The sequence below is a fragment of the Platalea leucorodia genome, assembly GCF_965183815.1.
Source record: "Platalea leucorodia genome assembly, chromosome: 12".
Lineage (NCBI taxonomy): Eukaryota > Metazoa > Chordata > Aves > Pelecaniformes > Threskiornithidae > Platalea > Platalea leucorodia.
The window spans coordinates 11,255,638-11,365,875 of NC_138834.1; the positions used below are offsets into that span (position 1 = coordinate 11,255,638).

At 57.1% G+C, this 110,238-nt stretch overlaps 4 protein-coding genes across 8 annotated transcripts; 2 read left to right on the forward strand and 2 right to left on the reverse strand.

Moving 5' to 3' along the window:
- Positions 1–53,167: 53,167 nt before the first annotated feature.
- On the forward strand, positions 53,168–55,540 carry PLA2G3 (phospholipase A2 group III; the record flags this gene model as incomplete). Its single annotated transcript, XM_082324811.1, has 6 exons — positions 53,168–53,799; positions 53,881–54,015; positions 54,193–54,698; positions 54,801–54,930; positions 55,012–55,146; positions 55,333–55,540. The coding sequence occupies 6 exons, from the start codon at positions 53,168–53,170 to the stop codon at positions 55,538–55,540; spliced, it is 1,746 nt and encodes a 581-aa protein (XP_082180937.1).
- An 839-nt stretch (positions 55,541–56,379) lies between these two features.
- INPP5J (inositol polyphosphate-5-phosphatase J) lies at positions 56,380–64,821 on the reverse strand (the record flags this gene model as incomplete). Its single annotated transcript, XM_082324858.1, has 12 exons — positions 56,380–57,210; positions 57,350–57,454; positions 57,693–57,785; positions 58,166–58,303; positions 58,546–58,735; positions 59,070–59,179; positions 59,579–59,690; positions 60,297–60,472; positions 60,543–60,659; positions 61,283–61,391; positions 62,939–63,049; positions 64,016–64,821. 12 exons carry the CDS (start codon positions 64,819–64,821, stop codon positions 56,590–56,592), a joined length of 2,688 nt encoding a protein of 895 aa, XP_082180984.1. The 3' UTR covers positions 56,380–56,589.
- A 3,523-nt stretch (positions 64,822–68,344) lies between these two features.
- Positions 68,345–70,896, forward strand: SELENOM (selenoprotein M). The gene is made up of 5 exons (XM_082325434.1): positions 68,345–68,470; positions 68,546–68,581; positions 68,676–68,710; positions 69,354–69,432; positions 69,525–70,896. Exons 1-5 carry the CDS (start codon positions 68,354–68,356, stop codon positions 69,735–69,737), a joined length of 480 nt encoding a protein of 159 aa, XP_082181560.1. The 5' UTR covers positions 68,345–68,353; the 3' UTR covers positions 69,738–70,896.
- Positions 70,897–70,907: 11 nt separating this feature from the next.
- SMTN (smoothelin) lies at positions 70,908–94,340 on the reverse strand. Of its 5 annotated transcripts, XM_082325430.1 has the most exons (22): positions 94,231–94,340; positions 88,993–89,153; positions 88,655–88,748; positions 88,501–88,579; positions 88,070–88,407; positions 86,157–86,259; positions 85,690–85,952; positions 85,476–85,539; positions 84,037–84,135; positions 83,164–83,526; positions 81,866–81,960; positions 79,583–79,699; positions 78,329–78,487; positions 78,161–78,236; positions 77,752–77,916; positions 77,087–77,149; positions 76,858–76,921; positions 76,352–76,522; positions 76,153–76,276; positions 75,929–76,080; positions 74,416–74,587; positions 71,733–71,873 (listed from the first exon to the last, which is right to left on the reverse strand). In XM_082325430.1, the coding sequence occupies exons 1-21, from the start codon at positions 94,279–94,281 to the stop codon at positions 74,443–74,445; spliced, it is 2,946 nt and encodes a 981-aa protein (XP_082181556.1). In that variant the 5' UTR covers positions 94,282–94,340; the 3' UTR covers positions 71,733–71,873; positions 74,416–74,442. The 5 variants fall into 5 exon arrangements, with proteins under 5 accessions (XP_082181555.1, XP_082181558.1, XP_082181557.1 ...); XM_082325429.1 differs by lacking the exon at positions 74,416–74,587 and having other exon boundaries at positions 70,908–71,873; XM_082325432.1 differs by lacking the exons at positions 74,416–74,587; positions 83,164–83,526 and having other exon boundaries at positions 70,908–71,873.
- Between the last annotated feature and the right edge of the window lie 15,898 nt (positions 94,341–110,238).

Here is a 110,238-nt window from a genome sequence, read left to right on the forward strand (position 1 = left end):
ACTGCTCCCTGCAACCGCATTCCCAGACACACAAACACAATGGCTCTGGGCTTCCCCAGAGTAGTGAAGCCCAACCACTCGCTTGGCTACACTGGTGACGTCAGCCAGAGCCCAGCTCCCAAACTGCAAACATGCAGGAGTGTCTCCCACACCAAAGAATGCCAGGACGGAAACCTCTTGCTGGTCTTCACTGCTCCCTGTAACCGCATTCCCAGACACACAAACACAATGGCTCTGGGCTTCCCCACCGTAGTGAAGGCCAAAAACGCAGTCGGCCACACTGGTGACTTCAGCCAGAGCTCAGCTCCAAAACTGCAAACATGCAGAAGTGTCTCTCAAACCAAAGGTGCCAGGACGGAAACCTCTTGCTGGTCTTCACTGCTCCCTGCAACCGCATTCCCAGACACACAAACACAATGGCTCTGTGCTTCCCCACCATACTGAAGGCCAAAAACACAGTCGGCCACACTGGTGCCTTCACCCAGAGCCCAGCTCCCACACTGCAAACGTCCGGCGATTTCTCCCACACCAAAGGAGCCAGGACGGAAACCTGTTGCTAGTCTTCACTGCTCCCTGCAACCGCAGTCCCAGACACACAAACACAATGGCTCTGGGCTTCCCCAGCGTAGTGAAGACCAATCATGCGCTCGGCCACACTGGTGACTTCAGCCAGAGCCCAGCTCCCAAACTGCAAACATGCAGGAGTGTCTCCCACACCAAAGAACGCCAGGATGGAAACCTCTTGCTGGTCTTCACTGCTCCCTGCAACCGCAGTCCCAGACACACAAACACAATGGCTCTGGGCTTCCCCAGCATACTGAAGGCCAAAAACGCAGTCGGCCACACTGGTGCCTTCACCCAGAGCCCAGCTCCCACACTGCAAATGTCCGGCGATTTCTCCCACACCAAAGAATGCCAGGACGGAAAGCTCTTGCTGGTCTTCACTGCTCCCTGCAACTGCATTCCCAGACACACAAACACAATGGCTCTGGGCTTCCCCACCATATTGAAGGCCAAAAACGCAGTCGGCCACACTGGTGACTTCACCCAGAGCCCAGCTCCGACATTGCAAAGGTCTGACGATTTCTCCCACACCAAAGAATGCCAGGATGGAAACCTCTTGCTGGTCTTCACTGCTCCCTGCAACCGCAGTCCCAGACACACAAACACAATGGCTCTGGGCTTCCCCAGCATACTGAAGGCCAAAAACACAGTCGGCCACACTGGTGCCTTCACCCAGAGCCCAGCTCCCACACTGCAAACGTCCGGCGATTTCTCCCACACCAAAGGAGCCAGGACGGAAACCTGTTGCTAGTCTTCACTGCTCCCTGCAACCGCAGTCCCAGACACACAAACACAATGGCTCTGGGCTTCCCCAGCGTAGTGAAGTCCAACCATGCGCTCGGCCACACTGGTGACGTCAGCCAGAGCCCAGCTCCCAAACTGCAAACATGCAGGAGTGTCTCCCACACCAAAGAATGCCAGGATGGAAACCTCTTGCTGGTCTTCACTGCTCCCTGTAACCACATTCCCAGACACACAAACACAATGGCTCTGGGCTTCCCCAGCATACTGAAGGCCAAAAACGCAGTCGGCCACACTGGTGCCTTCACCCAGAGCCCACCTCCCACATTAAAAACGTCCGACGATTTCTCCCACACCAAAGATTGCCAGGACGGAAAGCTCTTGCTGGTCTTCACTGCTCCCTGCAACCACATTCCCAGACACACAAACACAATGGCTCTGGGCTTCCCCAGCGTAGTGAAGTCCAACCACTCGCTTGGCTACACTGGTGACGTCAGCCAGAGCCCTGCTCCCAAACTGCAAACATGCAGGAGTGTCTCCCACACCAAAGAATGCCAGGATGGAAACCTCTTGCTGGTCTTCACTGCTCCCTGCAACCGCATTCCCAGACACACAAACACAATGGCTCTGGGCTTCCCCAGCGTAGTGAAGCCCAACCACTCGCTTGGCTACACTGGTGACGTCAGCCAGAGCCCAGCTCCCAAACTGCAAACATGCAGGAGTGTCTCCCACACCAAAGAACACCAGGATGGAAACCTCTTGCTGGTCTTCACTGCTCCCTGTAACCGCATTCCCAGACACACAAACACAATGGCTCTGGGCTTCCCCAGCGTAGTGAAGCCCAACCACTCGCTTGGCTACACTGGTGACTTCAGCCAGAGCTCAGCTCCAAAACTGCAAACATGCAGGACTGTGTCCCACACCAAAGAATGCCAGGATGGAAACCTCTTGCTGGTCTTCACTGCTCCCTGCAACCGCAGTCCCAGACACACAAACACAATGGCTCTGGGCTTCCCCAGCATACTGAAGGCCAAAAACGCAGTCGGCCACACTGGTGCCTTCACCCAGAGCCCAGCTCCCACATTGCAAACGTCCGGCGAATTCTCCCACACCAAATGAGCCAGGACGGAAACCTGTTGCTAGTCTTCACTGCTCCCTGCAACCGCATTCCCAGCCCCACAAACACAATGGCTCTGGGCTTCCCCAGCGTAGTGAAGCCCAACCATGCGCTCGGCTACACTGGTAACGTCAGCCAGAGCCCAGCTCCCACACTGCAAACATGCAGGAGTGTCTCCCACACCAAAGAATGCCAGGACGGAAACCTCTTGCTGGTCTTCACTGCTCCCTGCAACCGCAGTCCCAGACACACAAACACAATGGCTCTGGGCTTCCCCAGCATACTGAAGGCCAAAAACGCAGTCGGCCACACTGGTGCCTTCACCCAGAGCCCAGCTCCCACACTGCAAATGTCCGGCGATTTCTCCCACACCAAAGAATGCCAGGACGGAAAGCTCTTGCTGGTCTTCACTGCTCCCTGCAACCGCAGTCCCAGACACACAAACACAATGGCTCTGGGCTTCCCCACCATACTGAAGGCCAAAAACGCAGTCGGCCACACTGGTGCCTTCACCCAGAGCCCAGCTCCCACACTGCAAATGTCCGGCGATTTCTCCCACACCAAAGAATGCCAGGATGGAAACCTCTTGCTGGTCTTCACTGCTCCCTGCAAACACATTCCCAGACACACAAACACAATGGCTCTGGGCTTCCCCAGCGTAGTGAAGTCCAACCATGTACTCGGCCACACTGGTGACGTAAGCCAGAGCCCTGCTCCCACATTGCAAACGTCCGGCGAATTCTCCCACACCAAATGAGCCAGGACGGAAACCTGTTGCTAGTCTTCACTGCTCCCTGCAACCGCATTCCCAGACACACAAACACAATGGCTCTGGGCTTCCCCAGCGTAGTGAAGCCCAACCATGCGCTCGGCTACACTGGTGACGTCAGCCAGAGCCCAGCTCCCACACTGCAAACATGCAGGAGTGTCTCCCACACCAAAGAATGCCAGGACGGAAACCTCTTGCTGGTCTTCACTGCTCCCTGCAACCGCAGTCCCAGACACACAAACACAATGGCTCTGGGCTTCCCCAGCATACTGAAGGCCAAAAACGCAGTCGGCCACACTGGTGCCTTCACCCAGAGCCCAGCTCCCACACTGCAAATGTCCGGCGATTTCTCCCACACCAAAGAATGCCAGGACGGAAAGCTCTTGCTGGTCTTCACTGCTCCCTGCAACTGCATTCCCAGACACACAAACACAATGGCTCTGGGCTTCCCCACCATATTGAAGGCCAAAAACGCAGTCGGCCACACTGGTGACTTCACCCAGAGCCCAGCTCCGACATTGCAAAGGTCCGACGATTTCTCCCAGACCAAAGAATGCCAGGATGGAAACCTCTTGCTGGTCTTCACTGCTCCCTGCAAACACATTCCCAGACACACAAACACAATGGCTCTGGGCTTCCCCAGCGTAGTGAAGTCCAACCATGTACTCGGCCACACTGGTGACGTAAGCCAGAGCCCTGCTCCCACATTGCAAACGTCCGGCGATTTTTCCCACACCACAGGTGCCAGGATGGAAACCTCTTGCTGGTCTTCACTGCTCCCTGCAACCGCAGTCCCAGACACACAAACACAATGGCTCTGGGCTTCCCCACCGTAGTGAAGCCCAACCATGCGCTCGGCTACACTGGTGACGTCAGCCATAGCCCTGCTCCCAAACTGCAAACATGCAGGAGTGTCTCCCACACCAAAGAATGCCAGGATGGAAACCTCTTGCTGGTCTTCACTGCTCCCTGCAACCGCAGTCCCAGACACACAAACACAATGGCTCTGGCCTTCCCCAGCATACTGAAGGCCAAAAACGCAGTCGGCCACACTGGTGCCTTCACCCAGAGCCCAGCTCCCACACCGCAAATGTCCGGCGATTTCTCCCACACCAAAGGAGCCAGGACGGAAACCTCTTGCTGGTCTTCACTGCTCCCTGCAACTGCAGTCCCAGACACACAAACACAATGGCTCTGGACTTCCCCAGCGTAGTGAAGCACAACCATGCACTCGGCCACACTGGTGACTTCAGCCAGAGTCCTGCTCCCACACTGCAAACATGCAGGAGTGTCTCTCAAACCAAAGGTGCCAGGACGGAAACCTCTTGCTGGTCTTCACTGCTCCCTGCAACCGCATTCCCAGACACACAAACACAATGGCTCTGTGCTTCCCCACCATACTGAAGGCCAAAAACACAGTCGGCCACACTGGTGCCTTCACCCAGAGCCCAGCTCCCACACTGCAAACGTCCGGCGATTTCTCCCACACCAAAGGAGCCAGGACGGAAACCTGTTGCTAGTCTTCACTGCTCCCTGCAACCGCAGTCCCAGACACACAAACACAATGGCTCTGGGCTTCCCCACCATACTGAAGGCCAAAAACGCAGTCGGCCACACTGGTGACTTCAGCCAGAGCCCAGCTCCCAAACTGCAAACATGCAGGAGTGTCTCCCACACCAAAGAATGCCAGGATGGAAACCTCTTGCTGGTCTTCACTGCTCCCTGCAACCGCATTCAAAGCCCTTAAAATGGATGGCTCTGATCTTTCCCAGTGCAGTAAAGTCCGACCATGCACTTGGCCAAACTGGGGACTTCAGCCAGAGCCCAGCTCCCACACTGCAAACGTCCGGCGATTTCTCCCACACAACAGTTGCCAGGATGGAAGCCTCTTGCTGGTCTTCACTGCTCCCTGCAACCGCATTCACAGCCCCACAAACACAATGGCTCTGGGCTTCCCCAGAATGCTAAAGGCCAACCATGTAGTCGGCCACACTGGTGCCTTCAGCCAGAGCCCAGCTCCCACAATTCAAGTGAGCCCAGCTCACAAACTGCAACCATCCAGCAATTCATTCTACACAAAAGGTGCAAGGACAGAAACCTCTTGCTGGTCTTCACTGCTCCCTACTACCGCAGTCCTAGACACACAAACACAATGGCTCTGGGCTTCCCCAGCATAGTGAAGGCCAACCATGTACTCGGCCACACTGGGGACTTCACCCAGAGCCCAGCTCCCACATTGCAAACGTCCGGCGATTTCTCCCACACCAACGTTGCCAGGATGGAAACCTCTTGCTGGTCTTCACTGCTCCCTGCAACCGCAGTCCCAGACACACAAACACAATGGCTCCCTGCTTCCCCACCGTAGTGAATTCCAACCATGCACTCGGCCACACTGGGGACTTCACCCAGAGCCCAGCTCCCACATTGCAAACATCCGGCGATTTCTCCCACACCAAAGGTGCCAGGACGGAAACCTCTTGCTGGTCTTCACTGCTCCCTACTACCGCAGTCCCAGACACACAAACACAATGGCTCTGGGCTTCCCCAGCGTAGTGAAGCCCAACCATGCGCTCGGCTACACTGGTGAAGTATAGCCAGAGCTCTGCTCCCAAACTGCAAACGTCCGGCGATTTCTCCCACACCAAAGAATGCCAGGACGGAAACCTCTTGCTTGTTTTCATTGCTCCCTGCAACCGCAGTCCCAGCCCCACAAACACAATGGCTCTGGGTTTCGCCAGCGTAGTGAAGTCCAACCATGTACTCGGCCACACTGGTGACTTCAGCCAGAGCCCAGCTCCCAAACTGCAAACATGCAGGAGTGTCTCCCACACCAAAGAATGCCAGGATGGAAACCTCTTGCTGGTCTTCACTGCTCCCTGCAACCGCAGTCCCAGACACACAAACACAATGGCTCTGGGCTTCCCCAGCATACTGAAGGCCAAAAACGCAGTCGGCCACACTGGTGACTTCAGCCAGAGCCCACCTCCAACATTAAAAACGTCCGACGATTTCTCCCACACCAAAGATTGCCAGGACGGAAACCTCTTGCTGGTCTTCACTGCTCCCTGCAACCGCATTCCCAGACACACAAACACAATGGCTCTGGGCATCCCCAGCGTAGTGAAGTCCAACCATGCTCTCGGCCACACTGGTGCCCTCACCCAGAGCCCAGCTCCCTCATCGCAAACGTCCGGCGATTTTTCCCACACCAAAGAATGTGAGGATGGAAACCTCTTGCTGGTCTTCACTGCTCCCTGCAACCGCATTCCCAGACACACAAACACAATGGCTCTGGGCTTCCCCACCATACTGAAGGCCAAAAACACAGTCGGCCACACTGGTGCCTTCACCCAGAGCCCACCTCCCACCTTAAAAACGTCTGACGATTTCTCCCACACCATAGGTGCCAGGACGGAAACCTCTTGCTGGTCTTCACTGCTCCCTGCAACCGCATTCCCAGCCCCACAAACACAATGGCTCTGGGCTTCCCCAGCTTAGTGAAGCCCAACCATGCGCTCGGCCACACTGGTGACTTCAGTCAGAGCCCAGCTCCCACACTGCAAACATGCAGGAGTGTCTCCCACACCAAAGGTGCCAGGATGGAAACCTCTTGCTGGTCTTCACTGCTCCCTGCAACCGCAGTCCCAGCCCCACAAACACAATGGCTCTGGGCTTCCCCAGCGTAGGGAAGCCCAACCATGTGCTCGGCCACACTGGTGACTTCAGCCAGAGCCCAGCTCCCAAACTGCAAACATGCAGGAATGTGTCCCACACCAAAGAATGCCAGGATGGAAACCTCTTGCTGGTCTTCACTGCTCCCTGCAACCGCAGTCCCAGACACACAAACACAATGGCTCTGGGCTTCCCCAGCATACTGAAGGCCAAAAACGCAGTCGGCCACACTGGTGCCTTCACCCAGAGCCCAGCTCCCACACCGCAAATGTCCGGCGATTTCTCACACACAAAAGGAGCCAGGACGGAAACCTCTTGCTGGTCTTCACTGCTCCCGGCAACCGCAGTCCCAGACACACAAACACAATGGCTCTGGGCTTCCCCACCATACTGAAGGCCAAAAACGCAGTCGGCCACACTGGTGACTTCAGCCAGAGCCCAGCTCCCAAACTGCAAACATGCAGGAGTGTCTCCCACACCAAAGAATGCCAGGATGGAAACCTCTTGCTGGTCTTCACTGCTCCCTGCAACCGCATTCAAAGCCCTTAAAATGGATGGCTCTGATCTTTCCCAGTGCAGTAAAGTCCGACCATGCACTTGGCCAAACTGGGGACTTCAGCCAGAGCCCAGCTCCCACACTGCAAACGTCCGGCGATTTCTCCCACACAACAGTTGCCAGGATGGAAGCCTCTTGCTGGTCTTCACTGCTCCCTGCAACCGCATTCACAGCCCCACAAACACAATGGCTCTGGGCTTCCCCAGAATGCTAAAGGCCAACCATGTAGTCGGCCACACTGGTGCCTTCAGCCAGAGCCCAGCTCCCACAATTCAAGTGAGCCCAGCTCACAAACTGCAACCATCCAGCAATTCATTCTACACAAAAGGTGCAAGGACAGAAACCTCTTGCTGGTCTTCACTGCTCCCTACTACCGCAGTCCTAGACACACAAACACAATGGCTCTGGGCTTCCCCAGCATAGTGAAGGCCAACCATGTACTCGGCCACACTGGGGACTTCACCCAGAGCCCAGCTCCCACATTGCAAACGTCCGGCGATTTCTCCCACACCAACGTTGCCAGGATGGAAACCTCTTGCTGGTCTTCACTGCTCCCTGCAACCGCAGTCCCAGACACACAAACACAATGGCTCCCTGCTTCCCCACCGTAGTGAATTCCAACCATGCACTCGGCCACACTGGGGACTTCACCCAGAGCCCAGCTCCCACATTGCAAACATCCGGCGATTTCTCCCACACCAAAGGTGCCAGGACGGAAACCTCTTGCTGGTCTTCACTGCTCCCTACTACCGCAGTCCCAGACACACAAACACAATGGCTCTGGGCTTCCCCAGCGTAGTGAAGCCCAACCATGCGCTCGGCTACACTGGTGAAGTATAGCCAGAGCTCTGCTCCCAAACTGCAAACGTCCGGCGATTTCTCCCACACCAAAGAATGCCAGGACGGAAACCTCTTGCTTGTTTTCATTGCTCCCTGCAACCGCAGTCCCAGCCCCACAAACACAATGGCTCTGGGTTTCGCCAGCGTAGTGAAGTCCAACCATGTACTCGGCCACACTGGTGACTTCAGCCAGAGCCCAGCTCCCAAACTGCAAACATGCAGGAGTGTCTCCCACACCAAAGAATGCCAGGATGGAAACCTCTTGCTGGTCTTCACTGCTCCCTGCAACCGCAGTCCCAGACACACAAACACAATGGCTCTGGGCTTCCCCAGCATACTGAAGGCCAAAAACGCAGTCGGCCACACTGGTGACTTCAGCCAGAGCCCACCTCCAACATTAAAAACGTCCGACGATTTCTCCCACACCAAAGATTGCCAGGACGGAAACCTCTTGCTGGTCTTCACTGCTCCCTGCAACCGCATTCCCAGACACACAAACACAATGGCTCTGGGCATCCCCAGCGTAGTGAAGTCCAACCATGCTCTCGGCCACACTGGTGCCCTCACCCAGAGCCCAGCTCCCTCATCGCAAACGTCCGGCGATTTTTCCCACACCAAAGAATGTGAGGATGGAAACCTCTTGCTGGTCTTCACTGCTCCCTGCAACCGCATTCCCAGACACACAAACACAATGGCTCTGGGCTTCCCCACCATACTGAAGGCCAAAAACACAGTCGGCCACACTGGTGCCTTCACCCAGAGCCCACCTCCCACCTTAAAAACGTCTGACGATTTCTCCCACACCATAGGTGCCAGGACGGAAACCTCTTGCTGGTCTTCACTGCTCCCTGCAACCGCATTCCCAGCCCCACAAACACAATGGCTCTGGGCTTCCCCAGCTTAGTGAAGCCCAACCATGCGCTCGGCCACACTGGTGACTTCAGTCAGAGCCCAGCTCCCACACTGCAAACATGCAGGAGTGTCTCCCACACCAAAGGTGCCAGGATGGAAACCTCTTGCTGGTCTTCACTGCTCCCTGCAACCGCAGTCCCAGCCCCACAAACACAATGGCTCTGGGCTTCCCCAGCGTAGGGAAGCCCAACCATGTGCTCGGCCACACTGGTGACTTCAGCCAGAGCCCAGCTCCCAAACTGCAAACATGCAGGAATGTGTCCCACACCAAAGAATGCCAGGATGGAAACCTCTTGCTGGTCTTCACTGCTCCCTGCAACCGCAGTCCCAGACACACAAACACAATGGCTCTGGGCTTCCCCAGCATACTGAAGGCCAAAAACGCAGTCGGCCACACTGGTGCCTTCACCCAGAGCCCAGCTCCCACACCGCAAATGTCCGGCGATTTCTCACACACAAAAGGAGCCAGGACGGAAACCTCTTGCTGGTCTTCACTGCTCCCGGCAACCGCAGTCCCAGACACACAAACACAATGGCTCTGGGCTTCCCCAGCGTACTAAAGGGCAACCATGCACTCGGCCACACTGGTGCCTTCAGCCAGAGCCCAGCTCCCAAACTGCAAACATGCAGGAGTGTCTCCCACACCAAAGAATGCCAGGATGGAAACCTCTTGCTGGTCTTCACTGCTCCCTGCAACCGCATTCCCAGCCCCACAAACACAATGGCTCCGGTCTTCCCCAGCGCAGTAAAGTGCGACCACGCACTCGGCTAGACTGGGGACTTCAGCCAGAGCCCAGCTCCCACATTGCAAACGTCCGGCGATTTCTCCCACACCAAAGGTGCAAGAACGGAAACCTCTTGCTGGTCTTCACTGCTACCTGCAACTGCATTCAAAGCCCTTAAAATGGATGGCTCTGATCGTTCCCAGTGCAGTAAAGTCCGATCATGCACTTGGCCAAACTGGGGACTTCAGCCAGAGCCCAGCTCCCACACTGCAAACGTCCGGCGATTTCTCCCACACAACAGTTGCCAGGATGGAAGCCTCTTGCTGGTCTTCACTGCTCCCTACTACCGCAGTCCTAGACACACAAACACAATGGCTCTGGGCTTCCCCAGCATAGTGAAGGCCAACCATGTACTCGGCCACACTGGGGACTTCAGCCAGAGCCCGGCTCCCACATTGCAAACGTCCGGCGATTTCTCCCACACCATAGGTGCCAGGAAGGAAACCCCTTGCTGGTCTTCACTGCTCCCTGCAACCACATTTCCAGCCTGTCAAACGGATTGGTTCTGGGCTTTCCCAATGTAGAAAATTGCGACCACGCACTCGGCCAGACTGGGGACTTCACCCAGAGCCCAGCTCCCACATTGCAAACGTCCGGCGATTTCTCCCACACCAAAGGTGCAAGGACGGAAGCCTCTTGCTGGTCTTCACTGCTCCCTGCAACCGCATTCACAGCCCTCCAAACGGATTGGCTCTGGGCTTCCACAGCGTAGTAAAGTCCAACCATGCACTCGGCCACACTGGTGACTTCAGCCAGAGCCCAGCTCACAAAGTGCAACTGTCCAGCAATGTCTTCTACACCAAAGGTGCAAGGACGGAAACCTCTTTCTGGCCTTCACTGCTCCCTGCAACCGCAGTACCAGACACACAAACACAATGGCTCTGGGCTTCCCCAGCATAGTGAAGTCCAACCACGCACTCAGCCACACTGGTGACGTAAGCCAGAGCCCAGCTCCCACATTGCAAATGTCCGGCGATTTCTCCCACACCAAAGGTGCAAGGACGGAAACCTCTTCCTGGTCTTCACTGATCCCTGCAACCACATTCCCAGCCCTTCAAACTGATTGGCTCTGGGCTTTCCCAATGTAGTAAAGTCCAACCATTCACTCGGACACACTGCTGACTTCAGCCAGAACCCAGCTCCCTCATTGCAAACGTCCGGCAATTTCTCCCACACAAAAGCTGCCGGGATGGAAACCTCTTGCTGGTCTTCACTGCTCCGTGCAACCGCATTCACAGCCCTCCAAACGGATTGGCTCTGGGCTTCCCCACCGCAGTAAAGTCCGACCATGCACTTGGCCACACTGGTGAATTCAGCCAGAGCCCAGCTCCCACAATTCAAATGTCCGGCGATTTCTCCCACACCAAAGGTGCCAGGACGGAAACCTCTTGCTGGTCTTCACTGCTCCCTGCAACCGCATTCAAAGACCTTAAAAAGGATTGGCTCTGATCTTCCCCACCGCAGTAAAGTCCAACCATGCACTTGGCCACACTGGGGACTTCAGCCAGAGCCCAGCTCCCACATTGCAAACGTCCAGCGATTTCTCCCACACCAAAGGTGCCAGGACGGAAACCTCTTGCTGGTCTTCACTGCTCCCTGCTACCGCAGTCCCAGACACACAAACACAATGGCTCTGGGCTTCCCCAGCGTAGTGAAGTCCAAACATGCCCTGGGCCAGACTGGGGACTTCAGCCAGAACCCAGCTCCCACATTGCAAACGTCCGGCGATTTCTCCCACACCAAAGGTGCCAGGACGGAAACCTCTTGCTGGTCTTCACTGCTCCCTGCAACCGCATTCACAGCCCTCCAAATGGATTGGCTCTGGGCTTCCCCAGCACAGTCAAGTCCGACCATGCACTTGGCCACACTGGGGACTTCAGCCAGAGCCCAGCTCCCAAACTGCAACCGTCCAGCAATTCATTCTACACAAAAGGTGCAAGGACGGAAACCGCTTGCTGGTCTTCACTGATCCCTGCAACTGCATTCAAAGCCCTTAAAATGGATTGGCTCTGATCTTCCCCAGCGCAGTAAAGTCCGACCATGCACTTGGCCAGACTGGTGACTTCAGCCAGAGCCTAGCTCCCACATTGCAAACGTCCGGCGATTTCTCCCACACCAAAGGTACAAGGACGGAAACCTCTTCCTGGTCTTTGCTACCTGCAACCGCATTCCCAGCCCCACAAACACAATGGCTCTGGGCTTCCTCAGTGTAGTGAAGTCCAACCATACACTCGGCCACACTGGTGACTTCAGCCAGAGCCCAGCTCCCAAACTGCAACCGTCCAGCAATTCATTCTACACAAAAGGTGCAAGGACGGAAACCGCTTGCTGGTCTTCACTGATCCCTGCAACCACATTCCCAGCCCCACAAACACAATGGCTCTGGGCTTCCCCAGCGTAGTGAAGTCCAACCACGCACTCAGTCACACTGGTGACTTCAGCCAGAGCCCACCTCCCACATTGCAAACGTCCGGCGATTTCTCCCACACCAAATGTGCCAGGACGGAAACCTCTTGCTGGTCTTCACTGCTCCCTGCAACCGCATTCCCAGACACACAAACAGAATGGCTCTGGGATTCCCCAGCTTGGTGAAGACCAACCATGCACTCGGCCAAACTACTGACTTCAGCTGCACGTTTGGTATTTGGGGGTGGTTTCTGGATGAAGTCACCCGTGTGGCCGAGCGCATGGTTGGACTTTACTACGCTGGGAAAGCCCATAGCTATTTTGTTTGTGGGGCTGGGAATGCGGTTCCAGAGGCAATCCGTTTGAAGGTCTGGGAATGCTGTTGTTGGGAGTAGTGAAGACCAGCAAGAGGATTCCGTCCTGGCACTTTTGGTGTGGGAGAAATCCCTGGACATTTGCAATTTCGGAGATGGGCCCTGGATGAAGTCACTAGTGTGGCCGAGTGCCTGGTTGGACATTACTACGCTGGAGAAGCCCAGAGCCATTGTGTTTGTGTGTCTGGGAATGTGGTTGCAGGCAGCAGTGAAGACCAGCAAGAGGTTTCCTTCCCGGCACCTTTGGTGTGGGAGAAATCACTGGACGTTTGCAATTTGGGTGCTGGGCTCTGGCTGAAGTCACCAGTGTGGCCGAGTGCATGGTTGGACTTCAATACGCTGGGGAAGCCCAGAGGTATTCTGTTTGTGGGAGTGGGATTGTGGTTGCAGGGAGCAGTGAAGACCAGCAAGAGGCTTCTGTCCTGCCACCTTTGGTATGGGAGAAATCACCGTATGTTTGCAGTTTGGGAGCTGGACTCTGACTGAAGTCACCAGTCTGGACGAATGAGTGTTTGCAGTTTACCAGGCAACACAAGCAGAGAGCCATTGTGTTTGTGTGTCTGGGAATGCGGTTGCAGGGAGCAGTGAAGACCAGCAAGAGGTTTCCATCTTACACCTTTGGTGTGGGAGAAGTCGCCGGACGTTTGCAGTTTGGCAGCTGGACTCTGGATGAAGTCACCAGTGTGGCCGAGTGCATGGTTGGACTTTACTGCGCTAGGGAAGCCCAGAGCCATTGTGTTTGTGTGTCTGGGAATGCGGTTGCAGGGAGCATTGAAGACAAGCAAGAGGTTTCCTTCCAGGCACCTTGGGTGTGGGAGAAATCGCCGGACATTCGCAGTTTTGGAGCTGGGCGCTGGCTGAAGTCACCAGTGTGGCGGAGTGCATGGTTGGACTTTACTATGATAGAGAAGAAGAGAGCCATTGTGTTTTTGGGGCTGGGAATGAGGTTGCAAGGAGCAGTGAAAACCAGCAAGAGGTTTCCATCCTGGCACCTTTGGTGTTGGAGAAATCGCTGCACGTTTGCATTTTTGGAGTTGGGCTCTGGCTGAATTCAGCAGTGTGGCCGAGTGCATGGTTGGACTTTACTACGCTGGGGAAGCCCAGAGCCATTGTGTTTGTGTGTATGGGAATGCGATATCAGGGAGCAGTGAAGACCAGCAAGAGATTTCCATCCTGTCACCGTTGGTGTGGGAGAAATCGCTGGACGTTTGCAGTTTGGGAGCTAGGGTCTGTTTGAAGTCACCAGTGTGGTCGCATGAATGCTTGTAATTTACCATGCTGGGGAAGCCCAGAGCCATTCTGTGTGTGGGTCTGTGAAGGCGGTTGCAGGGAGCAGTGAAGACCAGCAAGAGTTTTCTGTCCTGGCACCTTTGGTGTGGGAGACGTCGCCAGACGTTTACAATGTGGGAGCTGGGCTCTGGATGAACTCACCAGTGTGGCCTAGTGCGTGGTTGGACTTCACTACGCTGGGGAAGGCCAGAGCCATTGTGTTTGTGGGGCTGGGAATGCGGTTGCAGGGAGCAGTGAAGACGAGCAAGAGGTTTCCGTCCTTGCACCTTTGGTCTGGGAGAAATCGCCGGATGTTTGCAATGTGGGAGTTGGGCTCTGGCTGAAGTCACCAGTTTGGCCGAGTGAATGCTCTCAATTTATCACGCTAGGGAAGCCCAGTGCCATTGTGTTTGTCGGGCTGTGAACGCGTTGCAGGGAGTAGTGAAGACCAGCAAGAGGTTTCTATCCTGGCACCTTTGGTGTGGGAGAAATCGCCGGACGTATGCAATGTGGGAGCTGGGCTCTGGCTGAAGTCACCAGTGTGGCTGAGCGCATGGTTGGACTTTAGTACGCTGGGGAAGCCCAGAGCCATTGCGTTTGTGGCGCTGTGAATGTGGTTCCAGGGAGCCATGAAGACCAGCAAGAGGTTTCTGTCCTGGCACCTTGGGTATGGGAGAAATCCGTGGACATTCGCAATTTGGCAGCTGGGCCCTGGATGAAGTCACCAGTGTGGGCGAGTGTATCTGATCTTATCTGAATTCTCTCAGTGCCAGGAGGCACACAAGCCGCGAACATTGTTCTTCCACTTCGATCGGCCTGCGGCTGGTTGCTCTGGATTCCTAAGGGCCACAGCGCAGTCTTCTGTTGGTTTTTTCCTCAAGGCATGACCGATCCAGTTCCATCTCCTCACTTCATTATTGATTTTCTCCATCTCCGCCATTCGCGTTTTTTTTTTTTGAAAGTTAATGCTCGTTGTTTCTGCAACATTTTTTTTTTTTTTTCCGGGAGGAGGTAGTTGGCCTCCTGCCCAAACCCCATGACTTGGAGGGCCAGCGGTTTTTCTGTCAGGGTGGCCTTCCCTTAGGCTGCGTTGGTTCCCGGCACCTTCTTCAATTTTATCCGGTGCACCCTCCAGAGAGGGATCCCCTATCCACCACACAGGAGACGCGCCTTCTAGCTGTGCAGCCCCAGCCGAAGGGTGGGCGAGTGCATGGTTCTACTTTACTACGCTAGAGAAGAAGAGAGGCATTGTGGTTGTGGGGCTGCGACTGCAGTTCAAGGGAGCAGTGAAGACCAGCAAGAGGTTTCCATCCTGGCACCTTTGGTGTGGGAGAAATCGCCGGACGTTTGCAGTTTGGGAGCTGGGCTCTGGCTGAAGTGAGCAGTGTGGCCCAGTGCATGGTTGAACTTTAGTACGCGGGGGAAGCCCAGAGCCATTCTGTTTGTGGGGCTCGGAATGCGGTTGCAGGGAGTAGTGAAGACCAGCAAGAAGCTTCCATCCTGGCACCTTTGGTGTGGGGGAAATTGCCGGACGTTTGCAATGTGGGAGTTGGGCTCTGGCTGAATTCACCAGTCTGGACGAGTGAATGCTTGTAATTTACCACGCTAGGGAAGGCCAGAGCCATTCTGTTTGTGGGGCTGGGAACGCGGTTGCAGGGAGCATTGAAGACCAGTAAGAGGTTTCCATCCCAGCACCTTAGGTGTGGGAGAAATCACCGGACTTTTGCAATTTGGGAGCTGGGCTCTGGCTGAAGTCACCAGTCTGGACGAATGTGTGTTTGCAGTTTACCAGGCCAGACAAGCAGAGAACCATTGCGTTTGTGGGGCTGTGAAGGTCGTTGCAGGGAGCAGTGAAGACCAGCAAGAGGTTTCTATCCTGGCACCTTTGGTGTGGGAGAAATCGCTGGACGGTAGCAGTTTGGGAGCTGGGCTCTGGCTGAAGTTACCTGTCTGGACAAATTGGTGTTTACAGTTTAACGGGCCAGACAAGCAGAGAACCATTGTGTTTGTGGGGCTGTGAAGGCAGTTACAGGGAGCTGTTAAGACCAGCAAGAGGCTCCATCCTGGCACCTTTGGTGTGGGAGAAATCGCCGGACGTTTGCAATGTGGGAGCTGGGCCCTGGATCAAGTCACCAGTTTGGACAAGTGAATGCTTCTAATATGCCACTCTACGGAAGGCCAGAGCCATTCTGCTTGTGGGGCTGGGAAGGCGGTTGCAGGGAGCAGTGAAGACCAGCAAGAGGTTTCCGTCCTGGCACCTTTGGTGTGGGAGAAATCGCCGGATGTTTGCAGTTTGGGAGCTGGGCTCTGGATGAAGTCACCAGTGTGGCTGAGTGCGTGGTTCGAGTTTAGTACACTGGGGAAGCTCAGAGCCATTCTGTTTGTGGGGCTGGGAATGCGGTTGCAGGGAGCAGTGAAGACCAGCAAGACGTTTCCGTCCTGGCACCTTTGGTGTGGGAGAAATCGACGGACGTTTGCAATGTGGGAGCTGGGCTCTGGCTGAAGTCACCAGCCTGGACGAGTGCATGGGTGGACTTTACTACGCCAGGGAAGCCCAGAGCCATTCTGTTTGTGGGACAGGGAATGCGGTTGCAGGGAGCAGTGAAGATCAGCAAGAGGTTTCCATCCCGTAACCTTTGGTGTGGGAGAAATCGCTGGAAGTTTGCAATGTGGGAGCTGGGCTCTGGCTGAAGTCTGGACGAATGAATGCTTGGAATTTGCCACAGTGGGGAAGCCCAGAGCCATTGTGTTTGTGGGGCTGGGAATGCAGTTGCGGGAAGCAGTGAAGACCAGCAAGAGGTTTCCGTCCTGGCACCTTTGCTGTGGGAGAAATCACCGGACGTTTGCAATGTGGGAGCTGGGCTCTGGCTGAAGTCACCAGTGTGGCTGAGTGCATGGCTGGACTTTACAAGGCTGGGGAAGCCCAGAACCATTCTGTTTGAAGGGCTGGGAATGCGGTTGCAGAGAGCTGTGAAGACCAGCAAGAGGCTTCCGTCCTGGCACCTTTGCTGTGGGAGAAATCACCGGACGTTTGCAGTGTGGGAGCTTGGCTCTGGCTGTAGTCACCAGTCTGGACGAATGAGTGTTTGCAGTTTACCAGGCCAGACAAGCAGAGAACCATTGTGTTTGTTTGTCTGGGAATGCGGTTGCAGGGAGCAGTGAAGACCAGCAAGAGGTTTCCGTCCTGGCTCCTTTGGTGTGGGAGAAATCGCCGGACATTTGCAGTGTGGGAGCTGGGCTCTGGATGAAGTCACCAGTGTGGCTGAGTGCATGGTTGGACTTTACTAGGCTGGGGAAGCCCAGAGTCTTGGAATATCTGAAAAGCCAAGGACATGTAGCGAGCAACCCAGACTCAGACTATGTGGACTTTATCTGCATTTAACGCAAGAGGAATTCAAGGGTGCTGCGAAGGTCTACTGCAGTTTGGAAGACATGAAACAAGCAGATTAAGAGGAAGAAACTATTGGCTTGCAATCTTGAAAACAAGATATGGGAGAAGCGGGCGGTGCGTGTGAACTATTGTTATGAACGAATCAGAATATCGCTAGTAGCGCATGAACAGCATATTGCCAAACATAGTTAACCAATTAACGATAAGTTTATGCATGATTAGGAAGGCAAGAAACTATATTAACTAAGCTGTGTATGTAATAAACTGCCATTTTGCTTGATCATATTGATCGTGTGCTGTGTCCGTGACTTCCGCGTCAGCACAGAGCCATTGTGTTTGGAGGGGCTGGGAATGCGGTTGCAGGCAGCATTGAAGACCAGCAGGAGGTTTCCATCCTGGCAGCTTTGGTGTGGGAGAAATCGCCGGACGTTTGCAATGTGGGAGCTAGGCTCTGGCTGAAGTCACCAGTGTGGCCGAGTGAATGCGTGGAATTTACCACACTGGGGAAGCCCAGAGCCATTCTGTTTGTGGGGCTGTGAAGGCGGTTGCAGGGAGCAGTGAAGACCAGCAAGAGGTTTCCGTCCTTGTACCTTTGGTGTGGGAGAAATCGACGGACGTTTGCAGTTTGGGAGCTGGGCTCTGGCTGAAGTCACCAGTGTGGCTGACTGCATGGTTGGCCTTTAGCATGCTGGGGAAGCCCAGAGCCATTGTGTTTGTGTGTCTGGAAATGCGGTTCCAGGGATCAGTGAAGACCAGCAAGAGGTTTCCATCCCGGCACCTTTGGTGTGGGAGAAATCGCTGGATGTTTACAGTGTGAGAGGTGGCTCTGGCTGAAGTCACCAGTCTGGACGAGTGAATGCTTGCAATTTACTACGCTAGGGAAGCCCAGAGCCATTGTGTTTGTGGGGCTGTGAAGGCGGTTGCAGGGAGCAGTGAAGACCAGCAAGAGGTTTCCGTCCTGCCACCTTTGGTCTGGGAGAAATCGCTGGACGTTTGCAGTTTGGGAGCTGGGCTCTGGCTGAAGTCACCAGTCTGGACGAGTGCATGGTTGGACTTTACTACGCTGGGGAAGCCCAGAGCCATTGTGTTTGTGGTGTTGTGAATGCAGTTCCAGGGACGAGTGAAGACCAGCAGCTGGTTACCGTCCTGACACCTTTCATTTTTCAGAATTTGCATAATTTGTTTGCAATTTGCGAGCTGGGTTCTGGCTGAAATCACGGCAGGGGATAAGAGAGTGTTGAGACTTTACCATGGTAGGCAAGCATATGATGGTGATGGTACCAGGAAATGTACAGTAGGGGAAAAAGCAAAACAAGCATTGTGATGATAACGAGGATTTACTGAAGAGCAGGAAACTTCCACCACCATTTTCCCTCCCCATTCCATCAACTGTCCCGAGATACCTGGGCAGACACCATGCGGTCAGAGTTGTGGCTGTGTGAGGTCGTGTCCAGACATGGGACAACGCTCTTAACTGGTTGTGCATAAAAGCCTTCAGATATCAGATGATCTAGTCTGTTCTGTGTACCATATAAACTGTGAGGAAGAAAATCAGCAAGCTGATAAACTTTTGGAACAAGACACCTCCAGAGCTCTCCGATTAGGCTATGATGAGAACTTAAGCACCAACAGTCATTCTGAGATTCCACCTTAATTGGCTCTTACCTCCAAAAGACAGCAGAAAAGTTTGTTTATGCAGGAAACCACCAGAGTGAAAGCTTCCTGCAAGTCTTCAATAAGCAACCAAATGAATAATTGTGGTGTTACGTACTACTGCCAGCAAGATTTAACATGTATGTACATTTCTTTTGACTTATTCAGAGGGACTCCATTTTAGGTCATATTTTAAACTCAACAAACTTCTGAAATTTTTATTTAGAAGCCAGGCTGGAGTTTTTGTGCTGGAGCCACTGCAGAACCTGTAGTGCCTCATCCGGAGGACCCCAGCACAGAAGGCAGCAGCGAGGGTCAGAAATACTCACAGCATTGAACATGTGCAGGTAACAGGACACGATCTCCCTCTTGATTGCAATGTCCTTCTCCCTCAGAGGCTGCTGCTTCTCCTTGCTTAGGTTCGTATCTGTTGCAGAAAAGCACACCAGCTTTTTAACACCCTTACTCTTGGAGTATTGCTCAGCAAGCAAAACACATTTACCACTTAAAGCACAGTCTTATTACAAAAATATGGTGGTTGAAAATATGACTGCTATGAAGCTTATCCAATATTCATTGGATTTTAGTCTCACTAGAAGGCTAAAGTACACTAGAAGAGAACCAGAGACACAGCCACCAAGACATTAAAACAGAGTGGCTGAAACCTACGGCACAGCATGTCTCACCCACAGCAAGGACAGAAATCCTGCACCCAGATGCCCAAACCCTCCAAATGTGAACTGAGGCTCCTGCCCCAGACCAGACCACGACCAGACAGATCGGGCAGGAGGTAGAGCTGGATTTACAGCACTGCCGCTTGGCTGCAAAGACCTGCTCCACCTGGGATCGTAACAGAGGCAGGCTGGCTGCTCCTGACAACTTGAGTAGAAAAGCTATTTATTTCCAATGACAACTCCAGATCTGTCAAAGGCCAGGACCGTGCTGTCAGCTGGGGAAAGACAGCCCAGACAGCCAGACTCCTCGGATGGGTCCCTTACTGACCTCACTGCACCTCCAGAACAAGAACCTTGTCCTGCATTTATTGCGCAACTGCCATTGCCATCCCTAAGGCAGGAACTCAACTGCAGGGCTTAGACATGAAGAAGTAAAGAAAGCCTGCCACCATTTCCACTGTGTACCAGGTGTCCACACCTGTTCTGAAGCAGGGTGTCTACCATTTCAAATTACATCTCTCTGCAAATAGGCCCGTCTCCAAGCAATAGGGCCAGGACAGGGTTACTTGCTGTCACAAATGTGGTACTGTCACTTATGCTTATCTTATAAACACATGCTCAATTACTCTTGAAAAGAGATTATAATCCTCAACTAGTGGATGCAGAAGGATAGAATAAACTAATTTGTGCTATGAGGGTGTATATGCACAGCATTGGAGAGATTACCAACCGGTAAGATCTTCCTGACAGAGATTTTAGTTTCTACAAAGCTTAATCTTTTTGTGGGAAAGTTTTCAATTTGAGAGAAAATCATTAGACTCTCATCAATCAGAAACACTTGACACAGTAGCTCCAACTCAGATTTCCTTTCCTGAAACAGCTTGAAAAATTTCATATCAAGTTTCATGAAAAAGTGGAGGTTCTTTCCCCAATCACCTCCATTGCCTTATGAAAATTATAGTTTTGGCTCATACACGCTGCTGCGGGGCAGGCTGGCCAGAGAGCTTGCAACACACAAACCCACACACCATTTCCCTCAGACACTGCTGCAGGGACCCTCACGCAGGTGATAACAGGAAGGAAAGCACAGCCTGGGGTCAGGAGGGGAAAGCATGAGAGGGCAGCCAGTGTGCCACAATGTCTTTAACGTTGTAGTGACTCACCAACATTGAAAGACATCAAAACTGAGGAATAAAGTGCTTTGATTTCAGGAAAACCAGATTATTTGTAAATTAATTTCCACGGTGAAAATTTTCAGCCTTCACTTGTGGGGTTTTGAAAACTTTCCTGGGGAAAACTCCAGGACAGGAGTAATCATTTTTCCCCCTTCTACTCCAGCATTTAACAAGGAAGCTTGACATTGCTTCAACGATTTCTGCAAGCACTTGCAAGAACACTGGGTAACCACAGTTATGGCAACATGGACTTGGGATGGGTCTTAAACTTTAGGAAACAAGGTGGGAAGTCTGAACCAAAAGGCCAAACAAGGAAAAGCCTTATGAAGAAGTCACTAGGCTACCACAACATTGCCTGAAACAGCTCCACAGGGGGACCAGCCCACTTTGATTTTCCATGGGCAAATGAAGACAGGACAAATTCATTTCATTACACACTAACTGATTAGTATGAAAGCAGATTTTCCTGTACACTGGGAACCCAACTGTACCTCCTTAATGCCGCTTCTTAGGAAGACAGACGAGCAGTTCCCTGTTTCTTGTCCTCTCAAGAACAAGAGAGCATCTTCTGAAAGACGCTAAAGCCCATGACATCTCACCATCAGAAGACGGAAGTAAAAAGTTCCTTGTCCATGGACTGAGACATTGCCTGTTCTCACTGCCCACTGTTCACACTGCTGCCCCTGTGCACTTGTACCTCTAACATACATTCTTAAGAGAAAGGCTGTAGCCCTGGCTTTCAAGGTAAGGGGCTCAAGGCAATTATAAAGTCAGGGACTAGGAGTGACAGCTGTGTCACTGGCAAGTCACCCCTTCTGTCACTAGAAGAGTGGCACATTAATACCCTGTGAGCAGTGGGGAAAATCTCTTGCTGAATGGATTAATACAGCATGAGGTGTTGCAAATCCTCTGAGCCCTTCCTTGTTCCCTCCACTTCTTTGTCTCGCCCCCCATCTCTTCATTCACTGCCACCTTCACATTAATAGCAAGTGAGTTTGAAGGCTGGTATGAAAATTTTGGAGCAGATCAAAATCCAATCCCACTTTTGCCCATACTATTTTACCACTCCTCCAGCTTACCTAGTCCTGTCCCAGCTTCTGCTCTTTTACTTGCTTTTCTCCAAAACAGAGGCATGTCACATCCTGGAGAGGGAAGAAACACCCAAAACAAAAAAACAATAGTTTTTTTAAAGAAAGATCCAAAATGAAGCAGAAGATATAGTGCATAACAGCCCTTTCAGGAGGAGGAGTTTCAGGGAGAGTTTTCTGCCCACAAAGCACCAGGGCCCCGGGAAGAAAACTGATCGAGACTACAGCCTCTGAAGACCCTTTTTCCCCACCTTTGTTCTTACTCAGGGTTTATACCTAAGGCTTGAACATTCAGGTTCTGCAGCAGTTGAACACCCTTGCACAGATCCACATCCTGAACTGCATTACTCCCCTGCAGGGTGCTAATTGCCTGCAAGCAATTTAGTAAGCATGGACCGAAACTCCCAGACTCAGGCAGCCACCTTGATACGGACCATTATTTAACCAGACCTGAAAAATTGGAGTATCCCTGTGGTTTCACACTAGATACCAAACCTGGGAACTTCCTCTAACACAATGATAACAAACAAACAAAAAAAATCTCCTTACTTGTGAGAGCTACAGTATGACCCTAGCATCAAGCTGCCATTCTGCATTGGCATTACAGCTTCTAGCCTGTCCAGCATCTGTACAAATGTGTGCAGCATTTACCTACAGAGATGACCATGTCAATGGAAGAGACAACTCCTGTACACAAAGATCATGCAGGAAAAAAGAGACTCCTAGGCACTGTACAAAGGCTGATGCAAAATCTGACTGCAAATATTAAGCCTCTGGCTAGAAGCTACATAAGAACAAACTGCTTTGGGGAACACCAAAAACATCCATGACTTTCTCAAACTCTTCATTGCCCCATCTGAGAGTCAAGGGACAGATCACAAGCTCTTAAAGGCTCTTTCACAGCCACAGACCTGAAAAAAAAAAAAAATTGCTTCTCTACTAGTGCACAGATTATTAAAAGTTTCATTTTTAAGTCTATGTGGATGGTTTCTGAAATGAGACAAGTAATTTTAATGAGGATAAACCTTTTGCCTTGCGTCTGGCAACTGATGGGGATGTGGACCCAGCATCACAGACCAGACAGCAGAAACAGATGCAGGAATGCCCCACCTCCTCACTGAGCCATCTCCTGTCTTTTTGGAAAGCATTAGCTGACACGTGAAGAGCAAGAAGTTGCACATCAAGTGAAACATTACTAAAGAAGTTGTGAAAGAATAACTTGTTCAGTTCAGAAAGAAGACTGGACAATGCCATGTACAAAAACCCATCATACACAGAGCAAATGCACTTCAAGTCAGATGTGGTACCCAATAATGAGAATTAATGCCTCTTCACATCAGTTTTCTGTATGTTCAGGTTAGTTCTTTCAGTCAGACACAGAAATCAGAAGTGATTTCTTCTTCTTTTGCTAAGTAATCAGTCTTTTAGGTAGTTACTGCTAAACAATGCAGAAGCTACCAAAAAAAGTTGAAGCAGGTACTTTCACCCTCACAAGAAGCATATCATTGAAGTGCTTCTCATATTAAATTCTCTACTATAAAGGGTCTCCGTTTTCTCAGCTCCCAAGGAAAACTCCAGAGCTATTTATGGGTTTTTCAAAGAAAGGAACATGTCCGTTACCTGTCATTTAAAAAAAAAAAAACAACAACAACAAAAAAACCCAAACGTACTCAGAGCTATAATGGAGAACATTTACAAAACACTGTAAAGACAAATTAATCAAAGAACAAGCATTAATGGGAAAACCTGGTAGCAGAATGAGAAGCACCACACAAGTAAAACTATCCCAAGCACTTAGGTCTCCATCAGGGACCACAAGCCCTGAGGCTGATGATGGCTGTTGGATGAGTTTCCCTCACCCAGATGGAAACACCCCTCAATGCACTGTGCTGAGACCAAGGAAGGAAAAAGCAATACAAACCCATACATATAAAGGCATGCAACTTCATTCAAAGGTAAATTTTGATTTCTTTAGATAAGCTGCCTGGCCAGTTATAACACCTGCCTATACAGTATATCGACTTCATCCACCCCTACCCACAAAAACTCCTGAGGTGCTGAGTAAGTGTGGAGAATCAGGTGGACTTAGACACATGCACTACTACCAGGGGACTGGTTTTCTAACCTCTTTACAAGTATCTGTTGCTTTGAAGCTGCCCAAGGGTCAGCATGCCCTTGCTACTGGAGGTTCTTGCTCTGTGCAGGCACTAAGTGTCCTGGTTTCAGCTGGGATAGTTAGTTTTCTTCTTAGTAGCTGGTAGACCGCTGTGTTTTGGATTTAGGATGAGAATAATGTTGATAACACACTGATGTTTTGGTTCTTGCTGAGCAGAGTTTACACTAGTCAAGGACTTTTCAGCTTCTTGTGCTTTGCCAGGTGCATAAGAAGCTGGGAGGGAGCATAGCTAGGACAGCTGACCCAGACTGGCCAAAGGGCTATTCCATACCATATGACATCATGCTCAGTATATAAGCTGGGGGAAGAAGAAGGAAGGGGGGGACATTGGGCGTGATGGCGTTTGTCTTCCCAAGTAACCGTTACGCATGATGGAGCCCTGCTTTCCTGAGGATGGCTGAACACCTGCCTGCCCATGGGAAGTAGTGAATGAGTTCCTTGCTTTGCTTTGCTTGTCCGTGTGGCTTTTGCTGTACCTATTAAACTGTCTTGATCTCAACCCATGAGTTTTCTCACTTTTACTCTTCCGATTCTCTCCCCCATCCCACCGGGGGGGGAGTGAGCGAGCGGCTGTGTGGTGCTTAGTTGCTGGCTGGGGTTAAACCACCACACTAAGAAAAACATTTCTGGCAACAGATTATTTTAAACTGGTAAAGCACAGCAGAACATACCGTTTATGACCTCCTGAGATTTATCTCCCAGACAGATCAGGAACAAGGGCAAAACTTGTATATTTAACATGCATTTGAGTTACATGATTGTTAAACATACAGCACTACCAGACATTTCACTAGATGGAAGGCTGACAGCAGTGTACCCAGGACAGTCCTTTCTGGACACCTCACTCCTGGGTAGAAATCCTAGAGACTTCCTTTATTTTAGTCCATAAAATACTACCTAAGTTAATGCCAGAAATCCAAAGAGCTACAGTAAGGGTTTGTTTTTTGGTTTGGTTTTTGTTTTGTTTTGTTTGGGTTTTTTTGTTTGGTTTTTTTTTTTAACAGAGCATAGCAGATAAAAAGCAAGCAAGCAAACAAACAAACAAACAAAAAAAACCAGGCAAACCCCTGAGGAAAATGAGGAACAAAAGATTGAGCCCAAGCTCAATCCCAGGGGCAAGCAGGCTGGCAGAGGGGAGAGGACACTGCTGAGTGACTGGACCGCGGGCAGGAGGCAGCCAGGGCCCAGAGCTCTCCGGGCACTGTGCGCTGCTCCAGCCAGGCACAGTGGCTCACGCAGCAGGACCCAGCAGCTCTTCTCTCCTGCCGGCAGCGCAGCTGCAAACTCAAGTTTTCCCTAAAGACCCGGTTCTGCTCTGAACCCAAGCTATTGCTGCATGTCCACAGCACCCTGCCTCTCAGCAGCACCAGAGGGATGGAAACACCAACTGGGAGCAGACACCAGACCTGTCCCACCTGCTTCACACAGCATCCCTGCAATCACAGGCATCTCCTGAAAAGGCTGGTGTGTGCAATTACAGTTTTTAAATGTGTTTCCACGAAGACCAGGCAATTACGGAAAACAGATTCAGAGGGAGAAAAACAGAGAAAAGGAGGAGGAAATTGGTCTGCCTGGCTACATGAAATTGGTATGAGAAAGAAAGAAAAATGCAGGGCAAAGCAGAACTGAGCAGGATCTTGAAGGGGAGGTAAAGAACAAATAGGCAAGTTTAAGTACACAGGTGTTCTGGAGAGCAGCATTATTTTGTTTAAATCTCGATTAATTAATCATTATTAATTACTCTGATTATTAATTCTATTTTCACATGGGCATTTCTTCAACAGTTAAGAAGATGCAGCTGTTACAGGTGCACAGCACAGACCAGCCTGTGGCAATCCCTGTTGTCTCCTTACGAGGATGAGCAGCCCCAGGAGCTGCCCTTGGGCAGAAAGGCGGTGCAGAAGCATGGAGCAGCCGCTGTAAGGAAGGAACCGGGGACTCGCCGCGGCTGCACAGGGATGTTTGTCACTGGGGCAGGCAGGGTGGGTCAGGGTTTGGATAGTGGGAAGGGGCTGCAGCAAGGCTGCCTTAAAAGCTTGGATGCACAGGCGACCCCAGAGAAGCAGCAACAAACAGTCATCTAGTAACAGGGTGACAATCTGCAGACCGACAGCAAATCAGGTGGTACAAGCTTGCAAAGAAAAACAATCACATTTATAGCAATCAACAGCCAGAATGTTACTGCAGTGAAGATCAACTATTTTGTGCAGAGCTTTTGAAGAGGAGAGAGGTGAAGATGAAGGAGTATCTGACTTTGGAGGCTAAAGTGGTGCCACCCACGGATGAGGTCCTCCTGCTATTTTCAGTCTCAGAGCAAGTGCTGCTGCCATTATTTCCCAATCAGAAGCACTCCCAGTTTCCCAGCACATGGAAACTTGTATTTTAATTATTTTTCAATTATTTCTTGTACCTTAATTACTTTATATTTCTGCTCTGCCCGCACATGTAAAGAGATTATTTTCTGAATGCAGAGCAGGTTGTTCAAACTTGAAAAAACAGACTGTCTTCTGAAAAATGTGTAAATAAAAAGCTCACCACAGAAACTGAATTCTCTTTATCCTGAAAGCCAGAGGAGCAGCAAGTCTCTGCAAAGGTGTTGGGCTCCAGGACACCCCCCCTGCTCATCCTCCAGCTTCTCCCAGCACTTACGAGCTGTGAAAACCCGTCCCGCAGCCAGAAGGCAAGAACCCGCCTGCGGCCAGCTCTCGCCTTCTGGCTTCATACCGGTTTCTGACTGGTAAATTCATCTTGGCTCGGTTAACTTAGACCCTCTGAAACACCACTCTGAGGCCATTTAATCAGATTAAAACAACCCAATTCAAATCACCACAAATAGCAGGAAACATTAAATGCGTCACTTTTTTCACATTTGAAGTAAAAATAAAAGGATAAAATTAACTTCCCCTGCGGTATTCTTATAGATAAACCCCGTGGACAAAACGTACCCTTACAGACAGCAAAAACCTGTCAAATTCAAGGTAAAAGGACAAGCACAGTCACGTATCAGCACGTCTTAACAGCCCTAGCTGTGACAATGAAACTTTTTTTTTTTTTTTTTTAAAGAAAATCAGAACGGTGTAAAATTTCTAATCAAAGTTTCCCACTTCCCGGGCGCTCCCGCCCCCCTCCCCCAGGGAATGCAGCCGCGGCCCCGCCCGCACAGGCCCCGCCCACCTTTCATGAATATTCATGAGGCCCCGCCCAGTTCCGGGCCCCGCCCCCGCCGCGGGGAGCCCCGGCAGCGGAGCCCGGCGCGGACCTGCCCGGGAATCGGGACGCGGCCGGGGGACGAAGTGGGGACGGGGACGGAGCCAGAGCCAGGCCGGGCTGCGGGGTCACGGGGGGAAAAAAGGGGGCGGTGAGCGGCCGTGGCGGGGGCTCCCGCAGGGACAGGCTGCACGGCGGCTGCTGCAAACAGCCAGGGAGCAAGGCGCCGCCCGGGAAGCGTGTCTGCCTGCAACAACGGGATTTAAACCCCGAGAAACTGCCTCTGCCTGCGGGTGTCTCAATATTACATGTTATTAGATAATTATTAAATAACAATTACATTATCAATAATGTTTAGTGAAATATTAATAGCGGTTAAATGATTAAATTATTACAATTAGTGAGCTCAGCTCAGGTGGTCAGACCCTGCCCCAGCCAGCAGGGACCCTCCAGGGCTGCTCTGGGCATGCAGGTTCCCCCCTCGCTTGGTGGCCACTCCGTGACTTGGGACTGATGGAGCTGATCCCAGGTGTCAGCTGTGATAAAGCCGCCTCTTCCTGCTGAAGAAAGCTGAGCATTACGCATCTGCTCTGGGTAGGAATCAGACCCATTAAATTTCTTCTTTCAGGGTTCATCTGTCTTAATTTTGTAATTCCTCAGTAGAATTGAGGAATGTGCTGTTCCCACCACAATAGCAGCTCTGCGCCCTCATTAAACCCCAGCACAGATGATCCGTCAGCAGAAGGCTCTTCGTTCTGACAATGGGAGGATGGCAGCAACGCTACAGCACACCCCGCATGTCACTGCTCCTCCTCAGAGCCCACCAGCACAGGAACCTATGATGCTCAGAAACAGAAACACAAACCACCAGCAGCAGAACTGCTTAAAATCTCTGTGTTGCGCACTAGTGATGCTAACCAGGCCCCATGCACACAGGTGGCTTGGCGCTGGTCAGCAGGAGGGTGAAAACGTTCGAGTGGGTCACCTCCTCACCAGCACAGTCCTGGGGCTGCTCCTGCCCCATCAGCTATGAAGGTGGTTTTTGGTCATTGCAAGCTGACAAGAGCATGTGTGTGTGCTCCCACTTACATATTTTGCTTTTCTGTTTCCTAGGAGTCGCCTACCAAAACTCACAAGACGTATTGGAGATAGAGACCCTTTGCTCTCTGTCAAGAGAAAGATCTCTCAGAGACAAGAAGCCCAACTCTACCAAAATAAACCCTTTCCTCAGAGATGAAGCATGGGGCATGCAGATGGTGAATAGTCTAACCTCTCTGAAACCTTTGCTTTAGTATGAGATCATTCTCTCCCTCGAAAGGCCAGTGTCTTCAGCCGACAAAGAACAGGTTAGGAGTTGCTGTCTGAGATGTAGTCGGGACTGAGCCATCAAAGTATGTGATAGGATGCTTGAAACCACGTTTCTGTGAGTGGCAGATGGGTAAGAGAAAGAAGGGGGAAAATGAGGAAAAGGGTACCTGTGAGTCAGGAGACATAGGGGAGACTTTATGCAGGGAAGGAGGGAAAAGGAGAGGCACAAGCATTTCCTTTCTGTCCTCCCCTCCTCAGCGGCAGTTCTGGGGGCTTGGGGCTGCCCCACTGCACATCCCAGCCTGGCAGCGGGACCTCAGCACGGCCAGCTCTGCTCGTGGGGCTCCCTGCTCAGCACTGCTGGGCACTGGGAGGGGTCCCCAGGGCACCTAGAAGCAAGGCAGGGCAGGAGCAGGGCTAGGGCACAGGCAATGCCCAAGACACGCCTCAGTGCTCGGCCAGGGAAACTCCATACTTGAGAAGAACAGCTCTCTGCCCTTCCAAACAGCAAAGTTTTGAAGTTTTCCCCTAAATGCTCTCACACCCACTTGGGGTAGAGTGGGATGATTTTTCTCTAAAGGTGGCAGCAACAGATGCCATTAGGAGAGGTTACCAGCATCACTACAGAATGATGGACATCCCTAGCCCTCCTCAAGGCACAGACGTGAGCAATCTGCATGTCCGAGACACTAAGCAGAAAGCTTTAGAGAAAGTGTCTTCTGTGGAAGAGAAGTCACATCCATCAGTTTAAGACCCCTTCCAGCATCCTATGCTGATGGTGTTACTTAATCTCTTGGTGGCATCAGATGCCTGTAGTTGAGGTTGATCAGCCACAGTTCCTGAACACAAGGTCTAGTTCCTAGATTTGGGGGGATGGAGGTAGACAAAAGGATTCAGCTGTTTTGGATGAGAAGGAGAGGAGCCATTTGGAGGGGCAGGTGTGGTGTGTATGTGTCCTCCTTGCCTCTGTGAAGCTGATAAACTCTGATGTTTCTGCTTTGGGGGAAAATATGGGGAAGGAGGGAGGGGTAGGGCTGTCACTGTGGATGTGCTTCATCCTCCTCCTCCTCAGGAGTCCGTCTCCTCCTCCTTAGGAGTCCTCCTCTTCCTCCTCCTCCTCTTAAGGAATCCTTGCCCTCCTCTTCATGAGCCCTTTTTCTCAGGAGTCCTGCTCCTCCTCTTAAAAAGTCTTCCTCCTCCTTTATAGGAGTCCTCATATGTCCTCCTCAGAAGTTGTCTTCCTATTTAGGAGTTCTCCGCCTCTTCATCAGGAGTTCCCCTCCTTCTCCTCCTCAGGACTCCCCCTTCTACAAAATTCTCCTCCTCAGGAGTCCCTTCCTCCTCCTCCTCTGGAGTCCTCCTCCTCAGGAGTCCTCCTACTACTACTACTCAGGATGCCTCCTGCTACAGAGTTCTCCTCAGGAGTCCTGTTCCTCCTCAGGAGTACTTCTCAGGAGTCATCCTTCACCTCCTCCTCAGGAGTCATCCTTCACCTCCTCCTTAGGAGTCTACTTCTTCCTGCTAAGGAATTCTCCTCCTCAGAAGGCCTTATCCTCCTCAGGAGTCCTCCTCCTCATCCTTGTGAGTGCTCCTTCTACTCTACAGGAGTCCTCCTCCTCCTCAGGAGTCTTCCTCCTCCTCCTACTCAGGACTCCTCCTTGTCTAGATTCTCCTCCTCAGGAGTCCTCTTCCTCTTCTTCTCCTATGGAGTCGTCTTCTTCCTCCTCTTCCTCCTTCTCAGGACTCCTTCTACAGAGTTCTCCTCCTTAGGAGTACTCCTCTTCAGGAGTTCTCCTTCTCTTCCTCCTCCTCAGCAGTCCTCATCCTCAGGAGTTCTCCTCTTCCTCCTCTAGAGTCCTCTTCCTCATGAGTTGTCCTCTTATGGAGTCCTCCTCCTCCTCTTAAGCAGTCTTCCCCATCCTCCTCCTCTATAGGAGTCCTTCTCCTCAGGTATCCTTCTCCTCCTATTCCTCAGCGATCCTCCTCCTCCTCTAGAGTCCTCTTCCTCATGAGTCCTCCTCCTCTTAAGGAATCTTCCCCATCCTCCTCCTCCTCTATAGGAGTCCTTCTCCTCCTCCTTCTCAGAAATCCTCCTCCTCGTCCTCAGGAGTTCTCCTCTTCCTCCTCCTCCCCCTACTCTTCCTCCTCAGGTGTCATCCTCTGCCTCCTCTTCCTCCTCAGGAGTTCTCCTCCTCAGGAGTTCTTCTCTTCCTCCCCCTCCTCCTTCTCCTCAGAAATCATCATCTTCCTCCTCCTCCTCAAGAGTCCTCTGCCTCCTCAGGTGTTCTCCTTCTCTTCTTTAGCAGTCTCCCTCCTCCTCAGAATTCCTTATCTTCTTACTCATCAGGACTCCACTTCCTCCTCAGGAGTCCTCCTGCTTGTCGTCCTCCTCCTCCTTTTTTAAGGAGTCCTCCACCTCCTCAGATGGCCACCTCCTCCTCCTCTTCAGGAGTCCTCCTCAGGAGTTGTCCTCCTCTTTCTCCCCCACCTCCTTCTCAGCAGTCGTCGTCATCCTCCTCCTCAGGAATCCTCCTCTTCCTTTCAGGAGTCCTCCTCTTCCTTTCCTCAAGAGTCCTTCTCCTCCTCAGGAGTCCTCCTTCTCCTCCTTACCACAAAATACAAGGACATCCATGAATGTTCCTTTACCTTGGGAGACTTTGGGTTAACCACAGAAAAGAGGTATCCATTCTTCAAGATAATGTAGAATCACCTGAACTGCCACAATCAGGCACAGGCTCTGACACAGGCTCGGACATAGCTGGGACTGCATCTGCTCATAGCTGCAGTATTCGTACCTTCTCCAGAACTTTGAGAAACCTCTTCCTTCTGACTCCACATTTCCATTTGGTCTCAGTTGAGTCTCAGAGCATTAACTAAATTAGGAAAATTATCTGCAGTGACAGGCTGAGCATCTCTCAGTTCTCTTTCTTTCTTTCTTTGACTTCTACTTGTGCACTTGGGAAGAGGCAAGATGCACAGGCTCGACTCCAGTCATCCTGACCACAGAGCCTACTGTCAAAAGCGCAGGCCTAGAAGGCATTTGGACGAGAGCCGAAAGTGCAAGCGATTTAACAGCCATGTGACTGCGGCACTTGCATGCTCCTCCTTCTGAACTGAGTGCCAATGTTGTAAAGTCAATCCTACATGTCCTAAGTAGATGGATTTCCTTCATGTTTAACGAGACCCTTCCCTTTTTGAGATGCATTCTAAAACACCAGGTGGATTTGCATCCAAAGTCATACACTGCTGATAAACCAAACAGGAATGATCAGAAGAATCCTGAGAAAGTACAGGAGCTACTGATATGTTTTTTCCTCAGCCTAATCTGTCTTCTCATCCTGAATACCAAAAGACACCAAATGGAAAGCATGTCACAGAAGCACCGGGCTCTCATCACCTAAAAATGCACATAAGGGAGAGGTCATCTGCCCATGATTTCATGTGCTACTTGTGATAGCTGGTCTGGTATTCATAAAGATAACAGTTTGTTTCTGGGCACCCCTCTCAGTGTAACAGTGCCCCACCTAGTGCAAATTTCAGGTACCAGTCATGGTGGCACAAGCATCTGTTCTGGGGAAGGTTCTTCTCACCTGAACTGGTAGTTGCTGAGTTGATGATTCATTCACTGTAGTTCCAGTTTACCTGGAAAGAGCTCAGGACATGTCCTCCCACAGTAGTTAACACAATATGAGCTTACGGTGATGTCTACCACCCACCACATTATTTCTCAGGGTCCAACATGCTAACCTGGAGCTCCAGCTTTCAAGGACTCTCATGTTTGGGAAATTCAGCCACCATACAAGGAGCGGAGGCATTCTGGGGACAGCAATTACAGCAAAGTGGGGAACAAAAAAGCCTCTTTCAGAGGGTGACCCTTATCTCACCAACAGAGTGTCTGGATCACTTGAGGAGAGAAGCCAGAAAGGGCAGAGACCTGTCACTAATCCTGCAAAGGTAAGCTGAGGGGAAAAAAAAAAGCGAGACAGGTTTCGGAGACAAATAAGCCTGCTTGTTTTAGAGAAGTTCTTCTGTACTGAATGCTCCTGAGGAGTTAGCAGGCAGTCTCCTTCCTACCTTGAAAATCCAATAAACCTGTCAAAAGCCCCTCTTCTGAAAGGAAGTTTTGGGCTTACAACAAGGTGAGGGCTGCTTCCAGACAGGAGTTTATCTGTGCAGGCTGGAGGCAACCATGCACCTAGTAGCACCTGAAATTGCAGGCTACTGTATATGCAGTGAATCCCTGCAGAGCAGTGATGCTGGGATTGGCTCTTTGAAACCAGTTCGACAGGAACAAGCAGGAAGTATGCCCTGGCCATCTGAGATTTCAAGCAAGCTCACAGGCGACATTTGTGTAAAGGCTCGGCCAGTTGTGGAGAGGTCCAAAAGCTTCCTGACATGGGGGCAGCATGTCACCATGCAGAAACATGCAGAATCCAGGTATTTGATGCAACTGTTCACCTCCCAAGCAACAGCAGGAGAAGCAGCTGTTCCTTTTATACTACCAGGCAACTTTCTCTGGGGACAATCCCAAGAGGAATGAGGCTGCCTCCTTGGAAAAGACTCTATCCTAAGAGTTGGAGAGGGAAAAAGGCCAGGAAGGCAATAGCATGGCAGGGATTTGCACTGCATTTAGAATGGGTATCAGTATCCAGAAAATGGATGAAATGCACTGGGACATTTGGGAGGAGGGGCAACAGCCAGGAGGAGGAGAACAGGGGTGTTGGGGAAGACCCTGCTACCTAAAGGGTGCGTGCCTAACAGCAGCTCTGTCAGAGCAGCCTTTGAGCCTGGGGGCTAAAAGAGAAAGAATCTTCCCCTCCTGACAAGGTCTTTGGAGAACAGTGGGTTCAGAAAGCAACTGCCAATCCCTCTGGAACAATCCTGTCATAAATCTGCCTTCTGATGCCATACTGAGAAAAGGCATGACACCGTTTCAAGAAGAGGGAGATGCCTGCAAGGCCATCTGCACAGAGAGAGGACACTGGTGGGGAGTGGCAAGTACTCACGCTGAAGCCAGTGTCAAGGTGTCAGCACCCACTGTTGGCCTTTCATGGAGGTCTGCACAAAGGGGCATCTGAGGTAAAAGAGGACTGGAATCTTGAAGACAAGGCAGGGCATCCTGCAGGTTCATCTCGGAGAGGCTAAGCTCACCCCTAGAGTTTGTAGCCTGACAGTCAGAAAAGCTTGTGTCATCTCCCTGTAAAACTCATCCCTTGGCTACGTTTGATGAGCAGGAATCAAAAATGTCTTGATGCAGATGAAAGGGAGGAAAAATTACCTGAATGCATTTTTATGCTTGCCACTTGAAGAAGCTAGGACTAAACAGATGCTCTTGTCTCTTTCTCAATATTCTGGAGCTTACCGTTTCAAATCCATGCTTTGCTTTACTCATATGGTGGACACACTCAGCTCCAGTTCTAAAAAATAAGTGAAATAAGTAAGAACTGAGTAAGAACAAAAAGTCACCAAAAGGAAGCAATCTTGTAAATGCCTACTCCAAGTATTTAATTAGAAATCGGGATTTTAGTACCTCTAGCCAACCAGATAGATACCCTTCATCTATACTTGGACTCGTGTTTCAAAGTCTCATTTAAAAAATGAAAATATGCACTCATTCCAGTATTAGGCTTTCTGCTTTTCTAGCAAAACCAACAAGCAGTTAGAGAGAAAAAGGGTGTTACACGACATGGAAAGGGGGATGAGCAGCGAGTTGAGAAAGCTTGCAAATCCTACAAGGTTACTGACACAAAGAGAAGGGCAGGTAGCAAAGAACCATAGAAAGATCTTACAAGACTCGGTCACGGAGCAATAAAATGGCAGAGGAAACTCTGTACAGAGAGGCACAAAGTGATGTACGTGGGGAAAACAGCCCTGGCTTCACACACAAAATTGGGCTCTTTGAGCTGATTGGTATCACTGGGGAGTGACACCTGGAGATTCTGATAGCTCAACACTCAATAGCACCCCAAGAAAACCCAAATCCAAATCCCCCGTGAGGACTTAGGAGCAAAAGAGCTTGTCCAAAAAGAAAAAAGATCAAGAGGTGGTCTGATTACAGTAGACAAACTCCTTCCCAGGGCGGGAATGCTCCGACTGAATGAACTCTTCAGTCTCACAGAGTCACCAGAAGAAAATGACAGAAGGCCTGAAGTCGATGTAAGTTTGAAATCAGGAATACACTTGAAAATGATTTACTCTTTTAATCTTGTCTGGAACAGCATAACTTCTGGGGCAAGACACAGGACTAAGAGAGAACTGCCACACTGGATCATGAAATAGCCCTTTCTGGCCTTGTATTTTATGAATCTACAACACACATCTTGGCTAACGGAGATCAGAAAGCATTCTGGATCCTGGTCTCATTCTTCACTCATTTCCAGCAGTTTTGTTGTGACTAGAAACTGATGGAGGGGGGAGGAAAATGAAAGGACCACATTTGTACGAGCAGGAAAAGAACTGGCTTCAGACTTCTCTCGTTATAATCTCTGCGTGAAATACTTTTGGGAATTGGGTAGAATATAAGGCAACAAGGGAGATGATTTGACATGGTCTGTACATCACCATGGAAGGGGAAAGGTCAGCATAAACACTTCCGATCACAACGCTGGATCTGAGACTCTCTGACACATACTTGTGAATATTAAGTACAGACACCAATTTTCTTTTTTTAAAAGCTACACTCCATGAAAGAAAGAAGCCTGCTGGACTAGAACTAATAACGGGCCTGCCTCTGAAAGGTCATCAAGAACTAAGCTTGAAGTTAGCCACCATGAGACAGCATTGCACCCTTGTGCTGAAGGCGGCCAACACCATCCTGAGCTGCGTTAGGAAGAGATCTGCCAGCAGCTCGAGGGAGGTGATCCTTCCCCTCTGCTCAGGGCTGCTAAGGCCAGTCTGTGTGCTCTCTCCAGAGTGGGCTCCCCAGCACAAGACTGGGACGCACTGGGGTGAGCCCTGCAAAGGGCCACAAAGATGACAAAGGGACTGGAGCACTTTTCATATGTGCAGAGGCTGGGAGAGCAAGGACTGTTCAGCCTGGAGAAGGCTCAGGGGGGATCTTATCAACGTACACCCAATGGGAGGGAATGAAGAAGAGGGAGCCGGGCTCTCCTCAGCAGCGCCTTCTGGCAGGCAAAGGGCACAAATTGCAAAACATGAAATTAAATCTGAATGCAAGAAAAAACTTTTTGACTGCAACTGTGGGCAAGCACTGCAACCAGTTGCCTGCAGAAGCTTTGGCATCCGCACCCTTGCAGTCCACTCAAAACCTTGAGGGGACACGTCCTGGGCAACCTGCTCTGGGTGACCCTGCTTGAGCAGGAGGGGTTGGACTCGATGATATCAAAGGTCCCAAAAACCTCGATGGTTCTGTGAAATCCACAGACAGACATCTCAGACTCAAGCTGAGAGGCAGCATTCATCAGCTGACTCAGAGGAACAGGCTGGGATGCAGCTAGAAAACTGTTCCCAGTTCTTCCCTTGTCATCCCCGGCTCAGCTGTGCAAGCCAGTGCACTGCTTTGTCTAGCTGCTGAGTTCTCATCCCGCTGTGATTCTACAGATAACGTTAACACAAAGGAGATAAGCAGGAAGACCTCTAGTCAATGGCATGGCTACCTGAAAGCATAGGGCAACTTTTCTCCAAATATGGGCAATGCTGCTCAGATTCTGTCACCACCTCTCTAGAAGAGAAGGAAGAAGACCAGTGGGGCAAAGGATTACACAGGAATGAAATATGGGGAAGCTACAAGAGACATTAAAAATATTGGTATGTGCCCTGGAAGACTATTTTGTAGTCAACTCACCTGTCCCTACCCGACTGTGGGCATGAGGTCTCTGCCCCGACTTCCACTCTTCTCCTCTTCACCGTCTCTTCCACTGCAGTACTTGCTGACACTTCATTTCTTCTCTTGACCTTCAAAACATCACAAACTTGTTACTGATCAAATTGGATTTCAACTTTTCTGTTTTACAACAGAATTCAGAGTTAATATACATTCGTATTTCATAAAATTGTTCATGTTTAAAACCAAAAAGTGATTCAGGAATAAAACATTAGCTGCCTTATTCAAACAGAAGACAAGCACTGAGAGGCCATCCACAGGATTATGCTCCACACTTTTAAACAAGAAATACTGCTCTCCAGGACATCCTACGTGCTCCAGTTTTAGAGGAGGGTCCAGGAATGTAATTAGCAGGAATGTAATGCCAGCAGAGGGAGTGGGATTTCCTTTGGGGGAATCTGGACAGGACATCTTCACTCATTCACTCCATCTTCAGACACTTGCCCATAGTGAAAACAAACCTACCCTGAACTCTCATGAAAACTTCCACTGTGAAGTACAGTTTCAAGGCTTGGGAAAAATTTTAAATTACTTTACAGTTTGCATAAATCATGGACGAGCAGGTTCTAGATATTTTGCTTTTCCTCCTCCCCTTCTTCGCCCCGCTCCCTCCTATCACCTTAGAATGTGCTGCACTAACTGACTCATAGAAACTGAAGTGAATGAATATCTTAAGCTTGAATTAATACAGAAGCATTACTATGGACAGTGGACCTATGCTTTTAAATTTAGGAAGTTTTAAATTTAACAAGTCTCCTTTTGCCTGCAAAACACATGTAGTACTGACCTGTTCCAAAAATAAACATATTCCTCTTTTTCTGAATATTGACCTAATCCAGTGACAAAGGAACTGTCATTCAGCCCCAACAAACTCCTGCTTTACAAACAGGAAACTTTTTCTAGCAATACCTTTCAGTATTTCCAAAAGTGAAAAAGAAAAAAAAAAAAAACAATCATTTCCCATATCAATTAAAATCAGCACATTTTCTCCAGTAATATTTACAATGCTATTCCTGTACTCTGAACATCTTTTAAAATTGAGTCATAGGAGCATTTCTAAGCAGGCAGTGTATTTGTCTCATTTCCTCAGGATTGGTAGGGGCTTCCTTCTGTCTCAGGAAGCAGAGGACAACAACAGAGCTCATCGCTTGCAACCAAGCTTGGTCACAAAGCATTCAAAGAACGTCCGCTGGTTCCACTAGCTCCACAGCTACGAGGAAAGCATGTGCAATTTAGCATTAGATTAGCCTCTGCCAAGTGAGCTCACCAGTACTGCCACAGCTCTGGAAAAAACAGGAGGCTTTGACAGCTAGGCAAGCCTGAGAAGTTAAAAGCACTGGTCAGGTCTGGGGCTGAGAGTGAAACCATGGGAAAGTGCTACTGCAGAATGAACCTGAACAGGAATCAGAAAGGAACGGAGTGCAACTAGCTCGACAAATAGGAGTTTTCATTTGTCCAATTCTAACAGTCAGTAGCTTCTTTCAAATATTTCAAATAAAAGCTCTGCTACGCTAATGCTGCCTGTTGATGACAGTTTTCATTTACGTCATTTTTTTCACCCTCGTACTCTCCAGAGAAGTTCCCCATTCCTCTCACTTGAAATGTTGCATTTGACAAAGTGCCCTCAGTCCCATAACAAACAAAAGATTTGCTCAGCTGAACATTCAGCTAAGGGACCGTGGACCCACTTCATCTCCTACCTCTAACTCCTTGGCAGCACTTTCAGTGTTGTCGAGATCAGGAGCACTGTGAGACAAACAGAGAGTTAGTCCCACCCCAATCAAAAAGCAAGGCAGCTACATTCCTTCTAAGAGTTTAAACAGCAACAAAACATCATTCCCATTGCACACAGAAAATACTCAGCAGGCAGATGAATTCCTAATTCATTGGTCTTAAAAAACATCCAGTATTCCACAGGGACTGTTTCTTGTGAATTTTCTGCCCATTTGTATTTTGTGTGTCTGAGGATACAATGGATGAGAGACCAGATCTTTTCAGGCGATCCTCAGGAACCTTTAGGACTGCTTTTTTGACAAGGTGCCCTCAAACCAGCACCTCCGTCTTCCAGCCCATCGCGATGCCATTCTACTCAAGGGACTAAAAGAAGGAACCGGCACGACACGTCTCTAATCTCCTCCACAGTGCAAACCTGCAGAGGAACGGGTCCTCACAGCATTGGAGCTACGCCCTGTGATGCTGGGAGTTGGGCACTGCCTGCATCAAACTCTCTTCCCAAATATTAACTACATCTGTTGTAAGCCAGCTTCTCAAAAGTTGTTTGTTGCTAGGTATCGGCCAACAATAAAATGCACAGGGAAAGAGAAGGTCTTAAAGAAAATCCGAACCCATCAAAAAGTAAGCAAATGACATAACAGTTACTTGGAAATAAGTAAATGCAGTGGAGTGCAAGCAATTATGGCACGCAAGTATTCTCTGCTATATGGTCTGGTAGGCAGCCATGCTCATATCCTCCACATTCAGGGTCCCCAGCCAGAACCTGGTCAGAGGTGAGAGCTTTCCTTCCTCTTCGGAAAGGCTCTCTCCTTGCTTGATACGCAACAAGTTAAGGAAAGGAATTACACAGCGCACCACAGCAGAAGGACAGATATCGCCCACCCAAGGCTCATGCTGTGCTCAGGAGTCTTCATGAATCAGCAGGGAAACACAAGTACGATTCAGGAAGGGACGCTGCCCTGCTGATGAGGAAATGAGGGTGGAAAGAATGGAAGAAAGCAAGGCACCATCCAGGGTCTCATGACAAGGATGTCAGACCTGCTATCTGACTGCGGGAGATTCCTTGCTCGGGTTGGGGGGGCTTGGGGAGGAGGAGGGAATTATTTTCTTTTAAGCCTGGAGCGTAGAGATGCAAAACCAGAGTCATCTCTGAATCGTTAAAGAAGGGAAGAACCTTCATTGTTACCGGGCTTTCCCTGGGGATTCAGGAGACTTGCAGTGAAGATGACCTTGCTCAAGCAAAAGCCTGCAGGCATGGGTAGATAATCCGCTCTATGATCAGCCGGGATCAGCTCCTGCAACTCTTTCAATGTTCTTTTGGGAACCTGTCCTCAGATCGGTCACCATCTTCTTGTGGGGAAAAGGAGTTTCACTTCCCAAATCTGCTGGCTGACTGTCAGCATTGCTTTGGGCATAAGGCTCTGTATGCACTTAGGACTTACTCCTTTACTCTCTCTTATCGATTGGGAGTGAATCCAGATGCGTTGAATAAGCACCCCCTACTCGCCAGAACCATGACACGATGGGGAAGAGTTTCACAAGTTTCACTGTAAAAAGAGTTGCTTTTGCTGTGTTTGACCATGTTGATGTGAAGACTGACTTGATGAGCTCACAACCAATTCCAGAAGTTATTATGAAACAAAAAAGGTGCTGCACAAGTCTCATGCCCTGTTCCCTCAAGTATGACAGTGAATTGCAAGAACTGATGTTGCAATGCACACAAACCGTGAGACGTGCAGGGACAATGACAGACGCCAAACTCCAACAAATGCAGTGCTCTCTTTACCATCAGGAGATCAAACACCTCCAGGCTGTTCAGAAATATACACACACTACTGGCAGTGCCTTCCAAAGGGATTATGCTGCGGGAAAGAGCTTACTCACAGACGAGCAACATTTCAAGGATCTTCGGAACACTACGCGATACCACAAGACAGGCAACACACCTTCCTCTCCAAAATCAACACAGACAACAAAACAAGGAGGAAGGTTCATCCGCCTGGATCAGACACTATTCCAGCAAACTGCTCATCAGCAAAGCTAAAGAAACAATTGCGTTTCAAGTCATCCCAAAGTAAAGTCATGCAACAAAATTTCAAAGAGCCAGCCTACAAAGGAAAAAGGAGACAAGTGCGGCGTGAGATTTAACAGAGCTTCAGGTCCGGAGACAGCCTAACTGGCACGATGTTCATAGCACATTCTCTTCCATTCTTCTGCAGCTAACAACAGTTACCTCCAGAGTAAACCCAGGCTCTGGCAATGCCAGCAGGCACATCTGATTGCAAAAGGAAACTCCCTCACACTCATAAAACCACTCTATAGGCAGACGCTCAAGTCACTGCCAACGGCGTTCTAGCCCTGCTGCAACCTCACTGCCATGAAAACAGGTTTTCCGGGATGGCACAACTCTGTTCTGTTTCTCCGATGCAGGGAGACTTGCTGACTCAAAAGGATCGCAGTCCTAGTTTCTGCAGGGTTGCCACCATCTGAAAAGAGATTTAGCCTCAACAGTTTGTAAGACCTTCCAAAAGCCTGTGAGGGTATCAGCCTTGAACTGCTGTCTGCTGCTGATCACAGCCTTGAAGGATGTACACAGGGAGAGAGATTATGCTGAGCCACTGCTCTGAAGGGTTTTTATTAATAACTATGAACACTATCATTATAAATTATTTATCAGAGGCTGAGACAGCAACAAATCATCAAGTTGCAGACCAAGTGTGAGCTCTACAGGACACTCCTTCAGCAGGACACAATCTATAAGCACCTGCTTTGGAATACTACCCTTCAAACTGAGCAGCTCCAGATCCTGTTGCCGGAGTACCTCAAACTTCTGGGATTATTATCGAGCGCAGCCTCCAGGATTCTCAGGCCCCTCTCAAACTCAAAGCTACAGAGCTCCTTGAGGGAGCTGCTCAAGGTTTTGCCCACTCCCAAAACCACTTGCCCATCACCTCTGTGTGTCTGACCAGCAGACACAAGCAGATTCCTCCAGGCCAATACCCTCAGGGAAAGTCTTTCTTTCACCTCTAAAACATCATCCTCTTTACTTCTTTCACATCTTCCCCACCTGACCAGACTACTCAGCACCCTGTGCTTTAGTTACTTTGCTGGCTACTAACTACAACTTCCTATTTCAGGCCTACCACACAACTGGTACCTCCCACAGCCCTCCTATTCATTGTCCCCTGCACGCTCAAAGGCTCTTTGCCTTTCTCTTCCTTGCCTGCCAGCAGTACCATACGCTAAAATACTCTCCCTTCATTCCCATTTCTCAGGCTTGCCACTACAGGGCCTTCTTGAAACTCAGGGAGGCGGTTATCCTAAAAGTCCTGTTCAGCCCCTCTGCCTGCAGGACTGTTTCAAAACCACACCACAGGTTTGTCACAAACACATTTGGAAGAGGAGTGCCACTGGAAAGGGAACCTTGAGAGAAAAAGTCCCAGCAGCACAGCAGACATCTACTGCCAGCAGCCAGTGAGAGCTTCCAAAGACTCCTTCTGCAGCCACACTTGAGCGCCAGACTGCAAGGCCAGCGAAAGGCACATTGCTAACAGCAGGCAGCCCAAGAAATAAGAACATACTTTGAGCACAGAGCTCCAAGGCGGGGCTGGTTCTCACTGGGATAGAGTGAATTTTCTCCACACTAGCTTGGATGGGGCTATGTTTGGGATTTGTGCTGAAAACAGTGCCGATAACACAGGGATGTTTTCGTTACTGCTGAGCAGTGCTTGCACAGCATCAAGGCCTTTTCTGCTCCTCACACCGCCCCACCAGCGAGCAGGCTGGGGGTGCACAAGAAGTTGGGAGGGGACAAGGCTGGGACGGCTGACCCCAACTGACCAAAGGGATATTCCAGGCCACAGGATGTCACGCTCAGCAATAAAACCCAGGGAAGAAGTACGAAGGGGGGATGCTCGGAGTGATCGCGTTTGTCTTCCCAAGTAACCGTCACACGTGATGGAGCCCTGCTTTCCTGGAGATGGCTGAACACCTGCCCGCCGATGCCAAGCACTGGATGAATTCTTTATTTTGCTTTGCTTGCGCACACGGCTTTTGCTTTACTTATTAAACTGTCTTCATCTCAACCCACCAGTTTTCTTACTTTTACCCTGCCCATTCTCTCCCTCATCCCACTGTGGGGCAGTGAGTGAGCGGCCCTGTGGGGCTTAGCTGCCGGCTGGGGTTAAACCACTACAAAGGCTCTAGAGCTTCTCAGCAAAAAACTGACAAACTTTCCAAATACTGTCAGTAAAAACAGCCTCTTTTTCTACTGAAGCACAAAATCCACACACGGCAGTGACACAGGAGCGTTTTTTTCAGCTCACGTCACTCTCTCGGGCCAATGCTCAGCCTGTGCAAGTGCAGTAGCAGCTCTGAAGCGACCGCTTTCACGGCCAGGGAAAGAAGGCAGCAGATGAGCAGCCCCCAACAGCTGAATTGAGGGTCTCGTATTAACTCACTGCTCCAGGCAGGCATCAAACTGCAGGCTGACTTTGCAGCTTTAACATGCTTACCTCTTCAAGTTGCCATACCGCATTTTAAACTTGTACACCAGCCTGCCTGCATGAAGAAACCTTGTTTCAGGCAATGGATAGGTAAACGGCTTCAACGACATCTTTCTCTCTCCCTGAACGCCAGCCTAGGGAAGCAGAGAGGCAAAGCTCAGTTACTGCAACCCTTTGCCAGATCTCTCCTACAAGAAGAAAAGAGGACAGGCGGTTTTTCCCCTCGAGGACAGACTTCCCACCAGTATCTCCTCCAAGGCAGAAGGTCGCCGATTCAAGTGGCTGTGCCCATGAAGCAGGGTATGTCTGAGCAGGATCAGAGGACAGACTTGGAGCTGATGGCTACCTGCCTCCAGCTGCCCTGCTCTGGACATGGCAGCACCAACCCCCCCGAGGCTTCCCAGGCCTCTTGCCCCGGGGGCTGCCAAGAAAGCCCGGCCAGCACCGCGTCGCAGCCCGGGACCGAGCCCAGGCTGTGCGGGACAGCCCCGGCTGCTGGGGGGCCCCGCGGCCCCTGCGCCCGCAGCCAGGAGCAGCTCCTTTCTCTCCACACCCGCACGGCTCCGCGGGGCCCCCCGGCCTCCGCCGGACAGCCGCCAGCGGGAGGCGGTCCCCTGCTGCCCCCGCAGCCCCCCCGCCGGGACAGACGGAGGGAGGGAGGAGGGAGCGGCCGGGGCTGGCCGGGCCTGCTGGGGGAAGGCCGGCACCCGCCGCCGCCGCCGGCCCAGGGCCCCGGCCTGCCCAGAGGGGAGATGGCGCCGCCGCCGCCTGCTCAGCCCCGCTGCCGGCCTGCGGGGCCCCCGGGCAGGCCCGGCGCTGGCGACCCCCGGGCAGCCCACGGCTCCCCTCAAGGGGAGCAGCCCCCGCCACGGCCACCGGCCCCGCCGAGCCCGCCGCCCGCCCTTGCCTCAGGCGGGGCCGGGCCGGGCCGGGGCCGCGGCCGGAGCCGAGCCGAGCCGAGGCGAGCAGCGGGAGCGGCGCTGGGCCCGGGCCGGTGCCCGCCTGGGGCGGCGGGTCCCGGCGGCGGTGCCAGAGCGGGGGGCGGCTGCAGGCGAGGCCGGGCTCTCCTCGGGCTGCTGGCGGTGAGGAGGGACTGGCGGGCAGGACTGCGCTGCCCGGGGCTGGCTTTGCACCCCTGCGGACCCGCCTGCTTCCCCTAGGCACGGCCCTGCCGCTGCTCGGGGGGAGACCCCCCGCCTGGCGTGGCCGTGCCTGGAGCTGATCGGGTGGCTCCGAGCGCCACCGCCTCCTGGCCGTGTGCCCCGGGACGTGGCCCAGCTCTGAGCAGCGGGGCCAGGGAGGGGCCTCTGCGGCGCCTCTGATGAGAGGTGCCCCGTGGGGACGCCGGGGGGTCTCCCGATCCAGGCAGAGATGCCTCCTGAGGAGGCCTGTGGAGGGGACCCCCGCCAGCACCCCTCGGGCGGGGCCGGGACAGCTGGTTGGGGAGCTTCCTGACCAAGGGGGACCCTGTTGCAGAGAGCCTGGCGACGCTCGCTTGGCAGCACCTGGCTGCCTCCTCGGCACAGCAGGACTCGGGGCAAGTCCCTGGGGACGCCGGGGCCTGACCCCGCTGCAGAGGGGAAGGCTGGCCGTGGCTGTGGCGTGGCGTGGCCCCGAGTGCCCCGTGCGCCCCAGCACGGCAACCCCTTTGCAGCCCTGGCGCAGGCGTGGGAGGGGGCAGAGGGGCAGGAGGTGCTGGTGGTGGGTGCTGGAGCGCTTTGGGTTCCAGTGGGAGCGCAGAGCATCAGAGGCATTGGCCTTCCCTCGTGGCAGGTCTTGCAACTGCTTGCAAAGGGGTCTGGGCTCTGCCCAGGCCTCTCAAGTCAATGTTCACTCTGGAGCCTAATGACAGTCCCTTGACAGTGGCCCTGGGAGCTCATCCCTTTTTTTCCCAAACTGCGATGATGTCAGCTTTGCCTTTTCTTGGTTTAGGCACCTTTCATGCAAAGATTCCCAGAGCTTCTTTCCTTCCCCTGCTGCACGCACAGGGTGCGATTCCTGGAGGGCCACAGAAGTGCAGGAGGACTAACTCAGCAGCGTTAGTCTCATCTGGGGTTTTTGAGGGGAAACACCCTCTCGGAGAGCTGTCTTGAGCCTTTCTGGCAGCCACGTTGTACTTCTAAAACGGACACAACTGAAAAGCTCCGATGATCAGCTAAGCAATGATTAAAACCCAGCCACTTGTTATCCCATGAAAGCCTAACAGTGATGCTTGCAGGAAAAACCACATCCCAGTGAGTTCTCTTGTGCCAACCACAAAACCAGATCTTGGTCTAAAGGAAGAGGCTTCTAATTAGCTGAATAGAAACCTAAATGCACAACGAAAGCAGACACTGATCTGCCTCCTTGGGGCAGGAGAGTCAGAACGTCACTTTGCTCTGTCCAGGACGTCCTTGCCATTAACTTGAGGAGCTCGTCCTTGTTGAACCATGAGGCAGCCAGTGCTCCCTGGCTTCTGACGGCAGCCCAGCCTGGGGAACCCGGCCCAGACAGGCGCTTGCACCGCTTTGGTGCTTCTAGGGAGCCTCTGGACTCCTCCTGCGTCTCAGGAAATGTCTATAGATCCCAAACATCGTTCCTGGAAAATAAAAAAAAAAAGATGGTGTTCCTGTGAATCTACAGGGTAAGAGAAGGTCTTAAGCTTCTGGAATACCAATTTACATGTTGTTATCCAAAACCCCAGCAGAGTGTAAGCAGAGTTGGGAGGCTTCTGCCAGCTCCTCCGCTCCTCCGTGGAAAAGCAGGCACCAGCACCCTCAGCCATGCCGGGGGCCGGGCCGGGAAGATCCCCATCAGGGCCAGCCCCGGGTGCTGCTGCCCAGAGCCCACCCAGCCCCGCTGTTCTCCCGCGGCACCCACCCTCACCCCAGCCCACCCCTGCTCCCCCGTGGCTTTGGCCCCGCGGCAGCTGCAGCAGGATTGCGCCGCTTTCCACTCGCAGCATGCGGGGCAGGGCTGCACCAACGGAGCCCGAGTGGTCCTGTCCTGCGGGCAGAGACCAGCGGGGCCCTGGGAGGGAAACCGCTGCGTCCCAGGCACCAACGGCAGCGGCGGCAGCAGCAGGAGGAAACACTCCAGAGCTGCTCCGCTCTCAGGGCAAGCCTGGGCAACACTTCATGCCTGGGATGCAGCAGTCCGAGAGCGGGGCCAGCCCAGCCGCGGCTGGCTACCGAGCCCGGCGGCAGGAACAGGCTGGCCAGCAGTGCCAAGCACAAGGCAAAGGCTGACGTGGGTGCCCCAAGGGCTGGTGCAGGCTTAGTCCTGGCTGGCACTTGACGCCTATGGAGAGCGCTGGCATCGCCAGAGTCGGCTCCATCCCTTTGCGTCGGTGTCCTCGTCAGCAGGGCGATGGCTGCCAGAGACATGGGGACCCCGGGTCGCTCCCCAGCCCCCCACTCCCCGGCCCGGGCAGTGTCCCTCTCCATCTGCCCGCCTACCCCCACCCTGGGCAGGAGGTCTCAGGAGGCTGGGCTGGGCTGGGCTGGGCTGGGCTGGACTGGGCTCGGCTTGGCTCGGCTCGGCTCGGCTCCGTTCGCCTCGGCTGGGCTGAGCTTGTCTGGGCTGGGCTGGGCACAGTGCCGGACCCCCCGCCAAGGCGAACCAGTCAAGATGCTGAGCAAGCAGCAGGTCTCCTTAGCCGGGTGCCAGGACACCCCTGCTAAGCTCAGCCGAAACCTGCTGAGGGGAACGACCTGCCCTTCCCGGGAAAGAGGGGATGTCCCACGCCCACCCGTGCCTCTGCACCAAGCAGGCTGGAAAAGGTACCTGGCTCCTGAACCCAACTGCGCTCCACCGCAGGAGGTCCCCAAACCCTCCTCAGAGAACAGCCGATCGCCAGTTCTGGGGTCAGGAAGGAATTTTTTCCCCTGGGCAGATTGGCACAGGTCCCCAGGGGTTTTTCGCCTTCCTCTGCAGCATTGAGCACGGCCCCTTGCCAGGGCTCCTTGGGGCCGTTTCTGGCCAGCGATTCCCTGCCGTTGCAGGACCAGGAGTCCAGCTGTGCCCTCCATCGCGCCGCCTCTCTTCCCTGTGCCAAGTTGGTGGGGGCACCTCAAGGACTCCCATGCATTAGGTCGCCTGGGCGTCCATGTGCAAATCTTGGCCTGCTTAGAAAGGCTGCAGGCACGATGCTCCGTCAGGAAGGAGCCGCCACTTGCTGCCTGGCCATGCATGCAATAAAAGCAGAGCATTGGTCTCCTCTGCCAGAGCTGCTGTTTCTGTTCTCAGTCACCACCCTCAGCTGAGGACCTGGCCTCTCACAGGTACTGCATCATCACTAATTGAAACATGAGTGAAACAGGAACTATGCCTTCTCACAACTTCTCCATCTTTGAGTAATCAGGGTGGTGTTTGTGTGATAGAAATTAGGAAGACCACGCCAGTACATAACCCTGACTTACATCTCTGTGGGATGGAGGTGTGCTGCAATGCTCGTGGGGCTCCTCCTTGGTTTTTTATTTGTGCTTTCCAAGAAAAATAGCCAGCTGCGCTTTGACCATGGTGTGAATCCAAAAGAGACTGATGAAAATCAGACCTTGTCCCTGCCTGCCCGGAGAACCTCTGGCACAGAACACAGAAGAGAAGACTGTTGGCCCTGGAGGGTGGGAGGTTATAGAGTGACTGTGCATGTGGTGTGGCCACAGTGGTAAAGGCGGTCCTGGGGCTTGAGAGCTTGTGAAGCTGCCCTGGCCTTCCAAATTGACTGACATGAACACCAGGATGAATTAAAGCAACATTGGAGGTGCTGTGAGTATTCAAAATAATAACAAGCCACCTTCTGACCAGCACTTGCCCTTTCTTCAGGGATACTCCAATAGCAGATTTCTGGAAAAGCAGCTGGATTTGCTAATTAACTCAGTGGTTTTCTAGGCCAGCTTCACTCCCCATCCATGGGGTCCGTCTGCTGCTCATGAAATTTTGGTGCTACTGCAGAGTCACCATCCCTGATGGCAGCACAGGTACAGGACACTGTCTTTGGCCGGGGACAAGGAAGCTCCTGAGTCCTGGTCCCCTTCACACAATCTTACTGTTACGGCCCTGCTGTGTCACTACTGACACCCTTTAACACCCTTGGACACAGCTGGCCTCATCCTGCTGCTGGTAAACATCTGCAGCTTCTTCTCTGGAGGCTCCATGGTGTGGCTGTTCTTCAGGCTCGCCCTCTGTAGAAGTTGCTGTAGAAATTGCGTGCCTATGTGTCTATGTGTATCTGCCTTGTTTCTAGGCTGGACCTACACATGGGAACTGCAATATCCATTGGACTGAGCCAGGAGAAGCCCAGGGTCTGGTTGCACCAGACTCAGCTCTAGCAGGAAGAAGAAATCCCCTGGGGCCCAAGGCCAACTGAATTTGGCTACTTCCTTTACCAAAACCAGGGAAACTGGCTTTATCAGGAGATGTGTGGGGTTCAAGGAGGAAACCTCAAGCTTTTAGGCTTGTTCTGCACTCACTACCCCTTTGTTGAGCCGTACGACGATGTTGATGTGATGCAGATGGCTGCAGTCCAGGGCAGACAGGCTGCAGCCCTGCCAGCAGAAGGACCCTACGGGGCTGCTGTGCTCCAGGTGGAGCTGGCTGCACCACCAGCCCTGACTCTGCCCATGCTGGGAGTAATGCAGACATACATGCTGTGACCTGTTAGCCTTATTCTGCAGTTTAATGATTTACCTGGCACAATACAGCACTTCCTGCTGTAGGCACCCAAACCTCCCCACCAGTTATGGAAGCTCACAGTCAGATCCAACATACACAATGTTAAGCAAACCTGAAGCATGTGAGAATTTTTTCTCTTGTGAAGCTGCTTTGGTCCCTTCATCTCATTTCCAAAGAGATGAAGATACCAGCACACGGTTTACCCTGGACACCAAAAGAAAGGAGACTCTGCTTTTGAGAAATGCCCCAACTGTTTGACCTTTTCTGCTCTCCATCTTGCCAGCCCACATCACTTCTGCCAAACCTCAACACATGCTGACAAGTGGGACCCTACTGCTCTTCATGCTGTTTGTCAGCTCAGGTCCTGCTGACTCATCACTTACTTGACCTTCACGTGGAAGTGCAGTGATACGTATCAGCCAGCTACTAGCTCCTCCTTACAGAGCTGCTTCCTTCTAGGTAGTTCCCATAATTTAAAGGCAGGCGTTCACCAGGGCGGTAAAGCAGGCACCTCCCAAGTACACAATGGCAGTGAGAATTGCCTAGAGGCTAAGGGAAAGCAGAAAATGGTGGGATCATCAGGATCTGACCTCTTACAAGGAACCTGTGTGTCTCGGAGGAGGGGTTGGGGTAGTTTTCGTCTTCATTTTTCTTATGTCTTGGGGCTTTCTGTATTTCCTTATAGGCAATGGCTGTTTGACAGATACCATGGTTGGTTATTGCTGGAACCCACTCCAGAAGCCCAGCATACCACCTTGCTGAGGGTGCAGATCGTCTTGTCCCTGGCTCAAGCAGGGTCACCTAGACCAGGCTGCCCAGGACCTTCAGGGTGCTCCTTGACCCTTGGAAAAGGCCTTGAGGAAGTTGCACTCCCGGCTGGGGACCCGGGGCAGGAGAGGACTCCTGTGAGCCGCAGGACCCACAGATGACCATGGAGTCTGATCTGACTCCCCATCATCTCTGCAGCCAAGACTTGCACTGAAAATAGCTGATGGAGCCAGCCCAGCTTCTGCACTGAGAATCTGGCAATTGCAAGAGAGAAGATAATCCCCCCTTTTTAATCCCTTCCCCCATAAACCTATATTAGAAAATATATTCTAGAGGGATGGCCCTTTCCTTAAGGGGCTCTGGGTGCACACCACATCCTAACCCCAGCACAGCCTCCCCAAGGCCTGGGGCTGGGCATGTGGGCCTAGCTGTGCAGGCAGAGCATGCCCTGCCTGTCCTTGCCGAGGGTGGGCTGAGCACCCGTGGACACCAGTGCAACCCCAGCCTGAAACTCTCCCTTAGAGCTAGGGCTGCAGGGCATGGGCGAGTCGAGCCTGCCACCCTGGCCTCTGGTCCCAGGTGGCAGCCAGGGAGCAGACATGCCACAAAAGCAGCAGAAGAGCCTGAGTCCCACCACATCCCAATGCCCCCAGCTGATGGAAAGACTGAGCTCTGCTCCTGCCAGCCCAGCCCCCCAATCCAGCGGACTGGGGCGGAGGTACTGGGGGCACTCCTGGCTGCTGTGTGCTGAGGGTGCCCACAGAAGCATGATAGTGTGGCCCTGGTGTGGGGTCTTGGTGCCGAAGGAGGGGACCATGGTGGGACAAAGATGTGACACGGAACCACGGCTCGACCCAGGCTCTCCTGGGCAGAGGCGGGTGACAGATGTGCTGGCACCCAGGTGGAGGTCGTGTCGGCTGCCAGCCAGGGAGTGCCAACCCACCATGTCCTGGCAGGGGATGGAGGGACTTGTGGGTGCATGGCAGAGTCCACAGCAGCCCTCAAGAGTCTCCCCTGGGTCTGCAAGGTGGTTGAATTTATAACCTCAGCTCAGGTGAGAAATAACTGCATCATCCCTTCGCTCACTCCATCTCTTGTTTTGGCTTCCAACCTTCACAAGAGATTTGCTCACATGAAGTTGTTTCTCTGCTCTGCCTGCTATGTCCAGAGTCATGGATGCCCCTGGATGCCCTATTGAACAGGATGGACACGTGTTCATCCTTCTTTTTATCTCCACAAAGTTCTAAGTTCCAGCTTAGAGCAGTGGAAAGCAGAAAGGCTCGTATCCAGTACTGCAGCAATTCCTTGTGCAATACGACCGTGGATGCCCCACACGAAGGGCAGTGTCCCATGACGGTCCTTGAGCCACTCAGTGTTTACATGCAGGACCTGCCTGGGGTCACCCAGGGCTCTGCAGAGCCAGCTCCCCTCCCTGCTTGCACTGTGAAAAGCTCAGCCTCCTCTGGCTCTGCCCCAGGCAGGGTAACAGCTGCTTCTCCAGAGAGGGGAGAGCTGTGCCCGCCATCCACTGGTGCCTCTCCCACAGGGACACGAGCAGGATGCAGCTGGCAGCACACATGGTACACACGCTCACATGCCTGCAACACCTGTGGGGAGCCAGTGTTGCCAGCTGGCTGGGGTGAAGGGCCAGGCTGGACATGGGGGCGGCTGGGGATGTGTCAGCTCTAGGACACGGACAAGGCCCCAGGTCTGGCAGTCACCCGCACAGTCTGGACACCCAAGCCCCTGCCTGCAGGGTGTCCCCATAGGAAGCATCACCTCGATGCTCGTGCTGGCCTGGGGGTACAAAGGGAGAAAGAACAAGCCCTGCTGTGACCTGAAGTTCAGGGCAGATAAGCTCCCACTTCTCCCCTCCTCCAGCCCCAACCAGCTCCACTGGCCTCATTCCAGTATGTGATGCCTTTCTTGTACTGGGGGGCCCCAAATGGGATGTGGTGTGCAGAGCAGGGGGGGGAGAATTGCTTCACCAGCCCGTCCCTGCACTCCTGCCGGCCCAGGACCAGCATGACCTGCACGGACCCACTGGCCACCCTCACCACACGGGACCATGGCTGCTGACATCTCTGCCAGAGCCCAGCACTCCTCCATTGCAGGCTCAGTGGTGCTTCGAGCACTGCAGCAGCACAGGCAGTACAGGCAAAGTGAGCCCTTGGCATCTCAGCCCTGTGCCAGCCTTGCCTGTGACCTTGAGCCACGTCAGCAGAGCCGGGCTCAGGGCTGTGCGGTGCCACCCATCGGGGCAGGCAGCCCAGTGCTCAGCCCCACACCCTGGCCAGCCAGACCCCAGCCTCACCCCAGCAGCCGGCTGCAGGGCAGTAGTTGCCTGGTTAGACAGCAGGGTGCTCTGCAGTGTGGGGCCAGCCATGCCCCTCCTGCCAGCTGCTTGGGGGGTGAAGGCCAGAGCACCGGACGTCCCTCCTTATCCCCCGTTATCTTCCAGACAAACCCAAACTGGGTCCTGAGTCCCTGACGTGCTCACACACTTGGCAGCCAAGGCTGCACCGCGCTGCCAATGTGGGCCTCTCCCCATTGGAGGGCCCGCAGGGCTGAGAGCACAGCCCTGGCATGGGGCAGCCCTGGGTGCACTGGCGGTGCAGGGGACAGGAGCACAGCGCAGTGTGGCAGAGCCTGCAGCAGGAGGGCTCTGTCGTTCCTCGTGGGGTGGCTGAAGGCTGGTTCCCCCTGGGCTGGGGTATCCCCTAGCAGAGCCCTTCCCCAGCACCGACACGCCAGACCCCATCCCGCTTGGTGAACACAGCCTCCAGGGTGGAAATGTCCTTCCACAGGACAGGGGCCACGTGAGCCTAGAGGTGGCCCCACCAGGTGATTGTGACAAAGCAGCTGCGAGACCTTTGCGACACCTCAGGAGATGTCATAGGTGGCGCACGGCAGCCATATCACAGCTGCAGAGTGGACTCTGCACTGTCTGTGGCGTTGGTCTCTGTCCACGCTGTTAGGGAAATCCTGATAAGGTGAGATAAGGCTCCGTTGCTGAACCCCGACTGCCCTGCAGCACTCCCAGGTGCACGGGGCTCCACAAACTGTCCCTCCCCCAATCCCCCAGTATGCAGAACACCAGCAGGGCAGAGCATCATCCCGGGCAAGTAAATAAACTCCAGGCTGGCTCTGGAAGCACGAGGTGCACCGAAGGAATCATGGTGGCTCTTTCTGCTTCCTTCCTTCCTTCCCTTTCCAGCCCCTTCCAGCTCCCCCTTGGTGGAGAGAGGTGAAGCTGGACCCCGGTGGGCCACTCCTCTGGGGCAGGGCCAACATCCCTCTGGGATGCAGCAGCGATGCAGTGGGATGGGGGTTCCCAGACCCACCGGTCACCCTGAGCAACGTTACCCTGGGGCACCGGGGCCCTAATGTGGGGGAGGGGAGCACTGCCCTGCAGCCCAGCCAGGCTCCTGGGATATTTCCAGGGGAGAGAGATCCCGGTTCCCAGGTGGGAAATGTACCAGCACAGGCTGGGCCACCAGCTGGAAAGCAGCTCTGCGGGGACGGACCTTGGGATGCCGCCGGGCACCGGCTGAGCAGGAGCCAGGGATGTGTCCTCACGGCAGAGGCCACCACCGGCCCCAGCTGCATCCGGCAGAGCGCTGCCAGCAGCGCAGGGGGAGGGGCGCACCGGAGGGGTCGCGGCGCTGCGTCCTCTCCAGCCTGGGCTCACCCGGGCGGGGCACGGACTTGCTGCGGCGAGTCTCGCAAAGGGCCACGGCGGTGGCGAAGGGACTGGACGGAGTGCCCGGCACGGCGGGGAGCAGCGGGGGGGTACGGGCGGAGTCGCCGGGACGGGGGTGCCCGGGAAGGGCCGTAGCGGCTGCCTCCCACCGCCCCCGCTCACCTTCCCCGGGGCGGGGCGGGGCCGGCGCGCGGCGCGGCGCGGCCCAATCAGCGCTGGGTCCGCCGCCGGGCGCGGGCTTAAAGGCGGGCGCGGAGGACGGAAGCGGGCGCGCGGCGCCGCGGGATGTGGGCGCGCGCGGTGCTGGTCTGCGCGGTGGTGAGCGCGTGCGCGCGCGCCTGGCCCGGCGGTGCCGTGTGCGCGCGGCGGGTGGTGGGCGCGGGTGGCGCGCGCTACGTGGCCTTCCTGAGCGGCGGCCCCGGCCCGGCCGCGCTGGTGGAGAGCGCCTGGGCCGGACGCGGCCTCCTCCGCGCCTGCTGGGCCCGCCGCGACCCGCACCTGGCCCGCGCATTCCGCGCCGCCTGCGCCCGCCGCCCGCCCGCCGCGCCCGGTGCCGCGCTGCGGCGGGACCTGGCCGCGCTCTGGCGGCGCCGCGCCGCCTGCGCTGCCCCCGCGCCGCCGGGAGGGCGCCGCCGCCGTCGGCGGGGCTGGACGCTGCCGGGGACGCTATGGTGCGGAGCCGGCGACTCGGCGGGGAACGCCAGCGAGCTGGGTACGGGGGCGGGCGGCGGGCGGGCGCGCCCCGTCCTCCTGGCGGGTCCGTGCTCACCGGCGCTGCCCGCAGGTCTCTTCCGCGGCCCCGACCGGTGCTGCCGGGAGCACGACCAGTGCTCGGCGCAGATCTCGGCGCTGCAGTTCAACTACGGCATCCGCAACTACCGCCTGCACACCGTCTCCCACTGCGACTGCGACGCCAGGTGCGCCGGGGGGTCCGGGCCGGGCGGGGGGTGGCACGGCAGGCACCGCCGGGCCGCTCACCGCCCCCGACTGCCGCGCAGGTTCCGGCACTGCCTGCTGGCCCTCAACGACACCATCTCCAACATCATCGGCGTCACCTTCTTCAACCTGCTGGAGGTGCCGTGCTTCGTGCTGGAGGAGAGCGAGGAGTGCGTCCAGTGGTACTGGTGGGGAGGGTGAGTGCCCCAGGGGTTGCCCCACACCTCGGCTGGCTGCTGCAGCCCTGTGGCTGGGTGCATCTACTGCTGCGGCCCCGAGCGTGCCCTGCCTGGCTGCCCCACCAGCTGCTGGGGGGCACAGTTTGGCTGGGGCAGGGCTGGTGTGTGGGGTCTCATGGCATGTGGTGTCCCCAGGTGTGAGCGTTATGGTGTAGTACCCCTGGCCAGGATGGTGCAGCAGAGTCAGTACCACTACAGCCTGCCTGCGGAGGAGACAGGCAGCCCTGCTGTGAAGCCCCCGGGCAAAGGAAGGAAGTCCTCTAGAGCAGGGCGCAAGCGGCTCCAACAGGGACTGGGGCAAAACCCTGGGCTCCACCAGGCACGGAGACCTGCGACAGCCCAGCAGCCGCGGGGCCCAGGTACCTTGTCCCCTGCATCTGCCAGGGACAAGGCTGAGCCCACAACCAGGCACCCAGCAGCACAGTGGGGGCTGGAGCCAAGCCCCCCAACAGCAATAACCATGTTGGAACAGGACCTTGCTGGAGGAAGGCGAGTACGAGGAGGAGCACAGCAAGAGTCTGGGTGCTCAGCACATCCTACCTGCACAGCCCACCCTGAAGATGGCAGCATCAGATGCAGCCCAGCCACGGAGCGGTGCGGAGCCACCCCCGTGCCTGCCGCAGAGGTGCGCAGGCAGCAGGGTGAGTCTGTGCTGAGGGCAGAGCGTGCACCACAGCTGGGGGGTCCCAAGGCCTCAGCCTGTTGTGTGCCAAGGTTGCCTCTCACTGCTCTGCTGTCCTCAGGCGCGGGCAGGGTGTGCAGGTGCTACAAGCACCTGGATAAGTGTGAGCACCAGATCGCACCCCACAAAGAGAAGTACAAGCTGCACAACACGGACACTCGGACGCTCTTCCACTGCAACTGCACTCGCAGGTACGTGTCCAGGAGGAACAGACCCAGCGGGATGCCCACCCTGGCCAGCAGCTGCTGACCAGTGCCCTCCTGTGCCTGCAGGCTGGCGCGGTTCCTGCGCAGGGCAAGGGACCTCAGTGATGTGGAGGTGGCTATCCTGGCCAACCACATCACCACAGACTGCTTTGTTCTGGAGCCACTCACTGACTGCAGCCTGGGTGAGGGGCCACAGAACAAGTAAGTGCAGAGGGTCAAGGGAACGTGGCCTGTGTGGGGCTTCCTACCCTGGTGGGGTTGGGTGCTGTGCTACCGGCTTGGCATGAACCTGGCACTGCAAGTGTTATCCCCTGCTCTGTTGTGCTGGAAAGCAATGGATGTTAGTGCTGCACTGTTACATTGATGCTCACAGCTTTGCTTCTCCAGCAGCTGTATCACAGTGACCCGGGCTGTGCTAGTACCTGCACAGCATCTCAAAAAGACCCTGAAGCGCTGGGGTCCTCTGCATGTGACCTCCAAGGCCGAGCATCCAGACTGGAACACACAGGACAGCGGTGGCACCCTCTATGAGCGATGCTTGCAGCTGGCCTTTGAGCCGAAGCCAGGTGCTCGGTACCACACAGTGACCCGATGATGCCTAAGAAGCACTGCCTTGCATGGGGAGGAAGATGTGCTGTGCAGCAGCCGCAGAGTGGAGCTGCTTGATTTCTGGTCCTCATGAGAAAGGATGGCACTGAGCATGGCTGCTGGCATGACTGCATGGAGCTAGGGGGGCCACAGCTGGAGCAGACAGAGGGACTGTGAAGCCTCTCAAGAAGCTGTGGCTGACAGCTGTGAGCATCAAAGCAAGGGGAAATGCCATCTTCCTTCCCTGTTGTCCCCTAGGGCAGGGGGGGATGCTCTGGGCAGTGGATCCCCCAAGCAGGGGGAATGGCAGGGCCCCCCACCCCCAATTTGTGCCCCTTCAGCTGGGGTACTTGAGCAGTGAGGTATGATCCTGGCTCCCTTCCTGGGGCGGGGGGTGGCAGTGGGAGGGCTGGCTGGGGTCTGTGCTGCCTCCCAGCCCTGGGGGGGGGGGCATGTCACAGCCAGGGACAGGCCCAGGGCTCTGCCCTGGGGAAGAGTCAGTCCCTGTGTGCAGCAGAAAACAAATAAAGGGTGGTCTGAGCATGGTGTGTGGTGCTGATCCTGCCCGCCTGCAGTAAGCACAGTGCAGCTGGGGTGGGTAGGATGGTTTATTTTGTTGCTTGCACTACGTCCAAGGCTGAGGGACAGTGGTAGCAGCAGGGAAGGAGCACGCTTCAATCTCAAGGGTACCCTGGGGTGGTCCTCGGTCTATGCCCATCACTATTGCCACCAGAGCCCTGCCCTCCTGTCCCACCTCATGTGTGAGGCCAGCACTCCTCCCATAGGGCTGAAGGGTCTTGCACTTTGAATTTCACAAAAGACTCCCCCTCACTTCACTCGACCAGCCCTGCCCTCCCTTGTGCCACTTCCCAGCCCTACCAGGGCCAGGGCAGCAGCTCAGGCTGGGGGGAACAGGGGGAGGCCGCTACCTGCCAGGCACACAACAGGGGTGAGGAGTCACTGCAATAAATAAGGGAGTGGGGTGTCTCAGCAGGAAAGTGGCAGAAGAAAGCACACCGCAAGCACACTACAGGGAGGAGGGAGGGGGCCACTGCATCAGCGGCCCATGACACAGCTATGGCTGTCCAGCTCCTGGGGACTGCTCCCCTCCTTTGGAGAGGTGCCACAGCCTGGGGGGCTGGTAGGGCTCATCCTCCGGCAGGGGTAGCCCTGGTCCACGCTCTCCCTCCGCCGGCCCATAGCCTGGTCAATCATCTCCAGGCGGAGCGCAGGCAGCAGGCCCAGGTTCCTGGGGTCAGCCCTGGCCAGGGGGTTGTCAGTAGTGATGCACCGGGGGCCACCCTGCTCCCGCACAGTCTGGTAGAAGGAGCTGCTCTCCTGGTTGTTGGCTGCCCGCCCTGGCTCCTTGGCTTTGGCTCCACGGCACCCTGGCTCCTCCTGCGGCAGGTGAATGGTGGGGATGTCCCCAGGGAGGCCTCGGCGACTCTGGGGTGAAGGGCTGCGGCTCATACCCCTGTCCCGGCTCGATGGCCGCAGGATGAGGCCCTGGAACTTGGCCAGGCTGGGGCTTCGGCTCCGGTGTCGTTTCATCTTGCCTGGGCTGGGGCTACGGGATTTGGGGGCCAGCAAAATAAGTGTGCTGTCATCCTCCTCTTCTGAGCTGCTGCCTGAGCTGTCCGTGGGGCTGCTGCCCTCCTCCGATCTGGGCAGGGAGATCTGCACCCCTGCATCAGCACTGCTGGCTGATACTCACAGGGGGCTGTGGTGCACCACAGCAGTTGGCCTCCTCCAGCCAAGCACCCCTACACACATCCCCCTTGCCTCCCTCAGCCCCTCACCCCTTGGCCATGCTGACCTGAAAGGGCTCAGTCACACCAACAATGCTGCTGGAGGTGTTGCTGTAGTATCCGAGGATGTACTCGCCCTTCCCCTTGGGCAGTGCCTCCTCCGAGAACATCACCTGCAGCCCAGAGACAGCTGATGGGCACCAGGGCTGGGCACAGGGGTGCCCCCTCCAACCTCAAGCCCCAGCTGAGAGCAGAAATCCCCAATACCAGCACAGTGTGCCTGCCCAAGGCTCAACACAAAGCAATAAGGATGTGCCCTCCTGCCCCATCAGAAGCACAAAGGGGCTATCACCCCCCCCCCACAATGGGGCACATGTGCCCAGCATGACAGAAGGGCTGGCCCCAGCTCACCTGTGCACACAGTTGCTTCTCCCAGCAGCGCTCTCCATCATCACTCCTGGCCCAGACATAGGACACATAGTCTTTAGGATGCCGAAAGCCCACCTGTGTGCATGTACATGGGAGAATATCAGCCCTGCTTTAGCTCTCCTCTCACTCAGCCCTCTCTCCTTGCACAGGAGCACCAAGAGTTGCCTTGCACCCACCCAGCAGTGCCCTGGCCCCCAGCCCCCTGGGAGTGCCAGGCTTTGGCCCCTGTCAGGCCCACAGAGCAGAAGGTAGAGAGAACTGCTGGATCTGGGCCTCCTGAAGCAAGGCCAAATCCTGCTGCTAACTGCCAGGGCCTCCCAGGGGAAGAGAGAGAGCAGAGCACAGGTCCATGCCATGCACCTGTGTCCATTAGTGGGGGGTAGCTCAGAACAGACCCTGCGGTGCTGTGCAGTGCTCCCCACTCCCTCCAGCCCCAGCAGCCCCCAAGCCCCTACCCGGTAGAGTCCTATCCAGTCCCAGGAGCTCCGGTGGAAGCCAGCAGCCATCTTGTACCTGACAACTGCTTGGTCAGGCCTGCTCCATTCATCAGCCACATAAATCTCGACCGGGGGCTTGTCTGCCTTGGAAGCAAACTGTCAGAGACACATACATGGTGACCAAAGAGAGCTGCCCCTGCTGCCCAGGGCACCCATCTAGGGCTGGGCCCTCACGCATACACTAACAGCAGCTCCCAGCCACACTGGTGAGACAGCTGAGCTTGCCAAACAAAAATAAAATAAGCCCTGCACACCCCATCATACACTGCACACACTAGCTGGGCATCTCACTCCTGTAGCTCCTGCCTCTGTGCCCAGTGGCCCTGGACGGTGCTCACCTGCACTGCAAAGATGGCAGCTACTGGCTTGTGGTCGCTGACGGTGTACTCCATGTGGCTGCAGTAGCAGAGCTGGCTCACCGACAGGATGCCCTGGCTGGGCCGGCGCCCACCCGCACCAAGCCCAACACTGGGAGATTTTATCTTCCAGAGGATGCGGTCAGTCCAGGCAGGTTTTCGCTTCTTGGCACTGCAGGGCACAGAGGGGCATCCCTTGCCTGGCAGGGGGCAGTGGGCTCCACCCCAAACTGCCTCCCCCTGGCACTACAGCACGTGCAGGCAGGGGATGCAGCTCACCTTGGCACACAGCTCAGTGCAGCTGCAGGGACAGACCTGCACTGGCACCAGCACAACAGTTGTGTCCCAGCCTGCCAACACCAGCCCAGCTCATGCCCACCCCAGCATGGCTCCTCCCATCCATTCGCACCAGCACCTGCCCTGGCTCTGAGCCCCACCACTCCTAAATCCCTCAGCCATACCACCTCCTCCCAGGCCCAGCACACACTTGAGTTCTGCTCTCCTACCTGCTGTCATACTTATTGGTGCCCACGTCAAACTTGAAGGTGGGTGGGAAGTTCAGGGGTCCCTCCTGAAAGCCACTGAGGACAGGCCAGGTGCTTTTGGCAATGTTCAGCTGTGGGAAAGAGAGCAGGTAGGGGAGCACACCAGCGCCCCATGGCCAGACCCCTCTGCAAGCCCCTCAAGACCTCTCCACCCCCAGCACACAATTAATCCCTGCCCCATTGCTGCCAGCCCCACACAGCTCTCAGGATTTGTCAATGCCATGCAAGCAGCAAGTCCATAGACCCAATACCCCCAGCTCTTCCTAGCACACTGATAAATGAAACATGCCCAGCTCCCATAAAGACCATCCTGGGACCGTGCTGCCCCTCCCCCACAGAGCCAGGGCCCTCTGTGCCCCATGGGCAGCAAGGGGACATGCCCTGTCCCACAGCTGCACAAGTAGTTTTGGCAAGAGCCGAATGCCACTCAGGGCCTGGCCAAGGCTCAGCAGCATGCCCATCCCTCTCACCTGGTCCTTCTCCCAGAGCTGGCTCAGGATGTTGCTGTCGATGGCATACTTCACAAAGCGGATGTCAAGGCTCTCGATGCGGAAGTTGAGGTCCCCAAACCAGAACACGAGGCTGTGGGTGGGAGGGAGGGCAACGGGCTGGAAGGGACAAGGCTACCAGAGCCAGGCAGCACAGCAGGGGAAAAAACGTCCTTAGCCTGGGGGCAGCCTCAGCCTGCAGCACAGGCACTCTCAGGAGCACCAGAGCAGATCAGCACTCAGCTGACAGCTTGGCCAGCTGCCAGCCCTGCCAGGATTCCTCAGGTAGGACCAAGCACCATTAACCAAATGGGCCTGACTTCCCCAGGCAGAAATTGAGGGTGGAAATTTCCACCATGAGGCACTTACTGGAGTCAGACCGCACAGCCAAGACACTGGGGCAGAGCCAGGCCCTCCACCTCACCAGTCCCAAACCCCAACAGCACCAGTACAGCAGGAGCTGCACCACGCCTGGATGAGCCCCAGGGGAGACCAAGGACCCCTCTTAAACACCTACCCCACCATGCTGGGTCCCCACTAGGCCACAGGACAATTTTGCAGCTCTGCAGGCAAGACCCCATCTCCAAGCTGCGCTGGGATTCAGGGGACAGACCCCAAATCCTACCTGGAGGTGGTCAAGGACAGGGGCTGGCACTAGAGCCCTGGCCCAGATCGGGAAACAAAGTGGTGGGGTACGCACTCATGGTCCAGGATGCCGCTGGCCGCACGCCCCTCAAACTGCTGCATGTGCAGTATGGTGGCAAAGTCCTCTTTGCGCTGCTCCGCCTTCTCCAGGTGTGCTGGCAGGTGGCAGTTCAGGAAGCAGACCATGTGGCCGAAGATGGAGAGACGAACGCTCACCCCACCCTTGTTGCCCTGCACCAACAAGATCCCATGACTCCTCGGGAAGCCAGTCCCTTGCCATCTCCCCCAGGGCCACACTCACCCAGTAACCTCCCAACCCCGTCCTGGTGCAGTCTGTCTGGATGTCCTGCAGGAATGGGAGGTGGTAGTACTTGGCAAATACGAGTAGGATCACACCTTGCATCCGCACCGTGCTGATCTGGAATGGGAGCAGGGGCTGAACCAGGGTGGTAGTCACAGCAGAGCCCATAGGGGCAGGGACAGCTTCCCCCACCTCCAGGCCACAGGGGCAGCACCTCCAACCTCTGCATGCCCCCCACCTTGCAGATGACCAACAGCATATTTAGTTCAGAGATCTACACACACCCTCCTGAATACTGACAGCTAAGATAAGCTCAGTGATGCTAAGGCTCGTGTATGCGCTGGTGCAAGTGCCCTGGGGAGCTGAACCTGCCCTGGGACCTGCAGGCTGCTGCCAGCAGCACAGGCTTGTTCCCACATTCACCTCCTTGCCCTGATGCAATGCAGCAGGCCAGAAGTGTCCCCAATGCACCACAGGGGAAGCCTAAGGTGCAGGAAAGGGAGCGGGGTGGCACAAGCTAGACAGCACACTGGCGAGATGCACCACTAGCCCTCAGGTCAGCCCCCACATGCTGCTTGGATGGCTGCAGGCTGTCCCTCCAGCCGTCCGTCCCTCCAGCTAGCTCTCCCACAGCACCTCCTCCCTCCATCCCTGCAGTCCAACTCTCCCTCCCCATGGTCCACCCGCCTGGCAGGCAGAGAGGGAACACCAGCTGCCCAGCTCCTTTGGGACCTCCTTACCAGGATGAAGTGGAAGGGACTCAGCACATCCATGAAGAGCTCACTCCACTGATCTGTGAAGAGGGCATCCTTCAGGCGCTTGTTTATCTTAGAGTTCACCTCTTGCAGCCTGGGAGGAAAGGGACAGGTCCCTTAGCCACACCAGGAAGGTGTCTGTGTCCCAGCTAGCGAGAGCTCCTTGGGAGAGGTGACAAAGTGCAGTGCTGGGGAGTGGGGCCAGGGTGGGAAGGGCAGTTCAAGGGAAGACTCTGGGTTTAGAGCACAAACCAACCATATCCTTGCTCCAGCGACGCTGGGCCATGTGCTAGCAGAAGGCACAAGTGACCCTGAACCCACGAGGTCTTGGACCTTTTTAAAACTGGAGCAGTTCAGCAGTACAGGGTTGGGCAGCTGTCTAAAGCCTATCTCTAGGTGCAAGAGGGGCTTATGTGACATTTCAGCTGCATTAGTCTCTACAGAGAAGCCAAGTCTCACCAGCACTTCAGCACAGGGTGTCCAGATGCATCCCAGCCACCAAGCTCAGAGCAGCAGCAAACAGAAGGTTAATAGTGCTCCTCCCGGCTCAGCAATTAGTGAAGAGAGGGAAGGAGAACATCCGCAGAGAATGGCAGAATCAGGAAATATCTTGCCCAAAAATATCAAGTGCTCAGGGCATAAAGACACAGGTCAGAGGAAGGACGCAGCCACACAGAGACACCCTGGAGGTGGGGAGCAGCAGGACACCCTGCCTCGGCCAGGACATGCAGTCCCAGCAAGTCCCCTTGCTGTCAGCTACACCCCCTGCCCCATCCATCCAGGCTCAGGTCTACCTCCACAGCCCCATGCAGCCCCATCCTGCTGGTCCACAAGGCCAAGGGGACCAGGAGGCTGGCTCCAACACAGCATCGTAGCTCCAGCAGCCTCAGCCTTACACTGCTCCCTCCCTGAGGCAAGGAGCACTGGGGGTGTCCCTGGGAGCTTCCTGCAGGCAGATCCAGCTCTTCCACCTCACGCCCACAGGCAGAGGCTGTTTCTCACTCCCTGTGCGAAGGCAGCAGGTCCCTGGTCTTAGCAGGAATCCACATGCACCACAGCAAACCTCGAGGGACCAGTTTTCCTTTAGACTCTGGCAGAGTTTGCCTCGCTACCCATGCCAATAAAGCCTTACCACACCAACACGGTGCTGCCTTGCCAGCAGTTAAGTGTTGCCAGGGGCACAAAGCCAATCCAGCTGTGAGAGAACAGCAGATTTGTACCCTTGAGGCCTGCATACCATGGGCAAAAGCTGAGATGAGGAAAATGCTCCCAGAGGACTCTGGCAGGCGAGTTAAATGCCTCTGCAGACCTGACCCCAGGACTGCCAGGGCCCACAGCAAGAGCAGCACTCACCAAGGCCTGGCTCTGCACAGCATAGCCAGCTACAGGCTCTTCAAGGGTTTAAGGCTACTCAGGATTCAAGGGTTTCAGTTCCTCTTAGCACTCCCATTTTACTAGGAGCTGATTCTCCATCACCTTTTCTGATATTTTACCACTTGTGATGCACACCCCCCCTGTTCACCATGCCCCAGGGAGGCTGGGGCTGCAGGTCTTCCTTTTCTCAACCCCCAGGGCTATGAGGATCCCCCAAAAAGGGACATGGCAGGGTAGGGGAGGGGGCCCTGCACCTCACCCTCTTACCCAATGGCAATCACATCCGCATCATTTGTCTCGCCTGTGTTGAGGTGCAGCAGGGATGTCACATCATTCGGCGGCATGGCTGTGCCCACATTCCAGGTGACCACTGTGATGCTTGGGAGGACAAAGGAAGAACAGGCTAATACTGGGGCTCAGAGGTGTTCCCTGTCCCCCCCCTGTTCAGCCCCCAGCTCCACCAAGGAAGCTCTCTGCCTGCAACAGAAGTGACCACAGCTAAGCCTAGCCAGGGCACATACACCAGGTCCTTAACTCCCATTTGAGGGAGACGGGTCATTGCCTCTAAATTCCCCCAGGGTCTGCACCTCAGTGTATGGCAAGCCCCGCTGTAACCCAAGCCCCAGTAAAATTCTAGAAACCAGCACAAACAGCCCTCATTTTCATCACCGCCGACTGACACAGGCAGGCTGGCACAGCAGGCAGCCCGTGAGACAGGGTGTCCCTGAAAAACCGCTTCCCCCCTCCCTTCCCCAGGAATCACACATCCCTTGGGCTCCTGGGGAAAAAGGACCCAAATCTCATCCCCCAGAGTCTGCCCCAGAGCACGGCCAGCCCCAAAGGCCAGGGCATCGCATGTGACAGCAGTGCTGCAAGCCCCACAGGAGTGTCCTTCACCAGTGCAAAGCCACCATCAGTCACAACACATTAATGCTGTTACGCAGCATGCGCCAGCAGCCCGCGGGCTCTTTCGGCAGCGCTATGACAAGCCTCAGTCACACAGAGCACGTTTCAACAGCAAGGGAGGGTAGTGCCACATCATTTCCAGAGCTCAGGGACAGTGGGGGCAGATGGCACCCGCTCCACAGCCTGTGCCTCTGACATGCCACCCCTCACAGCGCCCGCTCCCCTGAACGCTGCCTGTGTGGGTAGCGGCACTGGGCATCCTTCCCCGCCCCGTGAACCCTCCTCATCCACAGCCCCTCACCCCAAACCTCCTCCAGCTGAACACCATTCACAACAGGAGAAAAGGGGCAACGGCAGCCCACAAGAGGCGTCACTCGCTTCACAGCAAGGGCAGCTTCGGCCCGGCATCGCTCCCCCCCCACAGCAGCACCCGCTCACCGAAACGCGCCATCCTCCGGGGCCCTTCCTGAGCAGTTGAGGAGCGCATCACAGGAGTCGCTGGAGCTCGTCAGGCCGAGGGACCTCCCGAACAGGGAGAGCTCGTCTGGCTCCGGCTTGGAGAGGGCCGCAGGCTTGGACAGGCCCACCCGCCCGCCGGCGATGAACTCGCTGGAGACGGCTTTGGGCAGGCCGGCGGCCCTGGGCGAGGAGCCTGCCCAGGCCGAGATGTGGTCGCTGGACTCCGCCTTGGGGAGCATCTCCCTCCGCTCGGCGGGCGGCGGCTTCCCAGGGGCAGCGTGCTCCAGGGAACCGAGCTCGGGGAAGGCGGGCCGGCCCGACGGCGGGCCGGGCGCGGCCGGGGACGGCACGGCGGGGCGCGGCGGGGGGGCGCCCGGGCTGGGGGGCAGCAGGGCCGGCAGCGGGAAGGCGTGGGGCCCGCCGGCCCCCTCAGGCTGGGCCCGGCCGACCTCCAGCGGCAGGGGCTGGGCGGCACGGCCCGGGGCCCGCTCCTCGGGCCCGCCGCGCTGCGCCCCCCCGGGCCGCGGGCAGCCGTAGGGGAAGGGGTCGCAGGCGGCGTCCGGCCGGGAGCTCCTGCGGGCGCCCGGGACGCCGACGCCGCCACCCCCGAGGAAAGGCACCGCCGGGGCCGCGCCGTCGGGCTGGGGCCGGGCCGCGCCCCCGGGGCCGAAGGGCACCGGCCGCGCGGGCGAGGTGGCGGGCGCGGGGCCCCGCGGGGGGCCGGGCCGGGGCCCCGGAGCGGCGGCCGAGCCCTGGTCCGCGCTACCGCGCCGGGCCAGCTCCATCAGCGGGAGATCCGAGCGATCGCCCCGGCACCGGGCCCGGGCCCGCCGCTCCCCGCCCGGCCCGGCCCGGCGGCGCCGCGCGCCCCGTGATGTCAGCGCCCCCCGCCACCTGCGCGGCGCCTTAAAGGCGCAGGCGCGGCAGGAGCGACACCGCCACCGCCCCGCCCCGCCCCGCGCGCACCTGCCACCGCCCCGCTCACGTCACAGCCTGTGCCCCGCCTCCTCTCCTGTCCCCCCACTCCCCCACCCCACCCCCCGGCGGCGCGAGGAGCGGAGCGCGCGCCTGCAGCGGGCACCGGGACGTGCGGGACAGCCGCTGCGCGTGTACGACCGTCCTTGCGCGTGCACACGTGCCCTTGCAGATGCACGTCTGCTCTTGTGCATGTGAGCATGTGTGCACGTGTGCATTTTTATGTGCGCGACTGGGCACACCACTGTGACTGTGTCATCGTGCACTTGCGTGCGTATGTGCGCTGCTGTGGGTGCGTTTGTAGCTGTCAGCGCACGCACACACACTCGGGGCAGCCGCGTGAGGAGCTGCGCGTGTGGCTGGTTGTGGGGCTGCGTGTGCAGCTGTGTGTGTGCAGCTGCAGCTGCACGTGTACCTGTGCGTAGCGCCACACCTGTGTGCAGTGGTGCTGGTGTGCTCACGGGCAGCTGTTTGTACAGGCGGGTGTGAAAGCACGTGGGTGTGCGCTTTGGGTGCATAGACACCTGTGTGTGCCTGAAGGAGACAGGGGACCTGGTGACACAGAGCGTGGAGGGGGCTGTCACTCCTACACCTCAGTCCGTACCAGCAAGACCAACCTTCAGGAGCCCCAGCACCCAGGGAAGGCTGGAGCACAGCGTGGAAGAGGATCTTGGTGGGAGAGGACCAGGTCCCTGGGCCCTGATGGGATGGACCTAGCAGTGCTGAGGGAGCTGGCTCCTGTCATCGCGAGGCCACTCTCAATAATCTGTGATCAATCATGGCAACTGGGAGAGGACTGGAGGAGAGCAAATGTCACTCCTGTCTTCAGGAAGGACACAAAGGAGGACCCAGGGAACTAGAGGCCAGTCAGCCTCATCTCCATCCCTGGGAAGGTGATGGAGCAGCTGGTCCTGGGAACCCTTGCCAGGCACATGAATAACAAGAAAGTCATCAGGAGGAGTCAGCACAACTTCACCAAAGAGACGTTCTGCTTGGCCCACCTGACCACCTTCTCTGATGAAGTGACCAGCCTGGCAGATGAGGGGAGAGCAGTGCACGTTGTCTACCTGGACTACAGGAAGGCCTTTGACACCGTCTCCCATCAGATCCTCCTAGAGAAGCTGTTGATGTATGGGCTAGATGAGCAGACGTTGAGGTGGATTGAAAACTGGGTGAATGGCTGGATCCAGAGGGTGGTGGTCAGTGGCACAAGGTCTAGTTGGAGGCCAGAAACTAGCGGTCTGCCCCAGGGGTCAATACTGGGTCCAGTCCTGTTTAACATCTTCATTACTGACCTGGATGATGGGACAGAGTGCACCCTCAGCAAGTTTGCGGATGACACCAAACGGAGGAGTGGCTGATAAACGAGGGGGTCGTGCATCCATCCAGAGGAACCCAGACAGGCTGGAGAAATGGACTGGCAGGAACCTTATGAAGTTCAACCAGGGGAGGTGGAACAACCCCAGGCACCAGGACATGCTGAGGGCCACCTGGCTGGAAAGCAGCTCTGCAGAAAAGGCCCTGGGTGTCCTGGTGGACACCACGTTGACCACGAGTTCAGTGTGTCCTTGGGGCAAAGAAGATTAATGGTGTCCTGGGCTGCATCAGGAGTGTTGTCAGCAGGTCAAGGGATGTTGAGGAGGCACCAGTGAGGCCACCGCTGGAGTGCTGTGTCCAGTGCTGGGCTCGCACGAGCAAGTCCAATAGACATGGACATACTAGAGGGAGTCCAATGAAGGGCCACAAAGATGATGGACTGGAGCATCTTTCACATGAGGAGAGGCTGCGAGAGCTGGGACTGTCCAGCCTGGAGCAGAGGAAGCTCAGGGGGATCTCATCAAGCTACATAAATACCTGCAGGGAGGGTGCAAAGGTGATGGAGCCCAGCTCTTCTCAGTGGTGCCCAGTGGCAGGACCAGAGGCCAGGGACACAAACCAAAACACAGGAGGTTCCCCCTGAACCTCAGGAAACACTTTTTCCCTGTGAGGGTGACCAAGCACTGGCACAGGTTGCCCAGGCAGGTTGTGGAGTTTCCATCATTGAGTTGAGACACTCAACACCTGACTGGACACTGTCCTGGGCAGCTGGTTCTGGGTGGCCCTGCTTGAGCACGGGCTTGGACCAGACGGACCCCAGAGCTGCCTCCACCCTCAACCAGCCTGCGATCCTGTGATTCTGTGACCAGGGGATGTGCGTGTGTGCAGCTGTTTGTGTGCAGCTGCATGGGTGGTTTGCGTATGTGCGTGCAGGGGTGCATGCATAGCTGCGTGTGCGTTCAGTTGCGTGTGTGTGCAGTCGGGGTGTGCAGTATGTGTGTGTGCATGCAGCTGGGTGTATGTGTAGAGCTTTGTGTGCATGCACACACTGTTGTATGTGTGGCTGCATGCACTGGCGTATGTGTGTTTCTGTGCACTGCAGTGTACACCGATGTGTCTGGGTGTAGGCATGCTGTGAGCAGTTGGGGGGGGGGCATGCTGTGAGCAGTTGGGGGAGGGGGCAGCTATGCACAGCTCTGCCTGCCTGTTTGCAGCTGTGTGTGCCTGCAGTTGCATCTCTGCACTGGTGTGTGGACTGCATGTAGGTGTGCATATAGAGCGCTGTGTGTGCAGCTGTGCATGCGTGCATGCAGCTGTATGTGCAGGAGGGTGCATGAGTGTGCACAGCTGTGTGCGTGCACAACTGTGTGTGCGTGCAGCTGTGTGCCATTGTGTGCATGCGCAACAAACAGCTGTGCACACACACACCCTGTCCTGCATGTCACTGTCTGTGCATGCATGTTCATGTTTGCAGTGTGTGTGTGTAGAGATGGTGCGTTTGCAGTGGGGGAGGGGTTGCAGTTCGTGTGTGTATTGTTTGTCATGGGTGCGTGTTTGCGTGCGTGGTGTGCACATGTGCATACAAGTGGCATGCTTGCAGCATGCATATGCACGTTTGCAGTGTGGGTGTGTTTGTGGTGTGGGTAATCATCGTGTATGTGTGGGGTGCGTGTGTGTGCAGGGCGTGTGTGTGCGGTGTAGGTGTGTGTGTGAGCACAGCGTGGGTGCGCAGGATGTGTGTGCGCGCGGGAGGGGTGTGCGTGTGCACGGCGTCTTTGCAGTGCGTTTGTGGTGTGTTTACGGCCTGCCCGTGCTCACGGCGTGTGCGCTCGTGGGGTGTGAGCGCACGGCATGTGCGTGCGCGTGTCCGCGCTGTGCATGCGCGGTGTGTGTTTGCCCTGCGCGTGCACAGCGTGTTCGTGCTCGGGCGGCGGCCGCTCGCCGTGTGCGTGCGCGTGCCCGTGCCCGCCGGGGCGGGGCACCCCGCGCGCGCGGACCGTGACGTGACGTGGCGGTGGCGGCGGGATGCTGCGGGCGCTGCCGCTGTCGCTGCTGGTGGCGGCGCTGGCGGCGGGGGGCGGCCTGGGACCCCCCAGGCTCCGCGGGGCCGAGCTGCGGGACCTGGCCCGGGGCAAGGTGGAGGTGAGCGCGGGGTGGGCGGGGTGTGCGGGGACATCGGCCGCGGCGCCGGGGGTGACGGGGTGTCTCCTCCCGCAGACCTGCGGCGGGTGACGGCTGAACCGCCTGAGGGAGGTAGGTGCCGCCGGGCCGGGGCCGGGCGGGGGCCGGGCGGGGGCCGGGGCCGCCCCGCCGCTGAGCCGGGCCGGGCCGCCCGCTCTGCCCGCAGGTGAAGGCCTTCGTCACGCAGGACATCCCCCTCTAGTACCCGCCGGCCGCCGCGGCGGCCCCGCTCGGCGGGCGGTGCTCGGTGCGGCTGCGCCCCGGGCGCAGGCCCCTGCCGGGATGGGCGGCGGAATGTGGCTTGGGACAGGACGTGATGGCATGTGGGCAGGATGGGATGGGACGGGATGGGTAGGGATAGAGGGATGGGATGGGACAGGACATGGGATGGGATAGAGGATGGGACAGGATGCAATGGAGGACAGGGTGAGACAGGGTGAGGAATGGGAGGGGATGGGACGGGACGGAGGATGGGATGGGCTGAGGGATGGGACGGAGGATGGGAGGGGCTGAGGGATGGGAGGGGCTGAGGGATGGGATGGAGGATGGGACGGGATGAGGGATGGGATGAGATGGAGAATGGGATTGGATGAGGGGTGGAGGACAAGATGGGTGAGGGATGGGATGGGACACGGCAGGATGGGATGCGATGGAGGATGACATGGGATGGGTCAGGATGGGATGGGATGCAATGGAGGATGAGATGGGTTGGGATGGAGGACAGAACAGGAAGGGATGGAGGACGGGATGGGATAGGAGGGAATGGGATATGATGGAGGATGGAATAGGATGGGGGACTACATGGGCCTGCCCAGTACTGTCCACTCCTTAACGCACCGCCTAGCCATAACCTGGACATGAAGCACCTGCCTGGTGCTGACCCTGAGCTCGTGCTCCTCAGCCACCGATACGAGGAGCTGGAGGTGAGCAGGCAGCGTGGCAGCCGCCGCCGCAGCAGGGTCTCGGATGGTCAGTGCCCCACAGGCACCAGGCTGCAATCCCTGTTTGCGTGCAGAGAATTCCCCTAAGCGACATGACCCGGGAGGAGATCAACCAGCTGGTGCAGGAGCTGGGCTTCTACCGCAAGGAGACGCCTGATGCCCCCGTGCCTGAGGAGTTCCAGTTTGCCCCTGCCAGGCCTCTGCCCACCCTGCCACCCCGCCAAGCTCCCACCGCTGATGGCCAGACCCTACCCAAACGCGACAAGGGAGAACACCCAGACCTCTAGCAAGTGGTGCTGCACTCGGGAGAGGGTCGGGCAGCCAGTTCCCAGTGCACAGGGACGAGGGCATGACAGCAGCTAGGGACAGTGTCACAGGGTCGTGAAGGTGCCCCTGCTGTTGCTTGGTGCTGTGTAGCCTCTGCTCTGAGGATGCTCTGAGCAGGGGCTTCCTGGGCATTGTGGACATCCCAGGGGTCCCATGTGCCTGTCATTGCTCTCCCTCCCCCGCAGCCTGGCATCCCTAGCTGGTTGGGAGGAGCAGTGTTCTTTCTGCTCCCTCACCATGTGCCGAGGTCTAGCTGACTCCCAGTGCTGGGCAGCGGTATCCTACCTGCATGGGACAGGATGAAGCCCTCAGCAGAAAGCCCCAGGTGCTGAGAGTAGATGTGCTGAGTCCCAGAGGTGGGAGAGATGCCCCCAGGGAGGTATGGCTTTACACCCCAGCAGGGTTGTCTCGTATCGAGCCCCCAGTAAAGCCCTTGCATACAAAAACTGTGTCGTCTTTTCCAGGGAGGACTTGGTGGGGCACATCCCGCACCGCTCTGCACTGGGTGTCGGGAGGAGGTGGGTGCCCCAGAGCCACTCACAGAGGTGGGAGGGGATGGCAAAGTCACAGCCACTGCTGCCAAACCATCTCATGGACCAACCTGTTCCTGTGCCCCCCCCTCCCCAGCACGATGGATGGAGCACCACGGCTTGGGATGAGCTGCTCTCACAGGGCATAGGGGGATGGGTGCGAGCCCATGAGTTGGTCCTGCATTGCTGAGCTGAAGCTCAATGGCTGCGCTGGCTTGGTGGGGACATCTCGTCCTCAGCCGTGGAAGGGAGCAGGACACAGCTGCACCATCTGCAGACCTGGCTCTAGGCAGCCTCGGTGGCAGCATGGGATCTTCTCCCCATACCAGGCCTGGGGCTGGCAGGGGGCAGTGAACTAACAGCCCTTGGTCAGGGTGGGATGCTGATGGTGCCCCTGGGCTCTGAGCATCATCCCTGAGCAGGAGGAGCATCACGTGCCCCGCATCTCCCCCCGGGACAGGTGAGCAGTGGGTCTGCAGGCAGAGGAGTCCTGGAGCGGGCAGGGCTGCCAGCACTCTGCCTGGGGAGGGGGTCGGCGTGCACTGTATTGGTGGCATGAAGCAGTGGTGCGGCCAGGGAGAACGACCCGAGGCAGAGGCATCACCCTATAGAATAAACCTTTATTGTCTGGCTGGTGTTGGTACATGTGTCAACGCGGGTGTAGAGACAGTGGTGGAGGGGTGAGTGGCGCTGAGCACATGGTGCCCCGAGCTGGGCTGAGGAGGAGAGCAGGGGCTGCTGTCCCAGCTCACTCCTTGGGCCCTTCGCTCCCCCGGGACCCCTTGCCTCCCTGCCCGCTCCCCAGCACACGGGTGCTGCAGCCCCCCCATGTGGAAGCGCCCAGGGTGCATGTGCGCAGTGGGAAGCAGGGTGTCAGCACGGGGCTGTGGAGCCATCCCCAGGGAGGTGGCACCAAGCAGGGCCTGCGGTGGGCAGAGGGGCTTCCTCGCAGGGGGGCAAGGAGAACTACTCATGGGTGCACTGCCTGTGCAATGCACCACAACCTGGGCTGGGCTGCACAACCCTGCTCAGCCACCAACCCACATCAGCTCTGGGCCCGAGGGCGCAGCCATGCCCAGGCCTCCCCGGAGATGCAGGGGTGCTGCCCGCAGGAAAAACAACTCCTGGAGAACAAATAACTTAACACACTGGAGCGCAGGAGGAGAGCCAAGCTGGGGAGCATCCCTGGCAACACCTGCCTGGCCCTTTCTTGCCCTGCCCATGGGGTCAGCCTGCAGCTGGCCAGGGCAGAGGGAGCTCCAGTGAGGCAGAGGTGCAAGGCTGCCCCAGTGGCAGAGCCCCCCCGTCCCCAGCGCCGGTCCTGTGGCCCCCTGGACCCTCCTGGGGCAGGCAGCTCCCCTGCCCGCCAGCAGCCCTGAGGGCAGGGGGCAGTGGGGTGGCAGGCAGGGCAGGCTCTAGCACTCTTTCTGCCGCATGCGCAACTCGTGGCGACGCAGGTGATTGTAGAGGGACTGCACATAGGTGAAGACGCACTTGGAGTCCGGCTTCTTCCCCATGATCATCATGTCTTCCACCTCCACCAGGGGCACGCAGTCCACCAGCATCCTGTGGAGACGCAGCCCTCAGCACGGCCCCAGGCGGGCTGCCCTGCCATGGGGGCTGGGACAGGGGACCCATGCCGCCCAGGGCCGGCTGGCACTGGACACTGCTGCCCTCAGCCCCACTCAGCTCCTGCCTAGCCCTCAGTACCCACAGTCCTGCCTTTCCTGGCACTGGGAAGAGTGCACACTGCCTGCAACAGGGGCTGGCTGGCTGCCTGCCTGCCCCCCTTGCCACCCTGGTGCTCTCTGCCCCAGCTTTTGGTGCTGGTAGTCAACCCCTGCTCAGGCTGTGCCAACTCTCCTCCTCCTCCTCAGCTGATGATGGTGTGTTGTAGGGAGAGACCTGCCTGCCCACATGTGTCTGTGCTGTGCCCCCGCCCCAAACACCACCAGCTGGTCCAGAGAAAGCAGGGGGGGTCCCGGTCACATGCTGCCCATCACTCCTGCTGCAAGCCCTGGCCCTGCTGTCTGGTCAGGTCTGCCAGCCTGGTTCCCACCCTCGTCCTGGACTGGAACCTGGGGGGCTGCCTGCCCCAGGCACAGCACAGCACCACTGGTGAGGTGGGCACTGCCCAGCTTCAAGCAGCTCAGCGCTGGCCTGTGCCTACCACCTCCTAGCCCAGGCCCCAGTGCCATCCTGGGGTCCGTGCAGGGCCCTGGTCTAGCAGCTGCCAACCTTGGGGGGTCCTGGCAGAGCAGCCATGGCTGTCCCCGCCATCACCACAGCCTCTGGGCTCTGCCACTGCCCCTTCAGTGGGGTGGCAGCCTTGCCCTCACTCTGCCTGCACCACCCACCCAGCTCCCTGGGCTGCAGGCGCTATCTCTCTCCCCATGCTGGGGCTCCCTGGACAGCCAGGGAGCTCCAGCCTGAGGGGGCTGCCAGCACAGCTGGGGCAGTCACTGTGACAGCCAGGCAGGGCACGGAGGGGAACTTGGCCACCTCTGGCCTCTCGCCTTTCTGCTGTGGGGCACAGAAGCAACCCTGCCACTGCTGCCACCCCCCCCCCCCCACCCCCTCCCAGCCCTGCCCAGGTCCCTGCACCCCTGCCAGGCAGTGCAGCAGGTGCCAACACCCACCATGGGGCAGACAGTGCCGGAGCACCCCAGGCTGCTGCTGCCAATAACGGCCAATGTAGCCATGAGCACCTGGCGCGGGGGCTGTGCCAGCACCTGGGAGCTGCTTGGCATGAAATGGCAGCCCTGGCTGATGCCATGGCTGGCCTGGCTGCTCTAGCCCTGGGGCCACCCTCTGGCAGGGGCTTTGCCCCAACAACAGGGTGCACTGGGCAGCTCCGAGCACAAGGAGGCTCCGAATCCCAAGGTGCCACCCACCACCACAACACCCCAAGCCCTCTCCCCCTGCTGCAGTAACCCCTCGTGCATGCCTCAGGCCCCCAGCACAGCCTACCCCAGCCCCCTGGGCTGGCACTGGCATAGCCAAGGAGGGACCCCCAGCTGGTGCCAGCACCCTGGGGAGCAGCAGAGCCAAGGAGAGCCACCCAGCCCAGGGCTCTGCTGGGACCCAGCTCCTGCACCTCACTACCCCAGCTCTCCCATGGGGCCTCTGCTGCACTGGAATCGATGCAGCCGTGGAGGTGATGGGCTCTGAGCCCATGGCCTGGCTGACGCTGGCCCCACCTCGTGATTCGGCTGCCCTGGGGAGGGGGGGGCCATGCTCAGGGCCTTGGGAAAGCCCCTGCCTGAGCTCCAGAGGCCCCCTGCTACCGCCAGCCCTGGCTCAGGGGGTGATGGCAAAACAACAGCAGTGCAAGGAGAGTGGCTCTGCCCTTATAAAGCCATTGTTTGGGCCCCGGTGTGCTGGTGCTGCGCGGAGCCTGGGGGAGCATCGGCTCCAGTGCCAGCTGGGATGCCCGTGAAGACAGGCACAAACATTGCAAGACGAGGCAGGACCTAAGCCTTGACTCACACTTTCCAAGCTCCCCACTCTTGCCCATATATGAGCAGGCAGCACCTCGCAGGCAGGGCACCATCGCCCACGCCTGGCCCTGCAGCAGCGGCTGCAGCTCCCCCCCCCCCCCGGCCAGGGCAGGCAGCCCCCACACACCCCAGGGCTGGGAGGAAGGAGGCAACACGTGTAAGCAGTGATGCTGCAGCATCCGGGGGGGGGATCACCCAAACCCAGGCAGCACCGCTCAGGATCATGCTGCTGCAGAGCACCCAGAGCTGTGTCCCCAGCAGCTAATCCCCTGGGTTGGGCTCAGCCAGCAGGGAGGGAAGAGCTGCGGCAGCTCCGTTCCCACTAGCACCATCCCTGCGGCTGGAAAGCAAACAGCCCCCCAGGGTGACACAGTTCCCCCCTCCCTAAATCCCCATAGGTGCTATTCTGGAAGGCCAGAGGCCAGCCTGGTGCCTCCACCCCCTCTTCCTGGCCACAGCTTGGCCCTGCTGGCTGACACCACCAGGACTCGCCCCTCGCCCACCAGCATCCCCCAGCCTCTTCCCGAGCTGTGGCGGCCGCTCCCTGGCCCCTTGGCCAAGTGGTGGCAGTGGGGCATGGGCAGGTATTTCGAGGGGAAGATTCTCACCATCGCTCCCGGGGGGGTGAAAATGGGCTACGACTTTTTGGTTTTTACCAGCCCCTTCTGGACCAGGCAGCGATAGAATTCCTGAATGTATGTGTACACACACTTCCAATCCGGCTCGCGCATCCGGACCATGTCCTCCACGTCCAGCAACTGCGGACAGTCCGCGTGCTTCCTGGGGGCAGGGAGAGAGAGGGGCAAGCCAGTGACCGCAGCCCAGTCGGGGAGGGGAGAAAGAGAGAAAACAAGAGACACGGATCAGTGCAGTTCCCATCCCTCCCCCAGCAGATGCTGCTCTGCTCTCACATGCTCTGGGGGTGCATGATGCAGGGGCAGGAGGGCTCTGGGCACTGCCGCACCAAGGCCATTCAGTGAGATTTAGGGGGGCACAAGCAAGGGAGGGGGAGGGCAGGTGAGCGGCGTGGAGAGGCGTGAGGTCCAGAGGGAAGGACAGATGGAGGCAGAGGAGGAGGAGGAGGAGTGAGGTGTTCTGGCACGCCAGGTGCTCGGGGAGCGAGTTCCAGAGCGGAGCGGCGCTCTATATAGCCCCTATATAGACCCGCCGGGAGGATGGGGGGGCGAGCCCAGCCCTCCTGCCCGGCTCCGCTTGGAACCGCATGGCACAGCCCTGGTGCAGGAAGCTCGGGAGAAGACGCTCACAAGAGCTGGAGGAGGAGGAGGAGGAAGGACGAGAGGCCACCTGGCTTCCAGGCTGGAGAGATCGATGGCTCTCTCAAGTCCACGCACCGGTTCTCCAATTAAGGCAAAAAGTCCATTACCAGGAGCGCCAAGAGCCAGGCACACGGCCCCTTTCTCACTCCACCGAACAGCACCACGGCACCCAGGGAGCTTGCGGGAGCTCCCAGCTCACGCCACCGCCCCAGGCAACAGCCGGGTTTGGACCCCCACACACCTGGCCCTGCCCCTGGGCAGGGTGCTGGAGGGGAGGAGGAGTGGGTGGGAGAGAGACAGAAGGAAGGAGAGAGGGGCTGGCTGCCAGCCCTCCAGCTGGACGCGCTCCCATCTCTCAGCACCCAGGAAAACCAGAAGCAAAAGGGGAAGGGAAGAGACTGGAGAAGCTGCAACGGTGTTTGAGCCCCTATAACCGTGAAAGGAGGCACCTGGCACAGACAAACCCCTCTCCCCAGGGGCTGCGGTCCCACACCCGGCACCCCAGGATAGGATGTACTTACTACCTGCAGCCAGGCAGGCTTGGGGGGGGCTGCTGCCCTGCCTTTGGGTGCTCTGCCCCACACCCAGGAAAGCCCAGACCCCTACACCCACCCTCGCCACGCCAGACTGGGCTGTGCTGGCCTCTCGTGGCTCTGTCCACACAGCCACTGCTTTCCCCTCCCAATGTCCAAACCTTGTTGCACGGCACGGGGGGAGCGATGCTGACAGGCACCCAACCTCCAGCGCCATCACCCCTGCCCATGTCCTCCCTCACCCCAGGCAGCGAGCAGGAGAGCTGCCTTGAGCCACCCCAAGCCCACGTGATGGCACAAGAGCTACGTACTCTGCGGAGGAGAAGGCCACCTCAAAGTTGTGGCGGCGGTTCTGGGGCGTCAGCTGGCTGTAGTCAAACGCCTCCGGGAAGAAGTTGTGGACCAAGGCACAGAAGGCCATGCCATCACTCCAGCTGGATGAGAAGTTCTGGATGTCCACGTGCTGTGAGGGCAGGAGAGTTACCAAGGGGTAGAGCAACCAGCCCTAGGGATGAGGAGAGGAGGTGGCACTCACCTCGTAGCCCCGGGTCTTGGCTCTACACCAGTCCAGCAACATCTGCTTGACGCTATTGGCATTGGGCACGCCAAAGCTGGAGGAGCGCTGAACGGCAGTGCGTGTCGCCACAGGGTTAGGCGAGCTGTGGCAGAAGACACAGGGTGTTATCCATGTGGCACTCACCACTCTGGCCAACGTGCCCCTGGCCCGGCCTCACCTCCCACCCTCCTTCTGCAGCTTCTCCATCATGGCCTTGCGAGCCTGTGAGGCCGATGTCTTGGGCAGGCTCTGAGCTTTCATCAGCTCCTTCTTCTTCTCAGCCTGGCGCCGCTCCAGCGCAGCCAGGCTGCTCTGCCTGGAGGCACTCTCGTCTTCACGGTCGAAGATGCTGGGAGAGAGACGGATGAAACTTAAGGGGGCTGCATGCAGCCTGGGGAAGGGCATGTGGTGGCCTCAGCCCACTGGCAGCCCTAGAGCTTTGGAGACCTCCGTGTCCCTGGGATAGCAGAGGGGGTCTCAAGGTCCCCGGCTGGCAGACACGTCTCTGTGCCCATGGAGGGACCCATGGGGACTGCTAGAGACAGCAAGCATGCCCCAAGGACCAAGAGGCTTTGGGGACATCCCTGCATGGGGACACTGCAAGCTGAGCAGAGAGGGTTTGTGCAAGCAGATGGCTGACAGGGACCGCTTGGGGCTTGGCCCCAGGGAAGCACCACCACTCACCTGCCCATCTTCTTGGAAGAGGAGCTGTAGGATGATTTGGTTTGAACGAATGTACTGTTGCCATCTGCAGAGAGAGAAAGAGAGAGGCCTTGGGCAGGAGCTGAGGGAAGCAGTGCCAGGCAGGTGGGGGGCTCTGCCTGCGCCATAGCCAGGGATAGCTCAGCAGCAGCAATGCCCCTGGGGTTACGCCCAGAGGATGCTGCAAGGAAAGGGCAGCAAAAGCTCTTACTGTCCGATCTCTTCACGTAACTTGACTCCATGGTTGTGGTACAGGAGGTCTTGCTGCCATCACCTGCAAGGGGGCAAGGCAATAGGGGATCAGCTGGGGCTGGGGGCAGTGGCACCCACAGACACCCACTGCTGCCAAGCACCCTCACATCCATGTAGCACAACAGGGAGAAGTCCCAGGTGACAGAGCCATGGCCAGGGCACGCAGAGGGGGACAGACAGCACATGCCTCCCAGGCACAGCACAGAGGCCAGAGCGAAGGAGCAGGGAGCTGGAGCATCCCTCAGCCCCCTGCAGCGACTCTTGCCTCGAGCCATCCAGGGACTGGAAAAGCAGAGGTGTAGTAGACGGGAGACAGGCCTGACGTGCAGACAAGGCCCCTGCCACTCCAATGGGGCGGAGGATTGGGTGGGAAGTCACCAGAGCAGATCCCTTAAAGATCCCCAGGGAGGCTCTGGGTGAGCCAGAAAAGATGCAGCAAAACTCAGCCCTGAACCACGGTCCTGCTCCCAGCGTGGTCAAGCCAGACCCAGGACAAGTGGTGAGAGTTGCAAAGAGAAGCTGTGGTGACAGAGCACCAGGAAAGACTCTGCACCGCCTCCCAAAGGGCTGGCACACTGGCCATGCCGGGCAAGCAAGCCCTGCACCCCCCAGCCCACCCCGTACTAGACTGGACGAGACGCTCGGTCTTGGTGACGGTGCTGCGTGCTGAGCCATCGGCCGACTGGGTGCTCTGCGTGGTGGTGGTCTCCGTGGCGTGGCCGGCCCTCCCTGCTGTAGCCTGGCTCCTTGTGTCCTGCAGCCGCTGGTCCCGCTCTCTCTCCCGCTGGTCTGCAAATGCAGGTGGGAGACAGCATCAGCAATGAGAGGCAGGGGCAGCGGGCACATGAGTCCAGAACCGGCTCACCGGAAGGACGATGGCCTCGGCCTGGCACAGCCAGGGGTGCAGCAGGAGACCCAATGCGCCCTCCTGCTTCACCACAGCTGGACAGCCCCACTCCAGCACCCTGCTGGCTCCACCTGCAATACCACTGTCAGAGCCCTGACCCCTGCAGGGATCACCGTCCCCAAGTACCTCGTTTGCGCTGGCGCAGCTCTCGCATGGCGTTTCGGATCAGTCGCCGCTCCTCAAAGTCCGTTGTCCGATCCAGCTGCAGGAGGAGGTAGAGGTCAGCATCAGCCCTCTGCCACCAGGTTGGAGTCCCCTCGCCTTCCCCCAGGAGCCTGGCAGCAGAGGAGGTACCATCTTATCCAGAACATCCTCATCCTCGATCCTGTTCAGTTCCTCGATGTTCAGCTTGCTCCTTCTCTCTAGCTCCCTCACTTGGACCTTCTCCATGCCATTGGGCAGCTTTGGCTCCAGCCTTGGTGCCTGGGGCTGCTCCACCACCTCTGGCTCCATCTACAAGGACAGCACCTTGTGACTGACCCCTGCCAGCTCAGCCATGCCCCCCTGCTGCTTAGGATCCAAGTCCCCCATCACCCTGACACTTGCCCAGTGCCACGGGCAGCGGAGACCCTGAAGAAGACGTGCCACATGCGGCATAAGAGCTCACAGCTGGTGGGACACCGCAGGCATCTGCGGCAACCAAGGCAGGCAGGGGAGTACGACATCCCCTCCATGGCACCCCCTGCCCCGGGAGGGCCCAGCAGTCTCTGACCTGCTCCCAGTCTGGCTGCCAAAATGTCCCCCAAATATTCCCCACCCCCCATCACCACAGGCCACCAAGGCCCTCCAGCAGGCAGGGGCTGCCTGGGCACTCCAGGCTGGGTAGTGCCTGGTGCCCAGCAGTGGGCAAGGTGCTGGCAAGGCCAGTGAGCACCATTAGCAGCACAAGGGATTTCCAGGGAATTAAGGGACTTAGCGGAGAGAAGAGCTTGTGCAGGAGATCAAGAGCCTCCCCCGCATCCCTGCTCAGGATCTAGGCCAGCTCGGCCCCTGCCGGAGCAAAGCCAGGACGCCAAGTCCCTTTCAGCACGACCCCCCAGCAATGCGTAGCAGGCAGCAGGCCAGGCCAGGAATAGGGCAGGGAGGCAGCAGAGAGGAGGTGCCAGCATGGGGGCCAGAGCAGCCCTGCCGCACACCTGGCCCCATCCTGCGTCCTGCTGCCCCAGCCCGGCACCTGGCCCATGGCAAAACCACCGGTGGGAGGTGACGCCAGCCACGTGCACCTGTGGCACCACCTGTGCCTCGCCACTGCTGTGTGCAGGCGGGGGCAGCACAGCTGCCTGCAGCCTGCTTGCCTGGCCGGCATGCCAGTAATGCAGAGCAGGCAAGCGCTGTTTGCCCCCTGCAGCAGTGAGCCCAAATGGTGGCAGATCCCAGTGGCACTGAGTTGCCTGTGCACCGCAGCCATAGTCCCACCTCGTGCCAGGGGCTTCGCCTTGGCTCCAGACACCCCTGGGGCAGCCAGGAGCCCCGTGGGCTGGTGCCATCCTCCTGCCCCCTCCCCCCCGCCGCCGGGCTCTGCCGTGGGGCACGGCTGCCTGCACTCACACCACTGTTGCTCCGGGAGAGATGTATGGCCGATTGCTGGCGCGTGCTGGAGAAAGTGGGCGGATGGGCCACGGGGCCGCTGGGCTCCTCAGTGCCCTCAAAGTGGGCGCAAGGGTCCTGTGCTTCCAGAAAGAGGGTGCTGAGGTCCTCCCCAGGGGGCTCCTGCGGCCCCAGCTGCAGTACCAGCAGGTCGAGGCGGCGGCCCAGGCGTGCCAGCTCGGCCCGCAGCTCCAGGTGCTCCTCCTCCAATGCCCGCAGCGCCCGCACCAGGGGGTGCACCCGCCGCAGCGCCTGCTCCAGCTGCCCCTCCACTGCTCCCCGGAAAGCCCCCAACTCCTGCCGCAGCTCCGCGAGCTCGGCCATCCCGGCCTGCGCCAGCCCCTCCAGGCTGACCCCTGGCATGGTGGCAGTGCTGGTGCCGGCAGGCACTGCGGTGAGCCCCGCTCAGCTGTCCTCTGCCCTTTATAGGGGCGCCGGGGGGCACCACCCCCGGCTGGAGGCCGGCCCGGCACAGCTCCTCGCCTGCTGGGCTATTCTTGTCGCAGCGGCCGGGGGTCCCGCACAGGGGTGCTGAGGCAGGCGCCAACACTTGGCAGCATTTCCAGCCCCGGGACCAGGTGGCTCGGTGAGGGCCCCCCCACCCTGGGCGGCTGCCACTGCCCTCGACGCCAGCCTGGGGGGGCTGTGGGGCACAGCAGGTGGGGTAGAGGCCCCATGCGGGATCAGCCTCAGACCACCCCTGTGCTGGGTGTGCTCCAGGGCCAGGGACCACCCACAGGCCCTTTCACCCGAGTGCCCTCCTGCTCCTGGCTGACATCACCCACAACACACCGACATCTCCAGCCCCAGGCTGGTGCCGGTGTGAGGGCCTCAACCACCAGCTGTGATTTTTGGGGGCCCCTGTCCCCCCATGCTGCCTGACAAATGCCCCAGGGGGAGCAGGTCCCTGCACAATGGGCACAGGCGGCACCCCACCATGTTGCAGGAGCCACTGTCCCCAGATCCCCATACACTACCAGTCCCTCCAACCGAGCCCTACCTGGCAGGGCTGCCAGCACCGCTGCCGCCGCCTCCTCCTCCCTGCTGGCTGGGAGCACACCTGGAGGCCGCGTCTCCCGCTGAGCAGCCGATGGGTCCCAAGCACCCCACCCCACCAAGCAGCGCTGCTAATGCCTTAATGAGAGCTGACGAGCTGCTCAGGCCAAGCCTGCCCAAGCGCATTAGCGCCGGGCAGGCACCCCTCTGCAGGCAGTGAGCTGCCTGTGGGCAGCGGGACCTGCCAGCTAGTGCAGGCAGCACTTGAGGGCAGCCCTGCCAGGCTGTGGGCACTGCCTGCTTCATGGTGGCGAGGGCTGAGCCGAGGACAGAATGAGCCAGCAGTGCCACGGCCACCAGTGGTGCCATGGGCACCAGCAGTACCATGCCTGCAGAGGCAATTGGATGAGCACAGGGCCAGGAGCAAGGCAGTGCTGCACTTGACATCCCAGCTCCTGCCAAGGCCACTTGTGCAAGCGCCTTGCATTACCTTAGATGGCCAGAAGCAGATAAAAGCACTCGAAGGGCTGCACACACAGGGCTGCCTCCAGTGTGCACCCAACCCCGCCACCCCCAGCGTCCCGGGGCAGGGGGGAACACCGTGTCCCACTCACCCCCCCAAAACAGAGCAGAGGGATTTTTTTTTTTTTTCCCCAGTCACACCCAAGAATCCCTCCTGGGCCAGGCGCGCTAGGGCTGCCGCTCCGCTGTCAGCTTGGGATTGCAAAGCAAGAGGAGGCAGGACACCAGCCCGTGGCTCAAGGGTGGGTCAAAGACCCTCAGGGAGCACACACCCCCCCCCCCCCCCCCCCCCCCCCGGGCAGGCTCCCCAGCGCCACAGCCCAGGTCCATTCCCAGGAGGGAAAACAAAGGAGTGGGTGGTGATGGGCTTTTCCCTGAGCTGCTGCCACCCTAAAAGGTGTTTAAAACAGAGGAAGACCCACAAAATGCTCCCAGCCCACCTCCCTCACACCCCCTCCCCAAGTGTCTGCATACACAGTGGCACAGTCCAGGGTGCAGGGGGCTCACATGGCTGGGACTGTGGGTCCATGTGTAGACCCCAGGATTTCTTTGTTAAAACAAAAACAAAAACCACACCAAAAAACAAACCAGCCAGAGCTTCTGGACCATGCTGCCAGCACCAACTCGCCCGCCCTGGTCACTGCTCCCGCCCCCAAGCCCAGGACCCCCCAGGCCATGCCCAAATGGGGCACGGCCCCACAGCACCCAGCCCCTCTGGGCACTCACCTTGGTGACATTGCTGCTGCTGCTGCTTCCACTGCTACTGCTGCTGGGGATGGTGGTGATGCGGATCGGGGTGCTCCGCAGCCCCACGGTCACCTCTGCAAGGGGAGCAAGAGGCACAAGTGGTTTGCCGCAGCCCCAGTCTAGCAGGCTCAGCCCTGCACCCAGGGAGCGGCTCCGTCCGGGCTGCCTGGCTGCCGCATGCATCCTGCCTCAGCAGCGGGCACTGAGCTCTGGCACAGGGGAAGGGCTCTGGGGACAGCCAAGGGATGGGCAAGCCATGCCCCCCTCACCACCCCAGCTCGCTCTCCTCCCCAAGGAAGGGCACTTTCCGCAGCACTCCAGCTGGAGCCAAGACCCCCCATTGCAAGGGACAGCCCCAGGAGCATCCCAAGCCAGCCGCGTCTGTGGGCAGGCAGGGCTGCATCAGGGGGAGGGCTGGATCAGACACTGCGCAGCAGCGGGATGGGACAGAGCAGGACAGTGTGGACTCCCCTGGACCATCAGGTCAGTGGGGTCAGAGCATGAACGTGGGATAAAGGATGGGGCAGGGCTGTGGGGACAGGGTGGGGGAGGACACCGGGCACGAATGTGGCAAGATGGTGGGGATAGGGACAGGCTGCAGGGCCAGACGGCCTCCCAGTATGGAGATGCCCGTAGCAGGCTGAGCATCCCTGCCAAAGGGTGAGGGCTGCCAGGCACGCTCCTGCCCATGGCCTCTGCTCTTCTGGCAGAGCCCATGCTCAGCCTCTGGGCCGCCAGCACCCAAATGCCACTGCTGCTGCTGACATGTCCCATCAGTGCCTGCCTGGCCTGTCACTACCCACCTGGCCATTGCTGCCCACCTGCCTGCTGGTTTCCCCCCTGTTGACTGGTGCCCTCCACCCTGTCAGTGCCCAACAGCCCACTGGCACCCATTTGCTCAACTGCCTGACTGCGCACATCATCCTGTCAGGAGCACTGTCCCACGGTGCTTATGGCCCTGCCAGGACCAACCTGCTTGCTGGCGCCCATTACCCCCACAGTGCCCACCTCTCGACGGGTGCCCATCTGCCCACCTTTCCCAGTCCCACCTCCCTGAGTGATGCCCACTCATGCCCATCATCCCTACAGTGCCCAGCTGCCACGCTGCCTGTCTTCCCCATCCGGTCTTTGCAATAGGTGCCCTCTGCCCACGCTGCCCATCTTCCCCACCCAGTCTCCCAACAGATGCCACCTGCCTGCACTACCCATCTTCCTCACCCCATTCCCACGATGGGTGCCCCCGCCTGCGCTGCCCGTCTTCCCTGGCCGGTGCCCACCTGCCCGCTGGCTGCTGGGGGCGGCCACGACGCGGGGCGCGAGGGGCTGCACTCGCCCATCCTTGATCTCGATTGTGAAGTAGGTCTTCATGCCGTCGAGGCCGGGTCCGGGACCGGGGCCGGCGGGGACCGGGGCCGGACGCTGCTCTGCGCCTCCGCCGCCGCCGCCCCGCGCGTTTTGAGCGGGCCCCGGCGGGGCCGTGCGGGGCCCCCGCTGCCATTGGCCGGGCCCGGCCCGCCCCCCCGCCCCCGCCGGGCCGCCCGCCGCCGCCGCCGCGCTGGGGGCCGGGCCCGCCGGGGTGAAGCGCTGGGCGCGCTCCCGCACCGAGGCGGCGCGCGGCAGCGGCGCGGCGGGGCTCGGCTCTGCGGGGGACAGGCGCGGTGGGGTCACTGGGGCTGCAGCGACCCACGGGTGTCCCCGCCACGCATGCTGCACCCCCCTCCCCGGCTCCACACGATGCATGCAGCCCCCCGGGGCGCCCTGCCACACATGCAGGCAGCCCCCTGGGGTGCCGTCTGCAATGCATGCTGCCCCTCCCGCCCCAGGGAGCCCCGGCATGCATGCTGCCCCCCAGGGTGTCCACCCGATGCATGATGCCACCCACCCCCCTCCGGATGCCCTGCCACACATGCTGCCCCCCTGGGGTGCCTGCAGCCCTTCAAAGCTTCTGCCCCCCTGCTTCTGCCGGGACCTGGCTGCTCATGCACATGGGTGGGGAGGGGGCAAGAAAGCAGGTGGGCAGCCAGCCCTGCTCAGCCAGCCGCATCCTGCAGCATCCTGCCACTGCAGAGCTCCATGCCTGCCCAGGCTCCGCCGGAGACCTCCTGCCACTGGGAAGCAGCCACTGGAGGCAGCCACTGCCGGGACCTTACCCATGCGGCCAGCCGGGCGTGGGGAGAAGGACGCTTGCTCCCATCGGTGAGTGTTCAAGCGAGCTGGGGTCCCTGCTATGTCCTGGGTGGGCACTGCCACTTGGGAAGGGACAGGCCAGATATGCAAGGAACAGGAAAAGGGGAACAGAGGGTGAGCACAGCACAGGGTGCTGTTGCCATCCCTGCTTCCCCTGCCCAAGCACAGCACCGTGGGGTCCCCATCCCTGTCACCCCACACTCCCCAGAGTATAGTGCCAAAATCTGCCGGCACTCACAGGCTGCCCTGCACGCCGGGCAGCTGGCTCTACCCTACAGTGCCAAACCACGCTGCAGAGGAGGGCAAGGCAGAGATTGGGGTACCTGCACCCTGGCAGGGCAGTGAATGGTACTGGGGGTCTGTGCCAAGAGATCGGGATCACCCCTGCACCCACCAGGCCCTGGCATAGCAGGGCCAGCCCAGCATTGCCTCTGGAGAGGAGGGTGAGGGGGGCCAGTGGCTCAGCCCCCACTCAGGGAGCACCTAGGGTGCAGGCAGGCACCAAACAGGCAGCGCTCTGGTGTGGGGCCAGAGTTGCTGATGCCCAAGTGAGGGGGCTCAGCTTTTCCCCAGCACCCAGGTTAGGAGCCCCCAGGTGAGGCGAGGGGGATCAGGTCCTGCACACTTCCCTCCACCCCAGGACTGTGCCACACTGCAGCCCACCACCCCCCAGCATCTCCCCAGGGTTTCTGCCTTCCCAGGAGCCAGCAGCCTCCTGGGGCTTCTAGGAAGGAGGGGACCTCCACCTGCAAGGGTGGCTCCAAGTGGGAATCCTGACCCTGGGGGCAGAGAGCTGCTTTCTGTTCCACACCTCCCCACCCTATTTCCTCCCTGCACAGCCGTGGGGACAGTTTTCCCAGCAGTAGGAAGAGGGCAGCTGCTGGCCACCGTGATCCCTCAAGGGAGGGAGGATCCAGAGGGTGCTGGGACCTGGCTGGGCCAGCAAGCACAGCCCCGGGTGGGGGAGGGGGGGGTCAGGGCCAGCCGGCACACGGCTCCCGGCCTTATTGGGACAAAGAATGCAAAAGGCCAGGGTTTGCTGCCGGCACCAATTCCCTTTCATGGCCCTGCTGCCACCCAGCCTGGAGCTGGGGGACTGGTAAATAGCCCGCCTGGCACCGCATTCCCCTGGCCCCCAGCTGGGGCAGGCACCGCCACTGCATGGCTAGGCGGCAAATGGCCACTGGCTGGCGATGGCCTTTGGCCTGGCCATGTCCTGCCCTCACATTCGTGCCCCAGGCCTCCTGGGCTTAAGTCAGGTCCCCAGGGCTGATGCCCTTCCCCGTGCAGCCGGGATGTGCATGCCGCAGGGCAGGGGGGCAATGGGGGCCCTGTGGGGCAGCACTGTCCAGTTGACGGCGGGGCACAGCCCCACACTCCCTCCCCATGGGGCTGCACTTACCCGCTGGCGGCTCCGCACGCCTCCCGGCCGGCCCTGGCACCTGGCCATGCACCCTGACACCAAGCTGCAGTGAGGGAAAGGGGCAAAGCAGTCAGCTGGGGGGGCCACGCACACCCCCTCACCCCAACGCCATCAAGCTGCCTTCACCTATGGGACCGCCAGCCCCTGGCAAAGAGAGCAGTGGCAGCCTCAGCCTGTCCCACCAGTTCTGTACCTGGCTGCCCCGGCTGCCAGCACTGGGCTGGCCCAGGGGATGCTGCTCCACCTGGCAGTTTTGCCTCCCACCAGGCTCCCGGGCTGTGGCAGGGCTGCCCAGGCTCTCTTCTTTCCAGGCTGCCTGGTGCTGCCCCTTGGGCTGGGAAGCACCCAGGGAACATGGCTGGTCCCGCGCCGGCTCCTTGCTACCATCTTCGGGCTCCAGACTGGGCTCTGGGGCTGGCTGCAGCTCCAGGAGCACGAGGGTCCCCGAGACCACGGCTGTAGGAGAGAGAAGAGGCTCTGCATGGGGGAAGCCTACTCCTGCAGTCCCACAAGGCACCCGGCTCCCCTGTCCGCACCTTTGGGAGATGCCGTGCTGCCCTCTCCATCCTCCTGCCCCTTTCTGCAGCTGGCCCTGGTGCTGCTGCAGCCCCGGGTATGCACCCGAATGGGTCTTTGTCACCAGCATTCACGGGGACTCACCCTGGGCGCTGGGTTTCCGGGGGTCTCCTGCCTGCTGACTGCATAGCTCCTGCATCCCAGCTGGGACATGCTCCTGCTCTACCGTGTCATCTCGCTCGTGGGCCTGGGGAGAGCAGGAGGTGAAAGCCGGGTGAGCCCCACTCCAGTTTCTGACCGGGTCACCCTGTCCCATCCCTGCCACCCAGCCAGGGATATGCCACAGGCTGTGGCCTCTTCCCATGCCACCCAGGTCCCTGCCTGCACGCTGCTGGGGATGGACAAGCCACCCCCTGCATAGGGGTCACTGCAGGAGGCTGGCAGGGGGACAAGTGTCCCCACACCCCGCTGCCTCCACCAGGCAGGGAGGGGGATGCTGTGTCTACTGAAGGGGGTGCCCAAACCCTGCATACCCTTGGGGCTCCTGGCACTCCTCTACATGGGGCTGATAAGCACCAGGGCACGCAGCAAGTATCTGGCTCTTGGATCCCTCTGTGGCCTCTGCCATGTGTACACCAGCCTTGTCTAGCGTGGATGCCAGGAGATGGGAGAGGACAGCCCCTGCCTAGTGCCCGTGCCCCCTTTTGCCCCCCAGCCCAGGCACCTCAGGGCTCCATGAGGCAGGGAGAACCCAAAGTTTTGCATCACCCTGTCCCCGTCCACAGCACCGGCAGCTCTGCTCGGCAAACGCTGGAACGCTCTGGGCACAGGACACATGCTCACATCGGAGTGGCAAGGACATGCAGGTGACAGCTGCATCCCTGATACACACCTGAGTAGAGCCAGGGTGTCCTAGTGTCACCAGCCAGGGCACAGGGTGCCAGTCCTGGCTGTGCCAATGCCTCTAGGAGCACCATTGGCTCCAGGTGCTGATGTGACTCAAGGGTGGGGGGAGGCAGAGAGGGGCCTGTACCCCGAGGGGGCACAGGGGAACCAGGACCCAAACCCAGGTGCCACTGCAGCTGCCGTTTAAGGGAAATGGCCTTGGGTTTGGAGTAATCAACCGGACAGAGTGGGACAGCCCCACTGGCTGCGCAGATGTCCCGGCATGGCCAAGACCGGGGGCAGCACGCCAGCACATCCGGATGGGGAAGGCAGACAGTGCTGAAAGGTGGCACAGGGCCACATGCCCCCCACAGCCTCTTGCCACAGCCCCGGGGGAGGGGGAAGCTGGCCTGAACAGAGGCAGATGCGGGCATCCAAGCCTTTCCAGGTGGTTATAACCACTGCTTCTCCCTTCCCCACCCCGTCCCGCAAAGGGCAACTCCGCATGGTGTCTCTGCAGGGACCTCCTACCGCCACGACAGCCATAGTCCCCTAAGGGGTCACTGCCACTGGGCAAGAAACCCAGGCCTGCGCCTGTTACTTCCAGCCCTGCCCACTAGCTCATCCTTCCCCCAGCCAGACAGCCCCCTCCATGGCTGGTGGGCACCAGCCTCGCTCCAGAGTAAGCCCCAGCCCCTCGAGGGCCAGCAGGAATGACCAGCATGGGGAGGGGTCGGGAGGGATCAAGATTTCTGCCTGTGCAAGGAGACTGATGCAGGCAGCTGCCACAGGCAGGACGAGTGACCGTTGCCTCCAAAGAGCACCGTCTCTGCAGAACCGCAGCAGGGAGGGGTGCACCAAGCGCACTGAGGGGCCCTGTAGACCCCTCACCCACAGCACTCATGCCCAGGCTGCATCCTCAGGGACAAGCCCAGGGGCACCCACGCCTGAGCCCCCAGCCCCAGCTCACCACTGCTAGGGCCGTGCTGGCACAGCCCAGCTGCGTCCCCCATGTCTCCAGAGACCCCAGCTCCACCTGCCCCGTCCCTTCGGGTGGGCAAGCCCAGTGTGGCCAGAGGTTTGTGCCCCACGCAGGCTGGCACAGGAGCCCAAGGAAAGGGTGAGGAGGTCTTTGGTGGTCCTGTCCCCCCAGCAGCACCCTGCGCACTCACCGCTGACCCTTCGGGCTCCTGGTCAGGGGGCTGCTCTGCAGCCCCCCCGCGGCTGCTCTCCTCCGGCCCAGCTGGTGCCGGCTGCTCTGCATCGTCCTGCTGGCTGCTCTCCCCATTCCGGACTGTGGCCAGGGGCTCAGCGCTGCCCTCGCCACGGCTCTCCCCACTCCCAGCCAGTGCTGGCAGCTCGGTATCACCCCTTTGGCCGCTCTTCCCACTCTTAGCCAGGGCTGGCGTTTCAGCATCGTCCCTCTGGCTGCTTTTCACATCCCCAGGTACAGTGGGGCGCTCACTGCTGTCCCTCCGGCTGCTCTGCGTGTTCCCAGCCAGGGTTGCGGCTGGATGGGAGCAAAGGCAGTGTTTAGGAAGGAGCTGCCCATGTCCCAGGCTTTCCAGGGTAGCAGTCCCCTGACACGGGGATGGTGCCTCACCTTCGATCTCCTCAGCCCGCAATTTGCGGATAGCAGCTCGGATCAGCTTGCGCTCCTCGTACTCACCCGCTGCCCGCAGCTGCAAGAGGAAAAGATCCAGGAGAGAAGCAGGGTCACCCCGGCACATGGTCAGCCCCGGCACACGGTCACTCACCAGTTTTGTCAGCTCCTCCACGTCAGTGATGGCTTCAAGCTGCCGGGACAAGGTGGCCAGAGCTGTCTGCTGCTCCTCCTCCAGGCGCTGGGACCTGTGTGGGGGCGAGAGCAGCCGATCAGAAGCTGCCATGGGTGCTCAGGAGCAAAGTCCCCTTGTGGGCAGCCGCCAAATTCAGGCAATGGGCCCCCCCTATGTGCCAAGCTGCTCAGCGCAGGGCTGCTCCCACCCTCCTGCCCACCCAAATCGGTCCAAGACACAGTGGGGCCAGACCGAGCCACCGCCCCCTGGGGCAGAGGCAGGGGGTGAGTGGGACCCCAGCCCCACACAGGACTCACCGCGGCCAGTTCTCCTTGTTGTCCTGCCGGTGGCTGCCACGCTCTGGGCGGAAGCGCTTGGATGCCAGTGCCTCCTCGTCCCGCTCCAGCTCCTGCCGCTGCAGCTCCCTGATGGCCGAGCGGATGTGGCGCCGCTCAGCCAGGTCCAGCGTTGCCTCCAGCTGGGTGTGACAGGGCAGGGCTCAGCACTGGCTCTGGCCACTGCAGCCCCCCCAGCTTGGCCCTGGTGCCGCCCTCCGCCGGGCTGCCATGGGCTGCCCACGCACTGCACAATGGGGCTGTCTGTCTGGCAGGGCCCACGCGCATGGTGCATGCTGCCTGGCACGGCTTGGCCCCGTGGGGAGCGGGCACAGCCCCCCTGGGGACAGGATGCTGGGACCAGCCATGGCAAGGAGGGGCTGCCACGGTGGCACCAAGACCTCCAGGCATATGAGGGGCAAGGAGACAGGGGCACGTGGCAAATGCCCATCCGTGGTCCGTGCAGCCACCAAGGGTCAATTCTCTGCAGCCCTGCCCCCCCATGCCACCAGCACAAGGACGAGCCCTCCTGCCCACGCCAGCCCCTTCAGCAGCAGCGGGGGACAGCAGAGGATCTGGTTCCTCTCCCACCCCCACAGCCCCCAGGTGGTGCTGGTTGGGAGGGTCCCAGCATCCCACTGAGGAGGGGTGTCCCCCACCCTAGGGAATCCCCCAGCACTAGTGGATGGCAGGTGGCTCTCTGAGCCAAATCCATGAGCAGGAGGCAGAAGGCAACCAGATCCATGGGGAAAGGCCAGCCAGGGCAGGCACGGCCCCACTGTCCTGCTGTGGGACATGGGGACCAACCCGGCGCTGGGAACCCAGGAGGTGATTTCCCATGGAGCTCATTAAAAATAAACCCCATGACCCACAGCAGCTGCTGTCAGCATCAAGCCCTGGCATGCTGGGAGCAGTCACGGCTGCGCCAGAGGACAAGAGCATCAGTCCCCTCCCTTCCAGTCCCACAGGCCACTGCCAGGCCACCCATCCAGGCTCTTCAGGTTCCACTGCAGCAGGAATCCAGGGTTGGTCCCTCAGCCAGACCCAGGCTGAGCAGCACCGAGGGCCCCAAACCACTGCTCGCATGCAGAAACCCCTCTGCACAGACCCCCTAGCAAAGCCATCGCCCTTTGCTCTCCTGGCTCAGGGTTTGTTGGCCATGGGGGGATATTTCTATCCCAGTGAAACCAGCAGGTACAGAGATGCCACGTGCCGCCCCAGTGGCAGACAAAATTGTGGTCCTCCAGCCCCTGACAGCCATGAGGCCCAGCTTGGAGCAGCATCCTTCCCCAGCTGGGAAGACCCTGGCAGGATGCTCAGCAACCAGGACCACCAACCCCCAGGGCCAAGCCAGCGCTGAAAACGCATGCAACCTCAGGGGCGGCCACTTGAAGCAGGGCGCTCCCTCCCACCCTGGCAGCCCCCACCACACCAGCTGGCAGTGCCATCCCTCCCAGCACGCTGCAGCTGCTTATTGAATCCCGCAACAGCATGAGTGTCTGCCTCCTGGCTGGAGCTGGGGCCTGCAGCCCCCCGGCCTCTTATCTGGAGCTGGCACCTCCGATGGTCCAAGGGCAGGGAAGTGGCTGGGAAGAGTAGGAGCCACTGCGCTGCCAGGGCAGGGGGATGTCAGGGAGGAAACCAGCCCCTGCATCCACAGGGGCCTCCCATTTCCCGTCTGCGCTAGGCCTGCCTGCCCCAGGCAGCTGCCTGCACCCTGGGGATGCTGCCGCAGGCAGGGAGACTGGCTGCCAGGACAAAGGCACTGAGATGGGGCTTTTCCCTTCTGCTGCTTCAGCAGAGATGGCAGCCGCCCTGGCTGGCTGGGAGGCCCAGTTCTGCTGTGCATGGGGTGGCAGCAAGGCGCTGGGGGAGCAATGGAGCCTGGTCCAGCCCACAACGAAGGGCTGGAGGTGGAGGTTCCGTGGCAAGCACGGCTCTCCCTGCAGCCATGCAAAGGCCTTGAAGACAGAAAAACACTTCTCTGCCACACACTGGTAGGCTATGGCCCCGGCCCTTCCCTAAATAAGCTGCTGGCAGTGCGTGGCTCGGTCCCAGCAGCCGTGTCAGGGCGATGCAGGGGGCAGCAGCTGCAGGAGCCAGGAGTGCCGGGAAGGGGAGGATACAATGGGACACCAGCCCTATGCACCCTGGAGCAGGGGACACCCCGGCACCCGTGTGCTGCATGACACCCGCCCACCAGTTCCAGGGTCTGCCCTGCCCGGGAGGCTCCAGCTGGGACCTGACCTGCACCCAGGTCCTGGAAGGCTTCTCCCCATGGGAGAAACGTCAGCAGGGCAGGAGAAAGAGCCTCATCCCAAGCCCACGTCAGCAGGGAGCTGGGATGAGGCAAATGAGTGGCTTTGGAGGCTCCGTGGCCAGCGGCAAGGGGGAGCGTGCCGGAAACCACAGCTGGAGCCAGGGGGTGGGAAGGGGCCGAGGGGCCCAACCCCGCCTGCACAGGCAGGCCCCGGGATCAGCACATGCCAGGGCCCCACCAGCCCTGCCCAGCCGGCAGCAAATTAATGGTTACGAGCAAACGCCCACCTCGGCACACACACAAAGTGGCTTTGTGAAAAGGGTGCTGGCAAGGCACCCATGGGCTGCCTTCCTGATGATGCCCGAGTACAGTGGTGTTCAGAGCCCCAGCATGGCTGGCGGCTCCTCTGGGAGAGCCGTAATTAGCCCCGCATCCATCCGGCTTCACGGAGTGGCTTGGGAGGCTGCAGCCCAGCCACAGGGATACTGCTCTGGGGACAAGAGCCAGGCACATCAAGCACCTCCTGCAGCCCCAAGCTTTGCTATCACCTTTGGAAGGAGCCATGGAGAGTGTGGCTGCCTCCTGGTCAGAGGAAAGCAGGAAGAACAGCTGGGTGATGGGAACATGGCAGGGATCCAACACTCCTCGGGGCCATTGAAGCCTTTCCCAAAGGCCACCAGGTGTAAGAAGAAGGGGACCTCATGGCTGTGACTTTCCTAGCTCAAGCCTGCCCTGCCTCTGCCTGCAAGGGGATTTGCATCCTGCCTGTCTAATTAACCAGGCTGAGATCTAGAGGGGCCACTTGAGGGGAGCATTCCCCAGCCCGAGGCCAGCAGACCACAGTCTGGAGCTCAGTACAGCCCCAAGCGCTCAAATAACCCACTGTTTCCAGACACCCGGCTAAGGGCCACCCTGCAGCAGCACCCACCCCATTCCCCACAGCTCCCTCCCCAGGCTCCTCCAAGCCCTTGGTCACCTTCATGCTGCACCACCGGTTCATCCCAACTGGCCTCCCTGGACTGGGATACCAGCAGGCAGCTGGGGAGGGAACCACATGGATGCCTATGGGAGGGAGATGGGGGGAAGATGCTCCCTGGCAGCTCCCAGCCCAGCCAGCACAGCTACGCTCCCTGTCAGGGGCCTGCAGGGACCTGCTCACGTCCTCCTCCTTCCAGGACTCCCAGGGATATCATACGCTGCTGCCGAGGTCTCACTTGCTGGGAGAAAGGAGGAGGAGAAGCAGCCCAGAGCCGAGGGCTGGGGAGAGCAGAGGAGCAGGGAGGAAGCAGTGGGAGAGGCAGTTTTCCCTTATATGGGCTAATCCTCTTCCAGCTGAGCAGAGCCAAAACCTAACCAGAAAGAAAAATAATTCCTTCCCCGCCTCACGTCAGCTCGGGGCAGGCTTTCCCCAGCCCACGCCACACAGGCACTGGGATACCCGAGCTGTGAGCAGGGTGCTCTGGGGATGCAGAGCCCCAGCGGGTCAAAGTCTGCCGAGAAGCGGCGCTTGCTGTGCGGGTAAGATCCACCTCCCCAGGCTGGCTGGAGGCTCAGCCACACCACAGACCCAACACCTACCCCATCACCACTCCTGGCGCTCCGTCTCAGCCCAGAGACCTCAGTCAGCATGGCAGAGCCAGAGCACTGGCAGGACAGGGAGAAACCCAGACCACCCATCCTCACATCTCCAGAGCCCCCCGTTGGCCCAGATGTCATCCCACAGAGAGTGGTGGGCTCCTCAGCCCACAAACAACAGGCAAGTCAGCACAACGTCACCCAGAGCAGGCTGAAGATGGCACGTCAGGAGGCTCTGGCAGGGCAGTGCAGCCCGCATGCTGACCCCCTGCCCATGGCACAGCGCTCCCGCTTCCCGCTGGTGCCGCGGTACCCCAACTCTTTCCTGTTCCCGCAGACGTGCCTTCCTGGCTGACTCAGCTTCCTGCTGTAATCATTCCCCAGTGCCGCCCCGGGCCACCCTGTGCTTAGCCCCCACAGCATCCAGCAAATCCCCAGCCCCAAGCCTGTGGTGCCCCGGGGTTGGAGGGGAGGTGGCAGCGCTGCCCGAAGCTGGGCAGCACTTTGTAGGGCTTCCTGGCACAACAGCCCTGGCTGAGCAAGTCAGAGCCCAGCACCCAGAATCCCACCTTTGGGACACACAGGTGCTCATCCCCCACAAGCCAACCCAGCCCCGGCAGCCACAAGGGGAGGGCTTGGCTCCAGCTCTTTTTCCCAGGGGAACAAACAGAGCAGGGAAGTGGCTCAGATGTTGCTTCAGCAGCTGCTGCGCAGGAGGGGATGCCCAGCCATGCGGGCACAGAGCCTGGGGAGCAGCCCCTGGCACCAAGCCAGCCCCGGGCAGCACGGGAGCAGAGACCCAGGCCAGATGGCAGCCGGCACTGGGAGAGTGGTGAGCAGGTAACTCAGCCGGCAGCAGGAAACATCTCAGGCGGGAGCTGCCGGCCAAGGAGATGAAGCCAACAGACAGACGTTACAGCCGGGGCGCGGGTGCGAGCAAAGGGCCAAGTGTGGCCAAAGCAACAGGGCCGGAGTCTCTGGAGTCACCGGGGCAGGACAGGGACTTGTGCTAGACCTCACCCATGCCCAGCGCTACGACCCAGGCCAGCTCGGGCCCCTCCAGGGGCTGCTACCCGGGACCCCCAAGCACTGCAGCAGCTCCTTGCCAGCGGCCCCGCTCACCCCTCTGGCTGGGGGGCAGCGGCAGCTCCAGCATCTGTGGAGCCGCAGACGGGCCCGCACTACCGCTCAGCCCCTGGAACCAGCCCGGCTGCCCGCTCTGCCCGCGCCTCGCACAGCCACCGCCTCCCCTCCCTCGGCGGGGCGCAGGGAGCCGGGGCACCGCCGGACACACACCGACCCGTTCCCCCGGGAGCCGCCACAAGCCAGCAAAGGCTGCGGGCAGCGCGCGCCGTGCCCCGGCCCTGCCCGCCGCGGGGACTCACCAGCTTCCGCAGCGCTCCCTCGTCCATGCCGAGGAGGTTCTCCTGGGACATCCTGCCCGCCCGCCCGCCCCGCCGCCGGGGGCCGCTGCTGCTGTCGGCCGGGGACTCGGCGGCGACCGAGACAACAAAGGGCGGCTGGCGCGGCGCGGCGCGGCCCCGCGCTCGGCTCGGCTCCGGCCCGGCCCGCCCGCGCTCCCAGCACCGCCGCGGCTGCCCGCTGATTCCCGCCGCCCCGCCCGCGCCGCCGCGCCCGCGCCGCCGGCCCCGCCCACCACACGCGCCCGCCGCCGCCATTGGCTCTTCGCGCCGGGCGGGACGGTCCGGGCCCGCCCCGCCCCGCCTGGCTCCGCCCCGCCCGGCCCGGCCCCGCCCTCCCTGTGGCCGCCATCCCCGTGGCCGGCGCCGCCACCGCCGCTGCCGCCGCCACCGGAGGGTGGAGGGGTCTCGGCCCCGGCCCCTTGGAGCCGCGCCGCGTCGCAGGGGTCCGGGCTCCCTCCTGCCCCACACGGAGCCCCGCGGCGCTGCTGCGGGTGTCCCGCCTGCCCGAGCTGGTGCCGTGCCGTGGAGCTCGGGCCTGGCCCGGCGGGGGGTCGGACCCCCCGAGCGGTCACGGTGCACCCGGCCGCTTCTCCGTGGAGGCGTCCCGGCGCAGCCTTTCGCGACAGCTTTTAGCAAACCCCCAAATGTGGGTGTGGGGCTGCCCGCAGAGCGGCCCTGCGCCCCCAACCCTTCCCGCTGGCGCAGAGGGGTCGGGGTGGGAGAGGGCGATGCCTGCCTCGGTCAGCCCAGAGCAGCCTGCGGTCCAGGCCGGCTCCGCCCGGGGACCGCCCAGCGTGCCCCTGCCCGGGCCGGGGGCTGCTCCTGCCCACAAGAGAAGCTGCTGCACCTCCAGTTCGCGGGGGATGTACCAGTCTAGGGAAGTATATGTTCCTCCAGGCTCCTGTCCCAGATGGCAGTGCCAGAAGGACGGCCAAGCCTGGGTGTCAGGGTGGAGGGAGGATCCTGTGGAGACCCCAAGCTCCCCACCTGTGAGGCTGCAGCCCTGCTCAGTAGATGACAGACTTGGTGGGGCTCAATCTTTTTTCTGGGTAAAGGCCAGAAGTACTCCCTGGAGAGGACCAAGCCTGGCCCACTCCTGCAATCGCCCAGAGGTGCTGTGGGCTCTGCAGAGCAGGCAGCTGCCCCTGCTTCCAGCTCCTGGGAGAGGGGGAGAAGTGCTGCCCCTGTGCCCAGAGACCAAAGGGCTTCCCCAGACCTGGTCACTGAGATCCGGTTCACTGCTCCTCTGTGAGTTTCCAGCTCTCTGGGGAGGTGTGTGGGATGGAGCAGGACCGCAGCCTCCTCTGCCACAGGGGAAGACCACTGCAGGCCAGAAAAGCAGGGTGTGATGGAGGTGCCTAGAGGGTCCAGCAGTTTCCATGCCAGGAGTGTTATTGGTTCAGAGCTCCCACTCCAGGCCTGTTTGACAGTGTGGGTCTCCAGCCAGGCTGGCATCCCAGAGCCCTGTGCTCCCTGCTCCCCTTGGCTCCCTGGCAGCTCTCTGCTCTCTGGCCCTGAGCAGCATCGGGCTCCAGTAGAGCCTGATGGACCCTTCCCAAGCAACTGTGCTAAAGCCAACCCCTCTAAGCACTGTGCCACCCAACAGGTCCTTCCTATCCCTCTGCCGGCCTCAGAAGCAACATGATCTTCACTTACTGGATGAGCCCTGTGCTGCTGGGCTGCCATGTGTGCCACGCAGGGGTACACTGCACTGCCTGCAGCTCTTCTCATTACACAGCCCCTTGGCTGAGGTTGTGCCTGGGGAGCAGGCACTCAGTGCACAGCCAGCTCCGAGCTGTCCAGCGTCACAGCTGGCAGCAGCTCTTCTGCCTTCGGGGTGTGTGTGGGAGCCCGCTGGCAACCTTGAGCTGGTGGGGGCGCAAATGCTTTGTTCCCCAGCCCCTCTGCCAGCAGCAGCACTGGGGCAGCAGGACTGGATACCGGTGCGCGGCTGGCAGCATTGACGCTGGGCTTCCTGCACAGAGCTCTCGGCTGCAGAAGCATGCTGAGCTATGCTGATAAAGCAGCCTTGGATGCACAGCTCTCAGCACGTGCAGCAGTATTTATCCTGCCACTGCTCCTGCAGGTCTGCACCTCTCCTGGTTTCATTCACCCCAGGTAATGACCCAGCCACATCCTCACAGACCCACAGCCCTGCTCCGCTCCACACAGGATCTCCCCAGGGCTTCCCAGGGCAGCAAGGTGTGCACGCATCCAGCCGAATGCAGCCTCAGAGAAGCAGACCTCCTTATTCCTGTGAAACTGGAGCAAACACCTCGGGGAGCACAAGGGCTCCAGCTCCAGGCCTGGCTCTGGGGAGAGCAGGGAGGGCTGTGGGCTGCTGCCCAGCATGTCGGCACCGGGCAGGTGAGGGTGTGACCTCACCCACTTGCAGAAATCACAGGGCAGCTGTCTTGTGCCGGCGCAGGCGGGCAGATTGCCCAGCAGATGGGACAAACCCGCACCAGGGAGCAGGGGCCTGGGCAGGCGCAGGGGGGTTGGTCCCTGGGGGCTCCCCCAGCCAGGGGACAAGTGCGGCAAGGGGAGGAGGGTCAGGAGTCCTTTCGGTTCCCTTTGTAGATGCTAAACGTAATGTTAAATACCAGTGATGGAATTCTATTGTGCCAGCATGTGTCTGGGACTGGTCTGGCCCAGGGGCTGGGGACTCCCACCTGACTCAAGGGTGGGATGATGCAGGCCAGGGTAGGAACCTGGCTGCAGTGCCAGGCAAGGAGAATTCAGTCTCTTTCAAGCCTGTGGCCTTTCCCCTAGGCATGGCAGCAGAGAGGAGTACAGGGGGAGGCGTTACCCTGCTGTCCTGCCAGTGCCACCCTGGTAGCACAGACCTGCAGGCAGCGCAGGGCTGCGCAGGCTGCCGGAGCCCTCGCAGTGGGGAGAGGAGGGTCCCAGGACTCCTCTCTCCTCCCTCCTTCCTCCTGCTTCAGCAGCACGTGGGAGCTTTCCCAGCCTCGTCCCTCCTCCCCTGGGAACACCTGACACCCACAGACCTGTGTCACTCCCAGTCTCCCCACACCCAACACTTTGTGACCACTCCCAAGGTCACAAATCGGCTGGACCTGGCTGGCCTCATCTCCCTGAGGAAGCCAGGGAGGGGGGACCTGCCACCCCAGGGGGATGCTTGAGCCAGGCACCCACCTCTGGCTGACAGAAGCAGCTGGACGTGCTCAGGGAGGAGAGGGAGGAGCAGGAGGATAGCTCTTGGCTTCACTGCACCATGCTGCTTGCCCATGGCAAGCACACATGTAGCCTGACACTGCCACTCCTCTGCGTGCCGACACCAGGGCAGCTCCCGTGGAGCACCATGCTATTATAAACAGTGACATCATGCTGGCCAAGTTTTGGGGTTCTCAGACACTTCCCACGGCATGCCACGGCAGAGAGCCCAGCGGTACCCAGCTTCCAGGCAGGGGAGAAGTTCCTCCGACTCCCTGGGGCTGCGGGAGCAGCAGGGCTCTCTGTGCCTCGTCCTCCTCCTCTCCCTCCTGGGGCTTGCACCCTTGGGTGTGAGGATGTGCCAAGATCTTCCTGGACAGCAGGTCCTTGGGCACCATGTAGCTCGGTTAGTGCTGAGACTGGCATGAAGACAGGCCAGAGCAGCCACCTGGGGGTGGCTGTAGGGCTGTCCCCCCTCGGCGAGGTGGCAGGACCTGGGGGTGGGTGCACCCCACAGAGACGTGGCAGGACAAGGGATGGGTGAAGGGCTGCCCCTCAGCTCTCCCCCTAGGGTGTGGATGGAGGCTGGGCAGGGCAGGACGGGTGGCCAGGGGGGATGCACGGGAGAGTGTCCGTGAAACAGTGAGACAAGCAGTGCGGTCGGAGGTGAGAGAGGGCAGCAGCATGGCAGCTCTGCTGTGGCCAGACCAGCCATAGGGACCATCTGCCTGCACAGAACTGGTGAACTGGTCCCGTTTGCTTAGGACAGGGCACTGGTGCCTAAGCACATGTCCCTGTTTCTCAGGCATGACTCACGTCCTGCTGGGAGCCAGGGCAGGATCAGGTGTGATGGATTCCTCACATCCTGCTGCTGGCACAGGCACCAGGCAGCCTCCTGCCTGCCCTGGGGGTGCTGCATCACTCAGGATGGGAAGGAGCCATGTGACAAGGAAGGTCCCACTTTTGGGGCGCCACACTGCTCGAGGAGGAGCAATGCTGTTGCAGGCACTGAGGACTCCGTTTGTCATGCCTGGCTGGCACATATGGGAACCAGCATGCAGAAAGTACACACCACTTCTCTATGAGCTAGAAGCAATTTGCCTGAAGTATGGATCTCCAGGGCTCAATCTCTACCTGCACACAAGGAAGAGAATGGGCAGGTTTGTCCATCTGTGTCCAGACTGGCCTGTCTGTTCATGCTGCCCACAGAGGCTGGGTGTGCGTGGCAGACGGCTGCGGTGTGCTGCAGAGTGAGGGCATGCTGAGCATCAGTGCACATCACACATCTTGCTGTGCCAGGGGCCTGACTCATCTCAGCCTGCACAGGCATGCACCTGCACTCCTTGGCGGGAGTCTCTTGCAGAGGGAGGATCCTGCGCTGCACATGCATGTGCTGGGTCAGCCAGCATGCCCTCTATGCCTGCACTATGCCCACCCTGGTCCAGCTCACGTCCTGCTGTGGGGGCTGCAGTGCCAGGGCACCGAGCTCCTGCCCCACCACAGCCTTGGCTAGCAGGAGTTAAACCCCAGATGAGTGAATCCATTGCCTGGATTTTTCCCTCGGCTCACCTTTGACCCTTGTCCTGCCCGGAGTCTCCTGGGGATCCTGTGAAGCAAGCACAGTCTGTCCCGCTCCCTGCCCTGCCAAAGGAGCCAGCAAAGGGCCCAGGAGGACTGTACAGACCCCTCTGCCAGGGTCTGTCCTGTGGCACCACATCCATCATGGGAGCCTGGATCTGCTCCTGCTGCAGTGCCTCTGACACTGCCTGCTACTCCCTGGGGACCTCTTGGCCACGAATCCACCTTTCCTACGCCCCCAGGAAGAAGAGGAGAGGGAAACACCATCAGTCCACAGTGATGCAGGAGCCCAGCAAACCAGGGATGGACCACCGCACTGCACAACACCCTGCAGCGCAGGATGTGGCCACAGGCAGGACACTGTGTCCACTGGGAGCAGAAGGAGCTCGGAGGCAGAGGCTGGAGTGGCGGTGGTACCTGCTCAGGACACGGCCCCTGAGGTTGCAGCCTACTCCATGGCAGTAGGCCCGGCGGACTGGAGTGCTTGAGAACGGTCAGGGCTTTGGTGTCAGCATCTCCAGCGCTGACAGGGCTGCCAACCTGTGAGGAAGAGTGGGCACCTCCTTTCCCTGCTGTACGTCGGCATTTCCAGATGGATCTGCCCATGGCAACATGTGTGCCCAGGCCAAACACGTGGTCCCTGTCCCGGCTGCACAGCTGCCGCTGCTGGGTGCCCACAGAGGCACTCTGTGGCCCCACTCCCTGCAGCGCTGCCATCTGAACTTGCTGTGGAGTTGTGACACTGCACAGCCAGTGCTGCTGGGCTGCAGAGCTTCCCCCTCCAGCCTGTCCAGACCCCCAAATGTCACTTGTCTGCCTTTCCTCCTTCCTCTGAGGGGTTGTAACCCTCACAAAGTACGGGGGCACTGACCCATAGGGTCTCGCCCTGCTGTGCTTTGCACCTAGAGCAGCTGTGGGAACCAAGGCCCAGGGAGACCATAGCTCCTGGCCATCTCAAAAGCCCTACTTGGAGCTGGAGAGAAAGACCTCGGTGCTTTCAGACCAGAGGCTCCAGCTCGGCCTCAGCTCTGGGAGCTTGCACGAGGCCCAGGCTGTGTGTGACGAGGAAGGAGGCTGCTTCAGTATTTCCACAGGCAGGACATTCCTAAGAGGTGACCCGTCCCTCCCCAGCACCCAGCCCCCCCTGCTGCCTTTCCAATTTCTTTGTCACACTGAGTGAACACAGCTATTTTTTCCCTTTTTGGGACACCTCTAGAGCCCATAAATCACAATGCTGAGATCTGCTGTGGCCAAGAAAGGAAGGGTTAGGAAAAAGGATAGGGGTTCAGGAAAAATGCTACTCCTGGTAACTTACCTTTAAAACCCAGGCTCCAAACACCCCCAGACATGCCAGCCCTTCCAGGGGCTTCCCAGAAGACCTCACAGCAGCCACCTGCATCTCCAAGGACCTTGCCTGTCAGTTAGTTTTTGGCCATCAAGATGCTGAGGAGGAGCCAAGGAACCAGTTTTTCAGGCTGCCCTAAAAACTGGCTTCATTTACAAGCTCTGTGTTGAGAACAGGACGACTCTTCTTGCAGGAATGGGTTCAGAAGAAGTCCTCAGGGTCACTGGGACTAGAGGAGAGACACAAAAGTGGCACCGCTGTGCCACAAGCTAGGCCAAACAGTCCTGGGCAGAGGTGGCCAAACCCCCTGGACTCCCCACATCCTCGCTGCAGCCTCGTGCCAAGGCAAACAGACCACTTGCCCCAGAGCAACAAAACTGCCTGTGCAGAGGAAGACGCAGCATCAAGCCTAGGGCTACCCCAGGGGTCCTGCACAATCCACTCTCACCGGCAGGCTGCAAGCAGCCTCAATGAGGGGCACAGCTTCTCCAGGACTGGGCAGCTGGGGACAAACCTGCTCCTGCGAACAGCCCCAGAGGGGCTGTGGACAGGTGCGAAGCCCAGGCATGGCCCCTTGTGCCTTGTTGCTCAGTGGCTGCTCTCTCGTGGGCCCCTGGCAGCGCGGAAACAGCATCACAGGCATCAGTGCCACATTGCTGCAAGAAATCTGGAAGCTCTAATGTTATGGCAAACCTGTAAGAGACCAGTCCTGGTATTTGCTAATGAGCCAAATCATGCACTGAGAAATGGCTGTCGGGTGTGCTGCACCCAGTGGGTCATGTCCTGCCACTCGATGCAAGGCTTGGCTGTGTGTCACATCTCCAGGCTTCCCTCAGCCTGCCAGTTGATGATGGCTGACCCATACTCCAGGACTACCATGTCCTTACGGACCAAGAGGATAAGCCTTGCTCTGCTGCTCTCTGGTGACAGCTCTGGTTGCTTCAGCACCTGTCCCAGCCACATGCCCTTCTGTCTCATTCGCCATGTGAACTATTTCAAGACCAGGCTCTTTTCTGATCATATTTTCTCCTTATATTAACTTGATTCTCCACTGGGACAGTCACAAGGAATTAAGAAAACTTGGCAAAATATTTCTGAGTGTGCGCATGCTCTTCGGGGCCACTCCTCCCCAGGACCATCCTTCCCATCTCCCGCAGCTCGGTGCTGTGTCTTCTTGCACTACCTGAGTCTCTCTCACAGGCTCACTGCGAGGAGACATTTCTTGGCAACGCTGTACCTTCTGCGTGCAAAACATGAAATGTTTTCCTAGTTGTAATAAATCTCGCTAGTTACTGTTCTTTTCCATTATTTTTATAGTTGTTCATAGACTTTTCTCTGATGCATAGCTGGCTTGACTACTAACATCCTTCTTCCTTTCCCTCCCTTGCTTTGCACAAGCTCAAATATGAGAGCTGTAGACTGGAGACCATCTGTGCAGGGAGTGATAGTCTTATGCCAGGGTTGGCTTCATTTCTTCTTGTCTGGTCTAGACAGCTTACATAAGAAAGAACCGAACAGCCGCCTGGTCAGGAGTCTTCCCTGCCCAGCTGTGACTCTGCCAAGTCTTGCACTGGACTCTTAATCTTTGTCGGTATGTCTAAGTCTGCTGCAGGCAGGCTGAGCTATGTTGCATTAAAATGCCCTGTCCACACACAAAAAGATTGCTAGCACACCATTCGGCATTTCATATGTGGTCTCAAATTCACTTTGGAGACAGAAGATGATTAATTTATCCACTGCTAAGCTGGTACGAATAGGTCCTTATCCCACAGCAAATGCTCCCACCAGCACCCCATGTTGCTCTGCTGGCTCCCTATGATGTGCCTTCCTACCCCTTCCTTTTCTGGAGGTCATTCTTCTAAGTCCCAACTTCAGTCACTAAACTGGGTTCATCTGCAGCTCCAGTGTGCATGGAGGTCACAAACCAGCATTATACTCCTTGTGACTCAGTTACAGCTGACTGTTGCACCCCAATCCAACAGGAGCTCCTGCTTCAGTTACCTGGGCTGCAAACAACTCAGATGCAGACGAGCATCTTCACAGAGTTCTTCACTGCCACTACACTGAGTGTGGCTGCACCTGGCTGCCAGTGCCCCCCCAGCATCGCAGCCTGCTGCATACCCTCCAGCTGAGCCAGTGACATGGACATCTTCGACATGCTGCAGAGTGCATCCAGTGGCCCTGAGCCTGGCCGTGCTGCGGGGCCTTGGACCCGTCCCGGCCAGACCCCCCTGGCCTTCCTCCTCTTGAGCTAATATTTTCTATGTCTCAGGGGCTCTTCACTCTCTCTTGAAATAAAGGTTCTGTCCAGAAGGGCACCATTTTTCCATCCCTTTTCACCATACCATGAGGACAGAAGAGCAGCTGCCTCCTGTTTGTGGTGCTCTGCAGTCTCTCTGGCTTCCTGCCTCTGCCACCATCACCTCCCAAGGATCCAGTACTGAGTGCCTTAGTGAAGGGAGACACTGTTACCTGCAACAAAGACTACAATAGACCTCCTTTAAAGAAGTTACTGGAGGTGACTTTGAAGTAATTTTTAAATTCATCTTCCATTCAAAGCATAGGAGCAAGAAGGGTTTCTCTGCCCCTGGGTAGAGGAGCGACGAACCTCACTGCAGGAATGCCAGCCTTCCCAGCATTAGATGGCTCACAGCACCCTCCAAGGCCGATGGATTTTTCCTAGGTGTATTTCCAGTTCTACTTGTAAAAGCCACAGGGGATTTTATGTTCATAGTTTTGAACGCTGCAGTTTGCTCCCTCTTGAGTTTTGCTATCTTGACATCCCCACAGACACCTCTTGAACACCAGCCACGTTTCACAGCAAAACACACTGTATAACCCAGCTAGAAATAAGTGACCGACAGCTATCACCCACCACTAGACAATTTCTTCTCTCTGATCATTGGTATGATGGCACATGCAGAAATCTTACAATAACCTTTCACAAAAACTGACATTTCTCACAAGTTGTGCCCACATTTGGAGGCACCTTGTGCTGTGTCTGGTCCCTTGGGGAAGCTGCTCTGCCAGCCACCCAAAACGTGCCCCATTCCTGTCCCCACTCCAGCAGCTGTGATGCAGGACACAAAAATCAGCTGTCACAAAGTGAAGCTTCTCCTGATCCACTCGCAGTGTTTACCTTTCATTGTTACACATGTACATGCCTTTGCCATCCTGCAAATCAGCAGGTTGTTGTTACAAGCTTCTTTCTCTTCTCCCAGTACCTTTTAAGATGTTTCCTGGTCCCAGGTACACATGGTAAAGTGAACCTAGCAGAATGATGAAGGACATCAGCAACATTCACTGAGACCATACAATGAATCTCAAATGAAATACAAAGTCTCCAGCTGATGTTACAAAAAACCCCTCAGAATTCTTAAGATGCTCATGCTACGGACTTTCCTACTCACCCCACGTAAATAGAGTGGCTACTTCCAGACCAGTCACTTAGAAGGCACCACAGAACAAATACCGCCCTATACTTGGTCCTGCTGGAAGAAAAAAAGTAGGCAGCTAGTCCCACCAACTACGTCATGTGATTAAGGATACCATCACTCCAGCTCCCCTTAACAACCACACATCATGCCTAGCCTGGTGGCCCTGTGAATGACATGACCTCTCAGTGGCAGCAGGGACCTCCAGCTGATCCAAAAATCATTAGCTACAACTCAACAGCAGGCTGGGGTGGTGGACTCGCAGCTGAGTGTGCTTCTCCATGCTGGGCAGAGGTTGCACCAACATGCTGCACGCTGTTGCTCCTATTCCTGAATCTTCGGGCCTCCAGTCCCTGCACCTTTCTCCTTGTTTCAGGGAAGCGCTTGCTCAAAAGATGTCCAGCTCTTATCAGTTATTGGTACTCCTAAAAGCAAGCTGTTCTTCACTTGTCTGCACGCCTGGGAGCCGGTGCTCATTCCAACAGCCACAGCCTGGCAGCCTGACCTCAGCTCTGCCATGGGCTTAGGTGAGGGGAGAGCAGGGCCAGCCCCTCGTGTGCTCCGACAGGAGTCCTGCAAAGGTGGGGCCCTCAGCGTCCTCAGCACAGCCTTGCACCCCTCTCTGCCTGGTGGATCTCTAGACCATGAAACCAGCACACGGGTGCCCTGGGTGTAGGGTAGGACATTTCTCCACAGCAGGAACCATGTGGTGTGCCTGAAATCCCTCCAGCACTATAAAACCAGCGACACCTTTGCAAAACTAGAGGGAAGGCAAGCCCCTGGACAGGCTGTTCAGCTTTGGAGAGCCTCAAGGAGGAGCTCGCATAGACAAGCCCCAGGTGTTACACACACTCCACACTGTCTGCTTCCCACCACTCCGTGGGCTTCTTGTATTACATGAGCTCTGAGATGATGTAGCCTCTCTTGCAAGGGCACCTTGTTCCTGGCAAGTGCTCCCTTCCCTGCACACCCAGCACAGGTGGGAGAGGAAGGCTCGGGTTTTGCCCCCCAATTGTCCCATCCTCTTCCCATGTGTACTCTTCCCATCTTCCTTGTTCTCAGCAGAAAAGTCTGTCAGATGAAAAGCTATTTTTCAGGATTAACTAAAGATAAATTGTCTTTTCTCCCCCTTGCTATGACAGTGGTTGCATTAAGGCCTTAGTCACATGTAAACAGATGGCAGAGTGGGGGGGAAGCCCTCGTCATGCCCAGGGCTTGAACCACGTAATCAGCAAAGAATCAAATCTCTGCAAGTGGGGGAAGGAAGTACTGTCTTAGAGCAAAATATTTAGATTCTGTGGAATATTGGCCAATTACAATATTTTTCTTCAAATAAAACATTTATAAGAACACTGAAATAAATATTTGAGAACGCAATATACCAAAGCCTTGAGTCATTCCTCAGCATTCATGCAAAAATTTTCCCTCATTTTTCAGGCAGCTTCTCCATTTACAGTTTGAAGTCAGGGTGGCTTCTGGTGGCACTGAGGTGCACTGACAGGTCCGGTGGCACATGTCGCTGCTGCCTGGAAATGGCGGAGCTCCTCCTGGCAAGGGTCACCTCCCAGTTTGAGCCAAATGCCTGTGTGTGCTGCGGAGTCTGTGGCGGGGTCTGTGAGGAGATGTACTGCCTTGAATTCAAAAAGACACTGCCAGCCGTAGCTTGGGGAAGGGTCTGTGGACAACTGTCCCTGGGAGATGGGGGCACTTTGTGACATTCCTCCTTCCTCCAGTCCTTTTGTATGGAGGACTCTGCAGACAGATGTGGATACAAATGAGATTCCTCAGAAGGTCTTTTTTGAGATTGAGATGAACCGAGATGTTAATTTGAGCCACACTTACTGCGGACATCATCAGGGAACTCGTTCAGTGGCACTGGGGGCCGCATCCCATCCCCCTGGCTGCAGAAGCAAGGCAAACCCACCTGTACGGCGACAGCAGATTTGATGTCCTGCTCCTGACTGCATCTGTTCTGATGCCCACCCCGGCCCTGAACAGCCTCAACCATCTGCTTTGCTTTGCCCGTTTCCCCCTGCCATATGAAAGAGCCACCCTAGTTCTTTCCCCCTCCCACCTGCTCCCCTGAGGGCTCAAGATCTTCTGATTTTGCACCCTTGTTCAGTTAATGACAGCCTTGGTGAGTGATCCCAGTCAGGCAGCACTGCCCTTAAGCACTCTCCATCCAGGGCAGGCCTGACACTACCTCTCACCCCTTTGTCTGGTTGTTTCTTGTTCTGTTTGCTTAACCCCAGGTGAAGGCTGACCCCGCTTTAGCCTCTCCACTCTCTGCAGGGCCTGGCAGTCACCCCTCCATTTAACCTCAGGCCAGGGCCAGCCATCTGCCTGCAACTTTGCACTAATATCATTAACGCTGGTATTTTCCTACGTTTCAACTACCACCATGGCTGCTGCTGCAACATCTAAGCTGACTTTCAGCGCAGGTTGGAAACAGTCTCTTTTCACTGGCTTCCACATACCCACTATCCCACATGCCTGTAGGAAATGTGCCACTATCACACTCCTTGTGAGCCTACAGATACTTTGCTCTCCCTTGTCAGGTCAGGTTAGGTGAAGAGGGGAGAGAGAAATAGTTTGGGAGGCACACAGGCAAAGCCACTTTTACAGAGAAAAGGTCTTTTTCTTTTTAAAATATTTAGGCTCATGTGAGAAAAGAACACATACTATCCAGATCATTAGCACAGGACAAAGCCAGACCCCATGAAGAACGGGAGCTCAGGATGTACTGAACAAGCATGGGACATCTCCACACATGCTCTAAACTGGACGCTGATGGGATTACAGGATTGCTGAGGACTGGTCAAACCATCACATGAGATGATCCAACTGTGCTGATAAAACCTTTCCTGAGTTACTTTCTCTTAATGAAAATAACCATGTCTGGATGAAAGATCTGAGTGACAAGAACAAATAACTTCAGGGTGAAGTTGCTGAAAAAAATGCCATTGCCTCACAGCCTCATTTTTTTTTTTTTGCCTCCTGAGAACCTCCAGGCTTCCTGACAGTCCCTGCTCAGGCTAGGGACAGTCTCTGGAATTGTATACTGACACAGTGCTGACTTTTGTTCCTCACACCACCTCTTGCATTCATGTTGCAATTGTCAGACTGATCAGCTCCCTGCAAACCATCACATGCCAGAGAAGATGCTATGCATCTGTAAAGTTCCCCTCATTCTCTCCCACCAAGGCAGCCAAGCCTGTCTTCTTTGATATCAACTTCACATTAAAGCAGAAAGGCAGTCTGGGGTTCTGGTGTACCTTGTACCTGTCTACATCTGAAGTCAGGGGAGATGAACACCTCTGGAGATGACAAAAGACATTTAACACATGGTAGCATTCACAGCACACACTAGAGGAGCAGTTATCTATTGTCAGTCATCACTGAGACGTTTTAACGGGAAGAACCTGTAGAACCTTGCTCCCTCCCTAGCACTCCCCAAACGTGTTCTGTACCAGATGTGGTCATACGACTGTTCATCTCTTCATTTGTATCACAACTCAATCTACTCAGATGCTACTTCTAAGTGGCACCCACACATTTCCATAAGCTTTTCACTACACGATCATGTTTTCAGTTGCTTGCAAGTTTGCCAAACTGAAATTACTTGAGCTGCCCATGTTAGGCACATCCATTAGGCTGGTTTAAAAATACACTCTGAACTGAACAAAAACCCACAGGTAACATAGTCCACACATTTCAAATAATGAGACAGGGAAAACCATTTACTCCTGAAAAAAATAAATTCTGCTAGTTAGTCACTTTGTTAAGAAGCCTGCACACCTTCTCATGATGGTAGAGGCCACTAAAAATGTCATGCAATCACAGCTTAGAAAGAAGGAAGCCTCCAGGCTTGGGTCCTTTTCAGCATCGCTGTGGAAAATGATCGAACCTAGGCCAAACTGTAAATCTCTGACAGATGGTCAGTTCATGCCATTCATAACTCTTCCAAGTTTGTCAGCTAAATTCTTTTAAGATGCCACCATCACTCCTCTTCTACTAGCTTCTTGTGGGCTCTTCTGCAGTCATTCTCACAAAGACACGGAGTATTTTCTGTCTTAGGCCCGAGGTGGTGAAGTAATGCTATACTGACATTTTACATTTTTTTCATGTCTGTTAATTCCATTCTTTGCTTAGTTCATTAATCAAAGCTAGACTCAGGACAGAAAGAGCCTGACTGGTAGTGGAGCATCCTCACCATCCACCATTCCGCTGACAAATTTCCTGGTTCTCACTTCAAGATGTCTCCCTGCTCTCATCTATTCTTACCCTTTCCATTCTCCTGCAAACTCATTTACAAAGTCACTTCCGACAGCCAGTGTCTCACTGAGAATGGTACCTAGACCAAAATAATGAATTTAAATCCATGGTGTGACTTTCCCTGGAGACAAAGAAGCGAGAGGCTGACACTTGGCACTATGGAAAAGGTCTCAGAACTTTTATGCCAGTGCCTCCCATACATGTTTAGGTACTCGCATTTGAACATCTTGGTCTGCATTTCTTGTAAGGATTGACTCATTGATTGCTCGTTAAGTAACTGTTCCAGAGAGAAGAAAGGCAGGATTTAGGCCTCCCAACATAGGAGAGAAAGATACTTCCATGAAGAGAGGTCTCACTTCATGACTCCTTTGCATTTAGTCAGCAAATTGCTCTGCTACTTGACATGAATAATGGAGAGGCTGGGCAGATGTGACTATGAACACAAGAAAAAGGTCTACCCCAGGTCGCATAAGGCAGAACTCCTTATTAGGAAAAGCCAGGGGGAAAACACTTCCTTCTAAATTCTTGACTTCGTGGCTTGTATTCTTGTATTGTATTGAGTTGACCCTGAGATTCAACTCATGCCCAAGAAAAGGCAGAATGCTTTGATGAATAATACAGCTCTTCTCTGTGAGTGAGGCACGCTGCATTTAAAGAATACCACCTTATGCTGTTTTGAGGGAGTAGCGTATTTCATGGCAGGAAGTTTCCATTATGTACAGGCAGATAATCAGAGCAAATCACACAGCACAGCCAGCGTGTGGCACAACACAAAGGAATGAACCAAAAAGCTGCAAGCCAACATGACGATTTCACAGCCCATTAAGGAAAGGTACTTTAAAATTCCTTCTGTAAATTCAGGGCAATGGAAGAGAGATCCATGCCACTTAGGTTACTGGGGCCTGCAACTGCACCCAAACTTCTTAAGAGAAGTATCTTCAAAGTGAACACTCAGTAGAAAAACAGCACAGACCTAGGACTTCAGCAACTTTTGTCACAGTGTATACAGAGGACCTTGTACCCAGAGACAGTGTTTGATGCTATTTTTTCCTTCCAGAAAAAGGAAGGATAAAGGAAGGACCAGTAAGTCCCTGAGGATTACTGGTGATGTGCTCAGATTTATTTTCCACTGCCTGCAGTGATTATTTCACTCTGACCGTGAAAACCTCATTTATACAATGCAAAAGTTTATGTTTCTTCATGTGCATAAACACAGAATAAAGCCACTAACAGTTAACTCAGGAAACCTCACAGGAGTGTGGAAAAGACACTTTGCTACACTCAGCACTTGTCTGGTGCAGAATGTAGTACTTACCACTATGGCAACTCACCCATTAAGTACTGGCTTGGAAGTCTAGTTTCTTAAAAATTAGGGGAGACAAAGAATAACTGTTGATTCAAGGTCCACACAGGTGTTAGAAGCAGTTATCTCCAATTTTCAGAACAAGGGCCACATAGATAAACTGTTCAACAACCTCAGGCTATGGCCCAGATGCCAGTGGAAAGAGGCTTAGCAAAATACTACACCAGACTAAGAACCCAGCAAACACTATACAGGACTGCATGGGAACTCTCACTCCCCAACCTAGAAACACAAAATTTGACCAGCATGGAATCAAAATACTAGTTTTACAAGGGGATTTGGGGATTATTTCAGAGTAACAAACTCAGCTACTGGTTAAAGAAGAGCAGTACAGTTTGCCTCAAGCTCCACATGTACAGGCTGGACAAACCACGAATCCACAGGTCATTTATCAGGAAAGTTATGTGCACCAGAGCAAACTGCTGCTTTCTACTGCAACAAGAGCCTCCTCAAGGGTGAGAGGGTATTGCCTGTGACACTTAAGAAGCCAGACTTGTTCTGCCCATTCACATAAGATGGCTGCAGATACCCTGGTGCTGAACAGGAACTCAGGGAAATGGTGCTGGTAGCAGATGGAAAAAAAAGGGAAGTTGCCTGTCATAGTCAGTATAACAGAGAGATCTAGAACTATTTAAACAAAGTTTGGAGAGTAAGTTTCTAAGATAGAACAGTTGCCCCAAAAGAGGATAAATGTGAATTTGCAGTGGGAAGACTTCCATCTCAAAAGCACTGAGGAACTCAGCAATTGGCAGCAGCAGCACACGGGCAAAAAGAGCGTATCATATCTCCATCCACTGACA

Excerpts from the sequence above, each read along its gene's own strand:
- SMTN (XM_082325429.1), bottom strand. The coding sequence starts at position 94,281 with ATGTCCCAGGAGAACCTCCTCGGCATGGACGAGGGAGCGCTGCGGAAG. Across the intron at positions 88,408-88,500 it reads GCGGGCTGAGGAGATCGAAG|CCGCAACCCTGGCTGGGAAC; the intron begins GTGAGGCACCAT and ends GCTCCCATCCAG. Across the intron at positions 85,953-86,156 it reads CCGGAAACCCAGCGCCCAGG|CCGTGGTCTCGGGGACCCTC; the intron begins GTGAGTCCCCGT and ends TCTCTCCTACAG.